The sequence below is a fragment of the Dermacentor variabilis genome, chromosome 1, assembly GCF_050947875.1.
Source record: "Dermacentor variabilis isolate Ectoservices chromosome 1, ASM5094787v1, whole genome shotgun sequence".
Classification (NCBI taxonomy): domain Eukaryota; kingdom Metazoa; phylum Arthropoda; class Arachnida; order Ixodida; family Ixodidae; genus Dermacentor; species Dermacentor variabilis.
The window spans coordinates 196,376,186-196,520,364 of record NC_134568.1 but is presented as its reverse complement, the minus strand read 5'-3'; the positions used below and the strand labels follow the sequence as shown (position 1 = coordinate 196,520,364).

Sequence of the window (144,179 nt, the reverse complement as noted above, 5' to 3'; positions counted from 1 at the left end):
ACCGCCACCGTCGCTGAAATCGCCGCTGTCTAGTTCGGAAATCTGTAAAAGCTCCCTGTGTCGTCGGGAGACATCATCAGCTTCGCTTGTGTGGCGTTAGCACCATGTGTACTGCGTGTTTGTATTATGGTAGTGTAGGACCTGACGTGATCGACTCATCGTGACGTCACACGAAGCAGCTACCAGTTTCGGTATTTCGTTTATTGGTTATTTAAAATTATTGATGAATGTCTGAGCAGATTGAACCATCCTACCGGTCAATGCCTTTTGAAGATGACAATATCCTAATATGATTTAAAAAAGCGCCGGAGTTGTCCTTTAAGACCTACAAGTATTGTATTGTTGAATAGAACTAAGTCGATACTGTATTGTACTTTGTGATTGTAATTATGTAATTGTAATTGTATTTATACGTGTGTGTTTATAGAGTTTATATAATACAGAAAAAAAACATCAACAGCAATGTCACATTACATGAATAAGTACGGCACAATACGATGAATTTAGATCCGGATCGGGCTTGATCGCGATCGAAAGTGCTCGTACGTGTGACACCGGCATAATGGAGAATAGTCGGAAATTAATGGCGTGATGGCAATAACTTTACACAAGCAAAACACATGCAAGACGTGTTGCAACTATCCAGATAATGAAAAGAAAAAAAAACTGCACAGAGACGCCAGCAATTAACTTGCTAAAAGTGGGGCAGTTTTACAATAAAAAAAAATATGATGCTTTTTCTTGTACTTCTGCGAAGGAGGGTTAATTAAGCTAGCACATTTATGTGAATGGTTGTATGCCAAAATAAAATGGCTACACAAATATTTGGGCATGCACCAACATCCTCATCTCGAATGTGTAAGCCAGTGCGTCCGTCATTAAACAGCTACAATTAAGCACTTTGTGTTGGGGACCCGCCGTGGTTGCTTAGTGGCTATGGTGTTGGGCTGATAAACACGAGGTCGCAGGATCGGATCCCGGCCACGGCGGCCGCATTTCGATGGGAGCGAAATGTGAAAACACCCGTGTACTTTGATTCAGGTTCACATTAAAGAAAACCAGGTGGTTCAAATTCCCGGAGGCCCCCACTACGGCGTGCCTTATAATCAGAAAGTTGTTCTGGCACGTAAAACCCCATAATTTAATTTTTTTTCACTTTGTGTGGGGGAAAAATTAAATTATGGGGTTTTACGTGCCTAACCGATTCTGCAGGCATTTTCAATAAAGTTCTCTCTCTCTCTCTCTATTTTGTAGGGGGGGGGGGTCTTCCCCTGCTGTCTTCAAAACCTTGCAATCGTCTTCGGATACTTGGAAATTTGCCCTTGAATATGCATGATGTCCTTTGGCTGTAGCATGTATTTTGAGGAAATAGTGGAGATTCCTGCAATACGTAGAATGACAGGCAGAAGGTAAGAAATACTGTAACCTTCAAAGCTTTAGAATGGAGATACTGCGTTCCTTCGTGTAATGCATATTTTTCTGATCTAAGTTCAAGGAAGCAGTGTTATAAATGCTAAGAAATAAGAATCTTTCTACGGTGAGGACTACATACAGAAAAAATGAAAACACCTATCTTCAGCCCGCTGCAAAACAGCTAACAACGCTCGAGCGCACGTAGCCTGCTACAGAGGGTAAGAGAGCGCGCATTGCCACACTGCAAATATTGCACATGTACCGCTTTAGAAATAGCTACATTTCTTTTGCAAAAGTAGAGCACCATACTTTTTCAGAGGCTGCTGCGCGTAACGTAAAGCTCTCAGCACTGAACGGCATGTGTTCATAGGCCGCATTTCTCAACTAACCATTTTATTTTCTAACTTCGTCACTGTATCGAACGTGCCTCGCAGCTCGGACGCTGCCGCGTCGCTGTTATGGCTAGCATCCCGCTCAATGTTGCGCATTAGAAAAAAAATAGAATGCGAAATGAAAGTCAGCATAGCAAATGGGCAGCAGCTGTTTATGGCTTCAAGGCCGCCGTCGCTCGTTAATGCGGCTAACAGATAATAACGAAATACGAAGAGAATAAATCTTTAACAACGTGCAGAAGAACTTCCTGTGGCCTTACGATGAAGCGGCGACGAAGCAGTAATGCTAGACGCTGGCAGAAAAACCCAACAACAATCCTCGGGTGAATTTTACAGAAAGAGCCCGGTGATGGGGCCTGACTATATAGGCTCCGCACGGGTTGGGTCGTACCGCCTGTCAAGCTGCTAGCTGCAACCACAGCCACATTACAAGGCGGAAGCCTTTAATGGCTCATTGTCAAGGTCATCCGCCGTTAGCAGAAACTGTCACAGCTTTCCAGCCTTCTGATTGGTCTCCTCTGTGTCGTGACGTCACTGTCGCTAGGCGCAGGTGGGCGCCTAGTGATTGGCTCGCGTGCGTGACGTCACTGTCGTCAACTGCAGGTGTCGGGGTGGTTCGGCGCCGCGCGGGATGACTCATCACATCGGCACACGTGGCGGTCGTGTGTTCGACGGTGCGCCCTAACGTCACTGCCGTCAGGCGCTTTAGGTGGCCTCCCGATTGGGTGCTGTGTGGCCTGACGTCACTGTCGCGAGGCGCGTGTGGTGACCGTCTGCTTGGGTGTGGTGTGGCGGCGGCGGTGGCGGCAGTTTACTTTGCGGTATCGTGAGGGAAGCATGCCTCGTCTCGCCAAACCAGTGTCTCCCAACAGGCGACGTGCGGCAGCCGCTGAACGCAAGCGGCGCTCTAGAGAGGCTGAGCGTATACGTCGCATACATCAGGGCGGCGAGGCGCGTCCGACACTACAGAGTCCAGGGACGCGACGGGCAAACGCAAGAGAGGTAGTGCGTTGGAAGCGACTCGCTGCATCTCCGGGTACCAAGGCAAATGAAGCTCGGAAGCGTCGTGACCGCCATCTTGCCGCGGCAAGCCGAGCAAGTACAAGTCACTCGAGCGAAGTGGATGATGAAAATGGCCAACTACACCCCGACACCGTCATGGAAGACCCGTCTCCTCTTGATCCACAAACGGCGCTGCAACAGTTTGGCGCTGCAAAGCAGCCATCCTGGATGTGGACGCACTAAAGCACAAGGAGTTCATCGGCCATGAGTTGCAAGCCAACATTCTCCCAGATGACAGCTTTGAAATGATGGACTCAGAAGACATCGAAACGATAGACATAGGCGTACACGACGTTGCAGGCATTTAATAAATAAACAAACATTCACATAACAGTGTACGAGTTGTGTGCCTCCGTGGTGTTTCCGACGCAACGAATCGCCATTGCCGCCGTTTGACGCTTTAGTCTCGACAAAGTGTCTTCCGTTTTTTTCTTGATGTGCTCTGCCACCTAGCGGAATCGGCGAAGCTTCATAGCTCGGCCGCGCAACGGCTCGAATGTCCACTCTTGGCGTTTACTATGCTACTCTATGGCCCTCGTTTAGGCAACAGTTGAAATCACCGACTATGAATGTCGGGTAAGGCTATCGAACATGTATGTGTCAAGTCATTCGAAAAATTGCGTTCAATTGGGTTGGCGTGCGGGTGCATATCTCACTAGTTCCCTAACCCGTCTCGTGTTCAGCAGAAAATCGACTGCTAACGTGCGGCCGTCTAAACCGTACGCCCAATGCGGTGCCTTCCTAAAACGACGGTTTAAAAACACTATTCTCAGGCCACAAGTCACAGCGTTTTTCAGGGAAAAGAAGGCATCAATAACAAGACGGGTCTTATATTTTGACACATCAAGCCATGTCCGGAAATTACATTCTTGCAAGAAAAACATGTCGACGCCCCGTGCTCGCGTGAAGTGCAGCAACTGTGTTTAAAAACTTCTTGTGCGCAAACACAGGGACAAAGAAGAGGGGCAACACAAGGACGAACGCTTTCTAACAACTGGTTTTATTTTCGAAGAACTTCCTGCTTAAGTACCCACAGATCTGCGTGATCTAGTCAAACAGTTCTTAAATAATGAATCTGTTCCAACTAGGCTGACTTGCAGTTATGCTTCGACTCTCTCTGTTTGTCGACGGACCGGAACCCTTGAACATTCAGAGAGAAGAAATGCACCATCGCCATGATGCAAGCGAAAAACGTCGCCATATTTGCAGGCCTAGTTAAAGGGTTCCGCCGTGCGCAACTTGTTCGGGACTTTAGATTTCCTCTCTTTATGAGAATTGCTCGAGTCCGTTTTTGTTTCGCGCGCTCTCTGCTTATCTGCTGCTTATTAGTGTCCATTGCTTCAGCCATAAGGGGTAGGACGGCAGCTTGACTTACTAGATCCTTTAACGACGAGTCCGCTGTTCGGGGGATACGGAATCCGCTGGCTTGGGCAAGTACAGTTTCTCGCGTGGTGCCAAGTGTCGGCGTCTGCCGGAGCTGGGGGCGGTGGCCACGGCCTACTGCATGACGTGGCCTGTCGGTGAGCTCGCCGGCTGGCACGTCGTCTTCGTGCGCTGTGAAGTCAGCTCACTCGTCAATTAGGAATTGTGTTGCCCGTGTCGCTTGAGCTTGCCTCGGTTGCGCTGACTTCGGTAATGCTCTTCTCAGAAGAGGGGAGTGGTCCATGGGAACTGCTCATCTTCCGAGCTGTCTGAGGCTTCCTAGGAAGACAGGGGTTCGGAACGTTCGTTGCGCCGGGGTTCTTCAGACGAATCCTGCACATCGGGGTCTCGGTCACCTTTGAGCTGTTCTTTGGGGAGCTCATCATCCTCTTGTTCGTCGCCATCTTGTTCGTTGCTGACAGGGGTGTTAGTCTTTGCGGCAGCCGCGGCATAGGATCTGGGCAAGAAGCAGTCCGCTGTGACGTGATTCCCGGCGCAGCGGCTACAAGTGGACGTGCAATTGGTGGTCTCATGATCGAAGACTTCGCACCTTTAGCAATGTGTTGTCTCGCATGCCTTCCGTAGGTGTCCTTCCATTCCACACCGCGAGCACACCTTCCGAATTCCTCGGTAGTCGAACATGATGCGATGGCCTTGTATTGACATAAAATTTGGCACGGGGTTCGCCATTTCCATGCGAATGACCCTTACGCGGGTGCAAATTTTGGGTCTTCCTGTGAACTGTGATTCTTGAATTGCAAGAACTTTTCCATACGGAGACAGGACTGCCGCAAGTGCGGCGTATTCCACGTACGGGGGAACACGGAAATATAGAGGACTCGTGGTCTGACTTGGCGCCTGGGACCGAGCCACCATTCAAGGGAAGCTGAAAAGTCTGTCGAATTCAATAAGACGCTCATATACGGATGCGGGAACCTTATAAATCATGCAGGTAAAATTTTGGAGGGAATTTTTCACTTAAGAGCGACGCAATCGTCGGTTAAAATTGCGCTGTAGCTCCGCCCCCCGTCGAGCGCCGCGCGCTGCTGCTGACGCTGACGATGCAAGCGGAGACCGGAAACCGCGGCGTAGTGACGTCAGCACTGGTGTTCCGTTCCTTCGCAGTGTCCGCGACCGTGCCTGACCGGGCTTATTTCTGCGTGCGTGCCGTCCTAATCTGCTTCGCTCGACCCTACATTCCTTTGTTTGTGTGTATATAGGAGTGGTAGTTGACATGCGCAGCATCAATTGAATTTGTAGGCCGATCATGCCGGTGTTCTGTGCAGCCTACGCTTGCACGAACACCAGCGGCCGCGACGATGTCCCGATATTCCATTAGTTCCTGCAAGACAAGAAGCTTTCAGCTAAGTGGCAGGCTGCTGTGAAGCGAAACAACTTCAAGCGCTCAAGAACAACAGTGTTGTGCTCTAACCACTTCCGTGACGATTACTACCGGAGTTTATCAATAATGCGTGCTTTGGGTTCTCCTTCGTGTTAGCACGCTGAACGGAAGATGTTTATCTCCCACCCTTGACGCAGGTTTCATCGCCAAGCGCCGTGAATTTTCTGTTCGCACGTGTGTTGTGAAACAGCATGCATGCAGCTACCCTAACGCAGTGCAAGCGTAAAGTTTGCATATGTTGGAAAGCCTGCTCACGCCAGGACGCTGCGCTCCCCCTTCTCTCGCACACATAGAGAAACTGACCATTTCAAGTAACCGACGGAATTCGCCGGTTACGAGTAGCGTGCGGATGGCGCGCTGATGAAGGTTCTATACTACACGTGCTACAACAGCCGGTAGACTTTTCCCGCGTTTAAACCGTCTGTGTAGATTGCCAACAGCTTTGGGGCAGCGCACAAATGCCGAAGATCGCATCACCGCTTATGTTCCACGAGGAAGCATGCAGGAACATAACACAACAGTTGTTTGCCCGGATACGTACTCACTGGAACGCTGAATGCAGCTTAGCAAAAAACATACTCGTCAAAGAACATTTCCAACACAAGGAGATGCTAACACTTCGCCTTCGTTCACGTGGAAAGCAGTGCTTGCAACAGAATTTTTTGCTTCTTGGAGAGGCCGGCTCTTCGCAATCGGCTGGTACATGTAGGGAGTAAAACCCTTACAAGTGATCTTAAAACCCCTTACAAGTCATCTTGCACGCGACAGCGACCGCGCGACAAGCGAGGCGATGGCTGTCGCGTTCACTAGTCGCCTGCAAGCCGAACTCTACGCCAGCGACGGCTTTGAGCGACGACTTCCCGGTATGAGGGCAGCAATATACGCGCCGAAACTAGCGTGACGCATGCTTTATCAATTTAAGTTGATGTATTTTACTGAAAAAGGAGCATAAAATATTTCTGAAGGTCTTGCACTAGGTTCTTATTTTTGCACGTGTAAAATTCAATAGTTTGCTCGTTCCGTGCGACAAACAGTAGTATTTGAGTTATGTATATCCAGTTCCGGCTTCGCACTGTTGGCTAATCGCTCATAGCCCTTCCGAGCGACGAACGACGAATTCTAGATTTCTAGAAACGAGCGATCCAGCGACAACAGCGAGCAATCTGTCCAAGCGACGGCCCGTTTTGTCTCTCGAAGCCTTCGCCCGTCACCGTCGCGCGCAAAATCGCTCTCGTGGAGTTTGGACTTAACGCCGAACTCTTCAGAGAAACGCAAGCTCTCGAAATTTTTTATGACCGTCTCAGCAAAACAGCACCAAACTACCTTGCACCGTGCTTCGTGTGTAGCGGCAGCAGTCGGTCCGGACGAACACCATTGTTGACGTCACGAGGCGCCCGACCAATCACAGGCGGAAACGAGGCGCGCGAGCTGGGCTTGTCTGCTCCTGCACTTTTCGTCGAAATAAAATATGTTTGCGCTTTCTTTCGCTCAATTTCGATGCGATATTCGAATTCAGAGAGTTGAAAACCACGCCGTACTGCTCTTCACTCATTTTTTCTGGAAAAGCTTTCAGCTTCCCTTTCAGTACGAAGGAGCCCCGACTTGATAGTTGGCTAGCGGCTGCTGCGGACGCAACAGCTACGATGAACTTCACTCCTCCCTAGTGTCGGAGGGTCTCAAGGCCTTCTGGCCCAACGGTCTATTCGATGGCGTCGATTATTTCATCGGCGCTGTTGCCCGTTGGGGCGCTAAATATGAAGCAGTGCGCCCTAGGTGGGGGTTCACGGAACGCCAATCCGCGTTGAGTTGGATGGCTAGGTGCAGCCCTGGCTACCACGGCGGGACGCGCGGCGTCTGGGCGTTGTTCACGTTGGTCGATCGCTCGAAAGGCGCACTTATCGCGCGCGAGCGCGCACTTATCACCGCACAAAACTTCCGTTGCCGAAAATGCGGCGTCGGTCGTCGTTTCGGCAAAACGATTTCTGAATCACCAATACCCAGGCCCGCTATGTGGTGCAAGGAACTTGTACTGAACTAATCGTACTTCTAAAGCTAAAATACGTAGAAAAATCGTTAAGTACGCCTTACACACAACCTACAGACATAGTAGCTCTCGGATTGTAATTTGAATATACGAGAAAATACAAATATGTTACGCGAAAACTCAAGCAAACCCCCTTTCCAGAATTTCTTCAATTCATAGACCGCCAACGGCTTCCGCCATTTGCCGCGCCGGCGCGTGAATATCTATAGGAGTCCACGTAGCGGCGCGCCCGCTTCCTTGAAACACTTCCAGATGGCGCTCGCCCCCGCCGCATCGCGGCTGACGCAAGATGCCGCGTTTCTACCAGAAAAGCCGCCTTTGTGCATAGCGTTCGCCCTCGAGCGTTTCCCGGTACATTACGGTTACATACGCTGCAGTTGCCGGGAAGTGTTAGAAGCAATCAGCGATCTTTCAAATTTTACTACATTATAAAGACTAGCAGTGTTTCTTTTAGGTTTGTTAGATCATCGGGCATTTTTATTAATTATTACAAAGAGTACTTGGTGCCTTTGAACTGCGTTGTACTTAACGCAGCTTGAATTGCTGCTTCAGATATTTTTTTGTAAGATGATTTTTAACGTGCTGTATAATAAAGCAAATTCTTCGAATCCTCGTTTTTTTTTTAATATAAAGGTGGTAAGCTCGAATTCACCTCCTCCAGTACGCTACATCTACAGGCTTGGAGTAGCGCCTGACACCGGCAAAAGATGGCGAGAGCCAGTGGGACTATACTAATCCAGGTACAACAAAATTAGGAAGACCCACTTAGCTTGAACAAAAGACACTCCCTCACCAGAACAGGAATTGGCTCCTTGATGCAGTATCCGGCCACTCCCTCACAAATGACTCATTCGGTCAACCAATGGCCCTCACTCCCCAGCAGCTGCGGAGCACCTCCAAGGCGACGGTAAGACCTGTAACGCAGCAGAGGTTGCTAAGAATCTGTGGACCTGGACAGGCCGCGGAAGGAAACTGACCTTGTCAACGTTTAACACCCGAACTCTCTCGTGTGAAGCTAGCTTAGCAGGAATCTTTGAGGAGCTATAAGGCATTGTTTGGGATATCATTGGCCTTAGTGAGATTAGAACTGGTGAGGCTTATACAGTGCTGACTAACGGGCACGTCCTCTACTGTAGAGGCCTACCACATAAACTATACGTTGTAAAATTCGTAATCCATAAGGGCATAGCGGGCAACATTGACGAATTCTAAACCATTATTGAGCGGATAGCACTATTCGTTATAAATCTTAAGAGTTATAGAATAAAGGTAATACAAGCCTACGCTCAAACCTCCAGTCATGATGATGATGAAATAGATCAGTTTTATGAATATGTTGAATTAGCCATAAGTGCGAACCCAGTATACTGTAGTAATGGGCGACTTCAATGCAAAAAGTTGGGAAAAACGCAGGCTGATGAAAAAGCAATTGGCAACTACGGCGTCGATCCTAGGAACACTAGAGAAGAGATGCTGGCAGAATTCGCCGAAAGTAATAAGCTACAAGTAATGAACACCTTTTTCAGGCGGCGTAGCAATAAAATGAGGACCTGGAAAAGCCCTAATGGTGAAGCAAGAAATGAAATAGATGTCATACTTTCTGCCAATGCGAGCAATGCAGGATGTAGAAGTGTTAGGTAGGATAAAGTGCAGTGATCATAGGTTACTGAGGTCTAGGATTCACATCAATTTGAAGAGAGAAAGAGTGAAATTGGTCAGGAAGAAATAGGCCCACCTAGACGCAGCAAGGGTAAAAGCAGCCCATTTCAAGCAGGTACTTGTAAACAAATACGCAGCCTTAGTACAGAGAGATGAAGACATAGAGGTAATGAATGAAACCGTGATTAGGCTGGCTTCAGGAGCAGCAATTGAAGTGGGAGGTAAGGCACCAGGGCAAACAGTAGGTGAGCTCTCCTAAGTAACAAATGACCATATAAATAAACGACAAAGAATGGAAGTGTCCAACTCAAGAGATAAGATAGAATTCGCGGAACTTTCAAAACTGATCGACAAGGAGAAAATAAAGGATATTCGAAATTATAACGTGAGAAAGACTGAGGAAGCAGTCAAATATGGACGCAGCATGAAATCAGTGAGAAGAAAACTTGGCATAGGACAAACCAAGATGTATGAACTGAAAGATAAGCAGAATAATATCATCGGCAATCTCGAAGATATAATAAAATCAGCTGAATAATTCTATACTGGCCTGTACAGTACCTGAACAGCCACGATACCTCCATTAGAAGTAGTAAAGAACAAGTTACAGAAGCTCCTTCTATTACTAGCGATGAAGTTAGAAGGGCCTTGCAAGGCGTAAAACGGGGAGAAGCGGCAGGGAGAAGATGGAATAACAGTCGATTTAATGAAAGATAGAGGAGACATAATGCTTGAAAATCTGGCGGACCTTCATACGAACTGTCTCACAACTTCAAGGGTCCCAGATAACTGGAAGAATGCCAACATTACGCTTATCCACAAAAAGAGAGACGGCAAAGAATTGAAAAGTTATAGGCCCATTAACTTACTTCCAGTATTATGTAAAATATTCGCCAAGATAATTTTCAATAGAATAAGGACAACACTGGACTTCAGTCAACAAAGGGAGCAGGCTGGCTTCAGGAAGGGATACTCTGCAATGGGTCACATCCCTGTCGTCAATCAGGTAATCGAGAGATCAGCAGAGCACAATCAGCCTCTCTATATGGCTTTCATAGATTACGCAAAGGTATTTGATTGAGTAGAGATACCAACAGTCAGAGGCATTACGTAATCAACGAATACAGAAAGCTTACGTAAATATCTTAGAAAATATCTACAGAGATTCCACAGCTACTTTAATCCTCCACAAAAACAAAATAGGAAGATACCTGTAAAGAAAGGTCAGACAAGGGGGCACAATCTCTTCAATGCTATTCACTGCGTGCTTGGAAGAAGTATTAAAGCTATTAAACTGGGAACGCTGAGGAGTGAGTATCAACGGCGAATATCTCGGGAATCTTCGGTCTGCAGATGACATTCTCCTCTTCAAGACGGTGAGCAAAATGAGAACAAAGAAGAAAGCAGGAGCCAACGTTTCGACAATTGGACTTGTCTTCTTCAAGGCAAGGCCTTGTCAAAACGTCCACTTGTCGAAACGTTGGCTCCTGCTCTCACCGTGTTCTCGTTTTGCTCATCGTCTCGAATTTCCATCTCCCGCCTTCCCCGTATTCTCCTGTTCAGCAACACTGGGGACGAATTGCAACAAATGATTGATGACCTTAACAGAGAAAGTGTAAGAGTGGGGTTGGAGATTAAGATGCGGAAGGACAAATATGATCAATAGCCTGGCAAGGGAACAAGAGTTCAGGATCGCCACTCAGCCTCTAGAGTCTGTGAAGGAGTACGTTTGCCTAAGTTAATTACTCACAGGGGACCCTGGCCATAAAAAGGAAATTTCATCATCATCATCATCATCGTCATCATCATCCTGGTTACGCCTACTGCAGGGCAAAGGCCTCTCCCATACTTTTCCAACTACCCGAGTCATGTACTAATTGTGGCCATGTGGTCCCTGCAAACCTCTTAATCTCATCCGCCCACCTAGCTGTCTGCCGCCCTCTGCTACGCTTCCCTTCCCTTGGAATCCAGTCCTTAACCCTTAATCACCATCGGTTATCTTCCCTCCTCATTACATGTCCTGCCAATGCCCATTTCTTTTTTCTTAATTTCCACTAAGATATCATTAACTCGCGTTTGTTCCCTCACCTAATCTGCTCTTTTGTTATCCCTTAACGTTACACCCATCATCCTTCTTTCCATAGCTCGTTGCGTCGTCCTCAATTTCAGCAGAACCCTTTTCGTAAGCCTCTAGGTTTCTGCCCCATATGTGAGTACTGGTAACACACAGCTGTTACACACTTTCCTTTTGAGGGATATTGGCAACCTGCTGTTCGTGATTTGAGAATGCCTGCCAAACGCACCCCAGCCCATTCTTATTATTTTGGTTATTTCAGTCTCATGATCCGGATCCGTGGTCACTACCTGCCCTAAGTAGATGTATTCCCTTACCACTTCCAGTGCCTCTGTACCTATCGCAAACTGCTGTTCTCTTCCAAGACTGTTAAACACGACTTTAGTTTTCTGCAGATTAATTTTTAGACCCACCCTTCTGCTTTGCCTCTCCAGGTCAGTGAGCATGCATTGCAATCGGTCCCCTGAGTTACTAAGCAAGGCAATATCATCAGCGAATCGCAAGTTACTAAGGTATTCTCCGTTAACTCTTATCCCCAATTCGTCCCCTATCCAGGTTTCTGAATACCTCCTGTAAACACGCTGTGAATAGCATTGGAGAGATTGTATCTCCCTGCCTGACGCCTTTCTTTATTGGGATTTTGTTGTTTTCTTTATGGAGGACTACGGTGGCTGTGGAGCCGCTGTAGATATCTTTCAGTATTTTTATATACGGCTCGTCTACACCCTGATTCTGTAATGCCTCCATGACTGCTGAGGTTTCGACTGAATCAAACGCTTTCTCATAATCAATGAAAGCTATATATAAGGGTTGGTTATATTCCGCACATTTCTCTATCACCTGATTGATAGTGTGAATATGGTCTATTGTTGAGTAGCCTTTATGGAATCCTGCCTGGTCCTTTGGTTGACAGAAGTCTAAGGTGTTCCTGATTCTATTTGCGATTACCTTAGTAAATACTTTGTAGGCAACGGACAGTAAGCTGATCGGTCTAGAATTTTTCAAGTCTTTGGCGTTCCCTTTCTTATGGATTAGGATTATGTTAGCGTTCTTCCGGGATTCCGGTACACTCGAGGTCATGAGGCATTGCGTATACAGGGTGGCCAGTTTTTCTAGAACAATCTGCCCACCATCCTTCAACAAATCTGCTGTTACCTGATCTTCCCCAGCTGCCCAGAGAAGGAAATTTACAGAAGAATAAAAGTGGGTTGGAGCGCATACGGCAGACATCAGATCCTGACTGGAAGCTTACCATTATCATTGAAAAAAAAAAGGTGTACAACCAGTACATTCTACTGGTGCTAACATATGGAACGGAAGCTTGGAGGCTGACAATGAAGCTCGAAAACAAGTTAAGGACCGTGCAAAGAGCGATGGAACGAGGAATGTTAGGCGTAATATCAATAGACAGGAAGAAAGTGGTGTAGATCAGAGAGCAAACTGGGATAGCCGATATTCTAATTGACATTAAGAGAAAAAAATGGACCTGCACAGGTCATGTAATGCTTAGGTTAGAGAACCGGTGGACCGTTAAGGTTACAGAATGGGTGCCAAAAGAAGGGAAGCGCATTCGAAGACGGCAGAAGAATAGGTGGGGCGATGAAATCCGCAGGCGTTAGTTGGAATCGGTTGACGCAGGACAGGGGTAACTGGACATCGCAGGGACATGCTTTCGTCCTGCAGTGGACAAAAAATAGGCTGATGATGATGATGATGATAATAAAATATTTGTACCTGCTTTCTTTCACAGCACAGAATTCAACGGATCGCACAATATTGCAGCACATGTTGAACTAGATGCAGGGGGTACCAGCGAAACAAAAAGAACGCGCACACAAGGAAAAGGACACGAACGGACGCTGGACTTCCAACAGTGCTTTATTAGAATTCCCATTGCCACACATAACCTCCGGCGCATGCGCATCTTCAACTCGTCCGGAGACATGTCCATTGATAACACCACGAAAAGTACATTGACGCACAGAAACAGGTGACGCATGCGCAACTTCTACTCCACCCAAGACCCGTTAGAGACGGACGGACGCTGAACTTTTAGTTGTACTTCTTTTAGATACGGACGGACGCCGGACTTTCACCTGTTGAAAGTCCAGCATTCGTCCGTATCTAATGCTTTTTACTTGTGTGCGCGTCCTTTGTGTTTCGCTCGTACCGCCTTTTCAAATTCATCATGCACCAACTGGCCCAAGGGCTTGCGCTAATGCACATGTTGAGTTGTTACAGATAAAAACATGAATAGCGTATAGTAAGCTTGGGCGAGCCGGTGCTTACATTTCGTTTCTTTATTTACCAATGAGCAGGGGACTAAAGGCGTGAAATAAAAAGTCATCTCGCCTCTTCCCTTTATGCTTTTCGTGTTTTGCTCGCCTCTAAAACGAAGAAAGAAATGTACAGCCACGACTGTACTTCACCCCAGCTCAGCCAGTCTAGGCATTGTTGAGTACTTTCGTTTTCGGAGCAAGGGAACGAGCTAGCTTGAATAAGACAAAACTGTGGCCGAGCACCTTCCGTGTGTCGGGAGACGGGGAGAAAAGCGTCGGAATAAAATGGGCGGCGCTCGAAGCGGTCAGTGTCGTGGCGGGATGCGCAGATATGCAATTTGCTCCGGCTCGGCACGCCACGCATGTGCAGAGAATATAAAGTTGAAGCACTAGGCCAGACGTGGTTTTTGTAACTAAACTACCTTGTCCATAGCCATGCGCCATTAAAAAGACGAGTTTTGCGAGCCCTATCGGACTCCCCTGGGGATGGCAACCTAAATAAGTTGATTTGATTTGTAGATGTTTACGAACACAACTTATATTAAGCGTATAGTTTCAGGAAAAGTTATTACTAACACACGCGTGCGCGTGTATGACTGTGTTTTTATTACGCAGTGGAGATGAACTTCTGTCACGAAACACGGATGGACTTGAGGCGCTTCTTCTTGAGTTTAATTATTGTTATTATTACTGATTTCATTTACATTTCTTATTGCCTAGTGTGTCTGATGTGTTCGTGAGATTTGTATGGGTATATGGACAGCGTCACTAGTGACTTAGGTTATAGGGCTTTGGATGTCTTTGGATAGCGAACTCTAATGTCCCCTACCTTTCCATTTGTGTACAGTTATTAAACAAGAATGAAGAATATCACCTGGTAGGGTTTGTTATGCCCCATTTAAAACTGATCTTCATCAGCAGCAGCAGCCTATGTGGTAACTCCACTGCAAGATGAAAGCCTGTCCCTGCGATCTCCATTTACCCCTGTCTTGCGCTAGCTGATACCAGCTTGCGCCTGCAAATTTCCTCATTCCATCACTCCATTTTGAGCTGACCATGGACTATGAAAAACTGTACACCCTTTAGGGGATATTTATTTCTCATTACAACCATTGTCGCTTGCATCCGTCGCTCAAAATGTACCTTTCGCACCTTTCCAATCTACAAAGTTACGTGCCAAGCACTTTCCTGTCAGAAAGCCTTTGTGTGTCTCGAAGTGGCAATGCGTTCCTGACAGATAAGTAACGAGCGCAGAGCGTTATCACGAAAGTGATAACGGTTATCTTATAGGAACAAATATATTTCCTAACAGATGTGCAAGTTCTTAAGAATCTATAGTTTAGGACTGGCTCGGATGATGATTGAAACACAGATTCCTGTGTGCCAGTCATTCCTCCAGATAAAGCAAACCAAGTGTCATCACTAGTACACAGTTGTTGCTGACCTTAAATGACTTCAATGACCGCTTGTTTTAGTTACCTCAAATTGCCAGCATCAATCGCAGGAAACATACACATGCTAATTATTCCAATATCCGCTTTTACATGCCGACCTTCAGGTATTAGTGCTATGTGTGTGTGTTTCCTTATGCACTCCATCGATGCGAAATACAGTCGTAAAATTAAGGCCAACGTGCTTGCATTTCTTATTCGAAAGTGAGCGTCGAAGTAGTCAGCTCGCTTGAAGTGCCTTTACTACAGTGCACAATGTTATTCGGCGGTAAAGAAAAACAAGCACGTTACGCTGTCAACATATATAAAATAAGCTGAATGAGTCACTGCAACATACTTAAAAAATTAAATTATGGGGTTTAACGTGCCAATGAATGAATAAAATTTATTGACAGGAAAGACAGAGAGGTCGACCTGAGCTAGTGCACTCTAGTCTGCTACTCTGCACTGGGGAAGAGGGAAGGGTAGTGAAAGTATTGGGATGGATGATGATGATGATAAGAGAAGTGGTGAGTGCTTATGTACATGAGACAGTTGTCTCGCTAGAGCCGCTCGTCGAGCTTGGTGTCCTGCAGAAACTTCAACAATACTTTTGTTGCACGCATTGGAATTGCAGTGTCAGGCCATGGACCGAGGACAGCTTCCTCCTACAGTCGTTGCCTGCCAACGCTGGCTAGGAAACTGTCTAATGTCCTTCGCTCCAGCATATATGCTGGGCAGTCGCAGAGTACGTGTTGGTGTTTCGGGCATCTGGCAATGTTCACAATCAAGGCTGTTCGATTGGCCGATGAGGTGTGCGTAGCGACGGGTGAAAGCAACGCTGAGCCGAATCCTGGTAGCAATGATGTTTTGCTCCGTATAAGCTTCGGGGGCGAACAGAATTTACCGTCTGGGCCAATCATATGTAGACGTCAGTGAATGTTGTCATAGTGGGCTCTGTAAGCCTTTGTAAGGTCCTGCATGAGTGCCTTGATCATGGAGTTAGTGTCAGGTCGCGAGTAGGCAATCCGTACGTCATCAGAGCAAGAGGAGGCCGATCTTGCCTCACTGTCAGCGAGTTCATTGTCAAAAAAATTGGCTGAAGGCTTAGCTTGGTTAAGCCTGGAAGAGTTCGAAAGCAATACCCTTGGCTGCGCCTTGGTTCGGCTGATGGTGTGGACATGTGGACACCAGCGAGCGCCCTCTCTCGGTAGCGCCGTAGCAGCGGCGCGCAAGGCTTCGCCTCCACCATCGATGCCGCGAGCTGGGGCCCCGTCTCTCGGTCTGGCGTGACGTCACACGGTCACGTGACGCGCAGCTGTGTAAGGAGGCGCCACGACCACCGATGGGCCGAAAGTGCGAGCAGCATTGCTTTCGCAATAAAACACCACAATGACTAGGCACCCATTGAAAGGTGATCACGTGGCCACTTAACTCGGCACTGTGATGAAGTTCGACGATTTCCAGCACGAGCAGATAGTGTGGTCCTTTCTTTAAAAAGTATTTTAGCGCCTGTAGCGCTGATTTGGCATCGCACAATATCGTCAATTTATGGGGTGTCTCCGTTCTCATAAAACGGACAGCCTCCCATATTCCCGCAAGTTCCGCAGCCGTAGATGTCGATTTGTGGTCTAATCGAAATCGTCGAGTAATTCCAAGTTGTGGGATGACAAATGCGGCCGTTGTGGCAGATGGCGTGACCGAACCATTGGTATATAATTGTACAGTCCCACTATATAATGTAAATATATGGGACAGGGTGAGCTGCTTGAAGCCAATGGAGGAAACGTGAGATTTCTTCATAATTCCGTGTATCTGAAGCCTCACTAGTGGTCTTGGCAATGTCCATGGAGGTGTCGCGGGGATGTCGGTGGCCTGGAATCTTGCAGGTATAATGCTTGCGTGACATGCAAATAGCTTTAGAAAAACCACAGTCAAGGTTGGTGCTTGGAAGTGTTGACAGTGGCTGGTGTGAGTGTCTGGTTAGCAGGCGAAGATAGGTTCGCATAGGTTCACAAGACCTGTAAATGTCGATTGGACAAGCCCGTGCTTCCGCTATTGTGCCCTTAGTTGACGTGCAGCATGCGTATACAAGATGACCCCGTGTTAGATAACACAGGCATGCTGTAGCGTATGTAGCCCACAAAAAGTGCCTGGTACACTTGGAGCAAACTTCGCTCAGAGGGGCCCCATCTCAGTCCTGATATTACACGAAGAACGTGCATGAAGTTGGTCAGTTTAGCCCTAAGCGCAGTAACATGTTTGGTCCAAGAAAGACTGCGGTCTATTATCACGCCAAGAAATCTCTGGTGGGTGACTAAAGGGAGCGCCGTTCCGCCGACAACGATTGGATAATGTGACATTGATTTGCGCGTGAATGCCATGACTGCACACTTATTTGCTTAGAGTTGCAGGCCTCTACGGCGCAAGTACGTCGCCGTTATGGTAGCCGCACGTTGGAGCCTTGCACGCACTTGTGGACGTGTGACCCCAGATGGCTAGATACAGATATCATCCGCGTACGTACTGATACGCGCTGTTTCAGGTAGCTCGTCTGCAAGGCCCACCAGTATGATATTGAACAATATTGGGCTAAGGACACCACCCTGCGGAACACCCCTGCGAACGTCATGTCTATCAGTCTCGCCATCCGAAGTGGGCATGAAAATGGTGCGGCCACTGAGGTAACTCTGCAGCCATGCATACATCCGGCCACCAACTCCAATATCCTCAAGCGCCTGAAGAATCGAATGGTGGAAAACGTTGTCGTAGGCACTTTTGATGTCCAGAAATATTGCGTATACCAGACGACGGCGTCTCTTTTCCTGTTGAACAGAAGATACTAGGTCGATCACACCGTCAATGGACGATCGGCCTCTTCTGAATCCATTGATGAAATCAGGAAGTGCACCACTTTTCTCGAGTAGCCATTCCAGTCTGCTCAGTACCATCCGCTCCATCACTTTACCAACACAGCTTGCCAATTCTATTGGCCGATAATGTGAGAGATCATGTGGGCATTTCCCAAGTTTTAGCAAAGCCACAAGACAACTGCACTTTCAGTGGTTACGCACAGTTGCTGTGTCCCACGTAGAGTTGCAGAGCATCAGGAGAATTTCTCGAGCTTCTACTCCAAGATGACAAATCGCGGAGTATGTAATTCCGTCTGGTCCTGGACAAGTTGACCGGCGGGAAGTAGATATCGCAGCGTAAAAGGCGCGTAAAAGATGGTGGGAAAGTCAGTCGTGAATGCGTTGGTATATCGTTAGAGGAGCTCACAAGTAATTTGCGAAAGTCATCGGCGACCTCAACTTCACGCCGGCCTTGCCGTATGGCCACAGCGCTGAACGGGTGAAGCTGTTGTGGAGGCGAGCGAAGGCTTCGTACAATTTTCCAAATTCTCGAGAAACTTCAACAAGCCACAGAATGATCTCCAGCGTTGTTTGTCAAGCTTGTCAAGGTGGCGCAGGACATGACGCTGAGCCCGGCGTTATGCAGTGACGTCTAATGGTGATTTGGTCCTTCTGTATTTCCGTTCTGCTCGACGCCGTATCGCGCGAAGTCGCTCGTACTGGTCATCAACAGGTGATCAAGGTGAAGGTGCGCTGAGGTGTTCTGTTGTGTCACGTAAAGTTGTCGCGATGACATCTTCAATATCGGATGGTGCTTGGATGGCTTGACATGCGGTTTTCACAGATTCTCAAAATCTTGGCCAATCGATAGAACGGACAGTGTGCAGAGCTGGGGGATGTAACCATTTCAACTGAATACATGTTGGTAGATGGTCACTTCCATAGGTGTCGAGATCAGTACACCATCGTGTAGCAGACAGCAGGCTTTTTGAAACAAACGCAATGTCAAGACAACTGCTATAGTAAAAGCCTCGAAGGTATGTTGGCGCGCCATCGTTGATCACCATCAAGCCTTGACTAAGCATGAAGTCAGCCAAGTCTCTACCGCGGGCGTTCGTCGAAGCAGAGCCCCACATGGTATGGTGGGCATTGAAGTCACCGATGACTATGTGGGGACCTGGACAAGTTTTCAATATGGACAGCAAATATGAACAGTCTAGGCTCGATGTTGGGGGTATATATCCGCGCCGCTTGTACTTCAGCGTTATGCAAACGTACTCGTTGGAAGCGTGTGCAGGAATGTCTTTACGAAGGCACGTTAAGTTCCGACGAACAAAAGTGAGCACTTTGCTTAAATTGTGGTCATTCCTTGACCACAGTGGCACATATCGAGATACGCGTAGTAAAGACGTCATGTTTGTTTCACATATTACAGCCACGGGAAGCAGGTATTTGAACATCCATTGCCGAAAGTCTGCGAGGCGGCCTCGTAGGCCTCTGGCATTCCACTGCATTATTGCAGATCTTCGTAATTGGTTTTCAAAAGAGAGCGCCATGATGCCTTATTGTAAAACCGCGAGGAGCGGTTCCAAAGCATCTAAAACATGTAGCGCGGTCTTGGCAACCGGCGTCTGTAGTCCGCAGAGAAGTGAACGCATCGTAGTCATCAGGTGTTTCAGCATACTTCGTACATTTTCGTTTTCTGTCTTATCATTCTCAACCACCTTTGCAGACACATCACCCGACGCATTCAAGCCTGTTTGTTTGGGTGGGAGCGACGGCCAGTCAATGTCAGAGTCGGTCGGCGGAAGCGTCGTTTTATGCAGCGCATGTGTTCCACGTGCTGCTGCCGAAGAAGGTACGTCTGGCCCGCATCTTGATCGCAGAAGCAAACTTGGCAAGCGAGGAGTTTGCCATGCGGCCGATGGTCCATCTGTACGGGAAGTACTCTTGTCTTGTTGTCTGTATCGCGATCGGCGTCTGCGGCGGCGTATCGATGTAGCAGCCTGTCTGTGAGTGGAGTTGTCCCGCACCATCTTTCGAAGCACTGACATTTCGTCCTTGATTTTCTGGCAGTCTTTTGATGTCGCTTCATGTGGACCGGCGCAATTAGGACATTTTACGGCCGTAGCATCGCAGCTATCATTTTGATTGGCCCCTCCACACCATTCGCATCTTACGCCGCCCTTGCAAGCTGCGCTTACGTGTCCTATTTTGAAACACTTCCGACACCGCACCAGTTTTGGCACGTAAGGGCGCACGCGGTGTCTTACGTATCCAACATTTACGTAGTCAGGTAATGTTTCAGAGTCAGTCTATTTTAGTACACCCGGATTGACCGAAGCGGTGAATCTGCACTATTGATGCGCTGGAATTCAAAAGCCTCTCGAGGTCAGTGTCTGCGATTTCTTTGTCCACGTCAGAAATAACGCCAGTCGAGGTTCCTTTCCCATACGCAAAGAAGGAGCGTACTGGGATGTTTCCTAGTAGTGTGGCAGCCTTTAGCATATCCAGAATTGACTTGTTGTTCACGTCAACCGAGAGGATGTTCCTCCGTGCGTTAATTCTGATCTCGCTGACTTGGCCTGGCGCAATTCGCTCAAAGTACTCTGTTAAGCTCTGCCTGTTAAAGGTATTCAGATCGTCGGTAGCTGTGGTAGGGACGTAAGCAACAGTGAATAATTGCTTGCCAGTGTCCTGCCTGGGCAACGATTCACTGTCTGTTGATGTCCTCCTGAGTTTTCTCTTCAAACGGCGACCCACGGAAAGTGTGAAATCGTTGTCCGATTCCATTTCTTCAACCGTTGAGCTGTAGGAAGATTCAAGGGTGATTGTGGAAGGGCCAGTGCGGTTCCTTGTCTTCGATGTAGCCAGTGGTGGACGACCAGGATCAATCGCTCGGTTAGGATTCCTATCCCCCATCCCCGAGGATGACGTTGTGCCCTTTGCACAGCCTCTGATGTCGAAAAACGTCGGAGACACAGGAAAATGAAGAGACCACAGCTACAGGTGTTCGTGTCAAAACGTGCCAAAACCAATTTCTGATTATGAGGCACGCCGTAGTGGAGTACTCCGGAAATTTCGACCACCTGGGGTTCTTTAACGTGCACCTAAATCTAAGTACAAGGGTGTTTTCGCATTTCGCCCCCATCGAAATGCGGCCGCCGTGGCCGGGATTCGATCCCGCGACCTCGTGCTCAGTAGCCCAACACCATATCCACTGAGCAATTACGGCGGGTTGCAACATACTTCGCTTTAACTGAAGCAATAACGCTTATTACTGTGAATTTCTCGCTGCACGTCAGCAAGCCGCCTTCTCTACTGCGGAAAAAAGGAAAATAGAGAAACGAAGGAAGCGAGAAATAAAAGCGCAATAGAACAAAGGAACGTACAAAATAAACAAACTAGCAAACAAACGAAGAAACAAGCAAACAAAGGTACAAGTGAACGAAGGAAACAAAAGCACGAACAGGCGAGCAAGCAAAAAATGAAGTTTCCGGGCAATGGCGTCTTGTCGTCAAAGTGAATTCCAAGAGGAAGCGATTTTGCGGAGGCGTATGTCCGCAATGCGTGAGGCAGCTAATGACCACGCAGCACTTCCTGCTGCTTTGTGCCCTGCTCACTCTCGCGATCCTGGTTTCGTGCCCTCTCAGTGACACACATGTCGGACTGCGTATACAAGCATCCGGATTCCGGTCAAAAGTCAACACTGGCCCACAAGCTTGAAGTCATGAGCATTCCGGTGAGTACCTCGCTGTTAGGCACACGAGTCTGCTTTCGCTTCAGCGCGAAAATTGACGCTGCCTGCGTGAGTGAAAGCTGCAAAGCATTCAGCTAGGCACGTAGTCTCCTCCCACTTGTTCCTAAAGATTCAGAGCACACATTTTTTTTCATCGATGTTTAAATTATGGGGTTTCACGTGCCAAAACCACTTTCTGATTATGAGGCACGCCGTATTTTAGGACTCCGGAAATTTCGACCACCTGGGTTCTTTAACGCGCACTTAAATCTAAGCACCACGGGTGTTTTCGCATTTCGCCCCCATCGAAATGCGGCCGCCGTGGCCGAGATTCTATCCCGCGACCTCGTGCTCAGCAGCCCAACACCATAGCCACTGAGCAACCACGGCCGGTAGTTTTCATCGATGTTGTTTCAGTCTTTGATAACACACACACACGCACACACACACGCGCACACACACACGCGCACACACACACGCGCACACACACGCGCACACACACACGCGCACACACACACGCGCACACACACACGCGCACACACACACGCGCACACACACACGCGCACACACACACGCGCACACACACACACACACACACACACACACACACACACACACACACACACACTCTCTCACTCTCTCTCTCACACTCTCACAGACAGACACACACACACACACACACACAGATATATATATATACATACATATATATATATATATATATATATATAATGGTGATTGTCTACGTATTGATAACGCACACAGGTACTTTCAGATATAGTTTGTTTAGCTTATTTAAGCAGGTATGAAAACATTCTCACTTAGTTCTCGGTGAGGCGTGCTGCATTCTTTAGTGAACACGTAAGTACATTGCTTTCGGTTACATTTTTATGCCACATCAGTGAAAAAAGGATGCATTTTGACACTATATCTGCGGAAAAAGATTCTTTTGGTACTATATCAGTGACCCGATACATAAATGGCCACATAATGATTTCTCTACCTGCGCCTTTTTGCCAGAGGTACTTTACCCGTGCCTAAATTTACGCGTCCTTAATACACAAAGTTAGAATTCTCCGAGTTCGCACAGATGAGATGTCACCAATGGCAGTATTTTACCCATGTTTGAGCTTCACACATGGTTGTGTTCATACGGCCAACAGCTCCTCAAATAGCAAATACTATGAAACTTCATAGTACAGCAAAGCATGTGTGCTTCTTATACCTTGAGAGTGACCCCTCAGATGCGTCGTGTTCGACGCAATTTGGTCAACATACCTCAATACTCAATAACATGTGGACGGATTATAATGATGTTTATTAAGCAAGTTGCCTATGTCCTATCATTCGTGAAGATTTTAGGTTCATCCTAAAAAGTTATAAGACCGAAACGCTTCTGTCCATTCATCTTCAGTTTTAAGCATGAAATGCTTTTAGCTCCCGTTGTCGGCGACCTTCAAGTGACATTGAAGCAAAAGCCAGAGCTGTTATCCGGGCACTCAAACGAGAACATCCGGGCAAGTCGAGAGAATAAAACGAGATCATTCGGTCAACCAGTCAAAACTTACGAAAATGCAGTCTCTAGCCCCAAACCCTTTGCACAGGTCCGCATTACACACGCTAGTTACTGTTAAAACAAGTTACAAAAGATACTGCTTCCGAGTTCTTTATAATGTTTGTTCACAATATCACTCAAGCTGTAACTTCTAGTATGCTGAAGTTTTATTTGTCATTTCCAATACGTTCAGAAAGCGGATGCAGGGCACCATACATTTCATTTCATCTTTTAGCGCTGAGACAAGGTTGCCTGTGCTCTTTCAACGCCAGTGGTCCGTCAGTTCCGCAGCGCGAGTTTCGCATAGCCTGGAAAGATGCCGCCACGCTGCATGGAGCTTCGTTAAGACGCTTTCTTTTTCTAGCTGGGCAATGCGCTGTTTCTCCCTGGTGTCTTTCGCTGCCTGTCGTGCCGCCTTCAAGCGGTTTCCTTCTAGCTGGGTAGCGTCCGTATGAACCAGTGCACAGAAGGGCGTGGTGCGTTGTGCTGTGGTGAGGTGTGCCGTTGAAAATATGGCGCTGCATCAATTTTAAGATTGGGGCTAGTATCATCTCCAATTAATCTGTTTTGTCGGTTGCCATTTCATGCTTACATCTACTCTCGGTTACGGGAAAGACAGCTATTCTTCCTTGTTTTTCTTAGATTTTCGTTTTCTTTTCGCCGCGTACTCGCGGTCGTGCCCCTCCTGGAAGAAGGAAAAAGAATGTGTAACGATAAAAGTAAAAGAGAATATATCGTTCAAAGAGGCACGAAGGCGGGTAGCATACCTGCCAAAGAAAAGCTTTGCCGAAGTGGCGCGTCAGGGGGCAGCGTCACAACGGCCTCCGGCGGCTGTCCGACCCACAAGCAGTGAGTCGGCAGTTACGCCATCTGCCCCCACGGTGGTCGCAGCTAGCGCTGCTCCACCAACCGAGCAGAAGGGACCATCAACCACGAAGATGGGCGCAACCGAGACTGCCCCAACCTCCCCGGCCTCTTCCAATGCTAGCAACAGCCGGCGCAGCCAAATCCCTCAGGGAGCCCCATCGACCTCCGGGCTGGTGGGCGCAGGTGTCTTGCCCTCCAAGGCGGGACTCTCTCGGGAAACTTCTCGCTCGAAAGAGCACGTGTCCGGCGCCTCACAAAAGGCAGTGGACACTATACCTATCCTCAAGGCGCACCAAGCGCCTAAGAAGCGGCGAGGCTCCCTCGAACGCTTCAAAAAGGGCAAAACCCCGGTTACAGGGCCTCGAAAGACCTCTGTATTCTAATCTTCGAAATCTCTGTAATTAATACTTCAGTTTCCGCATACACAGCACCGATTTACTTCCAACATGGATACACAAATAATTCAATGGAACGTCAGAGGTCTTCTTAGGAACCTTGATGACGTGCAAGAGCTTATCCAAAAACACAATCCAAAAATGCTGTGTCTACAGGAAACACACCTAAAACCACAACACAAACTTTCTCCGACCGTATGTCAAGTTTCGCAAAGATCGCGATGATGCTGTCGTATCATCAGGCGGTGTTGCCATTTCTATTCATAAAAGTATTTCGTGTCAGCGTTTACAGCTACAAACGCCCCTTGAAGCAGTGGCTGTTCTTCTAAATAAACTCGTCACCATTTGCTAGCTTTACGTACCCCCACACTACAAGTTAAACAAACATGAATTTCAGTCATTTATAGACGAATTGCCAGAACCTAATGTTGTTCTTGGCGATTTCAATGCGCACAGCTGCCTGTGGGGCGACTCTCGTATAGACGCGCGAGGTCGTCTTGTTGAACAGTTCCTTTTTTCTTCAAGTGCGTGCTTGCTGAATTAGAAGGAACCCACATATTACTCTCTAGCAAACAGAACCTTTTCTTCAATAGATCTTAGTATAGTTCCCCGTCTATAGTGCCCGAAATCGAATGGGAAGTTACGAACAATCCTTACGGGAGCGACCACTTCCCCATACTGATAGGAACATCTAAAGAAAACGAATATCCTCCACAAGCTTATAGATGGAAGATAGACACAGCCTACTGGGAGAAATTTCGGACTCTCACTGGCATCTCATGGGGTGACATGTCTTCTTTAGAAATTTATGCTGCTGTGGAGTATCTTACAGCATTCATAATAGATGCCGCATCAAAATGCATAACCGAAGTAAGTGGTTTGGCATGCAAACGACGTGTGCCGTGGTGGAACAGCGAATGTAGGATCGCCCGTAAGAATCAGAACAAGGCGTGGGGGTTGCTACGCGCTTCTCCCACTGCAGAAAATCTTATCAGCTTTAAAAAAGTAAAGTACCAAGGCAGGAGAACCCGCCGACAGGCCAGAAGAGCAAGTTGGCACAAGTTTCTATCGAGTATTAACTCGTTTGGAGATGAGGCCAAAGCCTGGAACAGGGTTAATAGGATTGGAGGGCGGCAAACATATTCACTCCCTCTGGTAAACATACAGGGCGGTATACTGCAAGACCAGGCAGACTCACTTGGGGAGTATTTTGAGAGCGTGTCAAGTTCAACAAATTATTCACAATCCTTTCGCAAATACAAACAAATAGAAGAATGTAAGCCTTTCATCAGAAAATGTCGTCAGAATGAACCATACAACCGTCCTTTTAGTATTGCAGAGTTTAGAGCGGCCTTGAGCGCATGCAAGAGCTTTGCACCTGGATCTGACAGAATAATGTATGAAATGATCAAAAACCTACACAATGACATGCAAGTTGCACTACTCGCACTTTTTAACACTATTTGGGCTGTGGGATACCTTCCAACCGCATGGAAACAAGCCATTGTGGTCCCTGTTTTGAAACAAGGCAAAGACCCTTCCTCAGTGGCAAGTTACCGCCCGATAGCCCTCACAAGTTGCCTTTGTAAGGTATTTGAAAAAATGATTAATCGCAGACGCATACATTTCCTAGAACTGAACAACATGCTTGATCCCTATCAGTGTGGTTTCTGAGAAGGGCGCTCCACAACTGACCATCTTGTACGCATCGAAGGAAACATCCGTGACGCATTTGTACACAAACAGCTTTTCCTCTCCATATTCCTCGATATGGAGAAGGCATACGACACAATGTGGCGCTACGGAATCTTGAGACTTGTCAGAAATGGGCATTCATGGTAATATGCTAAACCTAATAGAAAGCTATTTGTCCAATCGTACATTCCGTGTAAAAGTCGGCGATGTACTGTCACGTCCTTTTACACAAGAAACTGGTGTACCCCAGGGAGGCGTGCTTAGCTGCACGCTCTTTATAGTGAAGATGAACACGCTTCGTGCTTCACTACCGCCGGCCATTTTTTACTCTATCTATGTGGACGACATTCAAATAGCTTTTAAATCCTGTAACCTCGCAGTGTGTCAGAGACAGGTACAGCATGGTTTGAACAAAGTATCAAAATGGGCAGAGAAAAACGGATTTAAAATCAATCCTAACAAAAGTTCTTGTGTTCTTTTTACACGAAAGAGAGGCCTGGTCCCGGATCCTTGCTTAGAACTGTGTACAACAAATTCCTATCAACAAAGAGCACAAATTCCTAGGTATTATACTTGAAGATAGACTCACTTTCATTCCACACATCAAATATATGAAAGAAAAATGTCTAAAAACAATGAACTTAATGAAACTTCTATCTAAGACTACGTGGGGTAGTGACAGAAAGTGTCTAATGAATCTCTACAAGAGTCTAATACGGTCACGATTGGATTATGGGGCCGTAGTGTATAATTCTGCCACCCCGAGCGCGCTAAGGATGCTTGATCATGTCCATCATCTAGGTATCCACCTAGCCACTGGCGCTTTCAGAACAAGCCCGATCGAAAGCTTATATGCCGAATCGAATGAGTGGCCGCTCTACTTGCAGAGATCATACACCAGCTTTACATATTTCCTTAAAGGGCACACCAATCCTGAACACCCATGTTTTAATACCGTTACCGATATGACATGTGCTACACTTTTCGCAATCGTCCGTCTATAAGACAGCCTTTCTCGCTGCGTGTGAAGGAGCTTAGCGATGAAATGCATGTCCCACTCCTCGAGCTTCCCTTAATGCACCTAACCAAGCCCTTACCCCATTGGGAGTGGCAGGTGATATAATGTGGCGTATACTTTCTAAATGTCACAAAACACGCTCCAGAGGTCGAAATAAGAATGCATTTCCTACAACTTCAGTACAAGCACTCGTGCACAGAGTTCTACACAAACGCTTCCAAGTCACATGCCGGAGTGTCCTATGCAGCCGTCGGTTCATCCTTCTCGGAATCTGATGTACTATATCCAGAAACAAGTATCTTTACGGCAGAGGCCTACGCATTATGGTCGGCTGTAAAGCATATAAGGAAATAAAAACTCCAAAAGCCGTAATGTATACAGACTCCCTAAGTGTGGTGAAGGCCTTAATGTCACCCTACAAACAGAAAAATCCTGTTCTTCCTGAGGTCTATTCCGACCTGTGCAAAGCTTATCTATCTAGCCAGCATATCATCATATGCTGGGTTCCTGGCCACAGGGGAATCGAAGGTAACGTTCTGGCAGACCAGATGGCTATGTCAATTGCACCCCCTGCTGTTAATAATACCGCTTTGGTGCCTCTCACAGATCTGAAACCTTACATACGAAAAAAACTGCGAAGCCACTGGCAACGCACGTGGGACGCAGAAATAAATAATACACTGCACGTTATAAAGCCACAGTTAGGTTTTTGGCCCTCCCCAACAAAATCTCGGCGAACAGATGTCCTATTCTGTCGCCTCAGAATAGGACACAAATTTGGGACCCATCATTTTCTACTTACTGGAAGTGAACCTCCAACCTGTGGTAGATGCGGTGAGAGGCTGACCATCCTCCATGTCCTCTTGGAGTGTCGGAAAGCCGAACCTGAAAGAAAGAGACATTTTCCGCTTGCATACCGTTATTACATCCCTCTGCACCCGGCTATGTTTCTTGGTAAGGAACCGCTTTTTAACACCAAGGCAGTCCTCGACTTCTTAAAGGATGTAGTTCTACACGTTATAAGCCCATTAAATTCGTAGAGCATCCTCGCTCCAGAGGATGCCGCTGCGATCATTATTTTGAATAGCACATGCCTCCAGGCCCTTGTGTCTCAAGGGCTCAAAGGAGGCAGTAGTGCTCTAGCATATCTTATATAACCTGATATATTTTTAGACATCGTGTCATTATTTTTAAATGCGTCTTAATGTTCATAGTACACGTCATAAGTCATCGCCATAATCTTATTATACAGACTTTACGCACTTTAGCGCGACCATCTTTAAGGCCCCTCTACAGCCACGTCACATCAACTTCATAGAACTCATGATTACACTGCAAACTCATTAACACGGACATGGCGCTCTTTGGCCATACTTGGCCCTTGCGCCATAAAACATAAAACATTCATTCATAATCATAATATACTTTTTACTAAGCTAGAAGCCCTTGGAACTACAGGTCTAGTACTAAAGCTCCTAAAAAGTCACATGACAGAGAACAAAGTTTTTCCAGGAGGTCCTTACTCTTATGCTAAAGTTAATCAAGGCGTACTACGGGGCTCCATACTAGGTCCCTTCGTATTCTCCATTTATATTAATGATTTACTCAGGTGTCATAAATCTGCCACAATATGCGTAATATACGCAGACGACACTACCACATCATTCTGCGACAAATCTTTAGCAACCTTAATTCTTAAACTAAACAATGAGCTTGAACAAATTGTTGTTTGGTGTTTTTCCAATCAGTTAATTATCAATCCAACCAAAACACAATTGATGATTTTACGATCAAGCCAAAAAATACTGTGACATACCTGAGATAAACCGAGATGGTCATCACATTCCCGTCTCTTACCATGCATCATTTTTGGCCATCAAAGTAGATTGTAACCTAAAGTTTTCTCGACACATTGCCTTCATCAAGCAAAATTGTACTTTAGGTTTTAGAGCAATAATCAAATCGAGAGCATAGTTTTGCAACGACACATTATTAGCAATATAATTTGATTTGATTCACAGTCGCATTAATCGTGGCATTGCTTCCCGGGGAAACACGTAGTACTGTCGTCGTCGTCGTCATCATCATCATTATCATCATTATGATCATCATTATGATCATCATCCTGGCTACGCCCACTGCAGGGCAAAGGCCTAAATCTTACGTCTCTTCCATTTGACTCCACTTTCTGCACTAGTTCTGAAAATGCAGCACCTTCTTATTCGTTTTTGTCGTGCAGCGCGCGCGCGCGAGTCCAGGCGGAGCTTCGAAACAACGATTTACTGCTGCGAGCGCCGTGGAGCTTTTGGTTTTCTGGCGTTCAGCAAGATGTTTTTGCTATTCGCAACGCCGACGGCTCGTTTCTAAGACAAGGAAATGGACACGTTTACGAAGGGGCTGTTAAGGGAAACTACTTAGTGGTCGTGATATGCATTTCACGAGCTTATTAATTTTATCTTTCGTCCTACTTTCGTGCGTAAGTAGCACACGGCTGGCGATAGCCCCAGTAAGCGCTACTACCACGGTCACCACGTTTATTGTTTGTTTCGAAGGCCCTCCAGTGAGGATTTTTCTGGTGATGTTACCTAATTAGGTCTGATGAACTTTTTGATAGGTTATTTAAATGACGCCGGACTTTGTGAGAAATTTTGACTGCACAGTGGGACGTATAGGATGTATTAGTGGGAGGTTGGCACTGTGCAACACTATGTGGCGCCTTCGCAGACTGCGTGACAGCGCCCACAGAAACAGTTCGGTATTGTAAGTGTGTCTGTCTTTTTTCTTATTTTTTGTATTCTTTTTCTCTCATCCGTCGCATCCATTTCCCCTTCATCCGGTACAGGGAAGCCAACCAGGGATAATCCCTGGTTAACCTCCTTTTCTTTCCTTTGCCTTTCTCTCTCTCTCTCTCTCTCTCTCTCTTGCCTTTGATAGAGTGCTTTTTCAAGACAGATCCACGGCGTGTTGGGATGAGACACCGCTAAAGCAGGCGCCTCTCAGTGGCTTAAAAATCCTATTGGAACTGCACCAGAAAGATTTCTCTATCCCCTATTTAATCAGAGTCGATTCGCCAAGGACGCAGCGTCTACCAAGTCGAGTAACATGTACAGAACCGTCCTGATGCGTTCATCCTTTGCGAACGCGAAAACGTGCACCAACCGTCTCAAGAGACGAGCTTCCGCGAGAAAACGATAACCGAAAATGTAAGGACCGTTCATGCGTTGCACGTCTCTGTCTTTAAGGGTGCTGCGATGTGTAAGGCCAGGGCGAGGGGGGCGAACCCTCGCCCCGGCCGAGGAGAGGTAAGTGTTCGCTTAGCAGTGACCTCACTGATATGATAGAAAGCTCTGAGCAGCCTGCGCGTCTACAGACGCGTCACCTCTCGTCCAGTGAATACGCGTGCGCAGCTACCATGGGGCGACCGAAGGAAAGCAAAACTCTTGAGGAAGAAGCCGCCTACAAGGAAGCTCGGCGCGCGGCTCAGCGGCACTATATGATCGACGAAGGAGAGCCGATCCTGCCCATCGCGCCGAGGCCGCCGCCGACAAACGCAGTCGCCGAGCCGAGGATCCCGAGTAGCCAAAACCATGCATAACATCGCAAAAATTAGCAAACCCTAGCAACACTTAGTGTGAACCTAGCCAAGCCATGCATAACGTCGCAAAACTTATCAAAACCTAGCAAACTCAGCAAAAGCCGGAACTAGCTCCGCTGTGACCCAGCCTTGCACCACTAGTGCAAACTGCTCAAATTATTATGAACCATATCATGAGAAGCCAACAAAGACACTAATGACAACATAGGGGAAATTACTTGTACTTGCTAATTGAAATAATGTAATGATACATTAATGGCAATTAAAGCGGATGAGAAAAAAACAACTTGCTGCAGGTGGAGAACAATCCCACGTCTCCGCATTACGCGTGCGATGCTCTAACCTATTGAGCTACCGAGGCGCCGTTTCCCCATCCACTTTCTTGGGTATTTATGTTTTACTACTAAAACTAACCTTATGAGTGTTAGCCAGCGCCACCAGTCATAAACTTTGGCGGCGGATATGGAACATCCTTTTGCCGGAAGTGTCACGAGTACGTGATCTTTTTGGGTAAAGGTAACTGGCCAAAAAACCCGCACATGCCACCTGAAGCCATCAATGTTGCTGGCTTCGAATTTATCATTTCTTTATTTAAATTAGTAAGTACAAGTCGTTTTCCCTATGTTCTTGGTGTCTTTGTTGGATTCTCATGATATGATTAATAAAAATCGCGCCCTCGGTTCTTCTCGTTCGTTATATAACGAGGGTCTCGAATCCAGCAACATCGATGCCTTCAGGTAGCATGTCTGTGTTTTTTGAGCAGTTGACTTTATCCAAAAAGACCACGTACTCGTGACGCCTGCGGCAGAAAGGATGTTCCCCATCCGCCGCCAAGATTGGGGAGCGGTGGCGCCGGCTAACACTCCCAAGGTTAGTTCTAGTAGTAAAACATAAATACCCAAGGAAGTGGATGGGAAAACGGCGCCGCGGTAGCTCAATTGTTAGAGCATCGCACGCGTTATGTGAAGACGTGGGATCGTTCCCCACCTGCGGCAAGCTTTTTATCCACTTTCATTGCATTTAATTGATCATTTCTTTATTTAAATTAGTAAGTTCAAGTAATTTCCCCTGTGTTGTCCTTAATGTCATTGTTTGCTTCTGATGATATATATGATTGAGTATAAACACCGTCATCTCCCACAAGATTTGTCACAGCGTTCAGGTTTCCCCATAAAACCAGGGACCCAAAGAGATACATTCGGTAAGACCTGCCCAGCGAAATTATCCATGTTAAACACGAAGAAAGTGAAAAAGAAAAGAGCGCTTTCTATTCTCCACTATTTCCTGATGTCTCTTCGTGCTCCGAGTCAGATGGCGGTGGACTGGCTCCACTTTCAAGACGTTATCGCCACTCTAGAACTTCTTTTGAAACGTGATTGCTGCGGTGCTACAAAAAGTATGCATTCATGTCCTGATATCAGGAACTAATCTCGAGAAGACCGCCGAAATAATGCTCGAGCTTTGCTGCCGATGTGGGATGAGGGGCAGCGAAAGTCTACAGAACCATTCACTTGCCGTGAAGGGGGCAAATGAGTCAGAAATAGTTACCCGTACTGAAAGAAGCGGGCAAGCTTGGCGCCTGACCGCTTACACGTGCGCTTTGACTCGAGGGTCAAACCGAGGGTCACAGGTGACGCATGTACTGGCTCTCAAGGGTACTTGAACGAAGCGCTGCAAAGGCATTTCTCATTCGCTTTCGAGCCTTGTTTGCCCCTAGCACAGCGAAGATAAGCGCGCCTGCTTGCTTGGTCCCATCATGCACACCACAGTCGCAAAAACTGCAACTCCAATTTACCTGGCTAAAACCTAAGCACTCTTGCCAGTATTCCCGAGACATCCGTGTACATAAGGGGGAGCTGCCGTCCATCGCGACAGTCTTGAGGCGCAACCGAGTCTGAATCATGAGGCCGCTTTCTGTAGTCGTCGTTCCCGTCGTCGCTGTCGTCGTGCTGTTTTTGGGCGCAACCCACGCGGCTTGCCCGTCGATCCGGGGCCAGTTCAGCGACTGCATGTTTGAGCAGTGCACGCAAGAGCAGTGTCAACGTCGGGGTCTGGAATGCTGCCAGAAGCCTTGTGGTGGCACATGGTGTGTCGAAGGTACGTCTGGGGTGGAAAAATTGCAGATTGAGCGCGAGGTGAACCAATTGCACATTCCTGTGCAATATTCAGTATACAGTGCGTCCCAGCAAGCGTTAGCCAAGTTCTTAAAAATAAAATATAGAATATACGACGACGCGAGCAAGGGTATTCTGTCAACAGTGACGTACTGCACCAGGATGATTTTTTTTTCATAACTGAACTATCGATAATTAGTTTAGATTAACTAACAAACTTCTTATTTACAGAATTGAGGGTACGGATTTTGGTAGAAAAGTAATAATAGTGTTTTTAAACACCCTATTCAGTTGTTTTCATTGTGCTTTGTCTGGCGTAATTATTTTTCCTCGCTATAAAGAAAGCGCGCGATATATGAAAATATCCGCATGATTATGCGTGCGCGCATGACGACACCAGCGATCCCAGGCGTTGCTCGGAAGAATTAACTCAGATGCTCGAAAATTCGTGCCAGAAAGTCCATAAATACTAGTAAGATTGAATTTCATGACGCGTTTTCTTCCAATGTTAAACTCCTGCCTGCTAGATATTTAAGCGGCCTAGTACAAGATCATTTAGTGCAATTAAAAATCAATAATTTAATAGCGACGGGTGCACTAATAAGTATAGAGAAAGCGCGTGTAGATATTTTTTTCGGAGGCGCTGTCCTGGTCTTATTTATTAAGACTTCCTTATTGTAAACTTATATTTGAGACCGAATTATTAGCGGCGTTAGTTCTTCGAAAACTTCCGATGAATTCTTCGATGGCTGCAATAGTCCGATTCCTTGTCAGTGTGCACAGCACTCACCTCATCCTCAGACAATACACTTTTGAATGCACAAGAAAAAGTAATCCCTTCGAACCGTTACGCCTGGTGCGCTTGATATCAGTACCACGTCATCGTAATTTGTTTTTAAGTGAAATTGCCGGCACACTTGCCCGTACAACTCTGAATGGACCAGTCATGTCTGTTCTGCCAACTTCTGGTTATATCACCGCAGTGAGATTTATAAAACTTTCACGTTTAAGTACTCTAGAAAACAGACATTCCAGATAACAGACTTTCACCATTTGCGTTTCCCATGGGACAATCAATGGGGTCCCACATGTAACTTGGAAACTGCCCTTCCACCATTTAGTTTTCATTCAGACAAGTATGGTCTGTCCCCTCTATGCCATACCTGCAAAGGACCCGAAAAGACTGATTATGTTTTATTAATATGCTGTAGATTTACAAGCCAGAAAAAAAAAGTATTTGGAAATTCCATTTCGAAAATTAGGCATATTGCTGTAAATACTGAAAATATTCTCTCCTTTGGATCATCTACATTGTCTTTCAGTTTAGCCATAGTAATGTATGCATGACCGTCTGCGAATTCCTTTATGGCACAAGGAGAATATCTGGTTACCGTACTGATTTATTAATTCGTATTTCGAAAAATTCCCTTTTTGAAATTGAATAAAGTTTATGGCCTCCTATCCTGCTAGCTGCTATCCTTTCATAAAGCACATGTTTACCTCTAAGGAAAAAATGAATGTCTTTAAAATTATTTTGTCTCCTTTACTTCATTGTACAATTTCAACTTTAACCTTGCATTTACTTTTCCTCTCAAGTTTTCTCTCACCCCATTCGTTTAACCGCCGGCTTCTTGGCCAATCGCATGCAGTGGGTACGCGCCATAATGTAGGCAGCAAGCACGCAAGCAAGTAAGTAAAGTACTGAGTTCTTGGCCAATCTCCCAAAGCGGACACGCTCCATAATATAGGGAGCAAGCAAACTATCCAGCTCTTGGCCAATTCCTGAGAGTCGGTATGCTCCATAATTTAGGTAACAAGCAAACATTAATGCCTTCAGGTAGCATCTGTGGGTTTATTGACCGGTTGCCTTCACCCAAAAAGATCACGTTCTCGTGATGCCTGCGGCAGAAAGGATGTTCCACATCCGCCGCCAAGGTCTGTGAATGGTGGCACTGGCTAACACTCCCAGGGTTCTACTAGGAAGCATAAATACCTAAGAAAGTGGAGGGGGAAACAGCGCCGCGGTAACTCAATTGGTAGAGCATCGGTCGGGAAATGCAAAGGTTGTGGGATCGTTCCCCACCTGCGGCAAGCCGTTTTTCCATCCACTTTCATTTACATTATTTTTATCATTTATTTATTTCATTTATTAAGCACAAGTAATTTCTCCTATGTTGTCCTTTGTGTCAGTGTTTGTCGGCTTTTTATGATATGACTGAGCAAACTACCCAGTTCTTTGCCAATTCCCCACAGGGGGTACATGCAATAATATAGGGAGAAAGCAAACTACCCAGTTCTTGGTGAATCTACCAAAGTGGGTACGCGCCTTAATATAGGGAGCAAGCAAGCAAGAAAACTACCCCGTTCTTGGCTAATTCCCCAGAGGGTACGTGCAATAATATAGGGAGAAAGAAAGCTATACCGTTCTTGGTGAATACCCCAGGTTCGGTACGTGCCTTAATATAGGGAGAAAGCAAGTAAGCAAACTACCCAGTTCTTGGCGAATCCCCCAGAGTGGGTACGCTCCATAATATAGGCAGCAAACTACCCAGTTCATTGCCAATTCCCCAGAGGGCGCTCGTGCAATAATATGGGGAGAAAACAAACTACCCAGTTCTTGGTGAATCTACCAGAGTGAGAACGCGCCTTAATGTAGGGAGCAAGCAAGCAAGATAACTACCCAGTTCTTGGGTAATTCCCCAGAGGGTACGTGCAATAATATAGGGAGAAAGCAAGCTATCCAGTTCTTGGTGAATCCCCCAGGGTGGGTACGCGCCTTAATATAGGGAGAAAGCAAGTAAGCAAACTACCCAGTTCTTGGCCAATTCCCCAAAGTGCGTATGTGCTACTAGCTCCAAGGTTCTACATCTACACGGTCGGATTTCTCGCTGTCGAAGCGCTCAGGCGACTGAAGTCCCTGGACCGTGCTGATTTCCGCGGCCAGTTATCCTGCTTTCCAAAGCAGTCGAGCTGGTGACAAGCCTGTGCTAGCAGCCTTGCGCGGACTGCGTTGCTGACCACGTATAGGAATGGTGTCGGACTGTTTAATGACAACCAACGACTTTTCACAAAACTGCGTGGTCGACAACGTGAAGCCAAACCGTTATCGTCCCGCTACCGAGACGAAGTCTTTCAGTGTGCCTTCAGTGTCAAGCATAACTAAAGAGTGCATAACACGCACCACCCGCATCTTGCAAACGTGTTATAGAATTTATCAAATTTGGGACATGCCATACGGAGGAAGAGTTTCTTAATATTACCATGTAAATGTAGTTGCTTTACTCGGTTCGCTCCCTAATCCCGGTGCAATAAAGTTTTTTTCTAGTGTCTCCTGTGTCTCCTCTCTGTGTCCGGGTCGAACCACCACATTTATGAATAAGCTGTCGAGCGTGATGTCAGCCAGTCACAACAGCCATAACGGCGTGACCGCGCTATGCAACCGATATCGCGCGGAATAGTGCAAAATTTGCTGATCCTAATACTGCACAAGCTATTCTGTCACTACTTCGCATTATGGGCGAAACTGAAATTTTCTTTACTTTATGTAGACATCACAAATAATTTGAGATTCCGAAAGCGCCCTTGAAATACCTCAAGTCGACAGGTCTTGGGAACCGTGCGTAGACTCGATGCGAACCTTCCACTGTGCGCGAAACTGTGCTCTCTCTCTCTTGATCATCATGCCACCTTTCCCCAGTGCAGGGTAGCAAACCCGACGTGCGTCTGGTTAACCTCCCTGCCTTTCCTTTCTTCTCTTTCTCTCTCTGTGACGTTCAAGACCGCTGAAAACGACTGTACGGGAGTGAGCCCGTAAGAGTAATCATTGTAAAAAAAATGGGGAAAAAGAAAAGAAGATAGAGAGGGAGAAAACTTAATTTTTTTATACATGCCTTTAATGTTCCCTACTGTATGTCCGGTCAACTGAGGAGCTTGGATATGATAAAATTCCTTCACTCATCTGGCGCGCGTCACAATGCCTGTAATGAAACAAGAACATCATGCCACATGCATGTACACTGTAAAATAAAATACACTCTTATAAAGAAATAAGGGTTAAATCGGTCTGTAACTCATGCCCTTACACCCGTTTTGGATTAAGGGTGTAAGTTATAGACCGATTCATTCAGTATTCCGTTTTAAGGGTGCAAAATATTTTACACTGTAGTGCCTTGCATCTTGTATTAAGTGAAAGAGTCAAGTGTAAAACCAAAGCAACGAACGTCGATTCAACGACATGAAAACGGTATGACATTCTTTAAATAAAGAAAAGTTTGTCCAAAACCGAGTCAACAAATACACAGGCTTCCTGCGATCGCTGAGGTGCCTCGCAGCAGCATCCGTGGCCTTTTCTGTTGTATAATCATTCGGAATAGTTCCCACTGACGCTGATATTCTCCCCCCGAGACTCCAATGAGTGCTTCTGCCCTTTACATTCGAACGCATACGAATATTTGACAATTTCATATAGAGAGCTGCCGAATTGAATATGAACCGAATATCAAAGACTATTCGATTTTTATTCGAAATGTCGAATATTCGCGCGCACTTAGTTTAAAAACTCTTTTTTAACACTCACGTTACTGTAAACTTCTCGCCTGGTAACGGAAACACCAAGGAATTGAGTGGTACATAGTGATATGCTGCTACACGCCGTTGTTTTGAATGTCCGCATTTCTGTTGCACCTGGTACCAGCCATGATAACTATGGGCCCAAACAAAGCTTTGAACATTCTTTGAAATTGTATTGAATGTTCACAAAATTGAACTGGCGTGCTTCACGGCTCACAGTGCAACATTCGAAGCTTTAACTATATTGCGGCGTTTAAATGCGTCAGAGTGCACGGATGTGTTCATTGTGGTGGTTCTTTTTCGAACGTTCAAGTATCTGTACATTGGCCATTTCCTTCTTCCAGGTGTACCCAGTCCTGTAATGCTGTTGGCACAGTACACTGGAAGTCGCTTCTGTCCCCAAGTTGAACCTCCACAGCCGGGTGAATGTGAAGCAAAGCCCAACAACGTCACTTGTGAAGACCTCGGATGCCACGATATCGGTGCCATCTGTTGCAAGCTCGCTTGCGGAGAGCCATTGTGCGTTGTCGTACAACCATAAAGCGTGGTAGCGAGCCCACGTGACAACAGCTTAGCTTATCTTGTGCTTCTGTGTGAACACGCAGGAGAATATTTTGATAGATATTGCAGCAACGAGGAATATCATGGATGAAAGCATAATAAAACTGGAGACAACACGGGGGAAAGAAAGAAAATAGGAGAGGCCCTGACTTCACGTTTTTGAAGCCGGCAGTGCAGCCATGTTGATTTGCCATCGACCTTTGCGTCTCCAATCAGATCGCCGGAGCAGATGGCGCGAGCTTTGAACTTGCATAGATAGGAGCCTCCGGGAGACGGCGCTGCTGACGAGCGTCAGAACAACTCCTATGCAATTTCTGTGACAGATTTTGTAAAGCCGACGTGCCCCTGAGTTTTTCTGTGGCTCGTTGAAAAAGACTACTAAGACGAGCGCCATGATTACGTGAGTGGTGCTCTTGCTGGCGGACACTCACCACTCACAGGCCCTAAGCATAACTTCAAGAGCATATGCACCACACTCCAAACTCGGCTTGTATAGCAAACAGAATGTGCTTCGAGGAGGACCCGGGCCGAAAAATTGGAGCACGAGAGCAGCAGCGAGCGCTTAAGAACGCGGTTGCTATATCAACGAGGTTGTTTTGGACACCCGTCCTAATGCTCCTTTGCGAAAAAGAGCACGTGACCACCGGCACACACTCTGCAACACATCCTGGCTGACTGGGGCCTCTCCTACGCTTTCCTTCCTCCATGGAAGACAAGAATCCGAATAAAATAAAGAATATTGCTATAGATGAAGTTCCCAGGTTGCGGTAGATGTTGCCAAGTATTTTTTCTTTCCTTCTTTTGTCCCGCATAACGATACTTAAGACCGTTTCATCAGTGTAAAGTAACATGGCACACTACTACTACTACTACTACTACTACTACTAAACCCGCCATGGTTGCTTAGTGGCTATGGTGTGAAGCTGCTAGGCATGAGGTCGCGGGGTCGAATCCCGGCCACGGCGGCTGCATGTCGATGGGGGCGAAATGCGAAAACATCCGTGTACTCAGATTTAGGTGCAGGTTAAAGAACCCCAGGTGGTCCAAATTTCCAGAGTTCCCCACTGCGGCGTACCTCCCTAATAAGACCGTGGTTTTCGCACGTAAAACCCCATAATTTAATTAATTTAACTACTACTGCTAATAATAGTAATAAAAAAATCTTTATTCTTGCAAGCAGCGGACAGCCTTACCGGCCAGCTGTCAATTCACGGTCAGCGACGTCTTTGCTTGCAAGGAATAACTTAAACATAAATAGGAGCTACCAGTATTTATTTCATGATGCTGTTTGCAGCCTAAATACGGGACCAACGAATAGACCAGACAAGACAGAGCTCTCATTATAAAGTAATATTTATTTTTCGATTATACAGATTATATACGACATAACCAGGCACGCAAGTAATTTCACAAAGAATACTTTTGTCGCATCGAACCTTGGACTGATTGTATTGAAAATCGGATTGATTCGATAATAATTAATTCAATTTCATGCGACGGGGTGAGCAGCCTTGCTTCAACCATCTGTCTTTTTTTTTTTTTTCTGGTGGGAGGTGCGCTGTTTTTAAGCGGCAAGACGGTACGCGAACACTAAAGAGAGAAGTAAGTTGAGCTGTACTAGTAAATTGCGCTTCTACAATACCACCAAAGCCCCTCTTACCCTGGGATCAAGTTTGATAAGTCAGTTACGACGAAAAAACGAAAGACGGGTGGCGTGCCACCTTGAAGTTCCCGCGCCAGCTTGCCGTGATGTCATGAGTTTTTACCACGTCTCATCGGGCATAGTTAATTTTCGTCGGTAAAGATGGACTTTGTTGTATTCTAAAAAATCCGAAGACTGGACTTATCATGAAATTGCGCCACAGCGATCCGAATACGAAAAAATGCATGCTTTGAAATCCGTGACGTCAGACATACGCACAGGCTTGCAATTCCGGTACGAAATATATAAAAAAAAGTGATAGTTTGGCTTTGAACCTCTTACTACGAAATTAGCGAAACTAGAGCTTTGAATTATGACTGTATCCGTCTAAACTGATTTAATGTTTCTCTTTAGCGGTCCCGTAAAATATATGTCTGCGGAGGTGGGCTTTTAGAGGCACGGAACTGGCACAACGAATACTTACGCCGCTTTATATGATTAATGCAACTACGTTCACGTAAACGCGTTTATGAGAAGCATCAACCTTTAAATGAAAGTTCGACCTGTACGCGAGAACATTGGCAGCTTTCGCTACATCATACAAATGCAACTCAAAAGACGCGAAATTATTTGGCAGTCAAAGGAGTCGCGCAACCGCGACGCACGCTGCGCCACCTGCGCCACCCTGCGCGCGTTGGAACACACTCGCCGGTTCGTGTTGGTTACTTCGCCGAAAGACGGCGCAACCTGAATCCTGAAATGGATATTGCAAAAATAAGTTTCATAAACTGGCCATACTACTTACTAATTGAAACGAGTACACGAGGGACATGTGTTTTATACATCTATAAAATTTTTAAAAATAATTTTTACACAGACAAAATTCAACGGGCTAATAATCTCGCCCATAATATTTCGTTCTTGCAAAATTTGTACCATTTGTTTGTGATATTTTTTGTATTGCCTCGGCGCATAACGTACTTCTAAAACCGTATCTATCTGTGTTGTTTCTTTCCTTCATTGCCTACATTGTTGGCCTGCTGCTGGTGATACCGAAACGGGGCCAAGGATTTCGTCAAGACGTTGAGTAACGGCTTTTCTCCTTGGCTCTTTTCACAGTATGTAATTGTTGTGAAGAACAAATAAAGTGAATGAATGAATGAATTAATGAATTATCACTGACATGTCTACACCTTGCGACACAAGGATTAGAAGTCTGAGCGGAAAAATGCGCATTAGTCGTGTTGACCCGCAAATTATCGCGCCCTCTGCAGCGTGTGTATTAATGGTCTAAAAATCGCGTATAAAAAGGCTCACTGATTTTTGGGCATCGTCATCGATCGCGACATGTCAGAAAAATTATCCATCGACCTCTGTGTTAGGGACATGACATCATATTCGAATGTCTTCCCAGAAACAGTGGCATCGTCGGTAATGACTTTGCTGTTGAAGCCGCCCATACAGGAATCTGGGGCGGCTTGCACGAATATTTAATAAAGCAAAAAATTACTATTTTAATAACGCGTCATTAAACGTTCCCCAGATCACCGCCGCTTGGCACCTAGCTAACGGTTCATTACACTCTTCTTCCGAGTTTTGGGTTCGTGATTAGAAACCAATCAAAAAAAAGCAGGACACGCTGTACTCACATTGCCCACATACGAGAAGGCGTTCGTAGGCTGCCACTTGTCCCGTTTAACCTTGACCGTCCATAGAAGCCTCCTTGTTCGACCTCTCGGAAATGAAAACAATCGTCAGCCATTTGTCGAATTATTAGAGCCCTACGGGACGCAGCACCCGGTCATTTTGCAAGAGCAACAACGCGGCTGGCAAGGTGTGCGGCGCTTGCTAACCAAGCACGCGTACGGCGGCCGAGCTAGCTTGGGTGATCGGTTGCCATAGTCAGATATTGGAAACCTCGCGCTTTCCTTTTTCTTTTCATTTTTTTCTTTTCTTTTAGCTGAAGGTGGGAAATTCGGATTCGCCTCCTCCAGTATACTACATCTCCAGGATTGGAGTGGCGCCTGACACCAGCAAAAATGCCGAAAGCCGGTGGGGCTACACTAATCCAGGTACAACCAAATTAGCAAGACCCACTAAGCTTCAACAAAAGACACTCCCTCACCAGATCAGGAATTGGCCTGTTAATGAATGAAACTGTAATAAGTAGGCTGGCTTCAAAAGCAGCAATTCAGGTGGGGGTGCCAAGACAACTAGTATAGGTAAGCTCTCCCAAGTAACAAATGACCTAATATAGAAACGACAAAGAATGAAAGTGTCCAACTCAAGAGATTAGACAGAATTTGCGGAACTGTCAAAACTGATCAACAAGGAGAAAATACGGGATATTCGAATTTATAATGTGAGAAAGACTGAGGAAGCAGTAAAATATGGACACAGCATGAAATCAGTGAGAAGGAAGCTTGGCATAGGACAAACCAAGGTATATGCACTGAAAGATAAGCAGGGTAATATCATAAGGAATCTAGAAGGTATAGTAAAAGCAGAGGACGAATTCTATACCGACCTGTACAGTACCCAGAACAGCCATGATACCTCCATTCAAAGTAGTAATGAACAGGTTACAGAGGCTTCTTCTATAACTAGCGATGAAGTTAGAAGGGCCTTGCAAGGCGTGAAACGGGGAAAAGCGGCAGGGACAAGTTAGAATAACAGTCGATTTATTCAAAGAGGGAGGAGACATAATGCTTGGAAAATTGGCGGCCCTTTATACGAACTGTCTCACGACTTCAAGGGTCCCAGATAACTGCAAGAATGCCAACATTATACTAAACCACAAAAGAGACAGGTTAAAGAATTGAAAAAAAAATATGCCCATTAGGTTACTTCCAATATTATATAAGCTATTTACCAAGATAATCTCCAATAGAATAATGGCAACACTGGACTTCAGTCAACCAAGGGAACAGGCTGCTTTCATGAAGTGATACTCTACATTGGATCCCATCCATGTCATCAATCAGGTAATCGAGAAATCAGCAGAGCACAATCAGCCTCTCTATATGGCTTTCATAGATTACGAAAAGGCATTTGATTCCGTAGAGATGCCAGCAGTCATAGAGACATTACGTAATCAAGGAGTACAGGACGCTTACGTAAATATCCTGGGCATTATCTACAAATATTCCGCAGCTACCTTGGTTCTCCTGAAGAAAAGTAGGCAATCTGCCTTTTTCATTTTCCTATGCTGCCCTCTGCCGCACGCCTCTGAAAACGTTTTGGACGGGTGCCAGGGCTTTCGCCGATTGATTTGTGTACCTGCGCCCACGTCGTGGATCGCGAATCATTATTAATGGCTTCTCCGGGGCAGAATGTCGTTCCTGGAAGCCATGACGCACTCAATGACTATACTGTGTGAGCAGACCTGGTTGCGCTGTTGTGCAAACAGTGTGGCCGATAAAGGCACGCTGAGTTCCCTTTGCGGACACGGATTCCTTGTAGTTTGTTGTCGCTGATTTTTGTACATGGAGCTCGCTTTTTGTATTCTTTTTAAACATTACTTAGACATTTCGCATAATAAAGAAATCTTCGAGCGCAGTCTTCCCGGTCGGATTTATCAAAGCGGTGCACTTGTTTACATCGACATTTACAGCCGCAGATCGTTGTTGGCGTCAAATATTGTGGAAAAGGTGCAACGCTGATATGAAATAATGTCAAAACGTGTCAAAACATCTGCGCATATGTGCGGCGTAGTTCCACCCTGAGACAAGTCAATATGAGCAGCCGAACCACTTAAACAATGGCAACTGTGATCCACATACATAAATTATGGGCTGTTAATTTATTACTGATTCTCGCTCTTGTTTAACTCCATCATACTTGTAGTTTGCGCGTGCCATAAAGTGTAATATTAGAGCAAACTGTGCTAGCATAAATATTCATTTATAGGCCGTGTTCCTCTCTCGCGAAAACATGGATGCCATCACTGACACCGTCGGTAACTGAGCGAGGTAACTGTACGCTGCTGTACACCGAGTACACCGTCTCTTGTTTCCCGTTGGACGCAGAGGTAAACAGTGCATCACTGGAATGGAGAAATATGTCGGCATAAAAGCACGTAAAAGCCCAACCATCTACGTAGCGTATGCGACCGGCAGCCTACGGGTACGGTGACGTGCAGATGTTGGCATAGCGCTGTGTCGCCACTTGCAGCTTATTGTGAACGCTCCGTGCGAAGTGAGATGTAGTTGATTTCCAATCGCAAAGACCAGAACTTTACTGTAAAATCAGTTTCGTTCGTCCTAAGTACTTTGATTTCAGTTAGATCCACCGGTAGCGGCGCACGAACTGGACGGCGCCATGCTTAACCTTCGCTGAAGAGGTTCAACATATGCTCAGACTTCATGCGCACGACTTGAGAGGTTTGAAGCTTGTGCATTTCAACTTAGTAGGCATGTTTGACTCATTTTGAGCACGATTAACTATATATACAAGCGAAGACGCTACCGCGTTGTAGGTTCGACGGCCGATCTCCCGAGGTTCGGTCGAACGATGGTCGGCACGCGGATTTTGTCGCGGCCGTCGACAAGAGAGCCCGTCGCAGTATACAACATCTCGCGCTCATCGGTTGTGTCATTGTCGGCTTGGTATGATAAAATGGTTTCAGTGACGCACAAAAGTCGGTGAATCGTTGGCGTGAGTGTCTTGTCGGTCTCGTATCGACCCAGTGTTACCGAGTCATAAACTAGTACGTGCAGTCAGACACGCGCCGCCACCGCAAGCGGTGGCGGCGCGTGTCTTCATCAGCAACGTGATGTTTTTAAGTGTCGCTCAAGTGTAACGCACGGGGTTTTCGTTAAATTTGCTAGCTATCAATGAAAGGCGCAACTACGTGGCTCACGGTGTAGTGCGGACCACACGGACGAAGCCATGGCCGCTTTCTGTTTTAAAGGGAGCTGCAGTCTTACGCTACGCAGATTTTCGACATCGCAGCGCCGTCGAGCTACCAGTGGAGTTTCAACGCGGCAAGCGGCATGAATGTTTGCAGCAGTGCGCGCGTAGCCGCGCGACCCTTCCAAAACGTTTCGCGACTAATCCGCTAGGGCAGGGCGCATGCGCCGTCGCGCCATGAAAAAGGCGGATTACCTATCAAGAAAGGGTGAGGCAAGGAGACAGAATCTCTCCAATAGTATTCATTCCATTCTTAGAAGTATTGAAAGTATTAGACTGGGAAGGATTAGGAGCGAGGATCAAAGGGGAATATCTCAGCAACCTTTTGTTTGCAGATGACAATTGTCCTGTTTAGCAACACTGGAGACAAGTTACAACAAATGAGTGAGGACCTTAACAGAGAGAGTGCAAGAGTGGGTTTGAAGATTAATATGCAGAAGACAATGATCAATAGCCAGGCAAGGGAACAAGAGTTCAGAATCACCAGTCAGCCTCTAGAGTCTGCGAAAGAGTACATTTACCTAGGTCAATGACTCACAGGGGACCCTGATCATGAGAAGGAAATTTAAAGAATAAAAATGGGTTGGAGCGCATACGGCAGACATTGTCAGATCCTGGCTGGAAGCTTACCATTTTAATTGAGAAGAAAGGTGTGCAATCAATGCATTCTACCGGCGCTAAGATATGGGGCAGGAACTTGGAGGCTTAAAAAGAAGCTTGATAACAAGTCAAGGACCGCGCAAAGAGCGATGGAACGAAGAATATCAGGCGTGACATTAGGAGACAGGAAGAGAGCGGTGTGGATCAGAGAGCAATCGGGGATAGCCGATATTCTAATGGACATTAAGAGATAATAATGGCGCTGGGCAAGTCATGTAATGCGTAAGTTAGATAACAGGTGGACCATTATAGTTACAGAATGGCTGCCAAGTGAAGGGAAGCGCAGTCAAAGACGGCAGAAGACCAGTTGAGTTGATGAAATTAAGAAATTAGCAGGGGCTATAGTTGGAATCCGCTGGCGCAGGACAGGGGTATTTAGAGTTCGCAGGGAGAGGACCCGGTCCTGCAGTGGAGACGACATATAGCTGATGATGATGAACAGCTTATTAAAATATTTGGCGGGAAACGTTCACTTCAGGAAGCGCCTCTTCATGCAGAATATTGCAGAACTCGGGTGGCAAACTATTTAGAACGGAGCGGCGATATCACCGTGAGGGAATTAAGAAGCAGAGCATATTTTGGCGTAAAAGCACATTTTAGCAAGAGTTTGGTTAGCTTTTTTAGCAAAAGGTGTCGTAGCACATGGCGTGTTTTAGCTGCTTGATTAAAGAAACGTTGGTCTTTACGATGTTATGCGTCTGTGCGACAGTTGTCGACTAGCCAAATCGTAAGGTTCTTGCCGAGCCTACAGACGCTGGGGAACAGCTGGCGATCGCCGCAATCTGCGCCTCGGTATCCGTGGATGCACGACAACTGGAAGGCTTTCTTTCCATGACCAAAGGCTCTGGAATCATTTCGTACGCCATCTTCTCCTCCACGAGAGATTTTGAGGAGCGAAGGAGCTTTTCCATGCAGCACATTCGTCGGGTCGTTGAATGTAAACAGAGCGGACGCGAGCTAGACGCAGCGTCTCTGTATGCGGTTCCAGCTTCGTTACGTGGTAAATGTACCGTTGTGTTGGGGCGTGTGAGTACGAAAATTGCAGTGGTATGTCCATACGTTTGTCGCACTGCTCTGACGGCGATGTGAACAGTTGTCGACTAGCCAAATCGTAAGCTTCTTGCCGAGCCTACAGACGCTGGGGAACAGCTGGCGATCGCCGCAAGCACCGACGAAACAGCGCAGTGCATCGGTTGTAGCAATGTGCCTTGTACTTAAAGCAGCCGATAGCTTCAAAGCGACTGTGTCGGCTGCGTAGATTGCGCGTGAGGGAGTTGTTGAAGGTATTTGAGCTCGGGGTACGTTAACGTAGTGCTTATCCATGCTTACCCTGCAGCATGCGTTCTACGCACTTTGCTTGTACAAGCAACAGAAATGCGACAATTGTTGACTACCACGCATTGTGAGGTGTTGATTGTTGATGCACTGGGGCTCAGTCTCGGAAACTCGTGTTGCTGAAGCTATCAGTTTCGCGTAAGCACGGTGCACGTAAGTACACCGTCGTAGTGTATTGCACAAGTGTTGGATGTCGGAAAGTGTAGACTGCTTTCTTAGGACCCTCACACTTTACGTTCTCATATGCAATCCATGTTCGTAATCCATGTGTAATCCATACGCCTAGGGACAAACACATACAAAACGAGCAAAGAAACTTCTTCGTAGTACCTGCGCGGAAGTCAGATATTCAGGGAGCAAAAAGCATCCGCATTTTCTCTCTTGCAGCCTATCTTACTCGCGCCTGCACAGAAACGTTGGGCGACTCCTGAAGGGAGAGAGAGAGAGAGAGAGAGATGAAGAGGAAAGGCAGGGAGGTTAACCAGACATTAGTCTGTGGTTTGCGACTCCTGAAATTACACGCACCGATGTGCTGCCTAGCAATTGTAATGTCGCTACCTGGCGTTCCGCCTGTATTTTGATCGAGATATCGCAGCACTGGTCTATGATGGGGTCGCCTAGCTAGGGTGAAGTTGGGGACTCCCAGTCCCTGTGGCCCGAGTACGAAGTTGGAGCATTGAAGGGAACTTTGTATAATACGTACGTCAATAAAATATTTATTATTTTCGTTATCAAATGTTCGTACAAGCCATCCCTGGACAGTTTTAATACGAACGGATAAGAACGGATGCTGCAGGGGTCTTAGCCTGATTGCTCCTAAGAAGACGCAAGCTTTTATTGGAACAACCCAATAATCTCGAACTGTCGCCTCCGAAGACTTGACTCTTCGTTGATGCTGAAAATGTCGTCACAGTTTTGTCGCCGTGATGCAACTTTACTGTGCCACCTCTGGCTAGGGCTGGCTTTTATGAAAGCCTCCTCTTCCTCATTTGAATGGCAGACTCACTTATATGTGAGTCGTGCAGTTGTGAAGACACAGTCTAACACGTGTTGTGTTGTCATACGTGGTGTGACATCGAGTGAGACATTCTTCGGGCTGTGTCGTCTGGAGTGTATATCATGTTCTGACGAATATACTGGGATCCTGGCCTGACGCGTAGCAGCCTCGCAAGGCAATGAAGACATTACCAGAATTTCTGAAATCGACTGGCCTCAGTTACCGATCGTAGGGGCGATGGACTCCACACGTATGGCCACTGCTGGTACATTCCTACATCCCTCGTTCAGTTCCTCTGTCTTCCTTCTTGATTTGCTTCCCTTAATCACTTTCCCGGTGTACAATAGAAAATCGGATGCGCGTATTGGCTTTCCTGCTTTTTCTTTTCTTTTTTCTCTCTCTCATGTCTTCCTCCTCCTTCACCGTCGAAATCAATGAACAAGAACTTTAAAATTTAACTTCTCACTATGCCAACGGGTTCAGCGCTCGTTGCCCTCGGTAGCGTCGTTGATTATGTTGATCAATAACCAGCTAATCGGTGGACTATATTTTTTTATTTGAAGTGAGCCTTGAAGTGTCTTTTGTCAACTATTTGCCACAGTTCGTATGAATAGCTTGACTCGGAGATAGGGGAAACTACCCTATCTAGATAGGGGGATTACTACCCAATCAAGAAAAGTCGCATCGTATCTCGGCGACTGCCAAGTAATTGCGGTATTTACTAAATAATTTCGCACACAATGCTGTTGCACAGCAGAGCACAATGCGTTTCATCTGTCAAGGATGTACTCAGCGTAACAGTCCAGCAAGCTTGCCCGTGGTGTAGCAATGCATACTTTATGAATTCACCCATTTTTGCCTGCGCTCATTGAGCTCTTTCTCTAACTGTGCTGGTCTTCGTGGTGTGGGTTGGAGACACATTTTTCTACCCAATTGCACGGTTACGTTTACGCTAATACTTTCTGCAATTCTGAAACCCGAAGAATACGAATAACTTCCTCGCTTTTGCAGTATCTGCATGAAACGGTCCTCCATGCTTACATATATCTTCATTCTGACTTTGTGCTACGGGGCAACCCAAGTATCCTGCTCTAGGGCTTTCTAGCAGGTTGCTCTAAAGCCTTTACGCTGCATATTGCACACAGAAAGTTTTACGCTAGAACCGTCGAAGAGCAAGACTCTTCATTACCTTCGAAGCCTTCGAAGAAACCGGTCATCCAACGTGATGTGAGATGTGCTTCAACAGAACATTATGATTATTCAATTCCCAGCCTGTTTTGTCTTTCCTTACACAATGCTAGTCACCACTGTTGCCCCATTTATACACGTGCACATCTAAAAACCCACTTGTTAGGGTGTCATCGGACGCGAAACAATACGAAGTATGAAAAGGTCTGGTAAGAGCGCCATAACAAGTATGAAATAATGGGCTCCAGAATTTTAGTGATGTGATAAAAATAACTCAATTAGAAATCGTACATGCCGGCGCACTTCAAACAAACCGATGTTGCTACAACTGTAGTCATAATTGTTTTCATGCGACCTTCATATTTTGGTGCTTTTAGGTCCATATTTATTTAAATAAGAGGTATTGATCAGGCTTAAGAAACATTGAGAAGCACATGAACGAAGTGCTTCTGCCTGAATGACTTCTGGGTTATTATATTATTTTAGCCCATGATGGTATCTATATAGGCCAGTAGAGCGTAAGGATTACCTTGTTATGACTCACCGCTCTGGTGAAGATGTATTCGGATCGCCCTTGGGAGAAATGATGAAGCGCGAAAAGGAGAAAAAATCAATCGAATCATTGCATTATCCCAGCCAAGGACGCGGAACTCGCGAGTGTTGTCAGGAAATATTTTTCTTCTTACCTTACTGTCTTAGTTTCTATCCACAACGAAAAAAAAAACAGAATAAAAGTTAACTAGTCAGAAAACGTCATTTTGTGTTTCTCAATGTTACATCTTATATGGAGTTGAAGCAACTCCATATAGACAATTGACGCTGCAACACAAAACATTCACCTTTCGTAGGAGTGATCTTGGGTGTTAACATGTAAAGCTATTCCAAGCGTTTGTATTCAATTTCTGCAATCAGCCCTTTACGATTGGTCCAAAACTCTTTTGCGGCACCCCAACTTCACTTGTCTGTCGTCGACGTCAGGGAAACTGCGAAAACTTCTCACCTGGTATGACGTGTACACGCTGATCATTCAGGATTAGACCGAACAAAAAATAATTATTTCCGATTCTACGCCTTTGTTCACCGTCATCCCTCCGCCATTGGTCAAAAGTTTTCGGGTTGCGCCCTCTTCACACTTCTGTCGCGCGACGTCACGTCACAATACCGCCAAAACTCACTGGGTGACGTGTACACAATGAAGATGCATTAATATGGCCAACAAAACCAAGCATTTTTTTCGGAATGGCCGGCGACTGCCACATTCCGAAATGAATAAAAGATGTCTGCCATCCGATTGCTGTGGCACTGGTTACTCGGAGCTGCCGGGGAGGATGGATTTATTTCTGTATAATAAACACATTTTGTGTAGCAGCATAATGTTGCCGAGCCCTTTCGGCACATATACGACATTGCTCTGCCAACTATTCTTTGGTGGGGATCAGTTTTAACGGTATTTTTGCCAATCCGTTGCACGGCGCCGCGATTTTTTACCAGCCCCCAAAAGCTAAGCACGGGAATGCGGGCCAAACGACGCCGCCGAAACTGCCCTCATCATCCCGCTATCTGCTTTCACTGCGCTAGCCCGGTCCCACCGAAGCCCTTTCCACTTCGTCGTGATCCTCGCCTATTCTCAGCCAATTACACAAGAAAAACCGGTCAAGGTAGGCAATACTATTCGCTTTGAAAGCAAACTAAAGGGACCTCTTAAAAACAAGGAAAGCATTTCATTGGCCTGGTCAAACAAAGCTGCTGGTCACAGCCGGATGCTTGCGTTGGCGGCTACGTAAATTTGATGTCTGGTTGGAATAAAAACAGATAGGAATAGCTTTACATGATAGGGCCCCTTATTTTTTAAACAGACGATAATATAGAGTTCTAGAAGAGGGACCTCAAACGTTTGGAGCCCCAAATAAATAGCGCCGAAGCTACTGCGCATGCGCGAGACGCAAACAGCGTTTGGGTTTTGCGACGGGCACGCTGTATCACTGATTTGGCGGCAGCCACAAGCCGCCCCAAAATGTTTGCGTAAACAAACATGGCGACACCCACCGAAGCGACAGCTCTAACCTAAAGTACCAAAGTGGGCTCGATTCATGGTAACGTGGGAAGTTCGCAAGCTAGAAGTGACCGCGGTTATCGCCTTCTCCCAACCAGCGTGTGTTATCAAGATTGATTTATTAGACGCCGCTGATTCCGAATAACCTCTAAATTGTAATTAAACGCTAAAACACGAAAGTCAAAATTACTATTCCTATCATAAAATGGTATATTGTATTTCTAATAGCTTTTCTTTGACGCCGTAGTGGCGCTGTCAGCGCAAGACGCTATCCCCAAACGCAAAGCCATCTTCTAAAACTCTTCACTCCTGCGTGCCCCAACGCTAACACCCAAAAAGCTCTTTGGGGCCCCAAACTATTAGGGCCCCTATTCAAAAACTCGCGAATAGCCCCAATTCTTCGTAGTAATTGCGTGAAGTGTCTTACAGAACCTTAGGAACATATTAGTTTTTGTGCAATCAGACAATCAACGTCTGGCGCTTGGTCAAGATCTACAAAGGATTACTGTATTAAGGCTATATTACGCAATTGCACACATAAATACCCGTGGAAGGTCCGAGGGGGTAGCTTACTAGGCACTATACGCGATATTCTAATGGCTTGGAATCTTACTCCAAATGTACAGGGTTTTCTTCAACATACTTTCAATTTTTCCGCTCCATTCGAGTGGTTGAAAATAAGTTTCCCTTATGAATGAAACCACTGTTTCTGCGTGGTTTTCTTGCTTTCAGTGATTATTGGCTGCTCTAGTTTGTTCCAGCAGTGGTCACACCATTTTGCTGTCCTCTATGCAGCTGCATTCAGAAAGCATAAAAGTGCATTTTGCATGGCTAATGAATTCATTATTACTTCAACCGAGAGAAAAGAAATAAGGAACAGTAAGTAATCCTGTCGACAGGCTAAGGTATTCTTTAAATAATGACAATATTTCAACATGCAAGGTAGCCGTCACTATTATAAGGTGACTACGTCTCTTTCTTTTATTTTCATTACAATAAAAAAAGAAAAAGGTACCCACCTTGATCACACTTAGCCGCTGCCTTAGAAACTGGAGAACAACCGACGAATTTCTTGGACTACAGGGTTCTAGAGGGCCAAAGCCAGTCTGCTTCTCTCAGCACATATCACCGTTGTCGTGAAGGTATCATCATCATCATGAGCATCATCAGCTTCTTCTACATTATCATCATCTGCTTACTTTAAGTCCATTGCAGGATGAAGGCCTCCCCCTGCGACCTTCAATTATGTATTGCGCTAGCTTATTCTAACTTGCGCTTGCAAATTTCCTGATTTCATCATCCCACCCAGTTTTCTGCCGTCCTCCACTGCGCTGACTGGACGACGACGAAGTTGCTCTGGGAGGAGTGTTGTTTTTCTACCTCTGGCTATTTCTGTGAAATCTCCAGTGTATCTAACAGTCGTCGGGCCTAGTTCGGTGGCGATGGCCGTGGACCGTCCAGGGCGTCTGCCGGAACCGGAGGCGTCAGCGACGGCCACCTCCAGGAAACGGATCGGGCTACAGACTGACAGCGACAGCGAGGACCCTTCTGATGACGACGACTTGTGCGGAGCCGCAAGGCGAAGAGAAAGAACACCAGGACCTCTTTGTCCTCTAGTACGCAAACTGTTGGGCTCACGCGGAGCCCCGACACCAACACCATTTTGTTTATGCCTGTGATACCCAATGGTAACATGAAGCGGCTTAATAGGCAATCTGTCTCGATTCAGCTGGAGACCACGGTGCCCAACAAAACCACGGACATTATTATTATTTTTAATATTTTATTAATTTCATACTGCAGACCAAGAACAGGTCCAAGGAGGGTGGTTAAACACAACAATATTACGATGCATTATTCCATCAAGTAGGGTGGTAAGACACAACAGTAGTACAATGAGTCAATCAATTGAAACAGGCAACAACGAGTTATTCCAGTCTGTTATAGTTCGGGGAAGAAAAGAATACTTGAATACATCCGTCCGTGCAAAATAAAGTGTTATAGTGAATTCGGATGATAGTGGTCGAGTAAGCCTAGACGTTGTACTGGACAGATACGATGCAGGATTCATTGATAAATCTCCATTAATAAGCATGGAAAGAAATCGAATTCTTAAGTGTTGCCTCCGCTGCTCAAGGACTTCGATGCCATTATCACGCATTATTTGTGAGGGGGAATCATAGCGAGAGAATTGTGAATATATGAATCGTACGGCTTCTTTCTGTACCCTTTCGAGACATTTAATATTTTGTTTAATAAACGGGTTCCAAACACTACATGCATATTCAAGTTGCGGTCTAATTAATGAATAATAAGCAAGCAGTTTTACGTTAGGTGGGGAATTTCTAAGTTTATGTCACAAAAAATAATTTACGCAAGGCTGAAGAACAGATATTATCAATGTGTAAATTCCATGATAAGTTGTTAGTAATTGTGACGCCCAAATACTTATATTTTGTTTCTTCCTGCAAAGGCAACGAACCTAACGTGTAACTAAAGGTTAGGGGAGCTTTTTGACGAGTGAAGCGTAGAAAGACCGCCTTTTCAGCGTTAAGCGCATTCCCCACGTTTTGCACCAATCAATAATGCCAGCTAGGGAAGCATTTAAATCAGTTTGATCATTGGTTGAAGTGATTTCTAAGTGATTATTAGAGTGAACACCAGCAAAAATGTACTGGCGGTTGATGTTCTGCATGCGGGTGCATGCTCTTAGCGCCCTACGCAAGGTAACAGATCTTGATGGCTCGCAGGTGCGCTATCACATCCCGCTGGGCTCTGATGTCATCACCGGTGTCATATACGACCTAGACTAGGCCATCCTCAGCAATGAGTGGCCGATTCTGGTTAAAGCAACGAGTGATCGTTACGTCATGTTGATGTACTGCGCCTGAGCAACTCAAGTTGCGTGATGATTGTGTTCAAGGGCGACGGCCTGCCGTCGCACGTTAAGGTAGGCCCCTTTCGTCATCCTGTCCGGCCTCTTATTCCGGAGCATCTGCAGTGCCGCAACTCCATGAAACTAGGGCACGTGAGCAGCGTATGTGAGAACAAAACAGTGTGCACCCGCTGCGCTGAGCCACACGCCGCGGATAAATGTGCAGCCACTGTCATGCAATGTCCAAACTGCCGCGGATCTCGTGAGGCTTCATCAAAAGACTCCCCAAAAGTTAAGAAAGAAATGGCTATCTTAAAGGAAATGGCAAGAGATCATTCCTCTCATCAAGAAGCCGCCGCTAAAAACAGGAATCGACGCTCCCGTCGCCGACGTTCTTCAAGCAAAGCTGCGTCGGTGACGTGTGTACCACGTCCACTATCACCTCCTCCACTGCCAACCAGGCCACGCACATCAGAAAGGCCTACAAAGGACAAGGGCACTGAGAAGAATATGGACACTGAAGCCTGGCCTGCGTTGTCAAAGCGGCAACCACCTGCAGATTCACTGCACGACGACGGAAGTAATCTACCCCGAGCATCTCCTGCCGGTGAATTGACTGAACAGGATCGGCAAGTGGTTGTGATGGTGTGATCACTAATGAATACGATTCGCATGCTACTGAACAAGCTGCAGACACCGAAAGATCAAAGCGCATTGATACTGGATGCAGTGAATCCACTAGTTGCAAGCATAATATAACACCCAAACCTTTCTTTTCGCAGTGAAGTTAGAGGCGCTACGATTTTTCAATGAAATGCCAGAGGCTTGAAGTCCCGCATCTCGGATTTAAGTCAATTTGTCTTGAAGAGTCGATTTCCTATACTTGTTATTTGCGAACCGAACGTATCTCCTTACAGATTATCTGGTTACGAAGTTTTTGATTCTTCCACATGCGAGAAACGAAGCAACATTCTCATTTACATCCGCACATGACTTGACCTATGTTTCGCATACGGTTTAGCCTCATGACCACAACCAATACGCGATTCTGTGAGTCACTGGACCCTCGGAAGCCGCTTTCCCATATCTGGAGGACAGTCCGCGGTCATCGTTCATCCCCGCAACAACGACACCTATTCTCAGCTTTGGCCCTCCATCTTGGCGAAGCTGAGCTTGGTGTGGCGGATGAATTGTGTGCGAGAGTCACTGGCGAGCCTGTCAACACCAACATTGATGTGAGTGACCTCCCTGCGGCTCGGGTACCAGAACTGGACGTGTCCTTTACCATGGAAGAACTCTAAGCCGTCCTGGCTATTTCGAAACGACCATCCTCTCCAGGCCCTGACGGCATCACCTATGCTGCCCTGGGACACCTTGGACAAGATGCAAGAAGGACGCTTCTGAGCAGTTTCAACAACTGAAGGCATAGAAGTACAGCTCCCCGGCAATGGAAGTTAAGCTAGCTGGTACCTTTGCTAAAGCCGGGAAAATCTCCGTTGGATTTGGCGGCATATCGCCCTATCGCTCTGGCCATCTGCATCGGAAAGGGGACGGAAAGGATGGTTCTTGCAGGTCTAGAATGGTATCTCGAGCGTTACAATATCTACCCAGCCTCCATGGCAGGCTTTAGTCGGGGTCCTTCCTCCATTGATAGTGTCATTGACCTGACAACATTTGTGCAACAGAAGAAAAGCCGTAAGCGCATATCAGTTGCGCTCTTTCTCGACGTGAAAGGCGCATATGACAACGTTGCACATGACGCCGTCATCAACTTCCTGGAGACTATTGGAATTGGCGGCCGAATGTTTCGCTGGCTATCCGACTATATAACTCGCCGGTCGTTTTTTGTACAAACAGAAGATGTCCCCACAGCTGAATATTAGACTTACTGCGGCGTGCCTCAAGGAGGAGTATTGAATCCCACGTTGTTCAATGTGGCACTCATTGGACTAGCTGAAGTTTTACCTAAAACAATCTACCTCTCGATATACGCAGATGACACATGCCTTTGGACGTCTGCGGTAACTCGCCTTCAGGTTCGCGTGCGTTTGCAGCGTGCAGCAACTTTGACGTCAGAATACCTTCAAACACAAGGCTTGACTGTATCGACCGAGAAATGTGAATTGATTCCATTCACACGTAAACCTGTGACACCATACCCAGCCTCCATTAATGGACACACTATCACCTATGGAAAGACCTCTCCATTCTTGGGTGTAATAATCAACCGAAATCTTTCCAGGAGCCCTCATTGCACGTACCTGAAGAAAAAACTGTTGTCGATTGCCCAGCTACTGAGATTCATGCGCGGGAAAACATGGGGCCCATATGTACGCTCCATGCTTCTGTTGTACAGAGCTCTATTCCTAGAATATCTACGCTACAGCCTTCCAGTGTTGTATATAGTACGTGCAAGTCAAATGTTAGCTCATTCGAGAGCTTACAGGGCCAAGCATTGCGCACGTGTTTAGGAAATCCTCGCTGTGCGTCAACAGCTGCAACAATCGTGCTCGCCAAAGGTCATACCATCCAAACATACGTTGCTGTGGATTGTCTCAGGACGCATATCCGTCATCTTTACCGCATCCCTGATCATCACTTGGCGTTCTTGCCGTCGCCGAGAATGCGTGCAACGTTTTCTGAAGTTATAATCACCCATTCAGATTGTTTTCCATTAGGATACATACCAGCAGCAAGGCCTTCATTACCCTTGTGGTATCTCCAACAGCCTCAGGTGCGCCTAAGTATTCCAGGTGTAAAGAAGAAGGCCTATCACCCAACAATACCTCGGAAACAGATTACGATGCTATTAATCAATGAGACATACGGGGACCGAATACACATCTATACTGATGGTTCGGTCTCACCTACTAGCTCTTCAGGTGCCGTTGTCATTCCGGCTACGAAAACCACAATCAAATTCAAACTGACCCAAGTGACAACATCAACAGCGGCAGAGCTTGCTGCCCTGCGTGCTACTGTCAAATATTTCCTGCAAGAGACACCTCAGAAATGGGTCATTTTTTGCGACTCCAAGGCGGCACTTCATAGTCTGCATTTTGCCCTATACCATAGGACTCATGAGCAGCTTACATAGGAAATAAGAGAAGATCACCATCAAGCTATCGTTAAAGGGCATGAAATTGTATTCTAGTGGCTACCTGAACATACCGGCATTGCTGGTAATGACCTCGCCGACGAAGCTGCCCGGTGTGCCCATCTGGATGCCCAACCAGTTCCAGTCCCCTTATCAAGAACCGACGCTGCAAGAAAGCTTCATATTGTGGCTAGAGCTATGACACACAAATACTAGTCTTCTCCAAACCTCCCGAAGTCTCATGTTCATAGGTTAAATCCACCCTTAAAGCTACAAGTGCCATCAAGAATTTCCCGCTCTGAGGTGACAGTATTGTGCCGCCTCTGGCTCGGGGTGGCATTTACGAAGGCCTACTCCTTCCGCAGTGGAATGGGGGATATTCCCATGTGCGACTCTTGCGGAACCACAGAAACGATTGGGCACATTTTATGTATGTGTCCCCAATACGACGTCGAGCGAGAAATTCTCCAGACAGCACTGAACCAGCTGGACTCTAGACCATTTTCCGTAATGAAGATTCTTGGACCCTGGCCGTACCTTTCGATGACACAGAAAGCCACGAAAGTGCTCTTGAAGTACCTCAAGTCGACAGCTGTCGTCTTGGGAACCGTGTGTAGACTCGGTGCGAGCCTTGAACTGTGCGCGAAATTGTGCTTTCTCTCTCTCTTCTCTCTATTCATCTCCATACCCCCTTCTCCAGTGCAGGGTAGCAAACCGGACGTGCGTCTGGTTAACCTCCCTGCCCTTCCTGTCTTCTATTTCTCTCTCTCTCTCTCTCCGCTGCGCTGTTCTTCCCCTGGCACTCACCCTGTAACTCTAATTTTCTACCTGTTATCTACGCTACGCATTATATTGCCTGCCCAGCTCCATTATTTTTTCTCGTTATGTCAACTAGAATATCGGCTATCTCCATTTTCTCTCTTATCTCGCGCTCTTGCGGTCTCTTAACGTTACCCCTAACATTCTTCGTTACATCGCTCTTTGCGCGGTCCTCGTTCTCGAGTTTATTTGTGAACCTCCAAGTTTCCGCCTCATACCTTAGCACCGGTAGAATGCAATGATTGTGCACTTTTCTTTTCAACGACAGTGGTAAGCTCCCAATCACATTTGGTAATGCCTGCCGTATGCACTTCAACCCATCCTAATTCTTCTGTAAATTTCCTTCTGATGATCAGGATTCCCTGTGAGTAATTGACCTAAATAAACGTACTTCTGTACAGACGCGAAGACATACAGCTTACATATTTCACCCACTCAAAGGCTATGGCTTTGGCAAGAGCTCGACTAGTGAACTGAGACATACGACGTGTTTACCCACGAATGTATCCGATTATGAAAAATAGGTGATTTGAGACATGATTATAATCTCTGGTCGATGATAGTTGATCATCTGTGATAATAAATCATTAGTACGATCACTAATGAACAACTTTTCGAATAGGCAGAAATAAAGTCAGCCAGTACTGGAGACATAGCCATTTGACATAATCTACGGTCTGAAAGTTCCCCTGCTAACTGTACTGCTGTTCCACTAAACATACACGTATTTCCATGCTGCATCTTTCCGCAGTAAAGCTTCACGTTCTTTGTCAGTGCTTGAGCCTTCGGGCGAGATGTCTTTTGCTTTCTGGAATATATTGTAGCTCTTCTGGAATATATTGTAGCTTTCCATTTTCAATTCCTTTAGCGGTGTATGTCAAGGGGAACAACAACACTTTTCATAGCGCAATTTGATTACGTAGTTTTTAAAACAGGTGCGAGGCACAGACTTTCTAAACGCTTATACTTTGAATACTGGCTGACTTCAATTCTGACGTTTCAACATGCCACCTAAAGTCATTAGCTAAATTGGTAACATGACACATATTTTTAATTAGTATCTGTAGGGGCAACTATTGCGTAAATTATATGATTTCCGTCATTGCTATGAAGCTTTGTCAGCTATTCTTTTTCTCGAATAACCTATATTTATTAATCAGAGACAGTAACTGGGACAACAGCTCGTATACTGCTGCATCAGAGACAGATATATGTGGCAGATATTTTTTGTATTTACATTTTTTAGAGGTACAGACACTATCAGCAGTGGACGTAGAGATAACCATACACACATTTGATTCGTGACGTGTCTTTCCCGCTTCGTTGTTGCCTGCAAAGAAAAAAAAATAGATGAGACTATGTTGAGAACACAATGGAGCAAAAGTATTTTCATAGCAGGGAATTAAAGTAGGTGCGAAGATGCGAAGATATTCATGACAAAGACGGCATAATCTCCTAAGTTATAAATAGCAAAACAATACGGTAGCTCAGGCAGTCGCCAGTCTATTAAGCAGTTATACTTCGTATAAGACCAGTAAACTGCGAACCATTGTTTGGTCACCCAATAATGTTCCGGAATCCGCAGGCTTGGCGACAAAACAGAGCTCACAAGAGGAAACAAGCTGACTTGATATAAGTAGTGCACCATTCTATAGGGCACAAGACTGCCCTACACGAGTCACTTCCTTTCATTGAGACTTATATCTTCCGACATATTAATGACAATTAAAAAAACGTTTGTAGGGAAACAACAACCCACATCTGGTAAAGGCGAAAAAAGTAAGATGTCGCACACGACGTACCTGTTATTTTAATTTGTAATCAATACACATTCAGGGGCTCTTTTAACAGCCGGTGGTGTACCGCGGCGTTTAGCTTGGCGACCTTAATTTAATACCTTATCTATGGCGCCTGGTCAGCCCGAGGAAAAGAAAACACGTCTCGTGGGCTAGTACTATAGGAAAAAAGTACAATATATTTGTAAGGGTAAGAATCTGTACGTGCAAAGGGGTTTAAAGAAAGTGCTATATCGTGTGCCGACTTGTTTCCAGCTAGGGATTTTACGTTCTATTCAAAGTTTACTTTTTCCGCGGATTTCAATGGTCTACGCCAACCTGCTTTGGTCGAACTCAACTACAGTCAAAACTCGGTCAAACGACCCCCGATTTCACGAAGTTCCCGATCTAACGAAGAAATTTCCATTCCCCGCTAAGTACCCATGAGGTTCAATGTTATCATCAACCCGAATTAGCGAAACTAGCTTGCATTAAACCCGATTTAAAGAAACTTTTCCAGAAATAAATGAGTAAAAAAAAAAGCTGTGATTTCTTTTTAATTTTGGAGCAGATGAGTTTTTCGTCGAGCGTGCTCTCTAACGCCGTCGCGTTAAAACACCTAGGCACCCTAGTCACGGCCTTAGCTTTATTTTGACGAGGCTGCACGCCGTGCCCATGCACGGAACAACGGACCCAGCATTCGCTAGTGTTCTTACGTAGCAGATGGCGGAAAGGGCGGTGGTACTTGGCTCCCTCGCGGTCTTTTTACAAGCGCAGGCGTAAGTAAGCTACGTGGGTGTCGTAGGCGTTACAATACGTGGGTGACGCTACGTTTCAATTTAAGGTTTCGAAGGACCGAAAAATGCCTTACTCGATTTTTCGAACTTCCCGATTTAACAAAATAATTCGAGCATTGTCATCACTTCGTTAACTCGAGTTTCAACTGTGTTGTATTATTGATTGAAAGTTATGTGTGGCCATTCCTTAGATTTCATGCGACATTATATTCATTTTTCTCTTGCATTGAATATTAACCGGCACTGTTCACTATGTCAACCTCTTACTCTTCATGTTAACAATGCACTACGCAATGTTTGATAGAAAATACTGCCGATCGCATCGCGCCAACAATACAGAACACGAATGCCTAATACGCATGCTAGCCCACAGCACTGAATTCTTTTATCTTTAAGTGCCTAAAATGGTTATAGGCGGCAGCAACAAGGTTTGAAAACCTGGTAGGGTCTCGCAAGGCCTTGCTGATAAAACTTATAACCATTCAGTTAGCATAAAGTGTTCGCTGGGGGCACTGCTCATGGCGAAGCGTGCGATTCGTGTGCACATACTTGGGCACGTACGCACGCACGAAGTCTCACGCATTAGTCTTCAAGCGAGATTCAGGAGGAAAAAGAAAATAGGTTGGCTACGTGCTCCGCAGCTGCTTCATAGGGCTGCGGGCATCGTAACTATTCGGTGGTCAGAGGTGAATAGATGTGGATAGAAGCATAAGGGCGGCAAGAAAGGGTGCAAATGGAAGAAGAGAAAGTGGGCTAAGTATGCTGCAGTGTTTAATTGATCATGTCGACCATTCCGACCACAAAGGTGGCCACAACGTCGACAGTAACAACAGTAGATGGACCGCACTTTTCTGACTTCTATACGGCGCTTTCGACTACACTGGCTCAAAGGATATCGCATTTAAATAGTGACGGGAATGATGGAAGCCACAAAAAAAAAAATAACGATGAGAGCCCACATGGGCTCTGTCTGTGACGCCTACAAACTGTAACCAGCGTCGATTCATTCTCTTTCTTTCTGATAGTCGTATGCGGGGTAAAACTGCATCCTCGTATCCTTTCACAGTGTCTATTTTGTGTCAATGGGGCTTTTCGATTCGTCGTCCCGCACTGTTCAGGACTGTCCAGTACCGGCCAGGACTGTCTAGGACTGTGCAAGCAGCTGCGTATGTATGCACTGGCGTTCCAGTTAATTTGTTAACAGAACGTCGTTGCCTGCACTGAAGCACACAAGTAACTGGAACGTCAATGCATTTCTACGCAAAGTTCGGGAATTTATATCTTGAAACTGGTGTCGTCCTGAGAATTCGTTCCAAGTGAATCCGCCTTGCGAAGTCCACTGCTAGAATTTGTAAATTGCAATATGGAACATACGATAATTAGCTAAAAAGTTCATTAGTGAATTCCTGTTAATTAGTCGATTTCGCATTTCAATTTTTTGCGCAAGTGTAGTGTTCGCCACTTCGAATAGACCGTTTCCTAAACTAGAATTGAACTACCTGCCACAGGCAACCTTCAAAAATTTCTGAAAGTGTTCGCTGAAACATCCTGTATAGTACCGCCACCAACTGAGTCTGTGGATGCTGTGAAATCTAAGGAAATCGAATTTGAGGTAGTGTTCTGACTACGCACTTTAATTTATGACTGATGTCGGTGGGCTACCGGTTTGTTGCAGAGCTGCTGAATTTTCGACGAAGCTACATGAGACGAAAAATTGGGGCAGCGTTTGTCATTGCTTCAGTTATAAGGGTGAGTGTGAGAGGTGCCTTGTGTGAACTAAGAGCATACGTGTAATCGCTGATGAAAAGAAACAGGACCGCCGTAAACTGCGACGAAAGACGGCTACAGGCTACCTTTCACTAGATAGATTGAAAGCTAATTGATCGATAAGAATAGCTTGTGCTGCCAAATTGTGCAAATGCTACATAGATCGTGCTGTTTACTATAAAGAGAGCGTATACGGAACTGATCCCAGGCATATTTTAGCGTCGCACGTCCGCTTCATATCTGGTAACGCCTGCTTGCATGCATTGTCTGGTCCCTTCGTCCTTCTTTTCCTAGCCGTCTTCGTCACTTTGATAATCAGAGCAGGTGGTATAAGTTAATTACTATGCGGACACAGAAGAACCCAGACTTGAAGAAAGCCGTACGGCGCCGCCCATAATTCTTAGCTTCTGTGTTCTGCGCTGCCTCTTTGCTCGAACAGAAATAACCCTTAATTGCGGCTTCATCTAACAGGAAGGACAGAGCAGCTGCCGAGCGAAACTGCACGGCGGCACACGCCCTTATGAAGCACTGAGCACGTGCTGCGGGTGCGGGCTCGGTAGGAAAAAAAAAAACGATTTGCGTGGACACGCTGCTGACGGCTGCGCCGGTCCGCGGTGGGGCTGGCTGCTGAACCAGCCGAAAGTGATGAGGAAGAGATGCTATCGCCCGCCGTAAAATGGAAGGAAGCATGTCCGTTCCGTAAGCTTGTATCATAGGTTCGTGGCGCTGAAAGGCGACATGCTGCTTATTCCTGCTCGCTTTGCTTCCTGAGGCGACGCACTTGCGAGAAGGCCCCGTTTCGCTTCCTCGTGCCACCATGACTCAAAGAAAACTCATAATATACGACCACTATTACGCCGTCGCTGTTCGTGTTCTCCAAGTGGCGGAGAAAAACCATTTAAAACCATTAGTCTCACGACGCTTGGGGTAGTATGGTACTAATATTGGAGTAGCGACAGGCCATCCATATTTAGAACGGCAGATGGTGTGGCGCGTGTAAGTTCGTTGACGCGATTAAAATAACCAAGAAAACCTTCGAGTTCCAAACGATAAGAGGAGTGCGGTTGCAAGTGTTGGAATATTCGGGAAGTGAAATGTGCATAACTGCAATGATAGAATGTCAGCCTACCCGCCGTGGTTGCTTAGTGGCTGTGGTATCGGACTGCTAAGCACAATGTCGTGGGATCGAATCCCGGCCACTGCGCCTGCATTTCGATGGGGGCTAAATAAAGCACCCGTGTACTTAGATTTAGGTGCACGTTAAAGAACCCCAGGGGGTCAAAATTTCCAGAGTCCACCAATACGGCGTGCCTCATAATCAGAAAGTGGTTTTGGCACGTCAAACCCCCTAATTTAATTAAATTTAATTATTTGTGAATGTCAGCCCAGTCGGAATGAGAACTTACGACCACCTGATGTAATAATTCGCTAATATGTGTGTTCAGAATGAGTGGCAAAGAGTGGCTTTCTGGTGCCAGTTTGCAACATGACGGAGCAAAGTATGTAACATAAGGCAGTTGTTAACGGGGCCGTGACAATAGGTCCAAGTATGGGTTTAAGTTTTTCATCTTTCAGTTTTCCTGGTGCATATGATGGTTGTACACTTTCATGATTACTGCGTTATCGAATTTCTGCAAATCTATCGCTGATGATTTGAATTCTTCACTAAGCGACCTCTTTCTTCTTTAGCGTGCATTTATGTGGGGATCAAGCATCGATTTCCGTATACTGCCTATACAGCCAATTCTGGCCTCCATGCATAGTATTTCGGCCTGTCACAGAGATATCATACGTGCTTTGATTTACTTGTGACTTCATCATCATCATCATCATCATCATCATCATGGTCGCGCCCACTTCAGGGCAAAGGCCTCTCCCATACTTCTCCAACTACCCCGGTCATGTGGCTTCATAACACATGTTTAATGATATTCGGAGACATTTATTCATCCTTAAATGCCGCATTCACTTTTTCATAGGGCAGATTCAATGGCGGCAGGAAGAACTGCGTGCTAAGTTTAATTTCACTCAAACGTAACCTTGGATGTTACGTTTTGCTGCTTTAGTGTTATGACCGCAAAACACGTTAGCCGCCAAGTGTTATGGGGTGGACGACAGTAGCCGCAATGGACTTAGTGGCACCGAAAATTCAAAATGACCAGGTGCGGCTTCATTCCTCTTAAGGCACGTTCTGCCGCATACCAGGTCTGTTGGCGAAGGCGGCACCAGGTAAGGACGTCCTTCTCTATTTTAGGTGGCCTTGCTTCGTTTTCAAATGTCATTCTTGAAGTTTTTTCATCTCTGGCGCACTTTCAGTTTTAAATAATTCAGAAATAACGAAAAAGAAAACTTTACACAACGCGGAATTCACACAGGAGCTTATTTGGAACAGCCTCATAAATTTTAGACAGCTTGAGTACGTACGTGTCTGTCCTTCCTTTCTTGGTCGGTCGTGCAACTCCTTCCCTGCAGAAAGGTGATTCAGCAGCATCGTCAAATTTAGCCCAGCAGTGTTAGCCGTCCAGCTCTTAGCCAAGAAGGCTTTCATTAGAAAGGCACTGCTCAGTGGCGAAAATGCCGAATCGGACACCTGTGCAGCGTTTTGTCCCTTAAACGAAAAAATCTGCCTTTAATTTAATTTTTAACGAATCAAATTCGTTTCACTTTAGAGTTATTTATATTTTCCTATTTCATAAGGACCTCGAATGACATTCACACTATATCGTAAGCATGCCTAATGCTTTACATTTGACGAAGTAAATACATGTGTTCAATATGGTATTCAAATAACTCCCGATTCGGCCGATATCAAAGAAGCACCGAAACGTAAGTCCCGCCAGTCTGCGCAAAATGACGCGCCATCAACAGCGGCACCTAATTTTGGGAGCATGGGCGCAAGGTGAATGAGTAAAAAATAACAACGGTAACAGAACAGCACATTTGGTACAAATTTTCAGTCTTTATTTAAAAGCCACAGCATTTTTTACAAAATTTACAGAGAGAAGACAACAGGTGCCGGTGTTTGTGGCTTGTCATCTTGCTCCTTGCCGTTAAAGGCATAACCATTCTTGCACTCAACCCTTGAGAAGGTAACCGCCGTAGTGTCCGCCGTAGCCTCCGTACCCTCCGTACCCTCCGCCAAAGCCACCGCCGTATCCTCCACCGCCGTATCCTCCACCGCCGTAGTGGCCGCCAACCAGGTGAGCTCCCTGGCTAACCCTGTTCACGTGGTGCACAGTCTTCACGAGGAAGGAGGGCCCGGGAACGGTTTTGGTGTAGCCAAGGCCGTGGCCGCCACCGTAGCCGCCATATCCAAGTCCAAAGCCGCCACCGTAGCCGCCGAAGCCGCCGTAACCACCAGCAAGGCAGACGCCGGCCAGGCCGCAGACGAGGAGAGCGACAACCTGAAAGAAATCGTGTTAGACCGAGCATGACGCGACTCTGTGCCAAGGGGATTATTCAGCGACAATTAAGCTACAGTCTGGTTTTCTCACAATCAATTTATATTAGTTTCTGGTTAACTTGGCTGGTTTTGGGCTCTGCTTACAAACGAAGTCTCTGGTTATCTCTGGTTATAAATGGAAACTCTCAGGTCTGCTTGGAGTCGATACTCAAACTCCGCACCATTCGCAATACTGCCCCTCTTCTGAAAGTTACAACATCACATTAGGCTTTTCTACCAATTGATGTACCCGCTCAGCATTAAGAATTATAGGTTTGTTAACGCAGTACATAAAACGAATCAACAAAACAATACAAGCAGCGCTGACTTGGCATTCAGTAATATGAAGGACGCCACAGAACAATGAGGAAGAATAAACAGGGAAAGTAACTATCACGTCAGCAATTAACAGCAAATCTACTTCCTCGTTTGACTCGTGTGCGTTATTGAACTGTACTCAGAGGCCAACTAAGGATAACAACATTAAAGCAATGCGCATAACTCAAGTTGAATGCCCCACATTTATACACTACAGAAAGCGTTACAACTCAATGATCTGAAGTCCGGGTGGACAACGACAGCTGAGGTGCCACTGCGTTGTTCACCGAGGACATGCAGAGGGAAACTACGGGGAAAGCAAGGCTATATAGAGCGAAGGCTCCGGGAGGGGCCGGCCAGCGGGGCCCGACGAGAGAGCGGCGGACCACTCAGCTGAGCGGCCGCCATCGAGAGATCCGCGCTAACGTGTTGTGCACTCACCAGGGTCCTCATGGTTCGGCTTGTGCTTAGCTCAGAAGTGCTAAGGTAGAGTGATGCTGACCGTTTCCTCGGTGCCGCTTATATACCCAAGGGAGGCCGGAAACGCCCGCCCCATTAAAGCGCCCCCTCCTTACTCCGTTTTCTCCTCGGACCCAAATTCTGCCCCACTTCTCGCCGCTTCCTGCCGTTTCATTGATATGAGCCAGTCGTAGACAAGCGCTAATATGAAAAGTAATTTGTCGCTGTTCGACTCCCGCCAGGGCTTGGTAACTGGTGGGACGGCTTTCCTCCACCATTTTATATATATATGTTGTTGTATCGCCAGATTTGTATCAAATATGCAGCATCGCCGAAGCAAACAGGGACAAAAATTAACACGCTTTATTTTTACTGGTCACGTGTCCGTTTTCCGCAGACAAGCATCGATGTTCCACAAAGTGAAGTGCTCAGAGCCACGCGTGCCGGAGTCACTTGTGTGTTTCGTTTACTGCTTCCGACGTTACCGCGGTGGTTTGGCGGCTCACCGTGTTTTGACAATTGTCGCTCGAGGCTTCGCTCGGTAGCCTGCGTACACGCCTGTCCCCGCTCAGTACCCGGCGAGGTACGGTCTCTCGCGGTCGCGCGGTGTCAGCCCGACGCTAATCGGTTCCTCGGAACGAAAACAGTCTCCTTCCTCGTGCGAGCTGCAGTAATTAAATGGCGCGCGTTACGCAAGGCACTGATGGGGTGGAACTAGTGCTGCTCTTGGAGCTTGTTATTACATACTTGTGCACAATTTACTATGGACTCAGTCTATTTTTTGCCCCTTGATTCGAGCGTCTTTTGCTACGACAAATACGTGTACTATCACGGTGGTATATCATCCGCAAAATGACCTTGTATTTGTGTTTCTTTCTGACGGATTCGTGAAAATATATTGCAACGTATTTTGCTGGAGGTTGGCAGCAATGAAACAGACAGCGCTCATGGTTTAGCGTGAAGCAAGCACGAATTCAAAGACATACCACCGATCAAGACAAAATTGTATTAACTGCGTTTCAGGGTGCACATATAACATGTTTGAAAGCTATAGATAGAAATATTGCTCATGGTAACGGCTCACTTATGCTTACAAAAAATCACAAACAATAAAACGCCGTTACTACACTGACGTATCTCTCCTCTGTATGTCCTTGCAGAGGGTATAATTATTATAGTAAATTAAGAGTACGCCGAACAAATCGAGACACATGCAGCATTACAAGCGCGCTGTCTCTGAAGCTAAAGAATGCACGAACTGTTTGACGCTCAAGTGAACACTTGTAGGTTCCCCAGATGTGCAATATTTTCGCAGATGAGTCTACTACGAGTAATGTCAAGTTGCTCGTATTAAGGACCATTACGGAATTGTATCAGTAGTCACTCGCAACTAGAATATCGCGAAGTTCTAGTTATGAACTAATGCGCATTTCAATATTTTTTTCTGAACAAGCTTCTTGGCCATACTGAACACGTGCAAACGTTTTTTTTTCTTTTTTAAAATCACTGAAGCTGTCTTGAGATGTGATCAAGTCAGAAATGAATAAAATAGTACTAGATAGCGCACGTGTTTTCTATCTGTTTGAACCAGCTCTTGAACGTCACGCGTATGATCGGCTGTCATGCAGAGGATCATAAGTATGACTCTTCGAAGACGTAACGGTCTTGTATTTATTTTTTTTTCTCTGTGTGGTAAAGACGTATTTTATAGACATCAGAAGGAAAGATGCCATCGAGCTTCAATAAATCATCTTGTCGGGCCTGCATTTTATATTTATCAGAAGAATAAAAAAAATTATGCCCGCGTTCCGGTTAACAAAGCACCTGTATTCAACGATCCAATTAGAAGCTCAGTAATGCAAACTGGTGTCCTCCTTTTGCAAACTTGTTGCTGTTGTTTGTTAACTGCAACATAATAATAATAATATTTGGGGTTTTACGTGCCAAAACCACTTTCTGATTATGAGGCACGCCGTAGTGGAGGACTCCGGAAATTTTGACCACCTGGGGTTCTTTAACGTGCACCTAAATCTAAGCACACGGGTGTTTTCGCATTTCGCCCCCATCGAAAATGCGGCCGCCGTGGCCGGGATTCATTTTAACTGCAACAAAATGGGATGTTTGGCTGTTACAGAACTTGCTATAAAAAATCACAGAAACAAAGGAGAAAAACAAAAGAAAAGAAACAAAGTTTGTGGTGTGCTTTCCGTAGTAAAACGGGAGAAAAAACAAAAGCGTTTCACATAGGCTAAAGCGAAACGGTTTACACAGGCGTCGCACACGAGTGCTTCGGATGAATTAAATTCGACCACATAGCAGTCCTTAACCCCCGTAGAAATCTCATCATACCGGCCGCTGTGGGAACGCACACGTCACGTTCTTACCCGCTGAAACGTGAGGGCTTATTTCGCAGCGTTATATGAAACCGCGTCGTTTTCACACCTTAACAAAAGAGACTAAATCCGCTTCTGACAGCCAATCTTTGCACGCATCGACGGCTTCACGCGACCTCCGGCTCACGCGCGTGTGAAAACAAAACGCGCACTCACGCGCCAGGCTTCGGCGCACGTCAATCATCGGCGAGTTCCGCGCAAGGCTCGCGCAATCGGCCGGAGCGAGAGCGAAACCACAGCGTCGGCCGGCTAGGGAAATCAGGGTCAAGTTCAAGCGCCCCGGTATCGCTCGCAGACTTGAGGTTGTTTTCTTCCTTTCCTTTCGGAGGCCATTATAGGAAGAGTCAGTTTAATTTCCTGAGAGCGGCCTGCTCAGCGCGGGCGTCCGCCTGGCGTACCGATGGAGTCGTTTTGCCTAATGTTTAGCGTGAAAATTTTACAAACGTTTAGACTGAGAACACAAGGATATTACTACGTTTATAGGTAGCCCACCCACTGAAGATCCGGGATATACCTGTTTACTGTCTGAGCAAATCTCTAAATGAATATATTTTAGCGACGATGGATCGTTTGCAGTCAACGAAATGATAAAGCAAAAATGAAAACACTGGAAACTGTTTACATTGGCATGGGGACACTACATTACTAGCTTCAATTAGCCGTACTGCCACACTGTCTTTTTTTTTTCTTTTCATTTGTGTGTGTATATGTGTAAAAATGTCCTTTCACAAATGTTACACTCTGCCGTCACTGAATGAAACTAGCGATCAGTCTTGAATAGCTTGAAGTGGACAACATAGGCAAGTAGAATACGCTCCAACGTTTGAATGCCTTAGCGAGAACAAGCTGACTATTTTTTTGTTACTTTCTTGAAATGAAGTTTGGCCCATTCTTCTAACAGTTTACATGTAGCTTATACGTGGGTAAAACAAACATATTCTGTGGAGAACCATTGGGGCGAAATTGCGGTGACGCAATTACACTAATATGTACCAGAGTTGAGTCCGCAGTTGGGCCGGTATAACGTAAAACTATTGCAATCTCTTTTTATTCCAAATCGGCCATTAGAACTCCGTGATAGATCAAAATGACTCGGGTTCTGCCCATACGGGCTTGGCCCCCACCCATATAGGCTGGATCCTCACTATTCTGACCTACCACGGAGGACTAATGACGGATTTTGAATAAAAACGGATCGCAATAGCTTTACATTATACCGGCCTTGGAATGACTCCAAAATCAATCCACATATTCAAACAGCCGGAATGGGATACGAATGAAATAATGGCACTGGCGGTGTAGCCCGAGATTCCGTAAAGGAGTTGGAATGGAATAGGCACATAGTGCCGATGCGCTAAATGTTGACTGTAAACGAGACTACAAAACATTTTTTGCCAGTTAGGCTTAACTGGACTTTACCAATTTATTACATTTCTCATTTTTTACTCAACACGGCTCTTTCAGTGTCCACCTCGGCAGTATCCATGGCGACTACCTCTGGCGAAGTAATAATAAACAACGCGATATCTCGCACATTCTACACTTATGATGATCCGAAGACCATTCTACGTTACAATCAAGTGCATTTAAATACGGTAACACTTAGTTAGAGTTAACTCCTTAACTTTTAGTTATAGAGTTAAGTTAGTTAACTCCTTGTTTTAGTGAACCCTTTAACATTGAGTTAAGTAGTTAAATTGGGAAGAATTATTCAATTTAGCAAGAGAACGCTTAAGGTATACGACAAAGGGATGCAAGCCAAGAACGGCCACGTCGCAAGCGGCTGCGTACGGCGTGAGTCCACCGTGACTTACAAACCCCGCCATGCTTTTTCGCACACTGTCGAGTATTTAGAAGACACGATATCAGGCAGTCAGAGAGGTGTGCTGGAAAATGGTGCCCGTTAATATGCCAGTAAATGTTAAACAAAATAAGGCAGCAGACTTCAGCTAATTCTTTTGCTGTGAACTCATTCTCCTCGAAGCAGCATTCTCCTTGGACACCACCTTCTTAATTTTCCTTAGCTACCTTTTCCTCAAATGACTTCACTCAACTACTATGGGGAAACGGTCTAAGATAACTTTGTACTTTACTTGAAAGATCTATATTTAGAGAGATTAGAGGCAACAACGCCCTGAAGCGTTGAAGAACAAGAACAAACCTACAGAGTGGGTTTGTTCGTGTGCTAAAAAATAGTGCGTAACAATAATTGCTACGTTGTTAAGGCTTCAAAACTATGCTAGCACACAAGCGCAGGTAGCACACAATTATGGAGAAAGTACTTCATTTACTAGAATTGGAGGAATGTAATGAACCACCTCCGTCACTCCAGGAGTGAGTATGGCCTAACTATCATCGTTCCGAGGAGTTAGAATGTCTGGAATTATGGATATCTTCCCTCTCCGGAATTTAGGGGGAATTAATGGGAAGCTCCCCTCCACGCCTATGATGTGTACTGTGTATTCTTTGACAGGTGACAACAAGAAATGAGCGTTAAACACACAATAGAGTATGTACCATGTGAAGTCGAGATGATGAATTAGCTGCCTAATCTGTGGGAAATCATACGTCGGAGAAAGCACGAAAGGTTATATGAACCACACACACACACACACACACACACACACACACACACACACACACACACACACACACACACACACACACACATACATATATATATATATATATATATATATATATATACATGGCAGGCCGAGCGCTCGCTCTCGGGGACGTCGTGGCATCACTTTTAAGTTCGAATTTATAACACTAACATTTGCAGACTAAGAATTCACCTATCGCTGTTCCACGTGAAATAGCCGTGTCAGCCAGCTCTCTCCCTCTCTTTCTTTATTTTTTATTATGCGAAGCTCGTTCTGCCTTTCTCCCCATGGTTTCCCGCAAGTCGGCATCTCCTCTGTTGTGACACAGAAAGCGGTTTATACAACACGAAAGTGACCCGCAAAATTGTGCCAGTGAGCGCACCAAAGTTCAGCTTAATAAAACCATAAGTGACGACATGAAACATGTATGTATAAAGCTGGCGTATAGGTGGAGCACACAGACCCTTTCATAGAATAGCGCATGATATGCAACAGCCTCCCTGATTTTCTTAAATTTCCTATATTTGGGCTATCCCACTCTTGGGACATTGGGTACGCCACTGGGAACATGCCCGTTCTTGGTTAATGTCCTAGAATGGGCAGGAACACGCGCGCGCACACACACACACATACACACACGCACACACACGCACGCACACACACGCACGCACGCACTCACACACGCACGCGCACATTAAGTCGAACACCTTTATAGCGACGTCCTTGGGACTATGAAATCTTTCGTTATACAGGGCACTTCATTGTAAATATTGTGGGCTGCACCGCTCACAATAGAGCATTAAGCACGTTCAACGAGAACGAATCCTGTATTCAACATGATTTAAAAAGAATAATAGTGAAATGAGTCTCTATTTATTTAATACAAACTTCGTTTGGCGGAATGTGCAACTGCAACCGACCTTACTGCGGCAATGTTCAGGGCTCCGTGGTGAAACAAGGCGCCTAGGCAAGACAAAACTGCAGATCGTCGAATGCCGCTGTTGCATCCCTTGCCGTCAAAATTTTTGGTTTGTTGCCTTTGTTCACACGCGTGCTATCCGCCTTAGATGGCTTTATAGGCATCGTCGGTCTTAAGTAATGATTACGTCATCGAGTCGTCATCAACTGCTGCGTATTCGTCAGCCAACCCCCTGCCGTGTTGCAAGAAGCACCGTATGAGTTGAGCAATTCCTCGAGCAATGCAGCATAACTGAACATTTCACTGATGTCTACATGTTCTCCAAGTGCATCGCTGTAGCTGTCGTTATAGTTCTAACGCAGAGCGCGTCTCAGTGGCATCTGAAAAGGGCTGCGGCGGAAACCCTAGGGGTGTTTGTTGTAGAGTAACAATTTGGCCGTCAACGCCTAATTTCCTTCGTTGTACAGTCAAATTCGTTGTAGAGTCGTTCGACTATATGACTATATGACTATATATATATATATATATATATAGGGTTTGCCAGCGCTACCAGTACCATGGTTAGTTCTGGAAGTAATGCATAAATACCCCAGAAAGTGGATGGGCAACGGCGCCGCGGTAGCTCAATTGGTAGAGCATCGCACGCGTAATGCGAAGGCGTGGGATCGTTCCCCAATTGCGGCAAGTTGTTTTTTCATCCACTTTCATTTCCGTTAATTTATCATTTCTGTAATTGAATTACTAAGTACAAGGAATTTTCACTGTGTAGTTCTTGGTGTCTTTGTTTTTTGGCTTCTCATCATATGATAAATGAAAATCGGGCCCCTCAGTTAACCCCCTTTCTTCTCAATCATTACACACACACACACACACACACACACACACACATACATATATATATATATATATATATATATATATATATATATATATATATATATATATATATATATATATATATATATATATATATATATATATATATATATATATATATTTATTGGTGTTGATTTCATGCCTAGTACCATGCTACTCTAGGCTGACGTCTCCAGCCTATCCTTAAAGCTTGTGTCTCTCCCTCTCACCCGCCGCGGTGGCTTAGCGGAAAAAATGTCCTGCTAAGCACAAGGTTGCGGGATGAAATCACGGCCGCGGCGGCCACATTTCGATGGAGGCGCAATGCAAAAACGCCCGTGTCCCGCGCATTGTGGGCACGATAAAGATCCCCTAGTGGTCAAAATTAATCTGGAGCTTCCCACTACGGCATGCCTCACAATCAAATCGTGGTTTTTGCACGTAGAACTCCAGAATTCAATTCGATTCTCTCACTCTCTCTTCCTGCCTGCTATCCTGCCCAGCTGTGAACCCTATTAAGGACTAATGGTTTGCTCCGTATGCTAAATTTGCGTTTGCTGCTTGAACTCGCATTTCAGCTCAGTTGTGCAATGGGCTTGCCGGGTATATACTAACACGTCTTTCGAGGAAACCATATAGGCTTCCTTTGTAGCAGTTGCTACGATTGGGTGGATGTCTCATTTCCCTTTAATTAGTTACTTCTCTCCACCTTGCGGGTTTCCGCAGAATTATTACGTGGAAAATAAAAACCTAATGAATCCCATTGAATCATGACGGCGCGTGAGAAAAAAAAGTAACACAAGCTGGAAAGTTTCAGTTTGGCACTGCACTTGCGAGGATTGTTCGAGTCATTAAAGAACATTTTTCGTTAGTTGGCGAAAAAAAAATATGTCGCATAGTGGTAGATTAACGCCAATTATTTCTCACACAGATGGAAGAGATAACGAAGATATATCACGTCAATGTTACCTGCATAATGACGGTGGCCCCAATATTTATTTACAGGCCTGTGCAGCAACGTAGTGAACCTTTATGGGCGCACTTCCATAACTTAATCGTCATCACTCTCATTCTTCCTTTTCGCGGTCGTACCCCTTTCGCAGGGCAGAGTAGCAGTATGGGCAAGCCCTAGCTCAGGCTGCATGGTTTATCTGCATTACTCTAAATATACAGCCCTCAGCTATTTCTCTCCCTCTCAAAATGTATGGAAACTATTATTTTCTGAGACCTTATTGATAAGGATTGCAAGAAGCCGTGGAAAAAGTTTTATCGAAAAGGAAGAAATAGATCAATTATTAGAACAGATAAAAAGGACAACCCATCTTACAATTACTGTCGATGTTAACGCGATTAGCACTGATGCTGTGTAGCGGCGAACAGAATTGTCGAAGACGCCTTTATTTACAATTTGCAGTGCGGCAAGTAGTCTAAGAATGTTATCGCATTAAAAGACAAGTCATGCGGAAACATTTCACGTCGTTCAGACAGAGTTATCCATGTACTCGTCCACCTTGCGCAGTCTTTGCCCGCCAAAGACAGGTTTTGGGAGCGAGGGCACAAAGGCGTGGAGAGTTAGAAAAGTCGAAAGTGGTTGGGAAGCAGTCGGTAAGTTAAAGATACCGAAAACAGTTGGAAATAGGAAAGGTCGTATAGAGACGTTTCTTGCTGACAAGCTTAGGCGGTCCGAAAGGGGAGAGGAGCTGTTGGCTTTGAGGTATAGCGGAGAAGCACCGTATGGGGGGGCTGTGTACACGCGGCGCCCGAGACCGACGCGCTGGTCGCCGCTCGGACTCGCTTCGTGGGCGCGCAGGAATGGAGGAAAATAGCGGCGCCGCCTTTCACTTTTCGCGAGATACGCGAAAGGGGCAAGAGATATGTCTCGCTCAGGGGGCCGCCGAGACTGCTTTTGACCGGCAACTCCACCCACCCGTGCGGCGAGCTCGGCATTTGCGCAACCAAGCAACAAAAGTAATTCACGTGAGAAGAGCCGTAGAGGAAAGAAAAATATAAAACGAAAGTTGTCTTTGAACAGGTTAGAAAGGGAGAGAGGGAGCGAACAACGAAAATGCGCGAAATGTCTGCGCTGTGTTTATATAGAGCATCGTGCGAGCGAAGCCTTGGACGGCCAGTGATTTCTGCGCATGCGACCCTCCCCCCCCCCTCCTCCTCCCGGCACCCACCATCAGCGGCGGTAGTAGGAGCCTTGTCCCAGGGTGAAGCGGACCGTCATAGATTTAGATAGTTAATTTGCGCGTAACGACCCGCAGCAGGCCAGCGGCGCGTAGCAGGCGGCTATGGATTAATCTTGAATTTAGATCACCCCCGCGCAGAGAGCCCCCTTGGTGTTGAAATCTGGGTGCCAGCACGTGTGCGGTAATTCCCCGCGAACCCGCTTCCGCTCGGCCGCCCGCGCCGCCCATTAGCCGCCGCCGGTGCGCGATGGAAGCCGACTGTTGCGAGCATTTTCGCGTCGGCCCCTGGCGCGCCACATTCAGAGGAATGTGAAGTTCGAGGAGGCGCTTGGAGAGAATTGTGTAGCCGGCGAAATTCAATGTGACGGTCGCTTGGTATGTCGTGGTCCCACATTTCAGGTGCAGGTAGCCAGCCTAAAGCTGTAAAAATCGAAAAGTAATGAGTAGAGACACATCGCGAACAACAACAACAAAAATCCAGTAACATCAGGTTCTTCTTGCCGCGATTTCCGCGCGAGAGTGGTTGGAGTAGTTAAGTGTAAAGGAGTTTCAGTGGAGTAGGCAGAGGGTGGCAGGACAAGGGGGAAGGGTTGGCACTATTTGACTAGTTCAGAAGATAATGTCGAGAGCAGCCTATCACTTGCCCCACCATGCGGGTTTGTTGAACCACTTTTCGTTGATGTTATTATCCATCACCCACTTATTCTAATATATACCATTGAGTATTGCCTGCGATCGCGTATGTGGAGTACATTTAGAGCCTAGATGAAACCTTGATATAGCGCGGCCCTGTTCAGAAAAGCGACAAGAACATGGGAGACGCCACACTTCAAGCTAAACAGACAGAAGCAGTGAGGAGGCAGGAAATATTCACTGACACAGAACTCTTTCTAGCTTCAACCAAGAGCAGAAAGTGCACGATGACATGATGTCTGGTACATTTGAGAGACGGAAGTTTTGGTGGAAAGCTGCAGCTGACTGAGTGGCGAAGGACGAGAAGAAAATCAGGTGGAGGCTGAGAACCAACCGGGCACTGTTGTTATAATGTCGAAAGGGAGATATAGAAGATGTCGACATCCAAAACGAAAGCCAGTTGCAGAGAATTAAGAAGTTATTTGTCTAAAAAACGAACGAGGAATGAACGACCAATAAACCACGGTGACAAAACAAGAAAAGTAAATTTTTCGAAGACATCAACAAAACTTGCTTTAGCTTAGCTGCTGATTTGTTTTTATGTGACCACTTGGGGGTGCTTAAGTGCCCAGCGCCTGGAATAGGCTGGGGTAGCTGTCACTTGCCTCTTAGTTAGGGCTCGGTCAAGTATCTTCCATGATTTGAGCCTCGAGGCCTATAGTACGACACAGGTGGTACTTTCTGACTCGTGTCTGCCTTGGTACTTTTTGCACAAGCGATCGTCAGTCTTCATTTCGAAATCTTAGCTCTTTCCCAAATAGGAAATCTCTCTTCGCTGCGCTTCAGAATGTTATTTAAGATCAGGGCGTTACCTCAGCAACAATAAAGAACAGTGCAACCGGGGCCACCGCAGATGTACAGTCTCACGTTTACTTCCAGTTATAACTTTTATTTATGAGGAAATCCTTCTTTTGCACTTCATGTGCACTGAAAAAAAATCCCGGTTGCACAGTAGCACGCTATCAATTGGTACTATGTGCTGTACTTCCATTTGGCTGTCATCAGCTAAAATATCCCACTACCGTCGTCCTTAACAGAGTTTCTTACACTTTGATATCCTTTCAAGGTCGTCACAATCTACACGTGCAGGAATGCTACCTTGAACCGGTGGAATGATCTGTCGTTGATCGGTTCATTATTGTGTCCTATAGCTTCCCTTGAGCTCTGGAGAATTCCGCAGTGGAAGGCTTCAGGTTACTGTAATATTGAGGTTAGATGAACAATCGCGATTTTACATTGAAATTTGTGTAGTCTGAGTTCTACAGAGGGTTGAAATAGCAGGTGACTGGAGTCTTTTCGCTCTGTCTCATTAAGAATGGGCCCGCCGCGGCATGGAATAAAACGGGCTACTTGGTCCAGTTAACTACTGCGAAAGCGCCCAGTGCTCTGTGAAAAAAAAAAGAAGAGAGGCCAACTCGATTTGGCATGATCACCTGCGCACTGGCGATTATTCACGCGCTCATGGAAGTTGCGTAGCTCCCTAAACTTTTTAGCCTTCTGATAGGGTGTAATACCATTATGACTTCTGGACAAGCTTGCGTGCTTAGTGCAGTGCTTGATGTCCCTTTGACCTTGCCCTTTCCTCACATCTTGTCCACTGCACTGGCTTTATACCACAGAATATAAACAGACCATATTGTCACACCATATCTTTAACGTAAGCTAATTGCGCATTTGGGTTATATTATTAATTTTTTTCTATTCGTTTGGGTTTTCAAGCGGCATAACTTCATTATGAAATTAAGCATAAGCATGCAGGCCTATTTCATACAGGCACTGCAAAAGTGAATTATAGAATGTGCTGTCCCAATACATCGTTCATAGTCCTCGCGTTGGTCACCGCCCAATTTCAAACTTCTAAGTACACTTTCGCGGACTGCCTTTGTCCCAAGGCATGTGCAAAGCAGCTGCCTGGACTTAGCTTTTGTTTCAAGATGCCTCAGGGCCAGCGTGAAATGGTTCACGGACAACGAAACGCACGGTAGTGACCACGTTCCAACATATGTTAAAATCGACGGCATATGAAAGTCACACTCTACTACAGTTCTTCATCACATCGACTGGCCTAAATACACGTTGCTCATGGAGAAGAATTGCCAAGAGATCCAGGACTGTCTACCTGGAAACATCGAGAAGCTAATTAACGCCGCTGCTCAAGAAGTCACAAGATCTTTAAGACCTATACATAAATTTTCTGAATTCGAAGTAGAATTGGAGCGACTTCGAGCAATCCGCCGTCGCGCGGAACGAAGGTACAGGCGCACCAAGTCCATCTACGACCTAAGGGAGGCGAGACGCATAGAGAAGAAAATCCAGCGTCGGATCAACTCCCTGCAATCTCTAAGATGGAAAACCTTCTGTGCTTCCCTTGATCAGCATAAACCCCTGTCACATATATGGAGAACAGTGCGTGGTTTTCGAACATCACCGCAACAACGCCACCCCTTCAAATGCCTGGCTTTCTGCCAAGGTTGCAGAGAGATCAACGTAACGGAGGACTTCTGTTCCAAGGTTGCTGGTCTACTGCCATCGTTCGCTACACGTGATCCCCGTGACGTTCCAATCTCGCGGGATTCTCGTATGTACAATCTGGTTTCCATCGAGGAGTTGCAGGCCGCGTTGGCAGCGTGCAGACGTTCCTCATTGCCTGGGCCTGACGGGGTGACATACGCAGCTCTTGGAAATCTCGGTCAAACAGCCCGGCATGCACTTCTAGACGTGTACAATAATTCATGGCGTGAAGGAGAAGTTCCTGCTGCATGGAAGTCCAGCCGCCTTGTGCCTTTGCTCAAGCCAGGTAAATCACCCCTAGACGTGGCGTCTTATCGTCCCATTGCTCTGGCCAGTTGTCTAGGAAAGTTGATATAAAGGATGGTGCTGACGCGTCTAGAGTGGTATCTAGAACACTACAAGTTATACCCTGACGCTATGGCAGGCTTTCGACGCGGACGCTCTTCTGTGGACAACGTCATAGATCTTGTCTCGTCTGTTCAGCACGAAAAAAGCCTCAGGAGACTGTCAGCGGCGATGTTCCTGGATGTCAAAGGCGCATATGACAACGTAACCCATCAAGCCATCCTGGACGCCTTGGGTGAGGTCGGCCTAGGCGGCCTTGTTTTTCGGTGGATATCCAGCTTCTTGAAGGACAGGTCATTCTTTGTGCAAACAGAGGACGGTGCGCCATCACAACGCAACACCTACCGAGGCGTATCACAAGGCGGAGTCTTGAGCCCCACTCTATTTAACCTGGTGATCATCGACCTGGTTCATACCCTTCCGGAATCCGTCCATGTGTCAATCTATGCAGACGATATATGCATTCGGTCATCAGGAGCGACGCGTCCCCAGGTGCGCGCCAGACTTCAAAAAGCGGCCACACTAACATCAGGTTATTTTCGAGCGCGAGGTCTGGAGGTGTCCTCCGAGAAGTGCTCTATAGTCGCTTTCACGCGCAAAGCAATGAAACCGTACGTTATCAGAATTAATGGACAGCCAGTTGCCTACGAGAAGACGCACCGCTTTCTAGGAGTGATAATAGATCGAGACCTTTCCTGAAGTCCTCATATCTCCTACCTAAAAAGGAAATTAGTCATGATAACCCACGGGCTCAGATTTCTTGCGGGAAAGTCATGGGGTGCGTCTGTGACTGCGATGCTACAACTCTATAACGCACTGTTTCTCGGTCTCCTGCGCTATAGCTTACCTGTACTGGGTGGAACCGGTAAGACCAACCTCCGTGCCCTCCAGTCTGTACAAGCTCAAGCGCTGCGAATTTGCCTTGGTCTTGCCAGATGTGTATCTACGGCAGCAACAAGAGCCATCGCGCATGACCACCCCATCAATACGTATCTTCAAGTCCACACTTTAAGGTTGCACATCAGGCACTTCGCCCGACTTCCATCGCATCATCTCGCCTCCCTTCCTGCCGCTCGACCTCGTTCAGCGTTTAGCAAGATTATTGCCAACCATGGAACTTTACCGTCAAACTTCACGCCTGCAGCACGACCATCTCTACCGCTGTGGTGCCTCCATCCACTCCAGGCTCTTCTTGTTACACCCGGTATCAAAAAGAAAACGGAGATGTCAACTTTCACCCTCAAACAAACCGTGCTTTCAGTGCTACATGACAAGCACAGAGGACGCATCCACGTTTACACGGACGGTTCTGTCTCCTCTAAAAGTTCAGCTGGAGCAGTGGTGATTCCCGCAGAGTCTGTCACCCTCAAGTTCAAGACATCTCACATTACATCACCGACGGCTGCAGAACTCGCAGCTATCCTTGCTGCTCTGGAGTTTATTGTTCACAAGTCATCAGATTGGTGGTCCATCTTATGTGACTCAAAGGCAACTCGTCGCAGACACCCGACTACTCCACCATCAAGCAATCAACAAGGGACACAACATCATCTACCAGGGGATAGCTGGTCACTGCGGAATTTCAGGAAATGACAGTGCGGATGACGCTGCCCGGTCAGCCCATGATGGTGCGCAGAGTATACCCATAGCGCTGTCAAGAACAGATGCAGCCACAAGTCTTCGCTCCCTCGCCCGCGAGCTTACGCAGAATCTGTGGAACACCAGTGAATTCACGAACGCACGTCTCCACAGATTGGTTCCACGTCTGCAACTCCGCCTACCACCAGGGTTACCACGAGCGGAAGCAACACTTCTGCGCCGCCTGTGGCTCGGCGTGGCATCCACGAACTCCTATTCATTCCGCATTGGAATGGCCGACAGCCCTACTTGTGACACCTGAGGCTGCGAGGAGACGATTGAGCACCTCCTTTGTGTCTGTCCCCGTTATAATGTGCCACGGAAAGTGCTCGTGGCCATGCTTGAAAAACTGGACAACCGCCCCTTTACAGAGGAAAAAGCTCTAGGACACTGGTCCAGGCGGGCTTCGGCACTCAAGGCCTTAAGGGCTTTGCTGAAGTTTTTAAGGACATGCGAATTGTGCGACCACCTTTGAATGTTGTAGCGCGTAGTATCGCGTTACTGTGTGATTTTTCTGCTTTTCACTCTTTTTTTCCTCTTCTTCTTCTTTCTCCTTTTTATTCCCTTTACCCCTTTCCCCAACACAGGGTAGCCAGCCAGTACTTACACTGGCTAACCTCCCTGTCTTTCCTCCCCTTTGTCTCCTCCTCCTGGGAACGGTATTGATTGAATTTGTTTCCTGCTTTTACAGAGCCACTCGATCAAAACCATTCAGGTATTCTATTACTGGATCACTTAACACAGCGCCACTTAGAAAAACCTCTCGCCCATTGTGGAAAAATCATTACTCGGTGAATGAGTGCCATAAATTCCAGGCATGCAAACTCATGAATAAAATTTTTTGTACGCACTTTAGGGTTCGTAGTGATAAGAACCGCATTTTTTACTTCTCTATTTGTGCAGAAAATGCACGCGCAAATTTGTGATATGTCGTTTTCACCTCATCAGAGACAGAAAGAGAGAGGGAGAGAGCGAGCTCTTTATTGAAAAAGAATAATGATTAGCCAGGGCATCTTGGCCTACATGCTACTCTACAGAGAATTGGACGAAGGAGAGAAAAGGCCCTAGAAGAAGGTGGGCATAAGAAAAAAAAAGCTTTAGGTCTTGAGATTTTATCGGCAGCAGAATAAGTGCCCGAGACGATGAAGGTAGGTAATCGTGTTAAAACTTGATGGTTAATGGAAATGAGAATAAAATCACAATCTTGGTGTGACAACGTGAGCGGGTCATAGTTTAGAGAGAAAAGCTATTGATCGAAAAATCCGAGGACACCTAAGCACTTCTTATGAGTTGTGAATGCGAAAATATTAAATTCCAATTGAAATGTCCTGAACAGCCCTTCGAGTTTTGCGCTGTGAGTATTGCACCATAGCGGTGCGTGCTGCTCGAGCCAGCAAGCAGCAGCAGCCTTCGGTGCTAACGCCACATGCCACCGGCGCGGCAATGCCCTCTCCCCTCACGTAACACCTGGCACGATATCGCACAGCACGTGGTACCTTCCGCCCCCTCTGCTCCGTCGAGGCGCAGGCTGTGACGTAGCGTTGCCGCTAATGACGATGCGAGTTTAGGTGCTATTTCGCTGCTACAAATGACAAACGCTGGCTTTTTCGCTGAATGAACCATTTGATGATTTCGCTTCAATATATATACAAAGAAGTCTAGAGCTTTGACTTGTTTTGATGGGCATGGCCAGGGACCCGGTATCCGTGTCAATGTCAAGGGACCTTGGTCGAGCTCTCCCATGTTCACTTTATATAGATGTCGCGCCCAAGCAAAATGTCCTCTAGAGATCCCGTAACTCCGCAGTTGCCACGACATGGACTTGAAGTCTGGCCATTGCGAAAAATAAAATGTATGCAATGAATAAATAAGACGTGTTATGCAATGCTTAGTCGAAGACAGAGATAGAGGATCTCAAGGTGCTGTGGAAGCCATAGTGGTAGCCTTGATTAGAGTTATGGGCAGATGTTGAACAAAAATTGTAATTAGCTGAAGGGTGAAGACCTTCTTTTGTGCCGCACATTGAGTACATATTGCTTCGCCAAAGCTGAAGCCTCACGTTTAGTGAAAAACACATTAAGAAATTTTATGTGATAATGGCCTTCCCCGGCTGACTCATCCGCCCTTTCATTAACTTTTATACCGCCATGTTCTGGATGTCACTGAAATGCTGTCCCATGTCCAGCATTTGAGGTCAAGTTTTGTGAATATGCTATGTCCTGAACTGAAATGTAATTGCTTGACCTAGTGCTTTTTGTGCAAAGGCTTTGCAATGCCGCTTTCGAGTCTGAAAATTGTCCATGGTTCTTGAAGTTGCCGTAGTACGTATTTAATCGCCTGTTTCATCGCATACAACTCAGGTGATGTTCATGTGATTACTCTATCTAAACGACATGACAATGTCTGGCCTGTGGAAGGAGCAAAAACGCCAAAGAATGAGCCATGTTATGTAGAGCAGCCGCCAATAAATATGTGCCTCGTAGTATAGTATGGCCCTATCGTGTAAGCCAGTGCTCTCTCTATAATAGTTGCTTGAGGCGTGTTCTTCTTAGAGCTTATTCCAGGGATGTACTTCCGGAAGTGCAGAGAAAACAGCATCCATGGAGGGAACTGCAGTGGTATGAATTGTGGTGCCTGTTTGGGGATAAGTCGAATCTCGCCAACAGCTTACCAGAATCGGGAATTGGCCTGCGTTTTGATATTATCCAAGAAATTATTCTTGTTTGGGCCGTGTGTCTTATATGTATGCGGGTTTTTTCCTGGTTTCCGTAGCAGGTCAATTCTTAAACACTGAGCCTCATCACCAAAACGTTATCACCGTATGGCGCATCGCCTAAGAGAATCACAGAAAGTTGCGAGGCTGGTCTGCGGTGTTTTCGACGGAAAAGAGGCTGGGATATGCGAGAGCGCTCGTAAAAAATAATTTATTGTACAATAATACTTGACTGGCACTTGTTGATGGCAAGGACGTGTTTGCCGTCCTCATTTGTTCTTCGCCCTGAGGAGTGCCCTTAACGGCTTGGCGCTTGACTGTGCATCGTTGGGTTAGATTTGCACCAGCGTTGAGGTCAATGCAGCCCCTGCCAGTCTTCAGCGAAGATTTCACTAGACACGAAATTCATTTGACGATTCGATCTGAAAATGAAACAGCAGCGTGAAAACCATGTTACAACTATAAAATCTGGGTGGCAGTTATAACGACTTGGCGTGACGAGTCTGAAGATTGGCGAGCTCCCAGGGCATGCAATCTTCGGTACAGTGCGTTTACATATTCACTCTTGGCGTGTTGTTGGTCGGTCAACTTAACCATTGGTTACGAGTTAGCATGCCTATAAACGGCTCAATTTTTATTGACTGCTAGTTACAATGGTCATAAGGCGATACAAATATGCACGGAAAGCCCAAGTAGGATCTCCTCTTGAGCTCAAGCGGATACAGAAATTTGTAAAATGAAATGAAAGATGTTAGCTTCAAGAGCTACATGTGTAATCATATTTTTGATAGGCGATGCGTGTTATGTACAGAGCACAGATGTTCCAATGTTGCTCTTTTTATTGCGATGCAACTTGGGGAAAGTTGCGTGTTTTTGCGTATGTGCCCTATCCACGCAAGTTTTTATTATCACGTCGAAAGGATTTAGAGGCCGGCAATGGCCTGAATTAAGGCATACGAAATGTCCGCATATGGACAACTGGACTGCCCGAAAACAGACACACAGTACATCAAAATATTTAATGCTGTCCACATATGCTGTGTGAAGAGATGACAGCGCGTGTCAAAAAGCCAGTCGTGACGTTGAAAGGGGCAGCCTGAACGAAACGGCAGTGACCACAGTACGTTAATTCCCCGTGAATACGTGTAATTTTACAGTTTTCTGCCATACACAGGTACAAATAAATACTAGGTGGCTTTGCGCGAACTTTACGGAAGTTCCTGCATTTATGAAAACCAAGTTCCCGTCGCCTGTCATAATCTTAGGGAAAGTCAGCCGCGAGGTTGATGTCTTTCCAGCACAATTTTTCTCTCAAGACCTCAGTGTCAATGTTTCTACTGATGCTCAACTGTTGGGGAAAGTGGTACCGCTTTGCAATGAGCATGTCACACAAGGACGACCATACGTCTTCCATCAAAACTCTGCACCTGAACCCGTGGATTGAGCGACACAAGATGTGCGAAAATTTTCCTGGCCACGTCCTTCTTAATATGTGGCTCCCTAACTTTCCGGATACAAGCCCGACGGTACATTGAGTATAGGGCTTTGTCAACAGGAAGTCATGCAAGGAACTTCGCGACACCATGAACTAGTTGAGGCAGCCATCGTGGACACAAGACCACCACCCAGAAGAGTCACTTCATGAACGCACGCAGACACTTTCAGGGCCGCGACACCACCATAAATGAAGTTAAGGGTGGTTTTATTAAATACTTTGTTTAAATACTTAAATACTTTGAAACAAATGTTTCACGACCTGAGTGCGAAATTTGGTTCGAGCATGTCCTTTTCCCAAAAGAAATGGCAGGTTTTTCTTCACTAAGCAGTTTATTCTTAAATACCTTCCGCGCCCTATAATAAGTTTGGCAGCTAGCTACTACCACCTGGTATTGCTAAATATTCTGTATTTTTATTTACTGGCTTCTTTTGGAACAGCTTTTTCTGCGGCGACTGAGGCGGCGTTCTGGTGCTGAGCATAAAATTGTGAGTTTGATTCCCGGCCGCAGTCCAATGGAGGATACACACTAAATCGCTCTTCTGCCAGGAATTAGGTGCTCGTTCATTAAGAACTCCAGTCGGTCAAAATCAGTCTGGGGTGCTCCCTGGTGTCTGTCATAGCTTCTGTGCTTAGACGAGTGGAAATGCACGAATACATCCGTAAATCAATCAATAAACAAGCTTTAAATCAGTTACGTTGTAGTCGAGTACTCAGAAAAACGCATGTAACAAAATATTGGGACAAAAATTTAGGAAGATCCTTGTTTCTTTTTGAGGTCGTGTGATCATGAAATAACAGTGACTGTATTATGGTTATTTGCTTATTCATGAGCGCATCAAGACACACTACGCACCCGTATGCTGCAAGAACCCGTAAGTATTTCTTACCACTGATTCTTCAATGGTAGCCACCTCCCTTGATCTTGATGATGCCGATTGTGCCACCGTGGCCGCCTCCAAGGCCACCTCCAAAACCGCCTCCGCCGAATCCACCCCCGAAGCCACCACCGAAACCTCCTCCAAGTCCACCACCGAATCCACCACCGCTGTAGCCGAGGAGCTGTCCGCCGCTGTGCAGCTTGTTGATGTGGTGGATCGTCTTGACTAGATACGATGGCCCGGCCACGATCTTGCTACCGCCTCCGAATCCTCCACCGAAGCCACCGCCACCAAAACCTCCGAAGCCGCCCCCGCCACCGCCGAAGCCGCCACCGCCGCCGCCGCCGCCGCCGAAGCCTCCATATCCTCCACCTCCGTGGCTGATGGCAACGCCCGTCACTGGAACGGCAGTAAGACCGCCGCCGTGGCCGCCTCCGAAGCCACCACCGAAACCGCCGCCGAATCCACCACCGAAACCGCCGGCTAGGGCGACACCAGCGAGCGTTCCAAAGACGAAAGCGATTGTCTGCAATGGTCATGAGAAAATGCGTATACGTGTAAATGTGTGAATATGTGTAGGGAGATCGCCACAGAGAGACGCTGTCCCAGCGACGTCCCGCGTCATAGGTCTAACGTGAAAGACGAGGTCATGTGCGGAGTTCATGCTACAGTGAAAGTTCGTCCTGTCGAAGCAGACTTCAGTCGACAGAAATTGCGTACGCAAACAGCAACTATGATTACTTTGTTCACAGTGCAGGAAGATGGAGTTTGAAAATCAACGATAGGCTGCCGTTCAGTTTACATAGAAATTTTACAGAATTACAATTTCTTTATGGTCACTAGCACCGCATATTTTGTTACATGCATTCTGAACTCATTGTGATAACGCCGTCGTTTACATCCTGTAATTTAAGTGTGGACGTATTTCCAGGCTTAAAGTACCTGTCCATGCGACCCCTACATTGCTAAGCAAAAGCAAAAGCGACAAGAATTTGTAACTTTCTTGTAAGTGTTGCAACCGCTTTCTAAGTATGCAAAGTGGCTCTGCTATGAAAAGCTGCAACCTCAAAATTATTGTGTCGTGACAAACCACGAGAATACTTCGTAATGCCGGAATGGGAAGCCGCGCAGAGTTAGTTTTCAGTGTTGTGTACGTTTCTATAATGCTGCGATTACGTATACCCTCTTGCCCTGAGCAAAAAGGTGTACTCTCCGAGGAATGATCACACTGATAGTGTAGCGCGCTCTGTTTTGGGCTTCGCGCGCGCACAAAGCGTCCAGAGCAGCCAGCGGGCAACACTTGCCGCGCATGCGTATCCAGTGAGCTACAGCGGCTTTTTGCGCGTGTATTTTACTCCGTTCTGGTTCACCCACTACGTGATTCAAGGCAATGCCGCACAGAAGGAAAACGGAAGTCATGCTAAACCTGCCCCGCGAAATAGCGCGCTGAACAATTAACGTCGTACCTCGATTTCATGAAGAGCTACTTCCAGCTCCACTTCCTCGAAGGGTGCGACGCCAATACGCGTGCCGCCACATGGCGTCCTTAACGCGTCGTTATAGACCGAGTTTTGACCCCATTGCACTAAGCGCCATGTTCTAGTATTAGGAACGCCGCCGTGGAGGGAAACATGGACAGTTTCCTGATCTAATCCAGTTGTGATGAGAGTTGTGTCGAATTCATTAGTAGTGTCGGTTTCCTTCAAGACTGTATCTTTTGCCCGCCTCAGGCTGCCCAGTATGCCGGATCACTTTTCACGAGCAGAATGAAACGTAATAACCTTTTATGTAACCTTTTAAAGAAAATAACCTTTTTATGCCCGTGAGCACTTCGGGAATATGCTATGTCTTTCTGTGTGATGCACCGTGAACAAAATTCGCCAGTGACATTGTTAAAATATATAATTGAATAAAGCGTAATTGGTCATTAGACTATTTCTCTCTGTGTCAACTATCTGGAATATAAATGACAAACGCTTGATAGAATACTCGTTCGCATATGATTCTCTCTGATTGGGTAAAAATGTTTCAAGCTTCCTTGAAATACTGATCAGCATTCAGTATAAAGAAATGTGGTGTGTTTTTGCGTATCCGCGGTGCTCACTTGTGGCTATTCAGGATTCATTGGTGTTTCTTTACTGTCGAAACCACACGTTCATTTTCGTAAAAATTAAACCCCTGGATGGTATGCAGTGCATGATATACGGCAGGTGTTTCAATTCGAATTTCAATGGACCACTGATATTTCCAAGTTAATTCGAGATGATTCAAAGGTTTCTTTTTGCCATAGTCCGCTTACTGTCAGATGCAGGATTTAGAGCTATCAATAGCAAAAAAAAAACCTTTGAATAACTCGCCGTCTCATGGCTGTGTATGAACCTATTCACCTATATCGCGTTCAGTAATTTTGTGTCATCGTGTATATATCCCTCAGGAGGGCATGACTGTCAAATGGCTAGAAATATAAATAGGAAAAGTGGCTGCAAGTTCAAAGTGTTGCGCCAACTATATTATGGAAATGCGCCCATCAAGCACTTGCAAGATACTGCTAATTCTGTCGAACCTCGCGGTAACTTTTCAAATAACGAACATACTTAAAAAACGTATTACACGCTGAATGTTTACGCGCACTGCTGTAGCTTTGTAGCACCGCTGTCTACAGAGCTGCTGCAACTAAGGGAAAGCAGCAGAAACGATCATGCTCTCCAGGAAACGCGCACGCAAGCCGCTTTCAAACCCACGCATGCCTATTCTTACCAGAGCCTTCATGATGCGCGTGTGTGAAGAGATCTACCGGAGGCGACTAACGCTCTTCGGATGAACAGGCACGCTTTTATAGCGCGCGCAAACCAGATCCTCTTCTTGGTGCATTTGAGTTTTCCCGATCCCCTGTTTTGAATAACGGACGCTCTTTGTCAATTCCCTTGCCCTGCGTGTCCGTATCGGGCCCCGTGCTGCTCGGCTCTCTCGCCATCACGGCAGGTCTCAGCTCCCGTCGAGGGGGCTCCTCTCCTCATGGACGAGCATCTCCGAGACTTCCTTCTTGCCGAATAGATGACGCCCGGTCGTACGCGAACAGCTGACAGTTGTCCGGGAGAGGCGTCGGCGAGGGTTCGTCACGGTGCGGGCGAGCGTGAACTGCGCGGAAGCCTGTGGCTATATACTGCCTCACCTCCGACGCGTGCAGTGCACGACTACCACACCGTGCATGCATTCTGCATGTATAAAACACGACCGAGTGGGCAGCACGCGTTCCGTCTTTGTTGCCATTTATTCTTCGGGACTACTCGTTTCTTCCTCCGTGCCGCTCCAGCAGTCCTTTCGCTTTTCTACTCGTGCATCTGTACGCAAGGCGACGCCGGTGTCCGGAACTCGAGAGCGAGCCGCCTGCATATGTCTGCACCCGCCAAACAGCCGACCGGACCGCTGTTGCGGCTTTGTATTTCTTTACTTCCGTATTGCCACTTGTTGATGGCCCATTCCCATAAATGTCTTAGGACGCGGGGCGTGGCATCCAGTGTGTTCTCCCGCCGTATTCCCATGTTCCCGCCTACTGCGTTCTCTGCGACACTGTTATTCATTGCAGAGGCATTCCACTGTCGCGCTCAAATTATGTCGCCAATTGTTATTGTTGCGTCTGCTGTTCTGACTCGTTGCTATCTTTCTGTCTTGTTTCCCTTACGGCAGGTGACGCAACGCAGGCCAGCGCAAAACAGAGGAGCAAGAAAAGAGGTATGCGTTTAACATGATGGAGTGGCTGCACGCAAGCCTAAATGGGCGCACGCTGCGCTCCAGGCTCTTTCATTCTATAATAGAACCGTCCTAGTTCAGAGCCTTCGTTGGAGGCCCCAGGACATGGAATGGCGCGGTGTTGGTAGCGCAACTTTCTTTGTCCCAGCATCGCCACTCGGCTGGTCTACTTTGCGGCGTTCCTCTTCTTGGTTACGTGCATGCTGCCTTTGCAAGCGCTGCATCAACCCTCTCAGGCCTGAGAATGACGCCTGCCGTTTTCAGCGTCTATAGGCAGAGACGAGGCTGCAAGGAGCGTCAGTCGCGGCTCCTGTAGCTGCGTTCTATAAGGAGGGGCCGCACGGCGTTACGGGCTCACAAAAATGTGCGTCTCGTGCGTCTAGGAAGTGAGAAAGCTCCGCACGGAGGCTCGTTGCGTAGTGCGCACGCGTAATCGAAGCCGCCTATCGCGACAACGTGACATCCTGGAAGCTATGGGCGGGGCGATTAGGCGATTTATGGAAGCTAACGTGCTCTCACGACCAAGTATAGCAAACGGCACCCAGCGGGTTATGTTGATTGATGACGGGAACACTATACTGCCGGGCGAGAGCAAAAGAAATAGATGGCGGTTTGCCACCGCCCACCATATCTGAACAGCATGTCCGGATTGTGTTCTTCCGCGATTACCATCTTTCCTCTTACAGTTTGTGTCGCTTTACATGGGCTGAAGACTTCTCTGGTCTTAAAGACCGTCTGGGCAGTTAGCTCAGTAACGAAATGCTTGCTTAATGATCACGATATAAGCTGCAAGTAATGGGCGATGGTGCATGAAGGAAAATTATTCCACTGTAATTTTTCTTGCTTTTTCGCACGTTCAAATTTTTTTAGCTTCTTACGACCCTCTGTTTGTTGCATTGTTTTTTTTTATTGCGATGACGGTTTACTTTAAGGCATAATGTTTGGTGCGTATTATATGTGTGCTGTAAGGCCTGTGCTGTGTGTGACTTCAAGCAGTGTTTTGTGGTGTCTATTCTCACGCACCCAGCGATCATAGCTGATCGTGGCAGTGTACCGAAGGCCAGTTGGCAGTAGTAGACGGGAGAGAAAGGATGTATACAAATGCAAGGAGGTTAACCAAGGGTAATTCCGGGTAACTACTCTGCAGGGGGGGGGGAGGAGGTAGGGTGATAAAAAGAGAAGGAGAGCGGAAGGGGGAAAGAGAGACGAGCGCAATGTAACCGCGTACACTATAGCGCGGTAACGGGTGTTGCTCTTAAAATCTATCATGAAGGCTTGGAGATCGCAGGAACCTGAGTAGTACGAATAAAGCCTTCCGCGCGGAGCACTGATCTATAAGTTAATACTAAGTGGTAGGCATCTGCTTCCCTTTGTTCTTGTAAGGCAATACCGCAAGGTGTAGAAAGGTTTATGAAAGGAAAAATTGTTGTCCACCCGAGCGTAACACGAAGCTGCAAAGGAAATGCATATGGGTTTCTCAGATATGAGGCTTCGCAGTTGAGTAAAAATTCATCCTGGTCCGGGATGCCGGGCCAGGATGTATGATGGAGCTGACGCTGATGAAGCTGAGCTCACGCTTTCGTGATCTAGCTTAAAAAAAAGAAAAAAGAAAAGCGCCGAGAATGGTTATGAAGCTATAGGGCAGTGGTGCGTCATGCTGAAGCTCGCGACGTTAAGCTCTAAGCATGTACACGCTGCTCGGTGGTCCAGTGTATTATCGCTCCGCGAAGAAAGCAGGCGACAGAAAGCACCGGGGTAGGCGCATTGCTATAGAATGGAGAAACTCTCTCAAGTTTTTTCTCAAGAGCGTTGTCGTGGCGGCGGTTCGGGCGTTTCAGCTTATATTGAACGCGTTAGAACATGTTTTTACTTGCTCGTTTAGAAGCTATGTGCCCTTGGCTCCACCACTCTGTGGGAACCGCGAAATTTTAAATTTCACACAACCTAAATTTAAAACTTGAATTAAATTCTGAATGCTCTTTTTACCTTTCCTTTCTGCTAAAGAAAACAAAAAGAAAGTTTGCAGATTCCCCGAAATGTGGAAGTTTATGCCAATGCCAAGCATTTGTCCGCACAACGCATCGGAAAGTACGTTAAATATTTATTGCGGAGAAAACGAGTAATAAGCGATCTGCCTAAGATGTAGGATAACGGCAAGGGTTGATTTAGTCGACACGCATTTGCTGCATTGGAATGGCTTCCATTAACGCGTTGACGTGTTTATGGTATGAGTTTGGCACGTTCATATAGAGATACTTTGGCCGTCGGTTGTCGTTCTGGGTGGCTTGTTAAGAAGTGTGAGTAGCAGCCTAACGAAGACTGAAGTAGAAGACGTAGCCATGCATCTTCAAATTGTTAACTCCCGTTGCGTAAACAGAATAAATGACACTTCCTGTACGTACTATATATTGGTATTGTACCAGAATTTACGGGGTCGAGTTACAGTGCCTCCTTACTGAACGCAAGAAGCAATTAGTTTGATCAGCTAGAAATGTCGATGCTCTAGAAGGAGAAAGAGCAAGTGTTCTTTTTCCTGTTGCGTGTCTCGTTGACGTTCCTCCTCATTTCCCGAAGCATTGACATTAAGCGCCCGTTCTCGTTTTAGTCGCAAGTCTTGTTGAAGCCCCTCTCCTCCTTTCGCAGCGATGCGACGACGTTTGGTATCAGCACGACGGTGTATACACAAAACAAATCTCTGCAGCTGTAAGATCTTGTTTAGGCGCTATTAAAACAATTTACAAGGTACTATATCGATGTCAGCGTCCCTAAAGCGCTGTTAGAAAACCAATTTCGCATACCAAAATTTTGACGTTTGCATTAAAACGAGCTGCCATGAAAGGAAAACTAAGGGCTGCTCATGGTGGCACGTGTTGTCCTTGTTGTGGAACCAACCGCGAACGAAGACGTATTGCTCTTGGCTACCTTCCGGCGTATTGTCCTCCCCTTTTGATTTCACGCACCCCTTCTATTACTTTAAAGATACCTGTGAGACAACATTATATGTACAGGTTTTATGCACCGAATGGCTCTTTTATTACGTAGACCAGAGATGTGCTCAGCGGTGATGCGGCCCAGCCTACCGTACGAAAAAAAAAATCGCGGATTGATCCCAAGAATGCTTCGCATTAATACGTTGCGGAAACCATCGAATTTGATTGCCAGAGTAAGCAAAGCTTATCTTGTTTTGGACCAATTTGGGCTTATCTCCGAGAACAAGGCCTCGGCGTGTATACTGAAAAGTGCGCATTGGTTGACTTTACGCTCAAACAAATGTCATCGTATCCTGTTTCAATCAATGGCCTAGCTGTATCCTATGCTAAGACACATCGCTTTCTGGGTGTAATCACTGACCGCAACCTCTCGTGGAACCCTCACTGCGTCTATCTAAAGAAGAAATTAGTTGTCATTGCTCAGGCCTTTAAATTTCTCTGCGGGAAAATCTGGGGTACACCAGTCTGTTCTATGATATGCAGCTCTACAGGGTACTGTTTGTCGGACTCCTACGTTACAGTCTACCAGTGTTGTCAAATGCATGCAAGACGAAATTTCGTGCTTTGGAGAGCATACAAGGTCAAGCCCTACGCACGTGTTTAGGGCTGTCTCGGTGCACGTCAACAGCAGCAACAATTGGCATCGCTGGGGACCATATTATCCAGACGCATGTAGCTGTCGACTCTCTCAGAGCGCACATTCGCCATCTGTCAAGGATCCCCGACCATCATTTGGCCTCCCTACCAGCCGAGAGACCTCAAGCGACCTTTTCAAGAGTGATTAACGCTCATAAAGAGTGCATAACGTCATATTTTACACCGGGGACGAAGCCTTAAAATCCCCTGTGGTGCCTACGACGGCCTCAAGGCAATTGTGCTATTCCTGGAATTACAAAAAAGTCCGATCATCCATCGCCGGCTCTGAAGTAACTTACGCTCCTATTACTGCCCCAGACGTATCATGACCATATATATATATATATACATATATATATATATATATACCGATGGTTCGACCTCCCGTACCAGCTCAACTGCCACATTTGTCGTTCCAGCCAAGATGTTTACAGTTAAATTCAAATTGTCGCATACGACTACATCTACATCGGCAGGGCTTGCAGCTCTCCATGCCGCTATGATGTACGTCAGCGAAAAACCAACAGAGAAATGAGTCGTATTTTGTGACTCTAAGGCAGCCCTTCACAGCATCAAGTCTGCATTACGTCACAGAACTTACGAGCAGATGTCATCTGACATCAGGGAAGTGCACCACCATGCTCTGGAAAGAGGGCACACCATCATATTCCAATGGATTCCTGCTCACTGTGGCATCGTCGGCAACAACCTAGCTGACAAGGCTGGCCGGTCTGCCCACGAAGATACCCAGACGCGTTCAATACCTTTGGCGAGGTCGGACGCTGCCAGGGAACTTCGCCTACATGCACGCAAAAAGTCGCAAGATCTCTGGAGTTCAAGTGCCTTCAATTGCTGATTATATAAACTGGACCCCACGCTACGGCTACAACTGCCATCTAGCCTTTCCCGCGGCGAAGCAACCTTGCTGTACCGCTTGTGTCGGGGAGTAGCGTTCACGAACTCATACTCCTATCGTTTGGGAATGGCCGAGAGCGCAATGTGCGACTCCTATGGGTGCGAGGAGACCATCGAGCACCTATTGTGTACTTGCCCCCGCTACGATGTACAACGCCTATCTCTGCGGTAAACTTTTCACCGAGTCAAAGATACTCGGACCGTGGCCACACCCGTTACTGGCATGTAAAGCGAGTCGTGATTAGTGCAATACTTGAAATGCACCGGCTTAAGAGACCGTTTATAGTGTCCCTGTGCATAGTGTCCCGCCCACACGCACTCAGTGCTCCCTTTCTCCCCTTTTCCTCTTTCTATTCCCTTTCCCACGCCCCCAGTGTAGGGTAGCAAACCGGTTGCTCTTCTGGTTGACCTCCCTGCGTTTCCTGTCCTTGCTTTCTCTCTCTCTCTCTCTCTCTTGGGCTTATCTGTTTTTTTTTCTTGCCTAGTTTGTAGCGTCGTAGCTTTGTGCGGCCGTTGCCCGGTTGCAGCTCATAATCCAGTGCGAGCATGAAAACGAGACAAACGGCTGTGCGTGAACTTCGTCGCAAACGTTCGTCTCGTCTTTGTCGTGAACATTAGTGCCACGTAACACGCAGCGCCGGGTACCTCCTTTCTGCTGCCGACCGAGCACAGGTGTCCAATCTCTGTTGCAGCGGCGGATGGCAGCAAGCACACACCTCCCCGCATCACCCCCTGCTCATCCACGTTACTCTGCACCCAGTTTTAATGTTCATGTATATGGCTCCACGGAAATGTTATGGTATGAGTCATATACAGGGACTTAACCCACTATTAGAGTTGCTGTGTACGATTGAAATCAAGCAATTCGGAGGGAACAAAGGACGGTATAATCAAATAACATGAGCTCTGTCTACTAATTTGCCTCAATCGCCGTGTTCATACCCTGTTTGGGGGAACCGTATTTAAGTTTTCCGAAACTTTTAAAACTCGCCTGTTGTAGATGACATAAATTTAGTCCTTGAATTGGATTATTCAGGGATGCGGAGATTACTTGCGAGATAAGTTGAAACGCACATTAAACTAATTACAAATATTCACTAACTAAATTTTGAATGAATGAGTTAGCGGTAAGAGGGAAAATAGAGGAATTCCAGATCAAGCTACAGAACCGGTATTCGGCTTTAACTCAGGAAGAGGACCTTAGCATTGAAGCAATGAACGACAATCTTGTGGGCATTATTAAGCAGTGTGCAATAGAAGTCGGTGGTAACTCCGTTAGACAGGATACCAGCAAGCTATCGCAGGAGACGAAAGATCTGATCAAGAAACGCCAATGTATGAAAGCCTCTAACCCTACAGCTAGAATAGAACTGGCAGAACTTTCGAAGTTAATCAACAAGCGTAAGACAGCTGACATAAGGAAGTATAATATTGATAGAATTGAACATGCTCTCAGGAACGGAGGAAGCCTAAAAACAGTGAAGAAGAAACTAGGAATTAGCAAGAATCAGATGTATGCGTTAAGAGACAAAGCCGGCAATATCATTACTAATATGGATGAGATAGTTGAAGTGATTGAGGAGTTCTATACAGATTTATACAGTACCAGTGGCAGCCACGATGATAATGGAAGAGAGAGTAGTCTAGAGGAATTCGAAATCCCACAGGTAACGCCGGAAAAAGTAAAGAAAGCCTTGGGAGCTATGCAAAGGGGGAAGGCAGCTGGGGAGGATCAGGTAACAGCAGATTTGTTGAAGGCAGATTGTTCTAGAGAAACTGGCCACCCTGTATACGCAATGCCTCATGACTTCGAGCGTACCGGAACCTTGGAAAAACGCTAACATAATCCTAATCCATAAGAAAGGGGACTCCAAGGACTTGAACAATTATAGACCGATCAGCTTACTGTCAGTTGCCTACAAAGTATTTACTAAGGTAATTGCAAATAGAATCAGGAACACCTTAGATTTCCGTCAACCGAAGGACCAGGCAGGATTCCGTAAAGGCTACTCAACAATAGACCATATTCACACTATCAATCAGGTGATAGAAAAATGTGCGGAATATAACCGACCTTTATATATAGCTTTCATTGATTACGAGAAAGCGTTTGATTCAGTCGAAACCTCAGCAGTCATGGAGGCATTGCGGAATCAGGGAGCCGTATGTAAAAATATTGAAAGATATCGATAGCGGCTCCACAGCCACCGTACTCCTCCATAAGGAAAGCAACAAAGTCCCAATAAAGAAAGGCGTCAGGCATGGAGATACGATCTCTCCAATGCTATTCACAGCGTGTTTACAGGAGGTATTCAGAGACCAGGATTGGGGAGAATTGGGGATAAGAGTTAATGGAGAATTCCTTAGTAACTTGCGATTCGCTGATGATATTGCCTTGCTTAGTAACTCAGGGGACCAACTGCAATGCATGCTCACTGACTTGGGGAGGCAAAGCCGAAGGGTGTGTCTAAAAATTAATCTGCAGAAAACTAAAGTAATGTGTAACAGTCTTGGAAGAGAACAGCAGTTTAGGATAGGTATTGAGGCACTGGAAGTGGTGAGGGAATACATCTACTTCGGACAGGCATTGACTGCGGATCCGGATCATGAGACTGAAATAATCAGAAGAATAAGAATGGTCTGAGGTGCGTTTGGCAGGCATTCTCAGATCATGAACAGCAGGTTGCCATTATCCCTCAAAAGAAAAGTTTATAACCAGCTGTGTCTTACCAGTACTCACGTACGGGGCAGAAACCTGGAGGCTTACGAAAAGGGTTCTACTTAAATTGAGGACGACGCAACGAGATATGGAAAGAAGAATGATAGGTGTAACGTTAAGGGATAAAAAAAGAGCAGATTGGGTGAGGGAAGAAACGCGAGTTAATGATATCTTAGTTGAAATCAAGAAAAAGAAATGGGGGGGGGGGGGGCATGGGTAGGACACGTAATGAAGAGGGAAGATAACCGATGGTCATTAAGAGTTACAGAATGGATTCCAAGGGAAGGGAAACGTAGCAGAGGGCGGCAGAAAGTTAGGTGGGCGGATGAGATTAAGAAGTTTGCAGGGACAACATGGCCACAATTAGTACATGACCGGGGTATTTGGAGAAGTATGAGAGAGGCCTTTGCCCTGCAGTGGGCGTAACCAGGCTGATGATGATGATGATGTCACAATTTTGAATTAATTACTTTACGGCGCATATTGCTATTTACGAATTGTAGCCGGCGAGCTTCCAAGGCGTGTCTACTTGGAAGGAATTTCCACCACCATCCTTCTCGCGGGAGGAAGCAGTGGCATTACGCCAGTTACAAACCGCAACTTTTCCAAATCTTGTCTCTCTCAGTAAATTCTACCCACACTGTTATGCAGATCGTTGCCCTGGCTCTGGCAGCTCGCCCACAATCTTCCACGTCACGATTGAGTGCACTGCAAACCTCTTTCCTCCCTTGCCAACTCTCCTTTACCCCCTACGCAACAAAGAGCTGTGGGACGATGCACTCCGCTACGGACCTTCCGAGGTCCTCCGAGCTGTGATACAACGGGCTCGAAACATCGCCGGAATCATCTTAGGGACCCTGGACTGAGCGTTCCTCCCACACTGCTCTCGCCATTCAAATATTATTAATAAAGATGTTTTACTCTCTCTCCAGAATGACAGCGGTTTGGAGATATGCGTCATCTAACTTGACGTAAAAATGCACTGTTGTTCCACTTACTTTCTAAGCAAAACGCTCTTTATTGCACTGAAGAACAAAAGTAACAGCAGCAACCATGTATTTCATCCCACACTTTGTGAAATAATACCTCGGAACTGGTATCATCTTTGAGATTAATTTCAAGAGTTTATGTCGTGCAATTTCACCGGCTACAATTCACAACTTGCAATATGTTCCATAAAGTAAATAATTAAGGGTTAATTTGTATGTTAATTAAATAGGGGCAGATTTGTCTCCGCTTTTCGTGCTAGTAATGTCCGCCTCTTGCAATATTTCAGCACATGCAAGGACAAGAATTGCACTATCTGTCACAGGCAATCTTTAAAAATGCCGGAAAACTAAAAGTTAAAATGATTACTCGTGCAGGCACGTAGTCAGGAGGGGGGGGGGGGGTACCCGTGCCACTACTCCTCACACACATTCCTAAAGCTCCGCCAAATCAATCTTGAGACTTGCCAGCTATTCATCGGTCAACATTTTGCTACCTCTTACACTCCCTTCGGATGGCGGTAGTTATTGGCATCTCCTGGCGTGTGAAGGCCAGTTTTCTCTTTGATTCGGTGCCCACGTGATTAACTCGAGATGCTCTCAGTTGTCCCCATCTATAGCGACGGTCACGCGCATCGCTGTTGGTTCGTTAGTTCAACCTTCTCTGTTTGAAGCAGGAAAGGAATTCGGTTCGTAGTCAGCTGGTCTGTATGCTCGTGGGACTAGTTGCTGCCGGAGACAATGCCAGTTGCGTTGCCAACAATACCAATCGCATGCTTGGTTGCTTAAGGCGCAATTTCTTTATGGCACCATCCTCATTAAAACTTTTACTCTATATATCGCTCGTACGCCCAAAACTGGAATATGCATGCTCGTGTGGGATCCCGATTTTGAGTGTCTCATTCAAACTTTGGAATCGGCGCAAAATCGCAGCGCAAGATTCATACTTCACAACTAGTCTCGTCTATCTAGTTGTGAAACCACCATGAAAGCTACTTTGAACCTTTCTCTCCTTTTTTTTTAAGAATGAAAGTGTCTCGGTGGCTCTTTCACAAAATTTATCCTCATCGCCATTTTAAATAGGTCCCTCTATCTGAGCCAGAGTACATTTCATCCCGTAGAAATCACCTTCATAAAGCAGGCGTCCCGTTTTCTCGAACTAACTCATATTTTTACTCATTCATTCCTAAGACAAGTAACGATTGGAACCGCCTGCCCACCTGAATTGTCGAAATTACTGACACTGACTTGTTTAAATCTTCTTTTGAAGTCATAGTTTATTTTCAGTAAGCTGCATTTTTCTGCAACATAGTTAACTGTTGTTTTTGTTTTTGTTTTCTGTATTGCCGCCTTTCTGTATTAATACATTTGTTTTTCATGCATTACACTTCCTTCTGTAATGCCCACGGGCCCTGAAGGTATTTAAATAAATAAGTGAATAATAAATAAATAAATGAATGAATAAATAAATAAATAAACTTTTCCTATTGCTTCATTATTTCCTCGAGTGACGGCTCGCCGCGACGCTGGCATATATTCGGAACCATATACCTGTGATATAGGTTAGATAAGGTGGAAAATAAAATCACGCGAGTCAGCGTCCATGATCAAACCTTGCAATAACCGTAAAACCCACAAGGAATATGAATGTCACCCGTTACCTCGTCTGGTTTTTCCCTAACTGTACAACACTTTTCATGCAAAGTTGGCAACTGGAAACAAGAGTCGCAAGGAGTTGAGAAATTAAGCGGTCTATTAAGTGAGAGAGCCTAAGCGTGTTAGGGTTGGCGTCTGGCACCACGTGTCGAAAGGAATTTCAACAGACCATCTTACCCTGCCTCGTCGAAATGAGGCGTGACTTCGCCTGCTATTGTTGGCGTCCCGCTCCACGTGCAGAAAGAACTTTCTCTCACCCGACCTTCTTCCACCAGGCCTCGTCGAAATGAAGCGTGGCTTTCTAATTCGCCATGACCGTTTTGAGTGTCTGCCTGTCTGCCGGAAGCCCCGCAGTGTACAGGCCTCTTTTGTGTGTGTATGTGTGTGCGGGTGTGCGGGATTTAGAGAGACCCTTTTCTCGAATTGGACCTAGAGGAAAACTTCCATGAACCCGCAACGCGCAGAAGAGGCGGACAGGCGTCTACAATTCCAGGAGGCGGGACGACCTCTTCCTTTTAGCAGACTCGGTATAACCAGAGGAGGAGGGGCCCTCTTTCTGTGCCGGTCACGTGACGTCGACGGAAGCAAGATCCCGCCCACGATTGTAGAGAGCCTATTTAAGGGGATCCGAAATGTACTTTTACACACTTCATGCTCTTCTCATTTTCTTTCGTCTACCTTTGATTAAACCGTGCAAGTTTCGCACTATAAATCGTCTCGCCCTTGCTTGGTCGCCATGGTCTACCAGATGCCTGCAGCCCGCCGACAACGCCACGCTATCCAATAAGTAACGTTGATTGAGCTTCAATAGGCAGGCGCCGCTACAACTCGGCAGCAGTACGATATGCTACCCTGAAGTACGCAACAAGCGACAGCCAAACAGGAAGGAAAAACGAAAAATAACAAATTTAACCTTTGCTGGTGAAACTATATATGTATCAACATCTTTTTATTTAAAAAGGAAGCAGAGAAAACACCGCCATAAGTGGATAAGGATTCCATGTGTTTTGAATGACGTTTCTACCGTTATCAGTCCAACCGCCTGACGTAGCTACTTCCCTGCTGTGCTTATGTATATGTGTTTTTCTAACCTTCCGCGGTGGGCTCACTACGTCTAGAACCGCAGCGTCCTGCGCTCTACGCGGTTGTACGGGACTGGCGGCCACGCATCGTTACGCAACTTTCCGAATAACAATACGAGTCGGTTTTGGCACTTGGTAGAGCAATAAACGAGGGACCCAAAAGAACTGTGATTGTTGCGCAAATATATATTTCTCTGTATTTATCCAGAGGTAATTTAAAAAGAAAACGCTACTAGAAATGTTTATTTTACACTTTCCCTTGTTTGCTTGTTCTTGTCAGTGTTCTTCCTGCATTTCTTTCCTGCGCGAATTCATTTAATGCGGTTCCTTGTTTGTCAAGCAAAGGCGATTTCTATCTCACAGGCGTATACGTGTGAAATACACCTTATTTAATTTCTCTTTGGCGGGTTTACGCGTTCTTATGGCGAATGGTAGGCGTTATTCACATTTACAATAGTAAAGGTACCCCCCCCCCCTATTTGCACAGAAAAGTTACTTGCGGTTGGGCCCCCCCTCAAAAAAAAAATATCCTGGGTACGTGCCTGACCCCGTATATGCTCCCACACGAAGCAGGGTTGCGTGGAGGATCGCCATCTTGCACGCAAAATGAATCACGATTGTAAGGGAGAGTCACAGGTGACGTTTACCAGAGCCAAGCTTGTCCCGATATCGGAGATAGCGACCGTTCCGCGTGGTAGACCACCTTTATGTGGGACACTTGACTAGCACTTTTTCTACGAACTGCACACACGTGAGCTATTGCAGTTGTTCGATTTCTTCTGCATGAATAGAAATAATCCGTTGAATGCACCTTAGTGGCACCTTCTCCGCGTTGCATGGTTGCTTCTTGCACCACGTGACCGCGCTTGGCGAGCGGAAGTGTCAGCGGCAAATGATAAAGAAACGTGCAAATAAAGTTTCGTTTAAAAAAACCAGTGCCCATATTCACAAAACAGTTATTACGCTAGCATAGTTCGTAAGAGCTAATTCCAGCGAATCGTGATGCCGGATATATTATTAGCGAATGTGGCCGAGCAAATGAAAAACAACACTTACGAATGAAAAGATGTACGAATTTGGCCCCGAGGGCCTAAATTTAAATTTTTTTTTCTTTCGTTAGTACGCTTTTCCATTGGCTGGATGCCTTCGCTAATAATATTTTCGACCTCGGGGCCGCCCGGAATTCGCTCTTACGAACTATTCTTGCGTAAGAACAGTTTTGTGAATGCGGACTCATTTTTGTCTTCCCAATATTTCCATGCTCATTCCTGGCCTTTATCGTGCGGCCGAGTGCATGCTAGCTCCTCGGACATTGTTTGGACTGCAGCACAGGACAGGCAACAAACAAGGGCACAAAAATGAAAGACACACACCATAGGTGCTAACTGAAGACTAAGGATTTCTTGCACGTTGATCGACGTGCAAATCATTGCTGTCCTCCTACATAGATGTCACAGGTCGGAGGACAGCAATGAGCAAAGAGGGCAAAAGATTAATATCATGGTGTCTCGAGAAACACTTCAAAATAACCGGAAATGTAATTTTTCGCACGCAACGAATGAGTTTCTTCATTTGATAAAGCTTTCGGAGGAGTGCTAACAAACGCACTTTGTAGTCGTAGGATCGTTTACGTTATTACTGCAGGTTGGTACAAATTCCACTATTGATGTAGGCTGTAGGTTATTTCCACCATTGCTATGGTTTGGCAGGTCTTTTGTTTGAGTACATGGTCTCACTCGTCTTTCGTTTGTCTGTTCTACTCGTTTACATTTTCATATATGAGTATAATGTTCCAAGCTACAAGAAGGCAGCACAATATGCAGTAAGCCAGCAGCCTAGAAGCCGTACGAATTAAAGCAACAACGCTGTTTTATCCAGCTACTTTATTTACTCTGGTTAAGGCAGTCATGGAAGGGACCTCAAAGAAACGGGCAACGCACTCACTCGGGTCGAAACGGCTTTTAGTGCCGGAAACAATGTTTTGCTGCGTAGCTCAATTTAGGCGCCTCCGATCGTTATCCATGGTCAGCTAGTTCCTGCGTAGTGATGAAAGAGAGTCAGAGAGAGAAAAGCCGCAGAAATTTCACGTTCAACGAGTATGTCGGCTTGTTCTTTTTTCTTGTGAAACGCGTAGAAGCACAACAAATAGTAAAATTTGAGAGGTAGGTGCGGTTATTCATAAGCTTTGTAGGAGAAAGGTTTCTGCCTTGAAAGCGCTTCCTGGCAGAAAGAAAATTAGAAAAAAAAAACCTTACTTGTTTGCTGACATTGCGAATATATTGAAAGCGTTTTTTTTTTCAGGAGTGTTTAATAGACAAACTCTTTTTCAAATAAAATCGAATACTAGTTGTGAAATACGAGTTTGGCATATCAAATAGAATGAGAAACACTTTTCTAACTTTAAAGAAAAGCATGAAGAGGCAAGTATGGTAAAAAAAAATTCATTAATTTTTTTCCCACGCAGACAACACTGTTTAGAAGACCGCTAAACTTGTCTGATTTAAAATATTCCAATGAAAGTTCACCGCTCTATCGATAGTCACTTTACACAAAGTACTCCTATTCGCCGGTATACGATTTGCATAAGTACCTTCCGTGGCAGGCCGGCTCGAATAATTGTATAGTTATATACCCCGTATAATAGGTCATGTAACAGAACACGCGAAGAAATCCAGTATACCGTTCTCGAATACAATACGTCTATTGGAAACAAATGTATCTTATTCGTGTGCAGCATTTCGATTATTCGGAGGATTTTAATCTTCTGGTATCAAGAAAACCAATTTGATTACAAGCACAAACTTTTAAGCTAAAGTAAAATTCTAGCAATGCTTTTAGTAAATTCATATGTTTTATCATGAAATATTTGCTCGTTATCTCAATTTTTAGTTTCTGTCAAGTTAAGCAGCAAATGTTGAAACTGTGCCGACAGCGTTAGGTGCATTATTACCTAGCACCTTTAAATTAACATCTTGATTTGAGAGGAATCTTATTGGTAGTGTGAATACCAGCAATATCAACTAATATACCCATGTTTTTGGCTATGTACTTTTCTTTGGCGAGTATCTCTAATAAAAGTTTGCTGATTCGTGAACCTGTTTTGACAGATTCCGGTGATACTGTTATTGTTAAAAGCAAGTATTGCTTACTCAATTGGTGAAACTTCGTATCAGCATTTAGCTTTCTAAATATGCTCGGAGCCATTCTTGCTCTAGACAAGCCATATAATGAGCGAACAGCTGCATAAAAACCACTGTTAGCACAAGAAAACGCAGCTACAAGAACCACAAATGCAAATACTGCGGATGTTGATGATTTACGGGTATCTTTAAAGCAAAAAATTGAACATTTCTTTACACATTACAAAGACTTAGATTCAAGTGAATGGGTTAAAGTAGAAGGCTGGGATAATGCAGTCTAATTAAAGTTTCATGGTCAATTTATCTAAATTAGCGCTTGTAATTTTGCTTACTAATTGCACTTATGTCAACTCTATTTATTGTATATAATATCATTAATAAATATTGATTTCAAAAAATAAAGATAATCCTACATATTTCTTACTCATCAACAGATAAATTAGAGCTTGAGCAGAGACCCTCCCTGTCCAGCTAAATTATTCTACAGGCAACATTTCCTACTGGTAGGTTAAAACATACTGAAATATGCTTTTTCAGAGCTATGGATAATCCAGGATATAAAATAAAAGATAATAACCTGAGTAAATACAGTAAAAACTTTGGTTTTATACCTATTACAGGTGATCATATGCAATTAATGCCCCGAGCAATCCATAGTTAACAAATTTAATATCGACATTATTTAAACATAACTGATTAGTACCAAAAAATTAAATCATGAATGCTTGTGTTGCCAGCAATTAGACGTTCGCATAGAGCAAAACATCATCATTAGCGAATAACTATCGCGACATTATCATCATCACCAGCATAAAAAATTCCAAGATAATCCCCACCCACTTGTATTTGCAAAAAATATTTTAATGAAGCTCGCTTGAGTTTATCTAAAAATTATATACATATTACTGTTGTATTTATTTGTTGAAACTCACGAATCTGTTGTTACCTTTTGCTCTGCTTAGCTGTACGATGTTTTTTGGCTTATCTGGTAGTGGTAAAACAACGCTAGCTTTAGTCAACAAAAAGTTTTTACTAGAAAGATCATCATGCATATAACAATTATTTAAATATGGCGCTAAAATTATATCAAGCTCTAGCATACCCCTACGTGCAGAGTACTTTATTTTATTAACAGAACTAAATATAAGATTATCATTCTTTGTTAACATATTAATAGCCACACAAATATAGGAATTACATTAGTTTATACTATACGCTTAAGACAACCAATATACTTATATATATTATTTGAAAAAATACTCTTTTAATTAGCTCAACAATCCGGTATCATTTACATTAGAATTTATAGGTTTATTCATAACACTATTACTTATCTAAAATAATTTTTTCAAACAAAAATATTATAAGGACTAAAATCTAATGGCTATTAGTCAAAATGTTATATACATACTTCAAGATATTGATGAGCTAGATTTATTCAGCAACATCTCAGATGAATGGTCAACACTTCTTAATGAGTCTGATGATGACATTAAAATCAAAAAATTATATTCTGCTTTAGTTAAAGAAAGCATTCGTCGCGAAACCGCTGAAAGATTAGCTAAAGATGCTAAGTCATATTGTGACCTTGCCAAGTTAATGCTCTGCAAATCATTTATAAATTCTGAGAATAGCCAAGATTTACTTACTCAGCATTAGAAATATTCTCTAGATTAAGCCTGCGCCAGGCACGGATGCACTTGAAACACATTTTGTCAAAGGTTCGTGCGTTTCAAAATAGGGTGTGAAAAGAGTGTGTTGTGCATTTGGTACGGTAGATTAGTTTATAGACATTTTAGTGCAAGTGGTGGGAGCGATGCCGGCTGTGGCTCCAGAAACCTTCCCGTTTTGGTGACGCACGTTTACACAGGCTAATTAAGACAAATACGTGTTGTTTTTTGTTGGGCTCAAGTACAGAGGGTCTTTTGCGCCGATTCGACCACGTCGACCCCCAGTATTCGAGCCTGTCGACTGGACCCCGTCGATGAAAATATGTTTCATTGATACCATTTTGTTTTGCAAACGCATCTTTAGGCTCATGGGATGAAAAAGCCTTTCGTGCTTGTAAAGTGCGTGTGTGTGTGAGTGGTGGGGGGTTGGACGAATTGTGCTATCTCTCATGGTGTTCGGTGTTCGGCAGTGGCGACAAGCACAAGTAAGCAAATAGATGCAGGAAGCGCTTATTACACAAACGAGTGCGATGCACACAAAGTCTGTCGCAACTGGTTGAGAAGGAAGTTGCTTGTTACCTCGCAGCTTTCATGCAGCCCACATTGAACGTTACAATCGTTCTGAGCCGATGAGCAGGTTTCGTTTGAAGAGCAGTATTTTTGGAGCTTCCTAAAATATCAGGCTGGTTAAAATATCGGTAAAGTCAAGTGAGCTCGTTATGTGAGATTCAGAAGAAGAATAAGAATAGCGGGGCAATTACGCTCACGCGCGTTCTCAAAATCCTTACATCGCCGGGTGTCTAGGCATTACTGAAATAGAATTGCCTTCAAAGGAACGCCCTGCGTGTGCAGAAAGAAAACAAGTGCACAGAGGAGCTGCGCGAGATGAATGTTAAGACGGTCATCTCCGCACGCGGCGCGAGCGGTGATTACCGGGGCGCGGGGCGGCAGACGCCTGAAATAGCCATGCCTTCACGAACTCCGGGCCAAAAAGCCGTGCCTTATGTGCACCCGCGAGATGCGAATCTCCGCAGTCGGCGTCGACGCTCAACCACGAGGGATGCCGCAGTGAACATGTGAATCGGTCCGACGAAGGCACCGGAGCGAACATTTGTTTGCTCCGTATAAACAATAGACTACAGGCATCGTTGCGGTTAATGGCTAAGACTAAAAATAGTGCAGTCTTGGCGGGCGTAACAAGCTTACTCATTCTCAACCAAATCATTGGGCAGTGACCATGACTGCTGAGTCTTTTTTGTTCTTCAGCCGTTTTGAATTTTCCTCGCAATGAACAACAGTTTTTATGTTTCATAGACGATCTGCATAACGCCCTTGGGTGCTTGTGTCAGCTGGCAGCTCGAGGGCCCCTGTGGGGGCATGAAACAATTGAACTTTAACCTTTACAATGTAGCAGTAATTTTAGCACGTGCGACACAGTTCCTTGTATTGTCAGAGGTTACTTTACCGTAGCGGTTACGAACTCATCGAACAAAACGCTTATCGAGGCGTTCGCGTTGAGCTAGACGGACTTACTTCCTAGGCAGACCTGGCTACTGGTTCATGGAGGTAGCTCATTCAACAAAAGGCCTCCATTGTGAGAAGTTCCCGTCATTCTAACGAATGCAAAGCGGCTGTATTAGTTTACTCAGATAATCACAGGACTAGGTGGAGCCGATGAATGCGACGAAACATTCTGGAGAACGGAATCTTGACGGCAGCCGGAAAAGACGAAAGGAGGCATGAGAAAGAGTCATTGCTAATCCGACGACTAGGAAAAACGGGAGAAAGTACACCGTTCATGCACAAGGTTTTACTCCGTGGAGCTGCTCATCTCGTAAATAAATTATAAGTCTCAGTGGGCTGTGTTGCTTTACAAGTTTCTCAATCGAGCAAAATGGATTAAACAAAAAGCAGACAAGAACTAGTCTTTGAAATCATATCTAGACATTCTGCTTTTGACAAAACTGACATGATCCCCGTGAGGGTCGCAAAAGAAAAAGATAAATTTCATTTACGTCGATGGGATTACACAACAATGTACACAGGGATTATGAATGAGGCTTGTGCCGAAGCCTATCTTTGCTATAACTGTTCGTCTTGTTTGTTGGCGTATTTGTTTCAGCCGGTCTATCTCTGTTATGGACGGTTTGCCTAAGAGACAACGAGTAGCGGGTATCACCCATAATGCCAACCTCTTTTACACACGTTTAATCTAAAGAAAAGGTATTTTGTCACTGATCTTTTGAGCAGAACCAAGCTCTTAAACTGATGGTGATGTGCCTGCATACGATATTTTCGTTAGAATGTCGTCTGGTAACCGCAAGACACGTCTTTGTAATGTGTTATATGCTGCAAGAATTGCCATACATGTGTGTTCGGGATGCGATTTGGCCGTAATCGATTAACTTTAGAGGCTACCCCTCGTGCCACATAGCAATTTCCTAGGAAAGTGAGCTCCGAACAGGCAAATTCAGTGTGCTTATACTTGCCTGAGTTAGACTTTATTTTATTTAAATTTCAAGGTAAATAATAAAAAAATTTGACCTTCTTCATGATACCTTCGATGAAGATATTGTGCGATGAGGGTGTGACGCAAAGAAAAAGGACTTAATAAGTTAAGTTGATGTGACTTTTCTTATTTGTTTATTGGACGTTTTTAAGTCTGTAAAACCCTCTGTCATTTGACGTTAGAGTGTCCGCTTTTATTAATCGGCGTGCGACGTTTCAAAGAAACTGGCTCAAAGAGACTTAATTGCTGGGGGATGGTAGGGTGAAAACTTATTTACTGGCAGTAAAATTACGGCTGAGACACTCCGGGTGGTCGGAGGTTCTTGGATTACGGCGGGGGCCCTCATTCCAGCGCTCCGCTTGCGGCTGTCGCTCTGCGAGCCCGGCCAACCAGGCTAAGCTGATCGTACAGGCTCTCGATGGCCAGCAGCTCCTCCCATTTTTCTGCTGTAGGGTGTCGTACGGGGGTTACGGCAGTGTTGGCTTGACATGCCCCCGTGATATGATATGGCTTTAACTGAGCGCCATGGGCAGCGAGGAGGATATGCCGTAGGATGTATTTTACTGAGGATGTGCAAATTGGGATACGTGCCAGTTTGGATTTGTCTCCAACAGACGGATTCTTTTTTATTTAGTGTTCGATACAAACTTGCTGCTCGTCGAGATGGTTGGTACTGAGGGAAGGCATCATAGGGAAAATTAAACAACAGCAAAGTTCACAACACCCATAGATACTTTGCGTTTATCTAGGCTTAGTACCTTCTTTATTGTGTTCTTCTGTAGCCGGCTTATGTACGTCGTATGCATTTAATTTGAAAATTATGAGCGCAGCGTCCCTGCTTTTGCATCTATCGTACTTTGAATTTGACTAATTAGCACAAGACTATCATTTGCAGTCATATGACTTACGCAACCGTTGGCTAATATATACAGGGTGTTTCTTCGAACACTTTCGGTAATGTTTAAAAATAGTCATCTTCAAATAAAAGGACGGTTTCTTTGGAGAAAGGTCATATGTGGTGGCGACCATGAGGTGGCGGGGTATACACGGTAATTAGTCGCTAATTAAAGAAAAATCTCATTGCCCTTCCACTGTGTGAAAAATGATGACCAGCGAAGCTGTGTATGTGGGCCCCTTAATGGTGAACTGCACCTCCGCCATGGGTCGGCCCGGCATTTCCCTATCTTCGGCATCGGCCCATGTATGGGGAGTGCTTAAGGCCTGCTTAACCTCCGCCGCGGGTCGGCCCGACATTGCACTATCTTCGGGATCGGCCCACGTATGGGGAGGGCTTAACGCTTGCTTCACCACCGCCGCGGGTTGGTCCAGCATTGCCCAATCTTCTGGATCGGCCCACGTATGGGGTGTGCTTAACGCCTGCTTCGCCTCCGCCGCGGGTCAGGCCGGTATTTCACAATCTCCGGGATCAGCCCACGTATGGGGAGTTTTTCGCATACGACACGAGAATTTCTTGGGACAGTAGAGGTAAGCAGAGAAGTAGAGCTTAGCTGTAAAGTCAATTAGCTTTTAAACATTTGGTTTCAACGGTCTCATTGGAATTTAGAAATTGAAGCTAGCTCTCTGTACAAGCCAAATCAACGTTTGGTCTAGAATGATATGGTTACCTTCGGAGTTGTGGCACTACGAAATTCGGCTGTCAGAGCGCACGAAACCGAAAGTGGGAGGCCGCAGCGAGCGCAAAGCCGTGCCCCTCGAGCGAGTGAGAAGCATGGAGCCCGGCGCGGTAGCTGCCCGCTGCTGGGTGACGTAATCAGAACGTCGCCTTGAGGGGCGCGGCTTTGCGCTCGCTGCGGCCTCCTAGTTTCGGTTTCGCGCGCTCTGATAGCCGTATTTCGTCGTGCCACTATTCCGCGGGTACACTTAGAGCGCAGCTCTTAGGCGCCCGTTCCTGTGGCGAGCGTCAGCTTTGGCGTTGTCCCTCGGCGTGCTCGTAACCGAGCGAACGGGCACAGCGAAGGATGAAAGAGCGAACGCGCAGCGCGTATTATAGACGGCGATAGTGACGAAAGCGCGAGGAAGAAAGTGGAGGACGAAGGTGCAGCGGAATCATGAAGCGGAAAGCGGAGGAGGAAGGTATGGCGTAAGCCTGAGAAGAAAAGCGTATTGCAGCGCAAGACGGGCTTTGCGGCGACGATGGCTACGAGATGGCGCCAGTGACGCCCCCGATACCTTATATGGAAAGAAGGCGCTGCATGAGCGGAGGGCTGTCTGCGGCGATTGCTGTGAATTGCGCTCACGCGTCACCCACGCACTGGCTTGCTAGCTCCGAATTAGCGAGGCAGTCGCGTCACACTTTGACCCGTTGCACCAACCAATATATCGCGAAATAAAAACACGTATTGAACTGCGCTCAAATTTTGAATTAGGGAGTATCGTAATCGTCGGGGAACTTATTTTAAATACAAAAGGTGATACGGCTTGTACGGAGAGCTCGCCTAAATTTCTCTATTACGATGAGCCCTCTGAACCTAAAAGCTTAAAAGTTAATGAATATGCTTTTGTTAATTAACAACTAATTACCATGTATCATCTGTCACCTCATGGTCTCCACCACTGACTGCAGGTCTCCAAAGGAAGTGTCCTTTTTAAAAAAAAAACACTATTAAATATTACCTAAAATCTGCGCAGAAACAAACTGTATATGCGCGTACAATATGCCGGGTGTTTCAGCGAACACTCACCCGCCGTGGTTGCTCAGTGGCTATGGTGTTGGGCTGCTGAGCACGAGGTCGCGGGATCGGATCCCGGCCACGGCGGCCGCATTTCGATGGGGGCGAAATGCGAAAACACCCGTGTGCTTAGATTTAGGTGCACGTTAAAGAACCCCAGGTGGTCAAAATTTCCGGAGTCCTCCACTACGGCGTGCCTCATAATCAGAAAGTGGTTTTGGCACGTAAAACCGCAAATATTATTATTATCAGCGAACACTTTCAGATTTTAAAAAAAAAATACCTGTGGCAGATAGCACAATTCTAGTCCTTAAACTGGTCTACTCGAATAGCGGAACATTACTTGTACAAAAAAATTGAATTGCATAATTGAATAATTAACAAATATTCACAAATTAATATTTTAACTAATTACCGTATGGCACATGTAGCAATTTACCAATTCTAGCCAGAGAGTTCACAAGGCGCATCCACTTGGAACGAATTGTCAGGATGACACAGTTTTGAGATATTAATTACCCAACTGTTCGGAGAAAGGTATTGACATTCGATTACTTTTGTGCTTCAATGCATAAAACGATATTTTGTTAAGACAGTAAGTGGAAGGACAGTGCACTTTTACTGCAACTTTGACGACGTATATCTCGTAAATGGTGTGATCCACACAATTATTTTCAAGTGGATGCGCCTTTCAGTCCCACCCACTAGAATTTGTAAATTGCAATATGTTCCACGAGGTAATTAGTTAAAAACCTAGTTATTACGTTTTTGTTAATTTGTCGATTACGCATTTTAACTTTTTGTGCAAGTAATGTCAGGCTCTTCGAGTAGAGCAGCTCATGGACTAGAATTGGGCTATCTGCCACACGCAATTGAAAAAAAAATTGAAAGTGTTCGCTGAAACACCCTGTATACACTGTCATCCTTACATTTAATTTGGCAGGCAAACTCAGTACGGTGTTTTACAATTTTTTTTCCTTTTAAGCATCTCGGCGACTAATTTGAGCACGTTCCGTTTGCGATAGGCTAGTGTTTACGGGCTGCGTCGTTTGTGTGCAGAAGGATTAGACCTCATATTACTATTAGTTATTATTGCCAACTGTTTTTTTTTATTTCTTGGCGCAAGGCTTTGGACTTATGTTGCGCTAGTCTGATCAGCATAAAAATGACTAACACTAAACTTATTTTTCACAACCCTTCAAGGAGAGGAGCTCTGTCGCTCCCTATACCTGAACAAATCTGACTGCTCCCCCTGTATGTCAGACCTGTCAAACATACACACGTTGTGAAATACGTGAGTTTTCTTTTTGATAACGACCGTGCGTGTAACTCAAACCTGAATAGCATCTGTGAAAAACGTTTATCTCCTTTCTTTCACGCCTAGATACTACGGACCATTTTCCTCACGAGAGGTGACACGCCAGGCTTTGGTTCACCATGAGCTACGTTGCATTTTGACCATATGTAGGCGCTGTGCCATTCGTTGGTAAGGAATAATTGTTGATATTTTACGTTACTTGTATCATAACATTTCATATGATTTATGTCTCGATCCCGACTCCGACGTCTTCAGTGTGTTGAGGGTTCCCACTGTTAATTCATTATTAGACAGCTTTAGTACTGCGTACGTAAGATCGCTACGTTCTGCAAAGTGCGCATGTGCAGAACACAACACGAACGATACGTGATGCGTACGTGGCCGCTGCGTACGCACGCATCCGATTCTTGCGTGCGTACGTAGGCAGCCTTGCGTGCTGCTCCCGTGTTTCTCGTTTGTTCGGGAGAGCGCGAGACAAAAGAGTTTCACAAAATGGCAGCGTCAAAGGCGACCAGCGGAAGGCTGTTCTTTTCAATGGCCTACGATTCGGCTTTGCTGCGTGAAGTGAATGCGCAGAAGCCATTCCCAGATACTGCACGGTGGGAATGCATAGCAAACATAGGAACTTTGTTTTTGAGAAAGTGTTCAGTGTGTGCTGTTTGCGCGAAAGGCTCGACCTGCTTTTGGCGCAGTTCGTCGCAAATGACCGTGCCAGCCTCAGAAAGCAAGTACTCGGTTTTTATTTTTCTCAATATTATTCGTCCATTTCATCCGTATTAAAGTACAATCTCTTAAAGGCCTAAATATAGTTCGACGAAGTGGGAACGCGCCCACACGATGCATCACGTTAGCGAGAACAACAGCGTCTAGTTCGACCGACGGTTCGACGTATACTTGCGGACGCGGCCAATGCGCTCCGACGCGCTCGGCGTCTAACGCTCGCACTCTAACGTACATAGGCATTTCGCATTACTGAAAGCCGTAACACGACACGCGCTCCTACGCTCTGCAAAGCACTTGCATGCTGCGTACTTATCGTTATGAAGCAGTACTAAAACTGTCTATTAAGAAGGAAATCATATTAAAATATTTTGGTCGAACCAATTTAAGTTGCAAATATTCCTCGACGATATTTTAGAGCAATATAAAGGTGTTGTAAGAGCCTGTTTTTCCACCTGGTACAACGATGCATATCGCAGATACTACGTCGTCAGCATAGCTTGATGAATTACCCGGTTGGTTGCGGCGACATCCAGAGCTCTGCAACCACGACAGGTTTGTTTCACATGTTCTGACTTGGAGCGCCTGTCATGGCAGCTGTTACTGCGCGCTCTCGCCGACACCTGACCACGCAGAGCGTTAACTAGGTGCCGCCGCAAAATATTTCTAGCTAATTATAGTGACGTCACAGGCGCCGCAGAGCTGTGGCTTGTACTGTAGCCGCAGTCGATTCGGAGACGAATAGGAGCATGCAAAACAGCCTTCATGTCTTCACTCGACATCTCTTCACGTTTGATATGGTACAAAAGGCTCCCGATCAGGTGAAGAAGATTCGAAGTACGCTCGACCTTTCCAGATAAGCGACGGGGAAAATTCTACAAGAGCGCTGCTCTTACACCTCGTTTGACTCATGCACACATATTCGAACCCCTGGAAGTGCAAACAAAGCAGGAGCGCTCGTGCCCATGTAGCTATCATAACTACAACATCTTTGATACAGCATCCTCGCAGCTTAAAAGCCTAGCCCTTGATCAATGGTGACGTAAGCGGGAGGAGGTCAGCCGTTTCGTGTAAGGCAACCAACAGCGCAGAAAGGCAAACTTGGAGTATTTCGCATATCACCGAGACATACCGTGGTTAGTGAGTAACACCTAGTTTAAACAAACAAACAAAAACAAACAAACAAACAAACAAACAAACAAAAGCCTTACAGACATGTAGCTCCAGCGCAGGCTCGTTAAGCGCAGACTTCAATCGAAGGGAAGCTGCTCTCTCCACTTTGAGGTACTCGCAGATGTCGCGTCGCGTTTCAAGTCGAGGATAGTTCAAGAACAAGTGGTCGGTACTGTTGCTACTATGAAAATTACGCTCGTGAGGGAACAGTGCAGGCTAATTATTTCCCTGAAGTGTGCTGAGCCAGGAACACCAGCACACTACCGCCCTATCGTGAACGCAGTGCTTCAGGCCTGAAATGCCAAGCTGCGACCAGGACCGGCACAACATTATACGAAAGACTACAGAGCTCACTTGCAGTGTTGCTAAACGTTGAGGTGTCAGTGACATACCACTTTAAATACAAAGCTCAATGTAGTCACGAAAAAAAAAGATACTTCAGTTGGCCGGAGGCCGCAGTAATCTATGTGGGAACGTAATTACAGAAATGTTGGAGAGCCCTCGAAGAATTGGAGGTCTTTCAGCTGGCAGTCAAGATACGAGACACCATGAGAGTAATCGCGTGGCCTTCAATTTCCATGCCTTTTCTACGGTTCTCACGCCAGGAATCTCCATAGCAATCAAACATCGTTGTTGCATTGAAAAAGTGTGAAACACATAGACCAAAAACCCATCTACAAAGGCCCCGCGTCCGCATGCCTGTTTCCAGAACAGCCGTTTCTATAAACCTAAGGCATCCACAGGAGCATATTATTATAACCTGCATTTTCCTCGAGCTCGCCTACATTGATTAAATATTGCACTACGTGATTTTCCGTTATTGTAAAATGCATTACCCTCACCCCAATTTTTGGTTCTTTTAAAAAAAAATCGAGTCTAGAGGCCTGCGCACCGTCTTGAAACTCCTGCTGCTCACTTCTGATGTGCGTATAAATTGCGACGTCAAACACGTAACAGTACTAGCGCTGCGTCTTCGCTTCTTGAGTGGCTGACGAGTCTATGGGCAAGTACTTTTCCAACTTAGAACGACAGAGAGCTGAGCTAGTTGGTAAGGATCCATTATGCAAAAAAAAAAAAAAGTAAGGCGTGCAGACAGCACACAAGAGAAGAGAAGTGGACAACACGAACGCCGGCATTCGTGTTGTTCACTTCTCTTCTCTTGTGTCGTGTCTGCACGCCTTATCTTTTCTTTTGCATACTTTTACAACGCCGAACAAGCTGGATACTCGCCTGATTTCGAGCTTGCATAATCTCGGGGACTGAATAGTCCAGCCTGTCCATACGTGCAGCCTAGCCTGCGCATATAATTATATATATACAGGCGCTGACAAAAGTGGTATCCTCCACGCAGATTGCTACTGCAGCGGCGTCGCTCGGCATTTTGGCGAACTGAAGCACGAAACACTGACACGAGTCAAGTGATATGCTTGCAGATAATAAAGGGCACCTATTGGCTGTCTCGATCCCAGATGCTGCCTGTAGATGGCGTTGCGATGCAGTTTGCCGTTGCTACGGCTCCCGCTGCGTGGAGTATACCACTTTTGTCGGCGCCTGTATGTTCTTTCTGCAATGTCATGCTGACCCGTGCACCCATCTGTAACACTGTAGACTGCCTCTTCAGGAGCGCGTATCTCAGCATTACTGCTCGTTCGCATTGTTTCGCCCACGAATATTATTGAGTTTGGAGGTGAGAGAGAGAGAGAGAGAGAGAGAAACAAGCTTTAATGATATGCTGCAGATGTTTGCCTGGCTGTTTGCCTGACATGCTACTCCAGGTGCTGTTGGGGGATGATAATGATATATACAGTGATAACCACTTAACAGCACATAGTCACACACGCACATATATATATATATATAACATAAGAAGCCAACAAAACAATGACTCCACGGACAACATAGGGGAAATTACTTCTATGCCAATCGAATTGAATACAATGATAAATTACTGGTAATGAAAGTGGATGAAAAAACAACATGCCGCTGGTGGGGAACGATCCCACGTCTTCGCATTACGCGTGCTATGCTCTAACCAGCTGAGCTACCGCGGCGCCGTTTTCCCATCCATTTTCTTGGGTATTTATGTTTTACTACTAGAACTAACCTTGGGAGTGTTAGCCGGCGCCATCACTCACAAACCTTGGCGGCAGATTTGCAACATCCTTTCTGCCGCAAGCGCCACGAGTACGTGATCTTTTTGGTTAAACGTAACTGGTCAATAAACCCACACATATACCTTATACATAAACCACAGCTCCATATAGAGATGTCAACTACATATGAAGAGATTTCAACCAACGTTGGAATGCACTTCTCCGGTCCAATACGAATGATGTTAAACAAGGACGGACTTAAAACACCGCCCTGCGGCACTCGTCGATGTACTGTGTGCGGAGCTGTGTCACCTTCTTTTGTGGAAATGTAGACTGACCGATCAGTGAGGTAGCCTGAGATCCAGTGGTTGCATATGACCACCAACTCCAACGGATTTGAGAGCGTATAAAATAGCCTCGTGGGTCACGTTATCGAACGCTCCCTTGATATGTACGCCAATTTTGATGTGGTGGGCAGATGTGTTGAGTTTTACGCAGTTGACAAGGCAGATAATGTTGTCGATGCTGCTGCGGCCCTTTCTGAACTCTGACATTTGCGGAAGGTAGACATTCATTTTCGTTAGCAACCAGTCCTGGCACGTTAATACCATCTTCTCCATAACCTTTCCCACGCAACTAAGAGCAGAATGATGGATAGGTGGGCTAGTTGGTAATGCATTATAATAAAAACTTAGAGTGCTAAAAACACAAAGGAGGTAGAAGAAGAGACACACCGCACGCGCTCACTCACAACTGATGTTGAATACACATATGGAAAAATACATATTAGAAAATGGACGCTTCTAGCTTGTCATGACGAGGTACAAAAACAGCATACATCTAAGGCACGTGTGAACATTGATTAATAAAATTGAATTCTTTATCAGGAAGTAATAATGATGGTTGGCTTACACACAGCGCGGCGTTTTTGGTGACATGATATAGGCTTCCGGGATTTCTCGTGTGCATGGTTTGGTTAGGGTGACGGAACAAAATGACTGTTTTCGAAAATGGGTTTGCAAGTATACACGATTTGCAATGTAGGGCGAGATGAGAGGATGACGCACCGTTTAATGAATTTCTGTGCTCTCTGAGGCATATATTGACACATCTGCCTGTTTGGCCAATGTAGATATGACCACAGCTTAGGGGAATTTTGTATACAATGCTTGAGACACAATCAGAATATTCAGCATCTTCTAAGGACGGGCCCCATGTTCTCAGTGGAGCCTTCCCTCGGTCCGGAAGAAAGAGTAGCTACAGCCCGGGCTGTCTCCAGGCTGGCCAAAGACGAAGAACGATAAAGGTGTGTTGCGGAATGTGGGGACATAGTCACAAGTGAAAGTCGGCGCAGTAGGCGTAAAATGAGTAGCGGCCCTTTGGTAAATTTTTGTTCCGCAAACAAGCTCAGAGTTCATACACTTCTGATAAAGAAGATTTCTTTGTAACTATTAAAAATATTATCTTCACCGAAAAAGCCATGGAAGTCCTGGGGAAGAATTTTCAGCCAGTTTCTGTGAAAAGCAAGGAGGTAAAAACGAGAGGGAATCGTCTGTTGAAAAGGCTTAATTTAGAAAAGCTTGGCACGAGTGTTGAAAAAGTGGAATGTTTAGAGCTAGAAATATTTTTCACGATTAAAACGGACAAACCGAAAATGCCGTTTAGAGCAATTGTGTTGGAAAAGGACACCTGGCAGCTAGCCATGTCTAAGTATCTTCAGAAGCACCTTTCTGCGTTAAACATAACAGACACATTTTATGCTAACAACTCTGGCGTTATTGTGGAGCCCCTTAACAAGAATGACCTTGCTGGCTTCACAGCCTTCAGCATTGATGTAGTTGATCTGTATTATTCCTTGCCGCACGACAAATTGTTAAGCCATGTTAAATATTGTATTGTAGAATCTAACGACGAACTTGTCTTTAGGAATAGATGTAGTGTTTCGGTTGTGTCCTTTTTAGCAATTTCGACATTCTACTTAAAATCTACCTTCGTGATTTGGCACGGAAAACTGTACATTCAGAAATCAGGTGTTTGTGTAGGTTCTTGGGCGGCGCCAATATTAAGTTCTATTTTTCTTGACGTGATAGATAGTGCTGTAAACGCCAAGCTTCAAGAGGGTGTATCAGTCTTCAGGTATGTGGACGATTATTCGATTTTTATTGACAGATAACATGCATCACAGAGAATGAAAGACATTGTCAAATGCTTTCAAAAAGAAGGCATGGGTCTAAAATTCACCTCCGAGCTGCCGAGTAATAATAGATTACAGTTTCGTGACTTGTGCATGAATTTTGGCGCAGATCATTTTTGCTAGCACTATAATCCACAATGTGCAAAACCGGTTTTAAATTTCGCGTCGGGGCACTCAAAAATTGTGAAACACGGAATTGTTCTGTCGTGCTTAAGCGTGGCCTTGGAAAAAACTTGCGTGCACAAGCTGAGCAAGAGTTCCAAATGCAAGCGGAACGCCTTAAGGCCGCAGGTTACCCTGTGTACCTCATGACATCAGTTTGTGAAAAGCTCGTGCGCATTGCAAAGCAAGGAAAATGCAGGCGTCGTCCTTCTGTTCAAAATGAAAGAAACAAAAAATTGGCAGTTATTCCCTACGTACATATAATTTTTCTCATGACCTAAAAAATGTGGCAAAGCGTTATGGTGTTCGGTTGGCCTTTTCTGCACCACACAGGCTTAGACGCATTTGATCCATTGTGCACAGAAGGACACAGGACACGTCATTTGGTGATAGAAGGTGCAGCCAGAAATTATTAATCATTTTGTCGATTGTGTCTCAACAGTAGTATACAAAAATCACCTAAGCTGTCGTCAGGTGTACATTGGCCAAACAGGCAGATGTGTCTACGTATGCCTCAGAGAGCACAGAAATTCATTAAACGACGCACCATCCTCTTATCTCGCCTTACATTGCAAATCGTGTCACCCTAACCAAACCACACGAGCAATATCGGAAGCCTATCATATGACTATATATTTCAAGTCGGAGCATCAGAAAATTGTCAAAACAGGCATAGGATTCCAATGCGTGGAATCAGCTCTGAATAAATCATGTGAGAATAAAATGCAGGCGAGTTCTGATAATCAAATTCGCCGGATTTTGGCAGCAGGGTTCTCTATGGCACTCTTGACAGGTATATCCGAGGGTCTGTTACAGAGGTTGAAAATCAGAAAGCTGAGCACGGCGTCGACGACAGAACGTGAAGCGTTCAGAATTGTGGTGGTGCCTTATATACACAAGGCTTCCCACAACCTCAAGAAGGTCGCAGGTAGGCACGGCGTCCCTGTGGCTTTTTATGCTCCGAATAAGCTCGCAAAACTGTGTGCCCGCACATGCGGTGATGCCAAATTAAGCATGGGATATCGTATGTTACCTGCGCAATCAGAGTGGTTTATGCCCTACTTTTATCATGTGTAAAGGCGAACATCTGTCAGACCGGGCGTTGCATCAATGAGCGACTCAGGGAACAAGCCAGAAAAGCAAAAGCAAACAGCAATGCTTACAGAGCGGCACATTTTGTGTGCCATTTGAATACTTGCCGTAATTGTGCACTGCGCTTTAATGAGACCTTCATTCTGGGACGAAGCTAAAGCGAGCAAGCGTGCTTAGTACTAGAAGCTTATCACATAAAGAAAAAGCAGATGACTGTGTCAGTGACACTTCCTTATCTGTTTACTCTGCAGAATGTCAGTGCTTAAGCATAAAAACCAAAAGATCACGTTCTCATGACGCCTGCGGCAGGAAGGATGTTTCACATCTGCCGCCAAGGTCCGCGAGTGGGGGCGCTGGCTAACACTCCCATGGTTCTACTAGGAAACATAAATAGCCAAGAAAGTGGATGGGGAAACGGCGCCGCGGTAGCTCAATTGGTAGAGCATCGCACGCGGAATGCGAAGGTTGTTGGATTGTTCCCCACCTGCGGCAAGTTGTTTTAGAGCGCAGCTCTTTGGCGTCCGTTCCTGGGTTTCGCGTCGTCGTCGGCGTTGTCGTCGGCCTCGTAACCAGCTCCGCCCCCCTTTCATCCCCCCAGCGCTAGCAGCGACCGACTGATACCGCTGGATGCCGCTGACGCCGCTAGAGAGTCAAGATAACGTGACTGCATAGAACACCGTCGCCGCCATGCAGAAAGAGGAGGAAAGGGTCCCCCCCCCCTGTTCTTGTGTGGCGGATAGGGTGCTCTTCAGTAGAGAGTTTTAGCTCAGCGGGTTTACGTTTCGCTCCGCTCGCGGTCTCCACCGTTGCGCCAGCGGAGCGGCTCGCGAAAAAAGAATTTTAGCCCGGCGGATCACTCACCCGCTCGAGCGGAGAGAGCGGGGCGCTCTGCTTCCCCACCTAGTGGTCCGAATAGGAGGTACTGAGAAATGAATTTGAATTACGCTTGCTTTTATAATGCAAGAAATGTTGAATAAAGATATATTACATGTTCTCAGTACATTATTTGTTAATAATATACTGAGTACTAATGTACGGGTCAGCGCCGCAGTCGCCGTCGTCGATGCAGAACTGCCGGCGTTCATGTTCGCGGCTGCCATCTTGCATTTCCCATACACGCCCGCGCGCGCTTACGCACGCTCGCGCGCTGCGTATACCCTCCGCTGGGGAGTGCTTTCCAGCGGGCGTAAACGCTGCTCCGTAAAACCGCTGGCCGCTTCAGCGTTGTACGCATGCGCAGTCGTGTCTCCGCTCGCCCGCTCCGCTCCGCTGGCCGTAAACCCGCTGGGCTAAAACTCTCTAGTTGCCGACGCGCCGGTTATTTCACGTAGGCCCCGGCACGTCGACGAATACGTGACCACCTTCCCACGGCTAGACCTGGTTCTTAGCGCTGCGGAAGCGAGGGTATCATATTGTTTGTGTCGGCATCGGCGGCGTTGTCCCTGAAACCAACTCCGCAGCTGGGGTTGACTCACTATCGGCGTCAGCGGCATCAGTCAGTCGCTGCTATCTCTTCCCTCCTCCCTTTATCGTGTTGTCCGCTTGCTGCGCGCGCTTCTGCCCCCATCGTTTGCCGCTGGGTGTACACGCCGCCCCCCTCCCCCCTCTTCCTGCGAGTCTCCGGTTGTCAAAGCGCCGGCTCGAACTTAATTCCTTTCTTCGCTCCTCCTCCAATGCAACCCCTGTGCGGTGGCAATCAGAGAGCCAGATCGGTGGCGGCGGATCTGTATATGTGCACCGCCCGAGCCGAAATTGCCGCTGCCGTTCGCCCTGTGCGGTGGCAATCAGAGAGCCAGATCGGTGGCGGCGGATCTGTATATGTGCACCGCCCGAGCCGAAATTGCCGCTGCCGTTCGCCACTGCGAAATTATCTGCCAGTTCTTTCTGAGCCATGAGCGAGACGACCGATGGAAGTCCTCCATCTGCTGCTGCTGCTGCTGCTGCTAAACGAGCTGCCAGAGCAGAGGCCCAGCGCCGTCGCCGTCAGAATCCAGAGGTGCGTGCCGCCGAAGCAGAAGCTTACCGTCGCCGCCGTCGAGATGATCCAGGAGTACGGGAAATATAAAAAAAAAATTCTGTGATAGCGCATACATGTGTTGCTCGATTTCTTTGCCTCAATCTATCGAAAAGGTGAAACAGCTTATTTGCTGCGCTCAAATTTCGCATTAGGAAGTAACGTAATCGTCGGTAATTTTTTTTTTAACCAGTTTCATTTTCATTCATTTATCGTTTGTTTATTTCATTTATTAAGCACAAGTAATTTCCTCTGTATTGTCCTTGGTGTCAGTGTTTGTTGGCTTCTTATGACATGACTAATAAAAATCGGGCCTCTCGGTTAACCCCTTTTCTTCTCGTTTATAGCGTAAGTGATGTATTTCCCTTTGATTACGTTTGCGAATATGTTGCCATGGTGTATGTATGTGCGTTTTGTCGGGAGAATAAAAGCAGTTGTTAGTAGCGATTCTGTGCATGTCCCTCTCACTTTTGTGGTCGTCCTGGTTTGCGCTATTCTCTTTTACTTTATCACCAAAAACGCCGCGCTGTGTGTAAGCCAACAATCCTTATTACTTCATGATAAAGAATTCAATTTTATTAATCGGTGTTCACACGTGCCTTAGATGTATGCTGTTTTTTGTACCTCGTCATGACATGCGCGAAGCGTCCATTTTCTGTATATGTATTTTTCCATACGCGTATTCAGCATCAGATGAGTGAGTGCGTGTGGTGTGTGTTTCTTCTTCTACGTCCTTTGTGTTTTTAGCACTTTAAGAGTTTATTATAGCAAGAGCAATCGCTCGATAGGAGTTTATGTCTGTTGGAGACTTGCCATGCTTGAATACAGGGATAACACGAGCGCGTTTTCAGCAAGGTTAAAGATGACCACTTTCCCAGCTGGCATTGAATATGGTAAGTAGGCACATCTTTAGCTTGTCGCGTAAACGTGTCAACTCGGCGTAGCTCACGCAGTCAGGACCAGGATATGACGATTTGTTAACCAATGCCAACGCGCCAAGTAGCTCCATGATCGAAAAGGTTCATCTGCTTCAATAGTGTTCACTGTTGTTGAAATTTCCTGTACTGCTCGGGGAGAAGTTGCGAGCGCCGCTGCAGCAGTTATTTTGGAGCAGAAAGTCTCCGCCACGTCTAACTTACTGCTGTAACGGGATAGTGTAACAAAACTGAAAGGATGCAGTTGAGTCGGCGGGGTTTTCAGACCACGCACAATGTTCCGTATTCTTGACAGCGGTTTTCAGGGGTCAAGTTTGGAACAGAAGGTCCGTCATTGCCATCTGTCTCGCTTATCCAGGCGGCGTTGGATATGCCTTTGCATTCTCCCAGCTTCTCGAATGTTATCTACGGATAGTGTCCTACGAGCACGTCTCCCAGATATACGGCGCATTACCCGGAGCCTCTCATACTCAACATCAGCCGCTGAGTGAGTTTGAGGTAGTTTGAGATGTTTAGCACTGCTTTGTTTTGCTCTATTTAACGCACCAACAAGCTCCTCGTACGTCAATTGAGATAGGTCTGACTCCTTGAGTGTAGCGTTGCATACATCCAAGTTAGTGTAACGAACCATCTCCTTCGTTGTGTGTACCGTGTAGGACAACCCACGGAGATGTAGGTTGGTACGTGGTCACTGCCATGACTTTCGATGTCAGCGAACTAGGTCGCCGTAGAAATGAGGTGCGCGGAGATCATGGTCACGTCGAGTGCGCTGGATCAGTCATTTTTGAAGAAGGTTACTGCACGTCGTTAAGAAGTGCCAGGTTATTTCGATGGGCTATGCCAAAAAGGCGTCGACTGCGGACTGAAGACCTTCTACCGCCCCAGGCGGGGTGATGCGCGGTGAAGTCCCCAGCTATTTGTGCTGTCCAGGCGTTCCATTTATTATGTCCTGCAGTCTATCAACATCAAATGTAGCCCGAGGTGGTATGTATGCCGCGATCACCGTAAAGGTTAAATTGTCCCATTTCACTGTCATTGCACCTACTCGTTGGATGCATCGGCTTGTACGGCATGATCAATGAAAGTTAAATAATTGCGAAAGCCAAGAGCACTTTGCTGGTCTGCACTTCTGGCGGTAAAAATGTGATGGTATATGGCGAACGCCGGCGCGTGCACGTGACTCTGAGATAGCGATCACCCGAAAGGGGTGCTTGTGCACAAAATTGTTTGAAGTCAGAGAGACGACAGCAGAAGCTGCAGGCGTTCCACTGAAATATGGTGGCCTTGTTTCGAATGTTCTTCAGGCTGGGTGGTTGGGCCGTTAGCGCCGTTTTTCCAGAACAGGAGAAACAAAGTCAAGCCACGTCAGGATAGTCTTAGCCACTGGAGAAGACATTCGGGTGTGGAAGCTACGGGCAGCGTCGACAAGGAAAAATAGCAATTGGTATGTGTTTTCGTGGTCTTGTCGAGAGCTGCACTCGCGCCGTCCACCCAAGGACGTTGACACCCGTGTCTTTTCCGACGGGCCAGCTGTGCTCTCCTGAGCAGCTCGCACAGGAGGAGTTGGAGTTGGTAGGCTGGTTGGTAGAGACGGGAACTCATTGGTGTCATCAATTTATGATAGATTGGCAGTTTGAACTACTGCCTTTCTAAGTGTATCTTTGCAGGCTACAGGGCATCTTTGCTTAGCCATCTACCTAGAGTTTCCTGTTGCTGGCGTAGTCCAGCCTTTGCCGTTTGGTACCCAACGTTTTTTTTATCCTGTAGTTATGTATCTGTTTATATTTGCGCAAAATAGCGCAGCGAGCAGACGTGCGTTCATGTTTTTTGCCGCAGTTTGCGCACTGCGGCTCTTCATTTTGACAGGCAGATCCGTCGTCGTTTACCCCGCAGCGTGGGCATCATGCTTGTAACCTGCAGGCACCAGCAAAGTGCCCAAAACGCTGGCACTTAGAGCACGGTCTCGGAGCCTGAATGTATTCGTATACTCTGTAACGGGTGTAGCCCAAGCTGACGTACTCCAGAGCACTTTCCGTGGCAAACACAATACGGACGTTTTCTGACGCTCTCAGTCGACGTACAGACTTGACAGACGCTATTTGAAGAGCCGTGGAGATATCCGCTTGATCGAGGTCTATAGGAACCCCCTTCGTGACGCCTACTGCAGAATTGCTCGACCGTGGCTCGTAGGCCTGAATAGGCATTTTAGCAATACTTGAGATTTTCAGAAGGCGTTCAGAAGCTTCTGCATTGCGTGTGTCGGCAGCCAGGAGGTTCAAACGCTCATTTGGTCCTACTTGCAGTGCTCCATCTAGAGCTACCGCTTCGAAAGCTGCCTTCATTTAAGTGGGAGGAAGCGTGTAATAACTTGCTCAAGATTTTTGGCTTATATATGATGGTCAAGTTTGCCTTAGATGTGTTTTCAACTGGCAGAGAGTTCACTGTCATGAGCGACCTTTTCGATCCGCGGCAGCATTTGGGGGCGGTATTTTAGTGTGTTTTTCCGAGCCGTTAGAAGAATTCGTGGTATCGTCCATGTGGGTAACAGTAGCAGAAGATTTTGACAGATCAGAAAAATCATCCGGACCTTCAGGCAAACTGACGTCTGAACAGGAGATGGTCACAGTGGCAGGACTTTGACAAGGTGGAAGCGAGAAATTCACGGAGTACGGAGTATTGGGGTGACCTGTGGCTGTTCCAGGATTGCAGTCCAACGCCAGAGGCTATCTCGAGGCTGCTTACCGTCGCTTACATCTGTAGTTGTTGGTCTGGCGTGTTACTGCACTGAATCTCAGGAGGCTTGATAGGGTGCGGTCCCGGGGGCGCTACACCCGTTGCTGGAATCATGTCCGATGCTCAGAAGTTCAGTGTGCAAGAGAACAGGCAGCGTGAAGCTTACGTCGATACACATAGAATAATATAAGTTGTATTTCTTCAAAAAGGAAGGCACCTGGAAATTTAAGCCGCCTCGGAGGCTTAGTGAATATTTCGTTCTGCTGCAAAGAAGGAGTTCATCAGTTAGGTTCCGGGCCGCGGCATCCGCATTCCTGCGGGAGTAGGATAGGTACACGCTGATGTACTTATGTTCACGCGCACGTCAAACAAATGCAGGTGTTCAAAATTAATGGGGAGTCCTCCACTACGGTGTCTGTCACAGCCCCAGCGTTACTTTGGGACGTTATGCACCATAACTCAATCTATCAGAGATTTCTTGAAGAATGAGGAGCGATAGACTACACTTGTAAGCACTCTTCAATAATAACCTGCCGGAGTAACGTCTCCTGGTACTCTACGGATTCGCTAGAGAGACAGAAAGTATACGCATGATTTGACACCGCAAGCCAGGCTCCTCCCTTTCCACTCCCACTTTCTTAGGGACCCCAGTTCTTTTTATTTGTTTCTTTGCACTACTGCAACCCCCGTTCCTGCTAAGGCGAATGATCCACTCTGACAAATAAGTGGTTTATTCATTCAATCATTCAAGAATTGTTTCACGTACAAATTCTCTTGGACAAAAAGAAAAAAGTTTACATTTGTAGTTTCTTTTTTTAATTCTGCCATACTGTTGCACACAACTGAAAACAACAGAAACAGTACAATAGCAAGAGGGACCGGGCAGCGCGCTGACCCTGCCCGATCTGGCGAATGTTCTTTACTAAAATTAAGCAGGAGCAAAAGCAACCGCGGCTAAGACAAGTAGGTCTCATCTTTCGGCGATGTTGGCATCAACGCCCACGACGAATGCAGCCCGGCTCTGGAAGTTAAATGGTTAGAAAGGACATGACAGGCCACACTGAAAGCCCAAGCACGGCTGCGCGATAAAAGCGCACAAGTGTGGTTTCATCGAGCGGCCGTGGACCAGGTAGCCTTAAAAATTGTCCTCTATATGTTAAACTACTACTACTACTACTGCTAATAGTAATAGTAATAATGATGATAATATTAATAATAATCAAAGTAATAATAATTAAATAATAATAATAATAATAATAATAATAATAATAATAATAATAATAATAATAATAATAATAATAATAATAATAATAATAATAATAATTTTAAAGTGCTCATAAGCTACATAGCATTCCTTCGCAGGTTTTGAAGGCACTTGAACTCCAGAAAGCTTGTGACTTTTTGCGTGCAAGTAGGCGAAGTTCCCTGCCAGTGTCCGTCCTCCCCAAAGGTTTTGGACGCGCCTGGGTGTTTTCGTGGGCAGACCGGGCAGCCCTTAGATTATGTTGTGCCCTGCTTCCAGAGCATGGTGGTGTCCCTGTGCATCAACCCACGTGCACTCAGTGCTCACTCTCTCCCCCTTTCCCTCTTTACATTCACCTGTTCCCTTACCCCCAGAGTAGGGTATCAAACCGGAGGCTCGTCTGTTTGACCTCCCTATCTTTCCTCTCCTAGCGCTCTCTCTCTTCGCAGGCTTACAAAGCGACGCGGGCATTGCAGCGATTCATGAAACCGACTGGCCTCAGTGGCCGATCGTAGGCGTGAAGTGATGGACGACCGCACATGTTCACACTGAGAGTACCTTCTTCCCTCCCTCTCCTTTTTCATCCCTTAAACTGCTTCCCCGCCTAGGGTAGCAAACCGGACATGCGTCTTGTTCGTTTCCCTACGTTTCATTCCTTATTTTCCTCCTCGTCTTCCTCGTAATTTCTTGTATGAAAAGGATACAAATTGAACTTGTTACAAATAAAGTTTATTATACACGACGTTTACGTACACTGTCCTTCAATTTCGTGATACAGCATCGATAGTCCACATGTTGAGCTGTATGAATGTGCCTCGCTTGCAAGGCCACCCAAGAGATGAAAGCTTCCATGCGTCCTTTCCCAACTTCGAGCTCACTTTCTCGGTTTGTTTGGTTTCCGTTGAGGCGAGGGATGATGTGAATGCGCAACCTGTTGCAGTAAAAAGAAGATACACACCTTGAATGAGAGTTTAGGCCTTTACATGTACGACCGGCTTCTATGTCTTGTAATATAATCAAAGAACAATCCGTGACATAAAAATACTGTTTAGTTTTGTTCTTCTCAAATGTTGATAACGTATATTACCGGCATATGCATATAAAGATGAACAGCAAGTTTTTTTTTTAACAGACATTGAGAATGGACAACAAATAAATATCGGTTAGTGTTAGTACCCTAAGAATTAAAATTTCTGAATATCAGGTTTCTTTTAAAAGAGACCACTACCTGGGAATCATAAACAGAATGACACCCCCCATCCTCCATTCTAACGAAATATATGAATAATAATAAAAAAAGACATAAATGGATCTGTGTGAACTTGTTCAAGTAACCACTGATATCAAATAGTTACAGTGTCGCCCAAACTTCGAAGTAGCGGCAACGACAGCTTGCGCAGTATATGTCTGTGACAGTCCGTGTAAACACTCGGAGAAACGTACGAACAAGCTTCACACTGCCCGTCTGAATTTCGTACTCGCAGCCCACCAGATCAAGGCGACGGTACCTTGGGACTTTTTTGGGCGCCATCCATGGCACAACTCAGAAAAGTCACGTGGCTCGTAGCCTACTCGCGGGTCACTCCCTTTACTGGCTGTCGTTATCAACCTTTGCCCGTGTATGTCCATGCAATATACAGAAAGCTGAAAAATGCAAGGTGTCTTCCCCTCACTCCAATCGGCATTGGGATTTCTGAGAAAGCTTCGACAGGCCGCCTGAAAAAAACCGGGACTCCATAATACGTGGGAAGAAGTGCAAGAAGCCCACCAGACAAATCCAATCGAACGCCTGAAACTGATCCAAATGGGCCAAACCCTACTGCACCGTCCTGATTACGGGCCGCCAGCAGAAGAAATTGAAGCAAGACAGCGAATCTCAAATCACTTACGGGACTCCATTACTGTGGCGCCCACTCCTCGAAATGTGCACTCCATCCACCACAAAGAGCGAAGACAAGCGAGAGCCCAAGCTCTAGTCAAGAAGTACTAGAAGAACCCTGACCCCCGCTATGCGGATGCAGCAAAATATCCCAAACACTCAGCCTTCGCCCTCCATGCCATAGACCCCCAGGGCAAGGAACAAGCTGCCGCTACGGTAATTGCAAGGGAGCCAGATACAGCGGAAGGGGTGGATATCGCGATCGCCATTTCCACCTGCGCTGACTCAGCCGTGATAATAAGCGACTCCCAAGCGGTGTGTCGCAATTATCAAAAAAGGAAGAATCTCGAAGAAAGCCCTGAGCATCCTTACCGAAACTTGCATCCGAAGAGGAGGATATCTTCCGGAGACCTACGTCGTCTGGACCCCGGGACACGGGTCCCTGGCGGGGTACAAAGCGGCCGACGCCGCAGCGCGAGAGAATACAAGCCGGTCTTTTCTGCCAGAGGAAACCAGAAAGGCGACGAGAGAGGAAGATATCCCAAAGAAATACAGAATATTCTACAGCACCATAGACTCGAACGAAGAATGTAACCCCTACCTCATCTGAAGCTTAACAAAGAAGGCACTTATTTTAAGAAGTCTGCAAAAGAACTCTTATGTCAATGGTATCCCCTATGGCAGAGGTTATCTCCAACTCAATTCCCGTACCTCTGCAAGTTTTGCGGAGTGCCGAGCACCCTGCGCCACATGGCAATGGAGTGCTCGGGGCCTGCGGGACCCCCGAAAGAAACCAAAGATGGCAGATGAAAAAAAACAAAAACAGCCGAATCCAACAAGCCAGAAGAGGACACGGAAGAACAGTGGAAGTCCATGCTGTATAGCCCAGGGCTGGATGACCACCGAAAGTTGGTGAACCTGACCAGGGTGGCAGCGAGGGCCCACGGATTCCCGAAACGAGGAAGCCGCCTACCTGAGGGCGAGAAGAGATATCCTTCTCCCTGTCGCTAGTTCATGAGTAAACGTTTATCTTTCTCTACCTCCGCTTGAGTCTCTTATTCACAGCTGTTCCCCATTATAACAGTCATAATTTGTGCACCTCAGGACTACGGGCCTTGTTTTTTCACTGTTACTCATCCTGTATTTAATTCAATCCCACCTTCCTTTTTTTACTTCTTTTGCTTCAATGCTCGTTTACGGCTTTATCGTAAACTTTATATCGCACCGCAACGACTGACTCATGAAGGATCTCTGCTCTATGGTCGCGGAATATATACGTACATATGACTATGACGCTAAAGCAACAGAATCGAAGCCGACGTATGAGACCTCGGCTGGATATACCGTGTGTCCCAGTTAACGTTAGCCAAGTGGCTATAGAAAAAATAAAGGTTAGAAAACATGGTGAATACATGTTTTTGTATACATGAATACATACATGTTAAGAACCTGGTGAATACCTAAAGGTATTCAAATCTTGCACCATGTTTTTTTACATCTTCTTTTTCTTTGAACAGCTTGGCTAACGTTAGCTGGGGCACCCTATATAATTACGCGATGGAATTCCGCTTCTAAAGCAATAACTATGGAACATACCTTTGTATAATGTTTGGGGGGTACTTGTGAAAAATATTACGCTGCTGTTCGCGTTTTTTTATTCCGCCCAAATCCGAAAGATCTAGCAATAACGTGCACATCCAGAAACGAGAAACTCATGGAGTATGACATCACCTGTCCCCTCCTACGTAAACTTATTAATTCGTCCTCATTACCAGACTGTGAATTAGTCTCGCAAAAAGTGAATAGATGAACTACTACGATAAAGGAGTCATGAGCTAGGAAATTGTATTCGTTTGTTTGTCGCGCTTAAGTTCATGCAGTTTGCACGACTTGACGCGCAAAAAAAGAAAAACAATGCAGCAGATCCAACGAGCTTGAATCTATATATAGCGAAGCTTTGTGTGAGTGCATAAAGAGTCGAAACGCGAGTACACACGGATACGCGCGCGCGCGCACACACACACACACGGAATTCCCAGCATCAAACTTTCTGAGCCACTACTAGGAACTTTGTTTTTGTACGGCTCCGTTGTTTGTGGTCTCCCTACTTTTCTACCACCAAACCTCCGAACAGCTCTTACTAATATCTACTGCGGACACGTTTACTTTCCCCCTGCAACCCCTGAACCCAAGGGCTTCAAGGAGGCCGCAGCAAGCTCATCTTTCTTCTTTTTTGGTGTACCTCGCTTTATAACTCGCGTTATAAGGCATCCTGATATCGCTTCGAAAAATAACGAGCTTCCCTTTGAGCTACCGTAAATTCTTTCTTTCCTTGTTTAATTTTTTGCTCTTAGGTAGTTACTCATACCAGATGTCTTTTTCATTGCCGCCATGACATTGTCTCAGCCTCTCTGACTTTGCGTTCGACGTTGTTTGCTGCCATATTGCTTACTATATACCGGCGGCCTACTTGCTGGTAAGTTTCCTTGTTCTTTTCCTCCACTGTGAATCAATGTTTTTTTCATGTGCAAATATCTGAACACTCTCGCAACCCATCTACTTTCTTTCATATTCCTCAGTCGTTCTTCAAGATAAATTTAGCACTTACCTCCGCGGATGCGCGGAGGCGAACGCCATCTGGTGATGGTGCAACGAACGCAGCGGTGCGCGTGCTCCAGTGTTATTGGTTGGCCTATTGGGCAAGAGAACAGCCAGGCCACCACCACGGTCACGAACCCGACGAGGTTCGAAAATAAGTGCTTCGCTTTTAAAAAGAATGTCAGACCTGAGGTCAAACCAATAGCCATGCATTTTCAAGCAGGACATTCTAATTACCACGCCACGGCCACTTGGCGCATGTAACCAGTTTGGTGCTTGCATTTGGCACCGACATTTCCCGTCCGGCGGACCGCGTGCGTTGAACCACAACGTCCGGCGGTGCAGAGCGTTCTTGAATAGACGTGGTGCTGCGACTTCGACGCAAGTGCACTACGGCGTGTGCTCTTGCTTTTCTTCACCGGCGTTTGTGCTTGTCGGCGAGATTCGCGGGTTCGTGAATGAAATGCGGCGGCTAAAGAAAGCTACAGAAGTAAATGAGCCAAAAGTCAAAGCGAATTTAGTAGAGGGCTCGTCTCGCAAACCGTGCTTGTCTTGCATGTTCAGTTTGCAAATGAATGATGCTGCATGTGCTGTTGTTTTGCAACCTGCATACTTCTTCAGACTCGGTGGAAGCGTACTAGCATTGTCCAGAGTTTGCAGTTATTCCAGTGGTGTGTGGGTTCGCCAAGCACCGGGAGGTTCTCAATATTAAGTAGGATTCTCTGAGCGTCTCCAGAAGTCGGATGTTGATGACGGTTGTTGGCTGTAAAGGAGTTAAGAACATCAGAGAATCTGGCGCTTTCCTTAAGCGTAAAAATTGATGACGAAGCGTCGGAATCGGGACCTGTAAGTGTTTTTTAACTAGACATATTGCCAATAAAACGTTATTGAAGTATGCTGGGCCAACGTGTTTTAGGAAGTATAACTAATAATCACAACGGCTTGCGTGCAAATAAATGATGAACACAAATTACGTGTATACCTCTTCTTCTAAAAAAAAAAATACAGAGGGTCACTTTGCGTCATCTTGGGTTTGCCGCACTGCGAAAGCAGACTGATTTTATTTTCTAATCAATAAGGAAATAGTGAATCAGTACAATCTTTAGAACGGGAGGTATGCACGTCAAAATATTGCATTTGAATGTTGGTTTGCGCCATGTGCGGAGCTTAGTTACAAAATTTTACCTCTTGTCGAGATGCTTTTACTGGGAAGTTTTGAGAGACGTGGGGAAATGTCCATGCAAGAGAGGGATGTCTGATTCAGTAAAATATTCTGTGCTATAAAGAATTATAAGCAGCCTTCATGTTCTCGCAGTATCCATCCATCCATCCATCCATCCATCCATCCATCCATCCATCCATCCATCCATCCATCCATCCATCCATCCATCCATCCATCCATCCATCCATCCATCCATCCATCCATCCATCCATCCATCCATCCATCCATCCATCCATCCATCCATCCACCCATCCATCCATCCATCCATCCATCCATCCTGCAGCCCCGCTATGGGTATTGCAAGAGTGGAGAAAACGTTACACATCTATTGCAAACAAGAAATCAGTCAATGACAATAGACGAGCATGACCAGGCACATCATTCCAAATATCTATAGCTAAAGAAGAAAAGGAAATCTGTGCTTATGCATATAGGTTATGAGCTGAAACGCCAGAAGGTTTGCTGTGAGAGCAACGGATAAATGAAGACTTTGCAGAATTTTGTTTATCTAAGCGAATGTAGAGTAAGGAGGTATTTAGAGAGAGACAGAAAAAAAGGAACAGGGACGGCAGGGATGTTAACCAGAAATGCGTCTGGTTGGCTACCCTGCAATGGGAGAAGGAAAAAGGGACATATAATGTAAGCACAGAGAGAGAGAGAGGAATGCGATGAATGTGTGCACGTGCGCGGACAGCACTACGCAGTCACCCGTCGCGGTGGCAACGCCTATGGTGTTGCACTGCTAAACACGAGCTCGCGGAATCGAATCCCGTCCGCGTCGGCCGCATTTAGATGGGGGAGAAATGCAAGAACGCCCACGTTCTGTGCACTGGGGGCACGATAAATATGCCCTGGTAGTCGAAATTAATCCGGAGTCCCCCACTACGGCATGCCTCATAATCAAATTGTAGTTTTGGCACGTAAAACCCCAAAATTCATTCCGCACTACGCAGTCAATGGCACTTGCACAAGCCAGTTCCTTTTAAGTGTATGCATAAACTTTAAGCATTCAGCGTGATGACGAGTTCAAAGGGAGGTTAGGCTCAGTCTACTAATGTTTGAAGAAAGTGAAAAGAACCCAGCCCTATTTGCGATAGATAAAACGCAAAACCTTTCTTCTCCAAAGACTCAACCTTGAGAGTTTTGTATGTGAGCAGTGTGTAGTTTCTTCTGAGCAGCTACACGAAGAATGCGTTTTAGGTAGCCAAGTTCTTTTGGGGCTTTATTCTACATTGTACATGAATATGCTTGAACGTAGTAAGACAAATTATGTGTGATTAGAATTAAATGTAGCTAAATTCAAGTACCTTTAGCGTTAAAGAATTATTCAAGAAAATACGTGAAAAGAAAAGGAGGCAAACATTTTTTTGTTCCGGGCTTGCATAAAGGTGACATTTTAGCACGGCTTGTACAAAGCCAGTAAAGAACAAGACAGTTATTACAAATATCACCCAGACCACTAGTATTTTAAGTTCTGAGTTTTAACACCAAGTTGACAATAAATTGAAGTGGCATAGGGAGATCGTTAACTGAATATGCTACGTTGTAGTTGAACTGATGAAGTCTGAAATAATTCTGAGCGATGACATATTGAAAGTATGCGTAGAAAGCGGATGTACTTGTATGAGGGTCATTAGTAGATTGGTCATTGTCATTATTACAGAAATACTGCTATCGGCTCCACTTGGCATAAATGGTCGCCAAAACTTTTCAAAATAGTTTTTTGCAGCTGGATCAATGTTACGACGAACTTGATGTTTATTACTGATTTAGATTTATGCTTGAAATTTCTCTTTTAATAAAAAGAGCAGCTGCACGAGGATCGCCGTCTGACGCAATCTGAAGCGCCGCAGTCCATACTGACACGTTGGGAGAAATGTAAGATGCCTTTGGTAATCCATGGTTCGAATCTTCTCTTTTTGTGTTTAGCAATGATGAAGCCCTAAACCCACAGTTTAACAAGGTTCTCGGAAAACGAAAATAGTGCATACTTGCAAATTATAGGAATGCCTTTTCATGATGTTCACTTATGACGGGTGTGCACGCTTACCTGGTCATACCTTTCCCGCAGGTACGAAATATCACCAGGCATTTCCGTGCAAATGTCCTCCATGATGTAGCTTGCTCACGTGATGAACGGTTTTGATAAGGAAAGAAGGTCCGGGTATCTCCTTATAATAACTGTAGTGGTCATGACCACTGTAGTAGCCGTGGTCGTCGTAGCCGTAGTCATGATAGCCTCCAGCGAGAACCAAGCTAACGAATTGGACAATGGTGCACGCAACGATCTGAAGAGAGAGGGAAAAAAATACGTTCTCATCAATAAAGAAGTACAGACGTCGGTCGATTGTTAAGAATGAGTAGAGCAGCTTTCTTGAGCCGACGCCCGATGATTCGCCTCTTACAACTAAGAAAGCGGCAGTGACACTAAGCACCACGAGACGTCGACTTTCACTCCGTTGTTGCGTCATAACTGAAAAACGTTGCGCTTCTGACAGTGCGGTGTTAAGCGCGATTCGATTTATCGACGCTAGCGCTAGTTTGACAATAAGATTCTCTCGCAACGCAAGAGCTATAGGGCACGCCATAAAGTATAGTTGAGTGCTGCGAGTAAATTTTGACAGCTTGGCAGAACGTCATATCCCCTCTGCCACCACTGTGGTTTTATCGTAAAGCGACAACTGTGCAGGGATAATTTAAATTTATTACTGCAGTTTGACGTGGCGAAACCACGATATGATAATGAAGCACGCCGTAGTGGGACTCCGGATTAATTTTGACCCCTGGCGTTCATTAAACTGCACCCAGTGCACGGTACAGGGGTGTTTTTGCATTACGCCCCCATCGAAACGCGGCCGCCATGACCATAATTTGATCCCGTGTCCTCGGGCATCGGCAGCGCAACGCCATTCACCCCCCCCCCCCCCCCACCATGGCGGGTTCTTGTGCAGGGCTCTTCGTATACTCTTTTAGACACCTGTCCTAACTACCGCCGTCATGTTTATTTGGAAGAACAAGTCGCAAGAAAATTCGCAGTTTCGCCCGCTAGGCGAAGCATGAATAGCGATAGAACATTAGTAGTAAGGATAGTGGTTTTATGGGCCGTATAAACTTGCAAGCGTTCGCTTACTAACTAAATTGACAAGCATCGTGTCACGCACGCACAAGGAAACGTGAACACATCTCGTTGGATGACCGCGCACACCCACTGTCGAAACGCTGGAGTGGGGAAGCACGGCAGCAGCAGCGAGCGAATTGACCTCCGTGCTGCCTCTCGCTTCAACGCGAACTAAGCGGCGAGAACACAGCGCACACGAAGCTATCAACACTCGTTGCACGCTGTCTGCATCGCAGATCGCTTTCAAGGTAGGGCCCGCGCGGCCGCGACATACGCTGCCGTTGCTGTATTAGAACGCCCTGTGCCTTGTGCGAGAAGTTCCTTTCGCTTCTTCTAGGACCCCAGACCATACAGAACAAACCTCCCCCGTAAACAACCATGTCGCTCCCGTTGAAATGCCTTCTTACCATCGTTGCCGTGGTTCCGAGATTGTTGACGTTTCGCGTCTCAAACCGTTTGTTCGGCGTTTCTCGCCAGTCTAAGTTGCGGCCGGGCTGCCCGCTTCAGCGCGCGGGGGACATCAGTGTGAGTGCTGCGTGCGCATTTCACCTTCCTCATCAGTACATACTCATCAACACCACTCGAGGCCGTAATAGTGGGCGGCTCACTTGCTGAAATAAAAGGAAGACCTGCGGCCAAACCGTTTTTTCACAACATATGTATATATATTCTGAACAGCAGGTAATAGAAAGAGAATCGTGATATAATATAGAGACATCAAGACTGCAAACAAAAATATTGCAGTAAGTGTTAAGGTCCGCCAATGAAATATATTCGATGTTTTGGGTCTTACCCAGCAGTATACTTATACGACGCCGTATGGGGGTGAGTTAGTTGAGAAAAATCTGAGAATACCTCGGTGCCCAAAGTTCAATTCTAGTCATTTGACATAGAGAAAGAGGCAGAGAAACACTCATCAGATAGTCTGAGATCCGACGTCCATTTGTGGAAGACCATTAACGTTCCACAGATAGCATATACAGGATGTCCCAACTATCATGCACCAAGATTTAAACATATGCAAATGTCACGTAGCTGGACAGAACCAAGGTAATGTTGTTTGCCGTCACTTGCAGATGCTCAGGTTATTTTTTGCATTCCGCCATATTACCTAATTAGTCTTAATTAATTAATAAGCTTCTGAAATATTAAGGTTACATGAAAAGTGTCAATGATAAAATTCTAGAGCAGCATGAAAAAGCTCCCGATATAGCTTTCTGTTGCTCAACACGTGCTACGCAAAAGTGTATTCCCGAGCGTGAAAGAAGCCCATGAATTACGCGCAAAATTGCTGCACGACTGGCCACTAGAGGCACTTTGCGCGCAACAATATTTGTTGAAAGTAAGCGCTGCGTGGTGTCAACTTCTGGACGTCTTTTCTCCCTCGACCTGTACCTATATCATCGAACGACAGTGTGCCCTTATTCTACCGCATAAGCGTAACGTACCGGGAACAGATTATGAGAGGGTGCGTGCGTCAGTGGCACTTCATTGTCACCGACACACAGCACGTAGACATCGACCCTGTGTCCTCGTGCATTAATTGTGCCCAAAGCTACAACTGCGCCGCTGTGCTTCTTGAAGTCAACCTGTGCAGTAACTTCCCCTGAGATAGCGGGGAAAACCGGAGTGAACACTTGCGTGAATGAGGTCTGCCTTGTCTTCTTGTCTTAACCTTTCCCATTTTTCCTTTACGGTAGTGCGCGTCCTTTGTGTTTTCGCAGCTAATTGCTGGCGTATTTTCTTTTTCTAGCCATAAAACAGCGCTTCAAGTAATATTCAGTCCTTGATAAGCTGATTAGGCACTGTACGCACTTGGCACCACGAGAATCACATGACCGCGCGCCGCGGTAGCCCACTGATTATGATGTTGTGCTACTGAGCTTGAGGTCGCGGGTTTGATCCCGGCGACGGCAGGCGCTTTCCGATGGGGCGGAACGCAAAAACGATCGTGTACAGTGCATCTGGTGCACGTTAAAAGAACCCCAAGCGGTCAAAATTCTTCCAGAGCAACCGACTACGGCGCGCCTTATATTCAGATTGCGGCTTTGGCACATAAAACCCCGAAATTTCATTATTATTTTTATACATCACGTGATGCTTCTTAATGTTTATTTTTTTTCTCATGAAAAAAATAAAACGACAAAACGTTTTCAACTAGGCCTTGCATGCGTGAGTCGTTAGCACTTTGGCTCCCGTTTACGGCCGAGGAAATGCATGCAGCAAACACCGCGCTTTCTATTCGATGGCTTGCGCATAGCAGGAAAGCGCTCTCTAAACAAAACTGCGCGTGTCCGCGCTAACACACACGCACTCAAACGCATGGCGCCTGGATGCTCCACTTTGAGTTCCATAGACCCGTGAGGAAACTTTCGTCCGAGCGACTCGGCACCGGCTGTGTGCCGAGACTGCCTGTGCACCTGGTGCTCCCGCTTCGCCTCTTTATTCAGCCGTTCATGCATATCGGCGCTTCGCGCTTTCGCGCCGGCTAAAATTGGGATCCCGTTAATGGTTGCCGTAAAGAGAACTTTTCATTTAGTAACTACGACGCTTTGCTGTTGAACGAGTTCTGAGCAACGGAGATCTCAACCTATCCTTAGTTTGGTTTCTTCGCGCGGCATTTTGGTTGAAGCGTATGACTCGTGCTATTGTTTTCTGCGGAAAGTGCGGCGTCCTGTGGGCACGCCATATATATTTATGAGATGTGAAGATTCATTCAAACTTTAGCGGTCTTGCTTTTCTGAGGATGGTTAATTATGCTTGCTAAGTGTTTCTTTGAGCGCTCCGACCGAGGACTATTTGCGTAATTGGGCGAACCGGCTGGGGTAAGACCGGAAAGCCAACGATTGAAAGCATATAGCTTTGGTCACAGCGCCTTTTTTGCCATTCACTTGCATAAACGCAGCGAGGGCAGCCCAGCATATTTTAATATGCGGAGATCTCAGTTGTGCCTTAGAATCAGTGAATGACAGCAAGTTTCCAAGGTGCATTATAAAAACCTGGCCGGTCGCGGTATATATGATGCGATTCACGTTTGTTCCAAAGGCATTACTATTATTACTTGTGAAACTACTTTCCATTGTGCAGTTTGGCGTAAGATGTTTGAATTACTTAGGCATTTTCGCAGCTATAACAGTGTGAGGGACCTTTAGGGACCTTCCGTTGTCAATTACTAGAACGTTAATTACCTTAATCCTTCGACCACGCTACCTCCGTAACTCGCGCAGCGGTATCAATCAAGCCTTTGTGGTCACTGCATGACCTACAAAAATGGTGGCGGAGCGTCATCAGTTATAGTACAAGAAAGATAGAAAGAACATGTGTTTTCCTTTAAAGCGCGGAGCAACGACAGCGATACAGCGAGTGCATTATTACGCGCTGTTAGATGTACGTGTTTTGGGTTGTGTCCATTATGCAAAACATTCGCAGAGGCGCCCAGACGCAGTCTTGCTGTTTTTGCTGCTTTCTTGTAACAGCAATAACGAACAGAGAAACAAGCCTGCAAGAGTAGCTTTCGTATACGGCCGCGGTGCCCCGACACAACTCTGTAGTAGACACTCGTCAACTGCGGAGGTTCAGAGCACTTGTGTTTACCGGCTGAGGGTCGTGAAGGTCGGGTAATTGCTTCTCCTGCAGAGCCATGAAACGCGGCGTTTTGACGAAGCATGTGACACGACACGTTTCTTTGCAAGCGTCTTCAAAGCTATGTGGTAGCCAAGGGCGGTCGCTGGACGTGTTCGTCCCTGAGAAGCACCGCGTGAGATGCGAGGAAAGACTGCGCCGTGTCTGGTATACCGCTCTGCGTTGCCTCTTCTTGCCTGCCCAAAAAGTGCGTTCTGTCGCCATCATTTAGGCAACACATTCTTTGGCATTCGCGGCCACGGAGACTGCATTCCAATAAGAGCGGCACACAAAAACCTTTCCTCCATTGAAATTACCGTACAAATTGAGTATTTACAAGTGCTAGAAGTTAATCCGAAGCCCTCCACTATACGGCGTTCTTACAGCTCCCTGTGCAAATTTTGAACTATAAATCACGATTACAGTCATTAGTCATCATGGTTCTACTCTTCATTCGCCGACTGCATGCAACCTTGGCAGTGTACGTTTGACCGCAACCACACCTAATTCCTTGGAGCTCAACACTATCTGTTTCGCGGCTTCTGCGGAGACATATTTGCGTTTTTTTATAAAACTAAATAAATTGGAAAATAATAAACAACAAAGCAAAAGTGCAGATCCAACGCACGCGTTTTAATCTATATGAAACGAAGCTATAGAAAATCATTTATTTAATGCTTTTCAACTAATGGCAATGCGTACGATGTTGTTTTCTTTCATGCTATGCAATCTGTAATCGCATGGAAAGTTTATGTTTATCCACCACAAAGGTCACAACTTTATTGTCAGGCAATCTTCATGTTTATCCACTGCATCACTCACAAGCTATGCCGAAAAAATGCGCTAGGTACGCTTAAGACTACTTACGTGTGGGCATGTGAAAGCATTCTACCATTTGTAAACGCTCATCACGTGGCGCTACCTCCTGGATTCCCATTGGCTCGTGTCCAATTATGCAAGCACTAGGACACAGCTTTAGTCAGCCAGGTGGCTGCGACGCGACGTGTGCAATGACGCACGCACTAGGCACGCCTTTATAGTCAGCCAGACCCGTGGAGCCGCCGTGGCGTCGGGGAAGCGTGAGCGCCTCGCCCTCCGGAGCACCACGTTCGATTCACACGGAGAGTGAAATGTATAAAATTATCTTTTTAGAGTCATTAATTTGCTATGGTGACGAGAGCCTTCCAGAGAAATTTGACGTCAATCCGAGCATTTCCTGACGTGTTCTTGGCCTTTTCGCGGTCGGCCATTTTCGGTACTATTTTTTGGTCACGTCGACTACGACGGATTTGTGCTCAATGGGGCATATAATGCTTTCGCATTAATACTAACTCCGAATCAGGTTGATGCGCAGTGTGAGGTGTATACGCAGCGATGTCACAAGGACCAGAGGCGATGCATGGTGCTAGTCTAAGGAAGAATGGTGATGACAGATGTGTGCGCAGAAAAGTACGGCACGTATCAAGCAACATTTATTAATTGTGTTCCTCTTGTGTCACAATGGAACATACCCATTTTGGATTATTGTCCAAGAACGGGCACACCCCCAGTGGCATATACCGAATGGCTCACTGTTCGGTATGTGCCGTTCACCATTCGAATAACATCCGAGTAACAGATCAGTGCGCTTTAAAGACATTTATGAGCTGACATTATATGTTCCTCTTTTTTTTTGTTAGGCAGAACTGAAGTACGTATACTTGGTCAGCATACAAGGGTTATATTAGCCAGTTCGCTGGGTACTCTTATTCGGCATACCGGGGTCCGGCCTTCTTCACGGTACACATGAAACGGTAAGGTGATGTTATATATATATATATATATATATATATATATATATATATATATATATATATATATATATATATATATATATATATATATATATATATATATATATATATATATATATATACACGCAGGAAAGAGACGACGAACTTTTTGGAAGACTTCTTTTACTTAACGTTTTCGGCTGGTGGACCAGCCTTCGTCAGAGTACAGTAACGCATGTACAACACATACACAGCTTTAAAGGCACCGTATCACGAGCAGAGGGCGCGCTATCTACACTGACTAGACCATACACTGTGCATCATAAATCATTATCATTGCGCATTATAAATGATTATCCATGACACGCATATTGGAATATACAAAAAATGAAATGCAGATGTGTTCACGATACAATACATACAAACATGACTCTCAAGTAAGTGCCAGCGGTTACAATGGTTATGTGTAGTGAAAACAAAATGACTTACACATGCAGATACAAAGGCGTGATGTTTAGCACATGGCATCTCTAAGTGGAACCTCGAATTATCTAAAAATTAATATGTTAAGCGTAAAGCTTCGAGCCACAGCGACATACGTCAAAAAAGCCACATGTAAAATAAGAGACAGGAAAAAGCGCTGAAATCATGTGTGTACACTGTGTCGGAAGTGTATATTTGTGCTCAATCTAAAGTTAGACAGGTTAGTTTTCCTTTGTTTTCATTTATTCCAGACGAGACAGTGTTAAATTTGTGAATCAGGTATATATATATATATATATATATATATATATATATATATATATATATATATATATATATATATATATATATATATATATTTCACCTCTATCCGTACAGGTGTCCGATCTCCTACTTTAGGCGTTCGCGGTGACTAAGCAGTTGATTGCACTTTTTGTCTGCGCATTTGACAGTGCGCTTGTACACTTATTGGCTCGATAGATTTTAAACGCTCCTATAGCTTTTGTGTTACCCGAGTGTACAGATAGCACACCGAGGTAGTCTTGCCACCCATTGTGCTGCATGTATACATTACATGCGAGCCATAGTCCTGCTGCACGAAAATTATTGCTCAGGTGAAAAATATAACCGAGCGGCAGATAATGGAATTGTTTGAAATCCATTAAGGCGATAGTGTGCAAGCGCTCTATCAATTGCACTGACGAAAAAGAAATCGACTACCTCAACACTGCACGTGGAAAATCGCGTACCTGTGTATATAGAGAGGTGATGCGTGTTCACTGTCATGTCATAGAAGGAAACACATATTGGGTACGGAAAAACAGTTGTTATTTCGCGCTTCGCTTCGTCCGGGCCTTCTTTGAGCTCACGTGTTGCGTGCGTCCGCATCCTTCAGTACCATAAGCAGCGCGCTTTACCATGGAGCATGTCGTGCTTAAACTTTGTGTACTGTCTCTATCACGCTAAAATATAAGCGTCATGAATTATTTGCGTGAGAGATCTTGAAACGATGGTGAATAATGTCAATGCCTCTAATACAACATGAGAAAGAGAAAATAATTTTTAGGGAAATCCGAACGTTCAAACAACCGAACAAACATCGTCCGATGAGCAAGATATCCAGTGACAAGCGATTCCGCAGGTGACCTGCGCTACTCACCAGTACCTTCATGTTGACTAGGAGGATCGCTGGTACGTGGCGGCAGAGAATGACCCCCGTTCCTGAAATCACGACCACTTTTATACCTTGTCGCAAGTGCTGCACGTGATTTCCTGTATGCCAGTGTGAACCTTTTGGCGGTTAGCGCGAAGGCTGTCTGCCTACTCGTGTCAACTCGGCTGCGGCTCCCTCCTGGGCTAGATTCGACTCGCACTCTCACGATCGTTGACGCCTCCAGTAGACATGTCTCTTGTTTTCTCTCTTCTTTAATCGTAGCTAACTAATGCTGACTTCTATATTTCGCGAAGGTTTCTTTCTTTGTTGCCACCGTGAAAGTCGTTCCTGCAGGGCATCGCCGTCGTATGTTGTTGATTCTACTACTGGGCGGGCCATTATATGCTAGCGCCAAATCAAAATAAGCGCCGCTATCACTGTACCGATCGCCTCGTCTGCCTAACTTCGCTACGAGCTATAGGTGCCCATCGTTAAGTCCTCACCCACGAAAATAGAACCCCGCTGCCGCGCTTCTTGTCGCTTCTTGTCGGTTAATAAGAGCCCATATTATGCCTGCCGTCCTTCTCGGCGCTCTGCGTCGTGAACGCACTCGATAAGCTCGCTCTCTTTTACCGAGATCATCTTAGTATAACAGATAACCAACCTTACCTTTACGCGGTAGTGCACTTAAGCTCAAGAACAGACAAGGAAGATAAGGAATTTACTATCAAAGAAAACTAAAGCAGCTGCGTCGCAGCCCCAGAAACGACCTGAGTGCAAAGATGAATGTAGCAAATAATATTGGGATTCTACGTGTACACGGACACTGTTCATTTTATGACTCAATGATGCTGGTTGTATGACTAAATGACGCCAGAAGGTACACCCTTGGCTCGCGCGCCTGTAAGATAAGCACCCATTGTGAACTTGCCTCTTCAAAAGTTTCTGCCTACTGATAAGTTTGTGAATTAGAACAGAATCGTTTGCCATTGCTGCGACGCTGCATCCGCCTAAAAAGAAAAATTAAATCCTGCGGTTTTACGTGCCAAAACCACGATCTAATTGCGAGAAATGCCATAGTGGGGGACTCCGGATTAATTTTGACCCACTGGGGATCTTTGACTTGCACCCAATGCATGGTACACAGGTGTTTTTGCATTTCAACCCCATCGAAATGTGGCAGCCGCGACCGAGGTTTAATCCCGCGACATCGTGCTTGGCAGAGCAACGCCAAAGCCACTAAGGAAACACTGCGGGTCTGCCTGCGCTTGTCCTTCCTTTTCTTTTCTGACTGTAAAAGTAGTGCATACGGGTGTTATTTGCCGGACGCACCCCTCCTAGCAAAAGCATTGAGGTCGAAATAACTGATGTATAAGGGGTGACTAAACAGACAAAGCTAACGCGCGTATGTATTACTATTATTTCTCTCTCTCATATTTAAATGCATTGTTCTCGACAGACCTAAAGCTAAATTGAGTTGAAAGGCCATCTGTACTGAAAGGCGAACAATGCACGTGAAATTTCACCATCGTGGTTACTGTTGTTTAGTTAAGATTTGCACTTGTTGTCTACAGAAAGTCAGAAAGATCGGCGAGTTGGAAAGGATGCGCACTTATCAATCAGCGCGAAAACAACGGAAGTGTGTCGTCCGTTATTTTCGCGCTGATTAATAAGTATGAATTAATGTGTACGCTAGGAGCAGACAGTAAGTACATTGTAGACGCACGTGGAAGCATTGTTGTGTCGATTACGCCTGGGCATTGCATTCAACAATGTATATTCCTTTTTGATTGCATATCTGATCATATCTGATCGATATACGGAACATATCTGATCTGTTAACTGTTTCCGGTTAACAGATCAGATTGAGGAATAGAGTAATAAAGGTATTTTATGTCAGCGGTATTTTAAGGCTTGTTAAGGGAATAATGTTCAGTTTCTACAGAAGCAAGGCGTATGTACCGGGTCTTGTGTGGCACCCGTCCTCAGCAACCTGTATCTTGCAAAAGTAGACAGTCTTGGCAGAGAGGTTCAAGGGAACCTCAGTTTACAGAGCATTCCGATATGTTGATGATTTCCTTTTGTTTCTTCACTGCACGTCTCATTGTTTTCAAAAAGAATGTGGAAGTGTTACAAGCACATTTTTGTGAATGTCTTTGTCCCCTTGATGTGACCTTGGAAATGCCAACAGATAGGAGTATACGATTGTCTAACGATCACATCTGCTGGTGTTACTAACCTAGAGCTAATAAGCCTCTTTTATCGTACCGTTCTGCTCATTCCAAGCTTACTAAAAGGGGCATAGCGAAAAAGTGTTTCAACAAGGCACTAAAGAAGTCCTGCCTTCATCTAATTTCTTCCAGTTTTCAACAACAGGTAGTGCGGTTGAGTGAGGCTGCT

At 45.9% G+C, this 144,179-nt stretch overlaps 2 protein-coding genes and 1 non-coding gene across 3 annotated transcripts; 1 reads left to right on the top strand and 2 right to left on the bottom strand.

Moving 5' to 3' along the window:
- Positions 1 to 65,127: 65,127 nt before the first annotated feature.
- On the bottom strand, positions 65,128 to 66,266 carry LOC142572656 (uncharacterized). The gene is made up of 2 exons (XM_075681930.1): positions 66,255 to 66,266; positions 65,128 to 65,457 (listed from the first exon to the last, which is right to left on the bottom strand). The coding sequence occupies exons 1-2, from the start codon at positions 66,264 to 66,266 to the stop codon at positions 65,128 to 65,130; spliced, it is 342 nt and encodes a 113-aa protein (XP_075538045.1).
- A 6,536-nt stretch (positions 66,267 to 72,802) lies between these two features.
- TRNAT-CGU (transfer RNA threonine (anticodon CGU)) lies at positions 72,803 to 72,874 on the top strand. Its single transcript has one exon. It is a non-coding gene; the product is annotated as a tRNA-Thr (tRNA).
- Positions 72,875 to 85,532: 12,658 nt separating this feature from the next.
- LOC142557512 (uncharacterized) lies at positions 85,533 to 133,745 on the bottom strand. Its single transcript, XM_075669453.1, has 3 exons — positions 133,683 to 133,745; positions 85,931 to 86,039; positions 85,533 to 85,870 (listed from the first exon to the last, which is right to left on the bottom strand). Exons 1-3 carry the CDS (start codon positions 133,743 to 133,745, stop codon positions 85,533 to 85,535), a joined length of 510 nt encoding a protein of 169 aa, XP_075525568.1.
- Between the last annotated feature and the right edge of the window lie 10,434 nt (positions 133,746 to 144,179).

Bases quoted from the DNA above. Each gene is read 5' to 3' on its own strand.
- LOC142557512 (XM_075669453.1), bottom strand. From the start codon at position 133,745: ATGGAGGACATTTGCACGGAAATGCCTGGTGATATTTCGTACCTGCGG. The intron at 86,040-133,682 runs GTAAGCGTGCAC...TGACCATTGCAG, and splicing joins TGCGGGAAAGGTATGACCAG to ACAATCGCTTTCGTCTTTGG. The intron at 85,871-85,930 runs GTCTTACTGCCG...GAGGATATGGAG, and splicing joins CGGAGGCGGCCACGGCGGCG to GCTTCGGCGGCGGCGGCGGC.